This window comes from Pinus tabuliformis, chromosome X (assembly GCF_031772625.1).
Source record: "Pinus tabuliformis cultivar Carrire ecotype Pingquan chromosome X, CPIR1, whole genome shotgun sequence".
In the NCBI taxonomy this organism is placed as follows: domain Eukaryota; kingdom Viridiplantae; phylum Streptophyta; class Pinopsida; order Pinales; family Pinaceae; genus Pinus; species Pinus tabuliformis.
Window position 1 is genome coordinate 1,247,792,549 of NC_142308.1, and position 144,179 is coordinate 1,247,936,727.

General features: G+C 38.5%; 1 protein-coding gene across 1 annotated transcript; it reads left to right on the plus strand.

The window, feature by feature from the left end:
- The first annotated feature begins 27,823 nt into the window (after positions 1-27,823).
- Positions 27,824-86,144, plus strand: LOC149144496 (pre-mRNA cleavage factor Im 25 kDa subunit 2-like). Its single transcript, XM_089446560.1, has 8 exons — positions 27,824-28,072; positions 29,150-29,294; positions 36,902-36,947; positions 37,921-38,014; positions 38,147-38,220; positions 85,322-85,408; positions 85,488-85,598; positions 85,740-86,144. Exons 2-8 carry the CDS (start codon positions 29,173-29,175, stop codon positions 85,803-85,805), a joined length of 600 nt encoding a protein of 199 aa, XP_089302686.1. The 5' UTR covers positions 27,824-28,072; positions 29,150-29,172; the 3' UTR covers positions 85,806-86,144.
- Positions 86,145-144,179: the final 58,035 nt, after the last annotated feature.

A 144,179-nucleotide genomic window follows, 5' to 3' on the forward strand; every position in this document is an offset into this window, starting at 1 on the left:
TCGTATTGGAGCCTAGATTTGCACAATAAATCCTCTATTTCATAGAAAAGCACAGACCTTCAGATCTCTATGTCGATGATGTTTGAGCAGTTATGAAGGACATTGGTTGTTGGAGTTGGTTTGGGCATTTGAGGTCTGTTGGAGGGCAGCGTGATAGTACCCAAATTGGAGCCTGTTGTGCAACACTTTGATGGACAAAATTAGTTTCTAAAGAGGCAGTTGTTGAGCTCAAGGTTTGATAAACCAGTGGAGTTGTTGTGCAACCCTAGACTTGCCTTGTGGAGAAGTACATCTACAGCATAAGTTGGGAAGTCCTCCTATCTTGTGTTCATTGTTGGAGAAGGACTTCTAGTAGTGATATGTGGCAACCCTTAGTGCCCTATGTTAGTATTCATTGGAGAAACACAAAAATACTATAGTGATTTGAAGTCCATGTGTAGGTGAGGAGCATCAGTAGGTAGTTGAGAGTTGTTCACAAAAATAGTTGTGAACAACTCCACAAGAGTCTCGATGTGTTGATGCGTTGATGGACAAATGATCAACGAGAGAGCAGATTGGATAGCCAAGATTCAATGGCCAAATGGAACTGGATCATTGATAGAGATAGTGTTGTAGGTCAAGAGCCAAACGATCGATCATGTACAGGGTACGACCGAGAGGAGATGAGAGAGTGTGCTACAACCAAATGGTCAAAGTATCTTGTTAAGGGTAGATTCGTTGTCAATGGACTGACACCAAGCCCCAATTTTGTAGCTTGTACTAATGGATGTATGAGGGAAATTATCCCTGGTACATGAGCCTTAAATTGTTGTATTATTAAGTTTGATTAATATAACGATGTTGGGTCAAAAATTTGTAAAAAGTTGTCTATATTTGTACACGTGTGATTTATTGTTGTTCATATTCCATTGTGCAAAGTAGCTTTGTTGTGATTCTTGGTTTGGTAGCATCAGTGATTTAAGATTCTACCATAGACACCAGGATCATGGAAAACACAACATTCACAAGTAGGAGAAAAAGTGTAAATTTGCATACTTATTAGCTATTATGCCCCACTAAAATTTATGCAAGTTCTTGCCCCTTAATAGGCAAATGATTTTTCCACTTCATATATCAATTTCCATTTTTTCTCAAAACATAATATATAACTTAAGTAACAGGGACTAAATTGCTTTTCAACACTTGTTTATATATATATATATATATATATATATATATATATACATATATATATTCTCAAAAATATTTTAAAAATCATACAACATTTTACTTATCTATTAAAATATGAATAATTGTGGATAGAGTATCATGAAAGATAATTATATTCTAGTTCATAGATAATATTAAAAAAAAAAACTACTCACACCATATAACTCAGGGAACATCTATATAAATAAATAAATAAAATCTAACCTACCACTTTTGTGGCTGCAAAATGAGCAATAAAAATCTAACCTATCACTTTTGTGATCACAAAATAAGTAATTAAGTATCTAAAACAATTGTTCGTCCAAACTACTAGAAATGTTTTAATTGAATCATTCATTATGTTGATGGGTGTTGTTTAATGAGGTTTTTTCTGACGACACTGTTGAGGATTCATCATCATTAACAATTTTCTTTTTATAATATTAATCCATGGTCACTTAATTCCTTTACGACAGATAGATTTGGACATGTGAATGGACCCACGACCATCCCATGTGGCCCTCTAATAGGATTCTAGCTCATGGTTATCCCATGGGCATTGCATGAATTGGCGGATGAATAGTTGGGATTCATCCATAAGATTTGATGGCTAGGAGGTTTAGGGTTTTGAAAGGAAAATGGTAACTATCCTCATGTCCTTTCATTTTTCTCATTGAACCTTGGTCGCCTTTCTCTACTCTACAAATCATTTACAATTGTATTTTTCAACTATTGTTGAACTATGTTCTACCATTAATGGTCTTTGCCTCCCTAACCTCAACCCTTAAAGATTCTATTTTTCTCTTGTTGATTAATGCATCGATTTAGCTTAGTAAATGTTGATGTGTGACTCGAACACTGCCTAACATAGGCAAGGTAATAATCAGACATTGATGTATTAAAATTGTTATTTACTTCCTTGTTTTTTTTATAGAATTTCATTATTATTTTAATCATTCGTGTTTCCCTTGCAAGTTGTTCCTTTATAAAGCCTACTGTGAGGTCTCTTGGTCTAAGGAGGCTTCTAGGAACAAAACCCCTTTTACAACTTCATTTTCTTATTTGTTCGATTTAGGGGTCTATTGTGGCAAGATTGGCCAATTCCATTTTTTTCAACGGTAACCAACATAACCCCCTTCTACTAGGTTTTTTCCACCCGATCCAGATGCTTGGGTTTTACATTTTTCTTTATTATTAGTTTCCTGGTGTTAACCTCTACTTGGCTTTGCAAGACAAATTCACTATAAGGAAATTGATTACATTCATACAAGGGTTAACCTCAATACTAGTAATTACAAACTCTTCCTCCAGTGTTAGTGCTCCCGTAACTTCATTCTTTTTCTTCTACTTTAACACTAACCTATACGGGTTTATTGGTTTGAGATTTCCCCATGGATTCCTTTATCGAGCTCTCATCCCATCTTCCATGCCATTGTATAATTATGGCTTCTTGCGTAAGGTAATTTATCAAGGTTTTTTTTTGTCATTTCCCTCCTTATTTATTTCTAAAATTTCCTTATTATTTTAACCATTTGTGTTTTACCTTGCAGGTTGCTCCTTTATAAAGCCTAATGTGATGTCTCTCAGTCCAGGGTGACTTCCAAGAACAAAATCCCTTTTACACCCTCATTTTCTTGTTTGTTTAATTCATGGGTCTATTGTGGAAAGATTGGTCGATTCCATTTTTGTTACTAGCAACCAACATAACCAATTTCTACTAGTTTTTTTTTTTTTACTCGAGCCAGTTGCTAGGGTTTTACATATTTTTTTATTAATAGTTTCTTGGTGTTAACCTCTATTTGGTTTTGTAGGAAAAAATTGTTCTTCCATTGGTACAATGGTTAACCTCAATACTAGTAGTTACAAACTCTTCCTCCATTGTTAGTGTTCTTGTACCATCATTAGCTTGCCTATACTTTAGCACTAACCTTGAAGGGTTTCTTGATATGAGATTTCCCTAGGGATTCCTCTGCCGAGCTCTCATCATGGCTTCCTTATCAGTGTATAATTATGGCTTCTTGCATCAGTTAATTTATTAGGGTTTCTTTTTTTCATTTCCCTCCTTGTTTTTTTTCTAGAATTTCTTGGTTATTTTAATCATTTGTATTTTCCCTTGTAGGTTGTTCCTTTATAAAGCTTGATGTGAGGTCTCTCAGTCTAGGGTGAATTGCAAGAACAAAATCCCTTTTACACCTTCATTTGCTTGTTTGTTCGATTCATGGGTATACTGTGGCAAGATTGACTGATTCCATTTTTGTCACTAGTAACCAACAAAACCCCTTTTACTAGTTTTGTTTTTTACTTGAGTGAGTTTCTAGGGTTTTATATTTTTCTTTGTTATCAGTTTCCTAGTGTTAACCTCTGATTGGTTTTGTAGGACAAATTCACTATGAGGAAAATGATTCCAATGATACGAGGGTTAACCTCAATATTGGTAATTACAAACTCTTCCTCCATTGTTAGTGCTCTTGTAGCTTCATTTATTTGCCTCTACTTTAGCACTAACCCATAAGGGTTTCCTGGTCCAAGATTTCCTTAGGGATTCCTTTTCCAATATCTCATCCTGACTTCCTTGTCGACGTAATTATGGTTTTTTGCGTCAAGTCATTTATCAGGTTTTATTTTTCTCCTGATCATTTTCTTTAAAATCTTAGATATAACTCTTACCTGAAATATTGGATTTAATTGTTTATGGTTTATTTTATAGATGGAAGGTGGTTTCTAACCCTCCTTTGAATCTTACAGGTGATCTTTCTTCTCCCTTCTGAATTTTTCCATGCCATATTAATGGGGCGATGCGTTATGATTAAATATTTAACACAATTTTGTATCTTTTGCCTCGGGTATTGTTCCTTATTCATTATACAAATTTCACTGAGCCCATATAGCTATTTCCATCTTAATCTATCGGTGCAAGGGTCTAATTGCATCTAGAATTCTTTCTCTTCTTCCAAGTTAGATATGTCGATACTCTGTAGGGGTGGATAGGTGACGAAGATGGTTATGCCCTATGTCTCTTGATTTGAGAATCAACTATTCATTTTTCATGAACAAACATAGAATACACAGTTGCAGTACAACTGGGAAATATTTAGTTAATTGTAATTATTATGGTTATGTCAACAAAGCAGGGGTTTATCAGTGCCTTTGTTGTATGAACAATGATACATTTACATATTAATATATAGGATTGTTTGTATAAATCATTCTCTATGTTTTAATGCAATTATAATTTCTCAAAGGACTTCTTTGAGTTTACTGTTTCACAGTTCTATCACATTCCTTCAATGATTATTCTCGCAGGACTAGATTCCCAGTAATGTGCTTATAACTATATTTAACCTGTACTTTTAACATGTTGTAAATATCGATAAGTATGCCCTTGTTTATCTCACCCTATGAGGGATTAGGGACTTCCATTGAAAATCTATGTGGGGGTGGTTTGTCAATATGAAGCTCAATTAAGTGAAGTAATGTAGAATTTCTCACATATCGAATTTATACCAAAACCCTCATGTTTTATAGAGGACCTAAGAGCAAGGTGTAGATATCTAAGATCAATTTGTGATTTGTCCATCTATTTGACTCAATGCATCATCTTCACCATGATATGGAAGATCACTATATACATGAATGGGTTTGCACCATATTTCATAGGAATGATAACATGAGGGACTTGTCTCTTGGTTGTGACAAGTACTTTCCCTATTCTCTTTAGATCTACAACTCTAAGGTGTGGCTCCCAAACTTCACATTCGTTCAAAAGGGTAGTTGTGACCAATGAGTGAAAAAATTCTTTGGTCAAATGTCTTAAAATTGAAGCTTAAACATTGTTTTAAAAGAAGGTAAGAGTTGCATATTGTTGCTTAATGCAACTTTTATTGTTGGAATCAAATTAAAAGGTTGGTATGGAAAATCATCCCTAAATATACATATGAAGAGATTGCCTTAACCCTCTCCCAATTTATAAGCCACAACCACATTGATTGCTCCCTTTTAGGGATATTAGAGGCCGTGAATTTTGTTTTTCTATTGTTAGCTAAGTATGATGAGTGTCAAAATGTTGTTGAGATAAAAAGTTATTTATAGAAGTTTCTCATTGGACGTGTGAATATGTTGGGTCCCTATAATACTAGTGATTACCCCATTACTATTGTAGTTATACCCCTTATTTATATTGTTGTGCCCCTATTACCCCCATATTGTTATTTCTGTGCCCCATAGAATCCCTCTATTGTTATTTTTGTGGCTTTATATTATTATTGTTAGGTCGGCTGGATTATATTGTGACTCCTTAGACTCCTATATATAGAAAGGAGGTTTTGTCATTTGTATCATCCAAGAATTGTTCATTTATGTAATGTAAAGGAGGTTGCCCCCTCGAAGAGGCTGAATTCTAAGGCGTGGATCTCTCTTTTCTATCTTTTTGTGAGCTGGTTTCATAACATTTGGTATCGGAGCTTTGGATTCTAGGGTTTTGCTGCTCCAAACAGGTCATCGTGGCATTTTCGCTATAACTTTTTTTCTGTGACGTTTCAGAAGTCGCAAAAAAAAAAACCCATTTGAGAAGAATTGGCGCTGAACCTTGGGTCCGAATTTCAAAGCTTTTTGAGCGATATTTTCGGAGATATGATCTGAGGAAGTTGGCCTTTTTGCAGACTCCTGAATTACATTTAAAACAGGTGACCTGGGGAAAATCGTCATAACTCTCTCTCTGAGGATCGGATTGAAATTTCGTAAAAAGGTATAGAAAGAGGACAAACTGTAGTTTATGGTGTGTGTGTTTCAGATTCAAAGGTTGAAACAGTGACTCGTGGCAAGTCGTACAAGTTCGCTCTACTGAACCAGTCTAAAAGCAAGTCACTTTGGGAGATTTCACATAACTCTTCCTTGGAAAATCCAATTTGGCTCAGACTTGTGGCATTGGAAAGAGGACGCAGAAGGCTACTACAGGTAGCAATTTCAGAACTCGATGATCCGAAATTACAGAGATACATCAGATTCAATATCAGGCTTCTATAAAGTGAAAAAAGGTGTGTAGTTTTTTTTTTTAATTTTTGTGTAAGCTTGGTTTAACGGAATTCAAAGGGCATAGTAAAGCATTATTATCAGTAACTGATACCTCGAGGAAATAAAATGAAAACACCTAGTAAGGAACCTGAAAGCTCTAGCATGACTCATGAAGAAGAAGAAGAAATGCTACATGATATATCAAAATTACAAGAACAAGTGCAACAAATGTCACGCTCACAAAAGCTAACAGAAGCTAAGATAAGTGGCGTGGAATCTAAGATAAAGGGCATGGAAGCTAAGATGGATGATTTGAAGATAGATTTGAAGAGAGACATGGCAGATTTGAAGACAGACATGGCAGATTTGAAGACAAATTTGACAAATTTTCTACAAGAAATACTTACTAATGGTGAAAAGGTTGTAAAGGAAACTCATGATGTGAACAAAAGTAATGTTAATCATGATTCCATAGACGCTAATGTTGGATCGAAGACCCATCATATTCCAAAAATCGATATGAGGAAGTTTGATGGCAAGGATCCCGCCACATGGATATTACAGATGGAGCAGTTCTTCGATCTCAATAATGTGCAAAACACACAAAAGGTACGTATGACAACTGTATATTTGGAACCAAATCAGTTTGTATGGTATCAATGGCTTTGCTCTCGTAAAAAATTTATCACTTGGGCAATTTTAACGGAAGAATTGATAGCACATTATGAAGATACAAAAAGCAACACTTTTTTTAGCCAATTGATAAGTCTCAAACAAAAGGGTTCAGTAATGGAGCACATTGAGGAGTTCCAAAAATTGAACATAAGGGTAAAAGATATTCCAGAGGAGCATAGGATTGATGTGTTCATAGGGTCTTTAAAGGATAATATCCAACATGATGTTCGCCTTTGGGAACCTGATTCATTAGAGAAGGCATTCAGGTTAGCAAGAAAAATGGAAAGCAAAATTATGGCAACTAGGAAGCATACCATTCACAACTATAAAGACGGAAGTGTTGTTTCCCATAGTCTTCCACAACCTACAAGGTTGACACCACAACAATTGGAAGAAAAAAGAGCAAAAGGGCTTTGTTACAATTGTGATAGCAAATACACAAAAGGTCATAAGTGTGCTAAGAAGAAATTATTCTACATAGATTGTGAAGAGGAAGAAGAAAAGGAGCAAGAAAGGTCAAAAGAAGAGGATATACTCCAGGAACAAAGCCTAGATGAAGAACAAATAAATCCGACCATATCTTGTAATGCATTGGCGGGAATTACCACTCCTCAAACCATCAAGATAGAAGGACAAATCAAGAAGAAAAAGGTAATAGTGTTGATTGATTCAGGAAGCACCCACAATTTTATTCATTGTAGGGTAGCAAAAGAATTGAATTGCTTCCTATATCTAGCACCAGAGTGTCAAGTGATGATTGCAAATGGAGGAACAATAAATTGCTCTGGAAAATGCCATAATATCAAGCTATCCATGGGAGAATATGTATTGACTAGCCCAATGCTTTCCATTCCAATGGGAGGTGTTGATGTTGTACTAGGAGTTCAATGGCTACAATCCTTGGGTACAATAGCTTTTAATTTTAAAGAACTTTTCATGAAATTTTCTGTGGAAGGAAAGGAAGTTGAATTAAGGGGTATTGTAGGGAAACCAGGAAAGATAATCAGCTCTAATGGCATGACAAAGCTTCTAAAAAAGGAGCAAAGAGGTGTAATTTCTCAATTATGTTCATTAGATGTTTCCACATTGGAATCATCTATTTCTCCAGATCTCCAAAAAGTCCTGGACAATCATTCCAAGGTATTTGAGACTCCCAAAGGTCTCCCACCTATGCGTGATCATGATCATGCTATTCATCTGATTCCAGGAAGTGTTCCTCCAAACATCAGGCCATACAGATATCCCTATATCCAAAAAAGTGAAATTGAACGTATGGTTGCAGAAATGCTAGAGGTTGGTATAATTCAACCGAGTCAAAGTTCTTTCTCAGCTCCAGTAGTATTGGTGCACAAGAAGGATGGATCATGGCGCATGTGTCCAGATTATAGGGAGCTCAACAAGCTCACTATTAAAGATAAGTTCCCCATTCCTGTCATTGATGAATTACTGGATGAATTGCATGGATCAATTTACTTCACCAAGTTGGATCTTCGTTCGGGATATCATCAAATCAGAATGAAGGTTGAAGACATTTCGAAATCGGCATTTAGAACTCATGAGGGTCATTATGAATTTTTGGTCATGCCTTTTGGCCTTACCAATGCACCTTCAACATTTCAAGGTTTGATGAATTCAATTTTCAAACCATTCCTTAGAAAATTTGTGTTAGTATTTTTTGATGATATACTAATCTACAGCAAGTCTTGGAAGGATCAGGAGAGATGAAGATGGCCATCGTAGCGAGCTTTCCCTGCGCCGGTAATGGAGTCATCGACTGGGCGTTTGTTGGAGGCGGTGCGGAAGAGTCGGCCATAGCCTCTGGCCTCTGCAGTCTCGGCCTCAAGGGCGTATTGACAGAGATCCCGGAACCCTTACGATCAACCTGCAAGGATATGGTTATTCAGCCCATCGCCAGGGAAGATCCCGACGCTCTTGGCAAAGCAGATATGCTTGAAGGGCTGGAAAAATCAAAGGTAGATCAGAAGGAAAAGACCGGGAAGCTGAACGAGGACAGAGAATGGTAGACAATCCTCGTTTTTTGGCTCAGAATCCATTTCGGAGGCGGAGGATCGTCAGGGTTTGGGCCGATTTATGCAGGTCTGGCCAGTTGGCTGTTCAACAGGCCAATCGATCCACTGTCGTCCTTTGCATGCAAATATGGGGGATTGCATGTAGTAGATCCAACCCATCATTCAAATGCATGGCTCAAATTCCACAGATCCAGGCCGGATCTAACAGATCGAACCAAGTTTCAAGACTATACAGAACCCAGGCAACAGATCGGCGGGAACAAGCATCGAATGAGCAGAGGGCACGCGTTTCTCGTCATACAAAAGGCAGATCGACCCAATAAGAGGCAGGATCTGGAAGAATGCACACAGCTGGACCATCTGGCAACCAGCATAGACAAGGGTTCAGGCAGAGCTCAGCCAAACCGCAGACAGCAGGTAACTAAAAATCGTTTCCAGATTTTTATTAAAACCCCTGAGAAGAAATCTTTCTTAGTATGGGTAAGTGTAGATAGCTCTGTTTCGCTGCTAAAGCAGCAAATTTGTGCTTTGACTGGCTACCCTGGCCAGATCCAACATTTAGTCAGTGACAGGTGGTCTCTCCAGGACAACAGAACCCTGGGAAGTTACGAGATTAGCCCAGGAGAAACCATTGTCTTGAATCTCAGACTGAGAGGAGGGGCACCATCTCAGGGACAGCCAAGCGTTTCAGGAGGGGAAAAGGGGAAAACAACACCCTAGCATAAACCTAAGGGAGCTCCATCCTATAAAAATATTCTCCAAGGCAACAAAGAATCAGGGTCCTCCCCAGATCAAGGTGAATATACACCTCGGCCATACATAGTAGACCAGCTAGGACAAACTCCAGCCCTTAATTTTGATTCCACAGGGCTGGATGATTATGTTAAGTCATATGAATCGCAGGCTCTAATATGCCGATTCAACAGTTTTTGGCCAACACCAACGAAGCTATTTCACTGGATCTTCACCAATTGGACCATGGAATGTGATATACACTTATGCTCCAAAGGGTTCTTCATAGTCAGATTTGCATCCAAGGAAGCCAGAGATATAATCATCAATGCTGGGCCTTGGTTCTGGGGAACGACGGGGTTGTTCATGACCCCATGGTTTACAGACTTCGATCCAAACAAAATGACAGTCTCCAAAGTGCCGGTCTGGGTTCGTCTACATAACCTTCCCCTACACTTCTGGAGTGAACGAGTCTTGGAAGGAATCGGGAACAACATAGGGAAATACATCAAAACAGATATGGAAAGGATCGATGAAAGGATTTTCACTTTCGCACGAATTTGTGTGGAAGTGGATCTAAGTAAAGGGCTGCCTGACAACATAAGGCTGACCTATAAACAACAAAATTGGCTGCAAGTACTAGACTATGAAAATACTGCCTTTAGGTGCAGGCTTTGCAGACAAACAGGACACTTGCAAAGCACATGTCCAGAAGCCAAAAAAGTAAACAGCAAAAGAAAGCAGAAAGGAAAGCAGAAGAAAGGATGGTTCTTTTCCCCTCCGGTATCAGAAGATGAAGAATCAGAAGCTGAAGAGGAAGATATTACCACACAGAAAGCTGAGGTTTACCAAGAAACGGGGAATCAGAAGGAAACCACATCAGACACTAAGGCTTCACAGCTTCACCCAAATCAGGCAGAGAAGACAAATGATGACCAGAACATGGGAGGGATAAAGTGGCACCACCAATCAGACACATCAGATTCAGACAAGGAATTAGGCCCGCAGAAAGCAAAAACACATTTTGTCATAGCCTCGATCGAGGCCACTCAAGGAGAGTGGCGCAAGGTCGAAAAGAAAAAATGAAGAAAAACCTGAAGCGTGAGTCTTACTCACATATGTATTTCAATTTTTTTTCTTGTTTTCACTCCTCTTCCCTCTCTCTCTCTCTCTTCTTTTCTCATTTTTTCGCACGTTAGTCCTGTAACGTTACGAAGGGTGCCAAGGCACTCGGGCCCATTGGGCAGCTTATGGAAATGCATCATGCATCTGCAATTGTAACTTTTCATTTTTTAAATAAAAGGTTACAGATTTTTCCTTCGGAAAAAAAGTCTTGGAAGGATCATGTTGAACATGTTGACAGGGTGCTACAACTATTGGAGGAGAAACAATTATATGCAAAAAGATCCAAATGTTTCTTTGGAGTCCAGGAGGTGGAATATTTGGGTCATATTGTATCTCATGAAGGAGTTAAGGTAGACCCTAGCAAAATTAAAGCCATTAAGGAATGGAAAATCCCCACATCCATAAAGCAGCTGCGAGGATTTCTTGGGTTGACAGGGTATTATCGCAAGTTCGGTAAGAATTATGGGAGAATAGCAGCACCTCTAACAACATTATTGAAGAAATATTCATTTTCATGGACTCCGCAAGCAACAAAGGCCTTTGAACATCTTAAAGAGGCAATGTGCCAAGCACCGGTCTTAGCTACACCGGACTTCACAAAAACCTTTATTGTGGAATGTGATGCTTCAGGAAATGGAATTGGTGCTGTTCTAATGCAGGATGAAAGACCCATTGCTTTTGAAAGTCGTCCAATCAAGGGAAAGTTTTTAAGCAAAACTATTTATGAGAAGGAAATGTTGGCAATACTCCATGCACTTAAGAAATGGCGACCCTACCTAATGGGATGAAACTTCAAGGTAAAAACGGATCATGATAGCCTTAAATACTTTTTAGAACAAAGATTATCCTCTGAAGAGCAACAAAAGTGGGTCACAAAGATGTTGGGTTATGACTTTGAAATCATCTACAAAAAAGGTAAGCAAAATGTGGTGGCAGATGCACTCTCTAGAAAGGATGAGGATGTCGAAGCATTGTTGTGTGCCATTTCTATTATCCAACCAGATTGGATAAACGAAGCAAGGGAGGAATGGAAGAATGACAAAGAAGTGTGGGCACTTATTCGAAAGCTACAACAAGATTCCAGTACTTCTGATACATTTAGCTGGCAAAATGATTTGTTATGGTACAAAGATCGCTTATACCTCTGTAAGAATTCCCAGTTAAAACAAAAGATTCTTATGGAATTGCACACTTCTCCCTTAGGAGGGCACTCAGGATTTTTAAAAACTTACCACAGGGTTAAGAAGGAATTTTTTTGGGATGGCCTTAAATCAGATATTCAAAAGTTTGTGGCGGAATGTTTGGTTTGCCAACAAAATAAAGTTGAAACAATTAAGACACCAGGTCTATTACAACCTTTATCCATTCCAAGCCAACGTTGGGAGGAGGTTTCAATGGATTTTATCACAGGTTTACCCAAGTCTGAGGGAAAGAGTGTCATCATGGTGGTAGTTGACAGACTTACCAAGTATGCACACTTTTGTGCATTATCACATCCATTTAAAGCCAGTACAGTTTCTACTGCATTTATGGAAACAGTTCAAAAGCTACATGGAAACCCAAAGATTATTGTAAGTGATAGAGATCCCATTTTCACGGGAAATTTTTGGACAGAATTATTTTCTTGTCTTGGTACTCAGTTAGCTCACAACTCATCTTATCATCCTCAATCTGATGGGCAAACTGAGATAGTAAACAAATGTTTGGAAGGATATCTTCATTGCTTTGTATCTGATAAACAGACACAATGGGTCAAATGGTTGCCTCTGGCTGAATGGTGGTATAACACTTCCTTCCATACAACAACAAAAATGACCCCATTTATGGCACTGTATGGGTATCAACCACCATCCATCACATCATATTTAAGAGAAAATTCTAAGGTTCAGGCAGTGGAACATCACATCGAACATCAACAACAAGTCCTCCAACTCTTAAAGGATAGCCTCATGTTGGCACAAAATAGAATGAAACAACAGGCAGATCAACATCGCAGTGAAAGAAGTTTTGATGTAGGTGATTGGGTATTCCTACGGCTGCAACCATATAAGCAAATGTCCCTAAAGCAAGCTAAGAAGGATAATAAATTATCACCAAAGTATTATGGTCCGTACAAGGTGTTGCAAAAGATTGGTACTATGGCATACAAATTGGAGCTTCCTGCAGCTTCTCGATTGCACCCAGTTTTCCATGTTTCATGTTTAAAGAAGGTTATAGGCGACAAGCTCCCAGTTCAAACAATATTGCCAGAACTTGACGAGGAAGGAAAAATTATATTGGAACCAGAAGCAGTCACAGAAACAAGAACTCGACATCTACGAAATCGATCAATTTCAGAGTATCTTATCAAGTGGAAGAACTTATCCGCTGAAGATTCCACATGGGAGGATGAGAATTTTATGCAGAAGTATCCAGAACTACTCAAGCGTTGAGGACAACACTTTTTTGAAGGAGAGGGGCATGTTGGGTCCCTATAATACTAGTGATTACCCCATTACTATTGTAGTTATACCCCTTATTTATATTGTTGTGCCCCTATTACCCCCATATTGTTATTTATGTGCCCCATAGAATCCCTCTATTGTTATTTTTGTGGCTTTATATTATTATTGTTAGGTCCACTGGATTATATTGTGACTCCTTAGACTCCTATATATAGAAAGGAGGTTTTGTCATTTGTATCATCCAAGAATTGTTCATTTATGTAATGTAAAGGAGGTTGCCCCCTCGAAGAGGCTGAATTCTAAGGCGTGGATCTCTCTTTTCTATCTTTTTGTGAGCTAGTTTCATAACAGAATAATGTAATGTGCAAGTTAAATAATAACAAAGCATATAGCAATTTTATTTGCATTAAATTTTAGTTTACAATTATTAGTAACTATAGAATTTAAGAATTTATGATTGTTCTTGAATTGTGGTAATCATTTTATCTCAATTATGAAATTGTACTCTTTTTTACTTTCTTCATTGTTGTCCATTTAGTTGGATGATTAATATCTTTTTAGTTTCTAGTCTTTTTATTTTGGAGATAGATTTTCACCTTCTTTTTATTTTCTTTCTTTTTTCCTAGGATGTGTTTTTGCTTTCCCTTTATAAAGGGTAGTTTAAAACTTTTAAGTTTTGGTCTTTTTTTTCTCAGACATAGATGATTTTTGTTTAAAATTCATTCAAAATTTATTGGGATAACATATTTGAGTTTTTAAATTTATATATAGCTAAATATTCTTTTGTCTTCAGAAATGTATTTCAAATAAAACTATATTACCTATTACCATTAGAATTCACAATGCTACTTAAATAAAAAAAGCTACACCTTTTCAACTTGGTTCAATGTTAACATTATATTTACTATTTTATTAATTTGAAATGATTTTTACCTAATTTTAAACTGAAACTGTTTTCATGATTTTGAATGAAAAATATTTTTAATTATTTTATTCAACTTTAATTATTTAGTTCATTTTTAATATACATTAATATTAAATTAGTTTACAAATAAAATTTTATTTTTAAATTTTTATAATTCTAAAATTTTAAAATATTAATATTAGTAATAAATAAGTAGCAAAATTATTATTATTATCTTCCTTGAAAAATCTATTGTTATGTATATATCCTTTTTCCTTCCCAACATAAGAAACCTTTCCCATCAATTTTTTTAACAGAAACGATTTCATTTTAAAAAAGACACAATTACTAGTGAGGAGTTCGGATGTGTGTTGCACCAGTGAATAAAGCTCCATTTTAAATTCAAATTAATAAAACTTAAGGCATAACCCATGATTGTGATGTTTTAGGAATCCTGAGAATCTAATTACGATTTTTTTTTTTTTGTAAGTAAAGGTGGTGCCATTCTTTTCTATTTATACTAATCAAGGAAGCCAGATACATCGTTCTGGTGGCCTCAACCTGCCCCGAAGGGAAACCAGGTCTGTTGGCCACCTTAATTTGCTATACGCATTCCAAAAACAAAACTTTACAAGTCTTTCCATATTGGCTATGTGCACTATACAACAGAAATTACTTATTAAGCTACTAGTTCGCATGCAACTGAAAAAAAGGAAGGATTCAAAACAACTTCAACAAACCACAGGTGGCTCATTCCTTTCTGGTTCCCATGTGCTGGTCCGTTTCCATGGGCATATTCATATGTTCCTCCTGGCTAGGGCCGCTTCCTGCCATCCTTGACAGTATTTGAGACATCTCTTCCAACTTATTATTCTGGTTGATCATGATGACTTCGAAGTTCTTCATCTCCTTCTGCAAGTTTGGCACCCCATTGGCGATTTCCGCCATTTCCTTTGCAACCTGTTCAAGAGCTTTTGCCAGAAGGCGTTTTAAGACCCAGTAGATGTGCAGAGACTGTCTGTACAGGGTCAGCCTTCCTCTTGTGTTCCCTGGATCGGTCACCGTTTCTGCCCATTCTTCTGTCTCTGAAGCAGATTGTTCCTCTAAAACGCTGGATTCCATATTCTGGATGATCCGTCTAATATCTTCATCTGTGCCTTCGTGGTAGGCACGAGCCGCTTCCTGGACCGCAGACAGGGTCGATCTTCTACCTCTGCATTGGTTATCTACTGCTTCTGCTGGCCTGCCATCCGGGTTCCCCTGCCTTGGGCGGCCCCGGCCTCCACGACCTCTTCCCCGGCCCGGTCGCGCCATCCCTTTTCCTGCCCTCACCTGTAGACATTCATCAATTACAGGTGTTAGTTTTTGGATATTCTCATCGTCTTCTTCGCTTGCCAACTTGCCTTTGGTAATTCTGCTACTTCTACTGCAATCCCATTTATTTCTTCGAGTCTGGCATTGCTCTCCTGTCTCCGGATACAAGAGATCTATGAGGCCCTCTGTCATGCGAACCAAATGATGGGCTACTGGCATAATTTTCGGATCCCCATTACCAGACTTCACCTCTTCTCCTGTCTGGGGATACTTGTCTTGGATCTCTTCATTATTCCTTCGACTGTATTTACTACTCCAGTTGCCCTTTTTATCAGGATCCCCCCGGGCATTCTCAAAAAACCTTCTCCTTGAGTTGCAGAAGGGCGATCACATTTAATATTAAATATTTAAATGCTATTGGTTAAATAAACCAATAGCATTTAAATATTTAATATTAAAAAATTACTTTGATATTACAATTTCCATGGAAATGCATTTACTTAAGAAAAGGGATTGTCCACCAATTAATATAATAAAACCAGTCTTAAGAAAAGGGGATTGTCCACCCATTAATATAATAAAACCATTTATATAATAAAACCAGTCTTGAATGAGTGAGGCATCCATAATTTGAAAAATTAATTCACCATATTTCTTTGGTATTGAAACAATGTCAACTTTAACAAATTAACACATATTTAAAATTAAACAAATAGTAATTAAATGGCAAGATGGTTCAAACATCATAATGAAACTTCACAAAAACAAAAAGGATCTTGGATAGGGTTGTTGTACTCTATCTATATATATATATATATATATATATATATATATATATCAATATCAGAAACTTAATTTCAGCATTGTCAATAAAATTATTATTGTTATATATATAGCATGACTTTAATTTGAGCATTTTCAATAAAATCATTATTGTCTTACCATTTATAAATCGTAATTAGATCTCCCGATCAAGATGAGGAAGAGGGTAGGTAAGAATGGCAGGAGTAATCATTGCAAAGGGAGGGTGGCCGGATGTGACTACAGGAAAGAGGCAGCCCTTCCAACAAAATCAATGAGTATTCGGACAGCTCAAGTTCCAAGAAACCGGAGTGGAGGTGGTGGAACACAGATGAGTAGCAGGAGTGGCGGCGGTAGTGGCAGAGCAAGGGAGGTAATGAAAAACCATTATATGAAGATGGAGGTGGGTAAAGGTAAGTTCATGGTGAACGGGGAGAAGGAGGAGCTGAACGGGCCACAGCCAGGAGAAACCATCAGGGTGGTCGACATCTTCGGGTATGTGAATTCTGTGAACTCTGTCTCCTTATTATATAGCTCAGTAGACATAATGGATATGTTTAGCATGTGTGAAAACTGGGATCTTTTTGTTTTTGTGAAGTTTCATTATGATGTTTGAACCATCTTGCCATTTAATTACTATTTGTTTAATTTTAAATATGTGTTAATTTGTTAAAATTGACATTGCTTCAATACCAAAGAAATATGGTGAATTAATTTTTCAAATTATGGATGCCTCACTCATTCAAGACTGGTTTTATTATATTAATGGGTGGACAATCCCCTTTTCTTAAGACTGGTTTTATTATATTAATTGGTGGACAATCCCTTTTCTTAAGTAAATGCATTTCCATGGAAATTGTAACATCAAAGTAATTTTTTAATATTAAATATTTAAATGCTATTGGTTTATTTAAACAAAATAATTTGTTGATACTGATTTTTTTTAAAATAATTGTCAATTCCTTAATTTTTTACAACTATTTAAGTTTCTTCATAGTTATTCCCATGCACTTCTTAATGTCTACAAAAGAGCTTTTTACTCTTTCTAGATGTCCAAAAATGTAAGGTATCAAGAGTAGTGGGATCACCTCTACAATAATACATTCATATAAAATTTCACTTTCAATTCTTTGTATTTAGATTTCTTGAGCATTTCTTCAACGTTTTTAACAAACATGAGCTGACATCATGAATAATGTGTTTTATTTTATTTATTAATACATTAATTAGTATTTAATAATGTTTGATTTGTTTAGCTAAATTTACCCTCTTATTCATTTACTAGTAGATTGATTTCGATTAAAACTTGTAGAAATATACTGTCTAAATAAATAATAGTCAACCTTGTTAGCACACCACCTTGAGCAAGGCTTCCTATCACAAGCACATCATTCTTTTAATAGCCTACTAAAGCAATACACAAATGTCTTAGGCTTGTGTTTTTTTTCATTTTTACATTTTTCTTTAAGAAGGATATAATATGTTTTCCTTACATATCTAACTAAAAAAACATTAGCCAGTTTTGAAAAATAAGAATATTCCATAAACACCTGTTACATAAGAAACTTCTAGAACTTTCTCTAAACTTTTTTGATTCACCTAATGCATTATTACAACTATTTCTTTTTTGGAATTAATAATGTTTTTTAATCATCCCCTTCATTTCAACCATATCCTTTTGGTTTTACATGATTTGTACAATCATGATATTAAGGCATATCAGCGCTGAGGGTTAGCTAAATTAGTCAAGTTCCCATTGCTAAAAGCACCTCGCTAATGGGAGGTCAATGGGTCAATTCTCCTCGACTCCCTTGGGATTAGGCTCTACTAATAAGTCGGTGGGAAGAGACCCCTTTGAGTGGATTTGCCTAGATATATCCTCGAAAAAGAAAAAGAAAGACATATTGATTCCAAAATGCATGCTTGTGGAAACCATGAAGAATCGACTACCTTGTTACCCCTTGTGGAGTTATCATTCAGGCTCTTCTTCAACCTGATGCATTGATCCCTACCCCTCACACTTCCATTTCGCTAGTTCTTGCCTTCCAAGAGAACTTCATTGCTTCTCATAATGGAGCATGCTCCAATAGAGAATTTCGTCACTTTGTTGTTAGCTGGCTCTACAGAGCACCAGTCGTCCCTCTAGATAGTTGAGATTGGGCATGTTTCGTCAACAAAGACATCATTTGCGCATTATCGCAGTTACCTCTTCGACGATGCTTACCAACACAAAACTTTGTTGTTTTCTGCTTACAATGCACATGACACTTATGTTGACCTACAACCGGGATCCATTTTCATCCTCAAGAAAGTCACTTGCACACTTTTGCAAAACTATGCGTATAATCAAACTCTTCCCCCCATCCTTTATGTGTGTCTCTTTTTATTGTCTTTCTTACTTACATTGCAACTAATGGTTCATTGTTACAACTAATGGTCCATTGTGTTCCTCTTTGTTAACTTTAATATTTTACACATAATATATATAATATCATACTATCCTTTTTTCATAAAGTGAAGTCCGCTCAACTTTATAATATCACATAGCTTAAAATTTAGGCAGAGAGAATAATAATAATAAGTTTCGGGGCTTGACCCCTCCCCCCCCCCACACACACACATAATAACATTTGAAACAAGGGTAGACGAATATATGGGCCCCGACAACGAAAACCATGGTGCTTGGAATGGAAGGTCACGTGGGCCTTGGCAGCAAAAACCGTTGGTGGTTTTTAGATACCCCCCTCTAGTTTTAAAAACGAGAGGGGTGTCCCTCATTTAATTAGAGTCATCTATTTGATGAGGGTATTTTTGGCACAAATCCAAATGACGAAACCCCACATTAAACTTCAGTGGGGCAAGGGGTCCCTCATGTTGTCAAATCTCGTTGGTCCTGGGCACGTATCGTTATAAGATATCGATTGTTCGTCTAATTTAATCATCCTCAAAATCATGTTGATGTTCTAAATGCTGCCAAAAACATTGACTCTACGTTGCATTATTCTCCCTACACTTTCATGATTATTGTATTGCAAACTTTAATATCTGTATGTTTCTCCAATATTTCACATTTAAGGGAATGACTCCAAGAAAAATATTTGGTCGAGAGTGCAAGAGCCATCCCCACTTGAAACGAAATGACATTTTCATGTATCAAATCAGATTACCCTACAGATTCTGCTTCAATTCTCTTCAATGTAGGTAGGAGATGAGAGACATATTGTTGCATGAATATATGAACTGGGTTGAATAATCTTGCCTTGGGAAATTCATTAACGAAAGGAAGTTTATTTAATATTCCCTTTAAAGCCATCGATTAATCGGTTGATTTAGAAAACTTTGTTTCCATTGGCTCCACTTCAAAAAGGAAAAAAATCAACTAAAATTCTAGATGCAGGTTTGATTCCTCATGCCTTCCACATCCACATCCTTGTTTCCTGCCACACTACCTCTCTGTCACTCTACATTCATCTACATTTCTATCGACATGCCCTTGCACCTTTTGGTGAAAATGCTAGTTTATTTCATGGTGAACACAACAAGTTGAGCTTAACACATATTGATGACACCAACTCAAATTGTATTTGGGAATATAAGGACTAAACAACTTAGAAATTTAAAGTATATCTAGGGTTATTTCATTTTTTATTTCACGTGCAAATGGCCTATGCTATTTAGACTAAAGTTCATAGGTATGACATAATTTAAAATATGTTTTAGCATATTCAAATATTAATAACGATCTTTTTCTCAATTACCACAATAATTTAAGTTGGTGAATACAAATTATAATTCATATGAAATTTTACATCAAATTCTTCTTAACATAGATTAGAAGAACATTTCATACTAATTTGTATCATATAGAGAAGGGTTGTTTGTTTATAACAAAACATATCGATTAAATTCCATTTTTTATCAAATCGTGACCCAAGGACATCTAAGCCATCAAAATCACCTAAGGATTACACTTGACCTAGGCCACACCAACCCTTAACATGACTAGAATTTTTGTACCCACAGGGTTTTAAAACAATAACCTTCACACAAGGAGTTCCTTAACATAACACCCTATCATCAACTATTCTATATCTCATGGGTTTTTCTTTAAAAGGAGGACATGGGGTGGGCTTTTATCCACTTATGTGTAAGCAAGATTTGTATATTACACATATGTACAAATAGAATTAATGAAACAATGGGGATGTACAATAAGAAACACAATGTCTTATCATAATTTAAAAAGACCACAATATGCTTATTTTTGTTGCATTCAAAATAAAAATATCAATTTTACCATCCATGAACCATAAATTTACATCATGTTTGTCCACACCAAGTTCAACATAGTTGAATTAACTAGCCAATTTGATCTCTTACCTAGAATCTATAGGTGTCATGGCATTGATGTAATTATGCTTGAAAGAATAAAGTTGAGGGTGACCTAGCTTTTATTATTGAAAGATATACACAATAAAGATTTATCAAAATTACCTAAAAATAGAAATCAAAAGTATTAGAAAATGTAACAATAATGCCATCATCAAAGAATATAAAGATTATTACTAAGCAAAAACTACAACTACAAATTTTATATAAATACATACAACAATTCACACAATTAATTATAATGAAAGGAATATTAGACAGCTTAAATTAAAAAAAGAAAATACTCATAGAATTATAAATCTTATCGAGGAGACACTTTCTCTTATAAAAGGGAGGGAGAGATGAAAAATCAAACTATCTAGAATCACCTAAAAATATAAAAAAGTAAGAGATTTAAATGGAAGATAATATATTGAAGATAAGCCCAGACAAAATAAATATCTAAATTTAATCCATAACAACATAAATATGATCAACAAAAAATAGTTATAGAAATCATTGAGATTTATTTAAACTTTAAATCAATATTACTAAAATATACCAAAACAACAAAAATGGCATTGAAATACTATATTTAATAACAATTTTAAAATATAAATAAAACATTTGAACCACTAGTTCTTTCCATTTTAATTAAATTAAATATTTATGTCCCTAAAAAAATATTATAAAACTTAATAAAAAATATATAATCATTAAAATTTTGAAGATTATTAATATGTTTTTAAAACAATGTTGTATATGTAAATTCTAAACTAATTCTTGTTGTTAGATTTAAACCTTTATTAATAAAACCAAATTTTCACATTTCTTTGTTGAGTTTATTAATATAGACTTTGCGAATTTGAATCTCTCTACTTAATAAAAAAGCATGGAAATAATTAAAATTGAACCTATCTAAACGTGTTAATACAACTCTTTTAAAACTAGAGGGGACATATGAACATATCGTGTCCTAATACTAATGGCTATGTAAATGGAAATTCATACTATGTAAATGGAAATTCATAAACATGGTAGCTTTTAATGAAACACACCACCTATATATTTATTATTATCTCATGAAATATAGTTAATATCATAATTATTTCAAGGCTTCTTGGCTAACAAAATGTTTTAGATTGGATACAAAATTTATTTGACAAGGAACCAGTGAATTTGTCAACAATATTAATATATATTAAGTTGAGATAGAAAGCAAAGTGATATACATTGTTAATTAAAAAACGTACCTTTATGTCATTTAACAAAGTATTACTATTGTTTTCTAGGTTAATTTATCATTTATCATTTACTCTTTGAAATTTATATAAAGAAAAATTTACTCTTTGAAATTTATATAAAGAGAAATTAACATTATAGAGTTAATCATTAGTATTATTTAATTATAAAGATGTGTTAAATCACCTTGTAAGTTAAAGCCAACGCTTGAATGTGCTATTTAAATACTAGCATTACATTAACTATAAACATATTAAATCACCTTATAAAAAAAATGGAAAATGAAAAGCATGAACGATAAAGATTCAATAGCAATTAACATTTAATACATCCAAATTTCAAAGAAATGAAAACCAAATGACCAAAAATACAAATTGATACTTACCTTGAAGATATATGGGAAGTGCCATTCTATTCCATGTAAATATTTAACTACCAACTCTTGTGTTGGATACTATTCGATCATGTCTCACATATTAAAAAAACATTAAAAAAATTAAACATTATTTTTTTAGAAACCCTTATTGAAAAACTAACTAGAGTTATTAGTTCAAATAAACCTAATGCACCAAAAATGAGTCCAAGGAAAAAGACTTACCAAGGAGTAGGAAGACTCTAAATATTAAGATCCACGTGAACCACTATGGGTGTTGTCTAAACTGCTAAAACAAAAGCTAACTTGTGGTTGCATTAATTTGAGGATTTGAAAATGTAACTTCTAGGAAAGAACACAAATCATCATACCCAAAACTACAAACTACCAAATTGAAAATTGTTTGTTTAAAAACCTTTAGTCTAAAATAAATAAATAAAGACATAGTGTAATTTATTGGCCAAATTTCTTCCAAATTCATGGTTTCAAATCATATTAGAATGATATCTTCAAACCATAAAATAATGATATCTTCAAACCATAAAATTTTCAAGAGGAAATACACATTCCAATTGCAATTATGGAAAAAACATGACACTCTCATTGAAACCAAGAGAATAACTTAAAAAGAATGAGGGTACTAAAATTAAAAATACAACATGGAGTTTAGAAATATTAAAGGTAAACAAAATAAATTCATGATTCACACCTCTCATTATAACCAATACACATAGTTATGTCTCAAGGTACTTTGTGCATGAAACACCATCCCATGTGAGTGAGAGAAAACCAATCATTTTGTAACAACTTTTGTGAAAATTCATGGAAAATTCCATGTAATAAAAGTTAAGAAAAGTTAAAAACAATAACCATAGTTGATGGGACATTTATTCCAAGCTTAATGTTGCGCATGACATCCTAGGGGGTGTTCATTTGGTTGTTTATGGCTAAGGAAAATGACAAAGGCCATGGCTAAGGCTTTGGAAAGCCAAAATGGCATTTTTGGAAAATTTATTTATGAAAATAATGGAAATTAGGAGAAAAAGGAGGTGAAAGGTCACAAGTTGCATGTGAGGAGGAAAATAATGGAAAATGAAGAAAATAGAGGCCTCATTCGTAAAAAGGCTTCTAAGGATCAATGGGTAACCTTTTGTTAGTTTAGCTTTGGAGCTCTCTCATTATTCTCTCTCTCTCTCTCTCATACTCTTGGACACTTAGAGTTTTCTTGGAGCATTTTAGCATTGGAGCAAGAAAGGCAAAGAAGGAAAGAGGAAGCAAAGATCAAGCAGGGAAAGGCAGGATCAAGCAACTACAACATGCTTCATTGCAGGTATTGACTTGCATGTTTATTTTCCTTGCTAGAAGTGGCATGCATGGTATTGCACGTGGTTCTTTTCTATCATGGCATGGGTCTTTCCAGGTGTAACAGTGTTCTCAGCCTAGCCTTGTCATTTCTGAATAACCATGGTGTGATGGGGTTCTCATGTTTTGGTTGATCTGGATTGTAGGATGGATTCGAGGTTGAGTGGGGTGGATCTCCAAATGATAAAGCACATGGCCTAATGGCCGTTGAACCAAATTGTGGATCATGGTAAAGCCACTGGCCTAGTGACCCCTGAGCCAGACTGTGGGTTGTGGCAAAGCTAGGATTGTGTTGCCTCGGTGGGCCTAGGAATCCTTACTGGTGAATCACAGGATATACGGTAAAGCCAAGAGGTGGTTTTCTCTCCGCCGGGCCTAGTAATCCCGATTTTGGGATATGCGGTAAAGCCTAGAGAGTGGGCCTTGGTTTAGGGCCTAGTGATCCGAGTTTGGATTGCGGTAAAGCCTGAGAGACTAGGAGACAGGAAAATTCCTCACGGTGTAGGTGGAGAATTCGGTGGCATCCATTATTGTTTGGCCTAGTGATCAGGTGAAGATCACAATAAAGCCTATTATGATGTGTTCGTTGTGTTGGCCTAGTGATATGGGATGGATTACGATGAAGCCTGGTTTCTATTGGTGAGGGTGAGGTGGTTTAGCCTTGGTATGCCCTGGTTGGTTCTTTTGGTTTGAGTCCCACATTCATGCTTGGAATATGGCACGGGGGTGAATCGCCAAAGAGAGATTTGGCTCGGCCATTCTACGGTCGAGTGGAACGTGGTAGTCCCATCTTCGGTTGGTTTATTACATTCATTAATGAGAAATGCATTCCCTTGATTTTCATGTGTAAATGTACTGATGTATAGGTGGATTTCATGGCTGATATGCTTATTATATTTCTATTCCTATTATGTTGGTTATGTGTATGTTTTATGACAACAACTATGTACGACTCTCAACATGTTTTACTTGTGAATGAATGGATAATATATCTATGGCCTAATAGATGATAATGCAACAAATGACGGGAGGGAATAATGGTTCATAGTGATTCTCAGATAAGTATGAGATCCCTACACTTAACTCTGTTGTTTACACCTATAGGTTACATGTTGATGATATGTTTGACAAAATGCCTTGTATGGCTAGTAGGGGTCTGGATAAGGTCTTGTTTAACTTATTGATTCTGCATCATTATTTCCTTTTACTTTTACTGATTTTAAGCTATCACTCCATTCTAGGCAGTGACCTGGGCTCTGGGCCTAAAAAAATGGCTTAAATTCTGAGATTACTGGCACAAAACTGGCAATTTTGGTCTCTGGTCATTGGCAGGCAAGCCTGTGAGAGCGACTTTGGGTTTCTGATCGCTCCCTTGCCCATAGCATGAGAGTGATTGTAGCTTAAGAGATCCAAAACATCAGTGGGACCCAGGGATAAGCTGTCTAAATGGCTGACATGTCTCTTGAGGATCTTGAAGCTAATGTTGGATGACTGTGTGTGATGTTTCTATCGATTCCACTTCCTTAAGGTCACATAGGAGGTCGAATCTAATCATAGTAGCCTCTCGTCTCATGTTTACTCCGGTTGGCATGGTTGCCTGGGTGGATGTGGGAGGAGGGGGTTAAACTTTAAATCAATCTTTCATCACCATAAATAAGGTCCAAGCACATGATTTCCATTATGGACATAAACTACTAAAAGTTGAAAAGAGTTTTGCATTAAGGTTGCTACTATGATCCACAATACAAGGATAATACATATATAATCATTAACATTTAGAGTATCCATTAAAAGACCCTAAGTCAAGTTATTTGTATCATATTTTTTCACTTTACTATCAATTATGGTACACCATATTCAAGAATAAATTTCTTTTAAATATATATAGGGATTGCAGCGGCTACAACTAGGGATTATCCCTATAGTAACAACACAATAGGACAAAGAGTAATGGATTTAAGAGTGTCTATTTTTTTTCTGGTGGTTTTGATAATGGGATCAACCTTGAGAGAGGCAAGATAGTCAATGGTTTTGTAGTCAAAAGGGCACTCATGCATATTGGAGTATGTGTGCGAAGAGTAGAAAAGGTTGCCATAGTGGCACTTGAAGCTCGTTAGCCTACTATTTGCATGTGCAACACCTCTTCTTTCTCTTCCTTGATGTCTCCTCATCCTTCTCTTCTTGTTTCTCTACCTATTGCTTTATTGAGTTGGATTGGTTGTTGCACATATTTGTCTCTATGTTTACTCCTACTTCCATTGACAGGGCATCATCACTTGAGGGCAATGGTGTGGTAGGGAATGGGATTGACGGTGTTTCGCAAAAGCTACTCAAACACTGGTTGTTGGGGTATTAGGTGAGAAAGGGAAGAAGGATGCTTGGCATTGAGCTCTTTGTAGCACTTGGAGTACAATTTCTTAATGATCACACTCTTGAATAAGTTGTAGTTGTTCAAGTAGTAGATGGTCCCCTCCATCACTTAACCACTACTCCTTCCTCTTGCATTTTTGAGCTTTTGTGTGATGTTGTTTCTTTGACCTACTCACCCCATCCACCCAAAAAAAAGTCAAAAATACCTGAATCCCTTCATTTTCCTATTTTGGAAAATAAGAAATTAAAATTCTCAAAAGATTGTCCTTACATCACTGTGATAAGCTTGACTCTAAAAGCATAGGAAGAGAAATAATTTGAAAAGAAACAAGAAGAAAGGGTCATTTGTTACTGCAAAGATTTATCATATTTAAGGTTACCATATTGGTTGTGTTGTCAAATCCCTGAGACAAGTCTTACCAAATTTAGTTGAGCCTTACCCTCAATCATCTTTTTACGTATATGTTTTCACCAAAAACCTTGGGAAGAAGAAGAAAAAGGCCCCATTTTATTAAAAAAAGATCAAAGTTGGTTGTTGTATATATGATGAATGCTTGAAGAAGGAAGCCTCTCAAATCATTGCTTGCACTTACCTCAACACTACTCAACAAAACATTAAAACTATCACCTGCCACACCTTTAGTAGTGTACTAAGATATTTTTTTTTGTTTTTCCTTTCTTTTATGTTGTGAATGGCGAAAATTATGTTTTCATCTAATACAAATTTAGAAAAATACCATTCAAACAAAAAATTAAATACATATTTTAATTTATTTGATTATGCTATGATAATGGTGCAAGTATAAATAAAACAATGATATCATGTCATGGACATCTTTGGCTTTTTGTGATCAGGCTTAAAGAAAAGGCTCCCCCACCATTGTGGAGTCGCTACTCTTGCTAAGTCATAAGTTCATGGTATATCTGGCTTATCGGATGTTGGATATACTCTTGGTGTTATAGTGACAGCCCCTAGGTTTGATCTCCCAAATTACTCCATAGAATTACTGATTCACTATGGTTAAAAAAAAAACAGTCTAATGTTCTGGCCTTTCATATCATAATCCAGCAATACAAGTGTTATTTAAATTGCATTTTTAAACACATAAAGCAATTCAACACATGAACAACCCTCTAAAAAATTTAAATTATGCACACTATACAATTTAAATTTATAATTTCAATAAATCCCTTAAAATTTCCAACAATATTAAAAAAAACAACTATACCAAAAAATAACCAAAACATCAAATATATAATCTACGCATTAAAAAAATACACTAAATAATCTCACATCAAATAAAAAGTACACATCTTATATAGGGAGAAAAAATATATTTATCTAAATTATCTTATAAAATCAACCTATATTTAATAATAAAAAATTATAAAATCAACTTATATTTAATAATAAAAAATAATATTATATATCTAATTTAATATAATATTATAAATTTATAAATTATATATAATAATAATTTAATTTCACAATTTCATTATCTAAAACTATTTTACCTGTAAAACAAGAAACTCTTTAACCATTATTAAAAACATATTACAACTACTTTTTTTATCCAATCAAACTCCACAACTTCATAAACTTTTTGAAAAATATCACCCTTTCTTCTCTAACCAAACAAACTTCCATAACTAAATTAAAAAGAAAAGAAAAGTAAACACTCAAACTTGCAGTAACCATATCCACGCTAACCAGGTTGAACCTTTTTATATTATAACTGGAAGACCACTGGTTTGACAAAATTCAGTTATCATATCCAATTTCCACGACAAGAACCTCGACGTCCACACCGCCTTATCTTCCCGAGTAAATATATTTATTCAGAATAAAGCCACCCAATATCGATTGACTGACCAAATATCGAGAATATGTGCACACTGTAATTGGTCAAGTTACAGCTGTGGTCCATTGAATAGCCAAATGTCAATTCCATCACTTTTTCTTCATATTTCTTTAGAAACAGCACTAGAAGTCGGTGGTAAGAAATCCAAGCGGGGGCAGACAAATTTCTTTCTTTCTTTCTTCTTATTATTCCCGTGGCTGTTTGAGACCATCAAAGTCGACAGTGTGTCAGTGGCTGTTGTGAAATTCATTCAGAATTATCTCTCCTACAGGGTAGGCACATTAAAGATTCCGTCAATTTCATACATTCACGGCTTCATTCTTGTGCTTTTTTGTTTTTTACATCACAGGATTAAGATTCGAAGATATGTAGATAATTTGTTTCTTTTTTAATCGAAGAGAAAAATCTTTGAAATTTGGAGGAGATAAAATTACATATTGATGAGCCTCTCGACTCAGTTCCAAGTTTCCATAATGTCTTCAAACCTGGCCCTAGACATATACAGTTTTCTGTCGACATAAATCGAAATTGGGATCACACCAGTTGGTATATAATCTGAAAAACATACTTCAAAAACAGACTTGACTTTACTCAAAATAGATGTCATCGATTGAATTTTGGATCTTATTCAAAGGGATATTATACCTGAACTTTTCTTCAATCAGGTGGCCTTCCTGCAAAACGAGAGCTTCTTTTGAGAGTTTATCCTATCTAATTGAATTCCCTGTAAACATGCCAAAAAGATATTTCTTCAAAGATGGCCCTTTTCTCCAAGCAAAGTTCCACTGTTGGGCTTAAGGCCATATTTATAATTTGTTTTTTCCTATTTGCCCAATCCATCAATAACTTTGAGGTCTTGTAGAACCTGCAACCTGCTTACATTCTTTTCTCTAGCTACTTTCAACAGAAACCAAAGAGCATAGAACCCTGCTCTGTTGTTTGTTCCTTGTCGTGCTCCAAAATACAAAGTAGAATTGTGTGAATTGTTGAGAAAGAGGATAGCACCTGTACCCCACAAACCTGGAATTCCTTGACAAGCACCATCGAAAAACCCCCAAAGGTCTTATTTAGTCGATGCAGGGTTCCTGTAATCTCCTTGGACTTTTCTCTCTTGGAGGCTTCCATCCTTTGCCATATGCAAGCCTTATTTGATGATATATCCAGCCAATATGTTCCTCCTTTCCTTGAAAGATCATCCTATTTCTGGCTAATGACATTCCTCATAAAACATAACATGTTAATTCTCTATGAGAGATAAGTTGCCTGGATGGATGTTAGGTAATTTGATTGATAGTTTTGTGAGTTCTTATCAGTGGCTTTCAAATTGAGTTCAGAGGTTCTGTTTGCAGAAGATCAAAGAAGACATCGTAAAATGATGAGTTCTCATTTAGTTGTGAAAGTTCACCCTCTATCCTGCTACTCGTATGGGAAAAAGGAAGCCAAGGTGGATAAAGACGTTTTTCCGTCAGACAGGCTGAACAGAATGAGAGCCAAGTAAGTTTTAAATTAGCCATGGATTTAAGTAAACAACAATACATGGTGAAACATATCAATTTGTTTGAATTCGATATATGGTGCACCCTTAAATGAAATAAATTTTAATCTCTATGGGACTGACTTTATTGGGTTTCAAATTATTCCTTTTCTTGGCAGTAGAGCTCATGCCTCATTATAAAGATATGAAGTTGTTATTGGATGATTTTCAGCGTTTTCTCTAATCTTTGATCAGGTCAACATTGTCTTAGCGCCAAACTCTGGAGATTCTATATCTTTCTTGTATAGCTTCAATCTAACTGACAAGTGTGCAGCATAATCAGCTTAAAAACAGATATTTCTCAAAAAGGAAAAGTTACAACTTCTTTTATTGAAAGTGGCCCTGCATCTTCTTGTTGAGAGAAAAAAAATCCCTGCCAGCTTGATCGTATTCCATATGTCTCTGCCTTGTTGCATGATCATCTGCACATCCCTTAAAATTATTGCCCTATAACTGAGAGGCCTGCTTAACAGGGTTGTGTATTCTGATGAAATCTATACCCGTAGTGCCCAGTCCGCTCTACATGCTCAATTGTCTCATCTTTGTGACATATAACATATAATTTATCTGTTAGTCCTGAACTGTGAAGCCTAGCCTGGACTACTAAATTTTGCTAAACCACCTTCCAACCTAAAACTTGAACTTAAAACACTTTTTGTTTCTAAATACTCTCACATATTTAACTCCATATGTTGTTGAATTTTCTAAGTCTATCCGTTAAAAAATTAATTTGTATTCTGCTGGTTTATTTCTTCTACTTGTAAATTCTGAACAAGTTATTTAAAGCATTTAAATACCGAAATAAACACAATATAGTCACAACATCTACAGATTATCAACTGAAAGAAAACAAGCACACAAGTGACACTGTTATTTTTGGACAAATGTCCCTGCAAAAACCCAATGCGGGAAAAGCAGTGCAGCGATTCTAAGGGTTTATTATTATGCAGTATTTCCTTGAGTTCAACTGGGTGCTTAACCGGCTCATCCGAGAGAGAAAAATACACGGCAACAATACCTCTATCTTCGGAAACAGGTATTCAGGAAACCTGTTCCACGAAACCCTCTCTGGCACAACTAAAGCTCCGCGCTGGCCCTTCTGGCCTCTACGTCAGCCTCCTGCTGACCTGCATCAACCCCAGGACCCTCTGCGTCAACCCTCTGAGGCACTGCGCAGCCTCTGGGACCCTCTGCGTCACTCCAGCAGCCTCTGCATGGATGATGCAGTCCCTCTGGCCTCTGTGTTGTCTCTGTTGGGCTCTGCGTAGCCTGAACTGGCTGTTGCTCTTGCTCTCCCTACTTTTGCGTTGGTTTCTCAATACTGTCTCTGCCTCTCTGTCCAATACTCACTGCCCCTCGCTACTGATCACTGATTCACTTTTTCTTAGCAACCCCGCTCTAGCAAAATGAATGACTGATCACTCTGGTGTATTCTCCAACTGACCCTCAAGCCTCCTCTTATACTTTTCTTGTTGGTCCTTCAACGGCCAAGATTAAATCTCTAATCAACGGCTAAGATTAGATTCGGCTTGATCCATGACTTTTGGAACTTTCTAACCCAGTTTTATATTAATACCCATTAATATTTTATTTTTCCTAAGTTTAGACTTAGGAACTCCATCAAAAATATTAATTATTTTAATATCTCCCAAACCGGTTAGAATCTGCCCAAACCATTTCTGGGTCTTGGAGATCTCATATGTTTTAGCCTCTCCACCAATTTTCATGGCTATAGCACATCTGATGCTACCTCAAATCAACACTCCCTCTTAGCGAGCATTGTGCTCTAGTAATGCTCCTCACTGAGTATCACTATGATTATCTGGCACCGGTACCTGTGCTGATGCTAGGCCTCCCTACCCAACATCCTCTGCACTGTTGCATCATGTGCTGCTACTCATGGCCCTGTCACTGACACTGCTGTATCCGTACGGTAGCTCCCTCTGCATCCGTGTTGCTCCTGGTCCATACTCTGAGCACTGCATCTGCACTGCAACCCCCTCTCATCATGCTGCATCGTGCTACTGCACTGCAACCCAGTTACTGAGAAGTAACTAACTAATGCACCCAACTTCTGACATCCCTGTCAGGCTAGAAACATTCCCGATGCTGAAGCTCCCTCTGCCGCTAACAAGTGCTCCATCTACTAACCTCTGCGCTGGTGCAACAACTCCCTGCATCTCGCACCGTTGCAAACCTCTCTGTGCCATCCTACACCGTTGCAACACTCTCGTGTCTCTCCCACTGTTGCAGCCTGCTAGCCTCGCGCTGCTTGGGGAATCTTGCATTGTAGCACTCTTTGCCGCTTCATCCGCATTTGTCTCTACCAACATCCGCCAGTCCTGCTACTCCTCTTCAGGGCTTCCGTAGCAAGGTATAATCCAAGAGGTTGGGTACCTCAAGGATCCTACCCCTCATCGCCTGTTGTCCTCCTGATTATAGCGCGATGTCTCCCCACTTCTTCTCTAGTGGTACATGAGCACTCATGGCACAATCGTCATCCTCCTCGACTTCTTTCTCTGCCTTTGATGGCGCTGCCTTAGAGTCAGAAGCCTCTCCCTACTCTTCTTCCTCGGACACTAGTTCGCATAGTGACCCAGTTCCCCACAATGGAAGCACTTGACCTCGGAGATGCCAGAGTCGCATCCTCTTCCTCTTCCGTCTTGATCCTGGCCCCTTTGTTGCTACTTCCCGTCTTGGTCAGCCATCTGATCTCTTCTTGATGAAGAGCCACCCACAATTCTTCCCAATCTGGAAGACTCGCCTTGCCCAATATGCTCTGGACAAATGTCTCCCACTCCTCGAAGACTGTGTTAAGTGCGGTCCTCACCATCAACTCTTGATCTGGCGTGGCCCCTATGGAAGTTAGTTGGTCACAGATCTCCTTCAACTGACCGAGGAAGAGATCTATCTGCTCTCCCTTCTGCATCTGGTATGACCTTAGCTGATTCTCCGGGAGCATCTTCCTCTGCACGGAAGTATGCTGGTACAATGTCTTCAAAGTGTCCCACATCTCCTTTGTCGTTTCCTTCTCGGCAATATGTTGGACCACATGATCCTTGACCCCATCAAGGATGATGCACTTTGCCTTAGCCATTGCCTCCTCGTACCTTTCATTAGCTACCGGGTCAACTGGGATAGCCATTACTCTCAAGGCAAAGCCCTTGATACGATGTTTGTCTAGAATGGACAAGATCTTGGCCTTCCAGACCACAAAGTTGGACGCTCCGTCCAGCCTGTCCTGATCTCTCAGCCCATTCACGACCATCTCTCTGCTCTTTTTTGTCGACTCCTCCGAGTCTCTCTACTTCCCGCCTGGAAGTTCTCGGTTCGACTCCTGCTGAGTCTCTCTACTTCCCGTCTGGAAGTTCTCGGTTCGACTCCTCTGAGTCTCTCTACTTCCCATCTGGAAGTTCTCTTTTGGACTCCCTCTGAGTCCCGATTTCCCTCCTGGAAATCCTTCTGCCAACCATCAAGTTGCTCCTCTCCAATCGTCTATGCAATTGCAACACTGATCCAAATTCCTTGGCTAGAAATCCGCCTCGACAACAACTTCCTCTACCTTGGTCTTGCCCTGTTAGGTATTGTTCTGACCACAATACCCCACCAGCTTCGCTCCCGCAAACTGCCCACAGCTTCCTTCACCCCAGCAACTGAAGGATTGAGCCTCTAGGCTCTGCGCAATCCCGGCTACAACAAAAATAGCTCCCTCAGCCACTGCGTCAACCCTCCTGGTCTCTGCGTGACTCTGCGTGAGCCTCTCTCTGCCCTCCTCAGCCTCTATGTTGGCCTCTCTCTGGCCCGGACTGATGACGCAGTCCCTCTGCGTCAACCCTTCCTCTGTTGCTTCTGCAAGGATCAACTATTGTCACTCGAGACAACTGATTCTGCTGCAAATGCTCTGCTTAGCTGATGCCTTCAGCTCTCCTGTGATCTGCAACCACGCTCTGATACCATGTTGAATTTATTAAGTCTATTCGTTAGAAAATTAATTTGTATTCTGCTGATTTATTTCTTCTACTTGTAAATTCTGAACAAGTTATTTAAAACATTTAAATACTGAAGTAAACACAATATAGTCACAATATCTACAGATCATCAACTGAAAGAAAACAAGCACACAAGTGACACCATTATTTTTGGACAAATGTCCCTGGAAAAAATCCAATGCGGGAAAACTGGTGCAGCTATTTTGAGGGTTTATTATTATTCAGTATTTCCTTGAGTACAACTGGGTGCTTAACCGGCTCATCCGAGAGAGAAAAATACACAGCGACAATACCTCTATCTTCGAAAACAGTATTCAAAAAACTTGTCCCACGAAACCCTCTCCGCGCTGGACCTTCTAGCCTCTGCGTCAACCCCAGGACCCTCTGCGTCAGCCCTTGAGGCACCGCACAGCCTCTCGTACCCTCTGCGTCACTCCAGCAGTCTCTGCGTGGATGACGCAATCCCTCTGGCCTCTGCACTGTCTCTGCTGGGTTCTGCGTGGCCTGAACTGGCTGCTGCTCTCGCTCTGCCTACTTCTGTGCTGGTCTCTCAGTATTGTCTCTTCCTCTCTATCCAGCACTTACTTCCCTTCACTGTTGATCACTGATTCACTTTTGCTTAGCAACCCCGCTCTAGCAAAATGAATGATTGATCACTCTGGTGTATTCTCCAACTGACCCTCAAGCCTCCTCTTATACTTTTCTCGTTGGTTCTTCAATAGCCAAGATTAAATCTCTAATCAACGACTAAGATTAGATTTGGCTTGATCCATGACTTTTGGAACCTTCTAACCCAGTTTTATATTAATACCCATTAATATTTTATTTTTCCTAAGTTTAGACTTAGGAACTCCATTAAAAATATTAAATATTTTAATATTTCCCAAACCAGTTAGAATCTGCCCAAACCATTTCTGGGTCTTGGAGATCTCATGTGCTTTAGCCTCTCCACCAATTTTCATGGCTAGAGCACATCCGATGTTACCCCAAATCAACATATGCCCATTGCAATGTGGCCCCCTACCTTTTATTAAGTTTATAGTTTGCAACAGGTGATGATGACTTTTTCTGCATAGACCTAGAGATTTGGCAGATGAAGGCGAAGATGTTCTGATCAATAAGAATGACTTTTCCTAGCCACTTTAAAATGCTTTCCTTCACTTTCCTAAAATTTCACTATGTAAAACAAAGGTTGGAGGAATCATTTCTTTGTAAATATTTGAGTCATATAAACCTAAGTAAATACAAACCCAACCATGCCTCCCATTCCTTTGTGCACCATCGATGGAGGAATCTCTTTGTCCTCTTGTGACTATCATATTAAAGTCTCCACAAACTAATCAATTTGCCTTCGGAAGCTTGTTGACTGTCCTGCAGTTCATAGCATTATTTAATGCCTAAATGTTGGCCTGCCCCAAAGTTTGGGTGAAATGACCATCGCTACACGACCTTTTCCTAATTCATGTGTTGATGCGAAAGAACTAGTACGAGGCCAAATATAGTTGAGAGGGGTCTATAACAGAGATGTGTAATCATGACTTCCTACAGGTAGAATATATCTAGTTTCTACAAAGATATGGTAGAAAGATCTGACCATACCCTTATTGGTACAGTTTGAGGTCCTACCTGAATATTCCATGAGAACACTTTCATATTGAGGGAGAATGGAAAGTTCCTACTCTGATATCGCCACCATTCCCTGTGTCCATTTAATCCAACTCCTACAGAATTGCAAAGTAATCGGATGTGAATGTTAGAGTTTGCATGCCTGGGAAAATTCACTTCGAGGTGGTTCTTTACCTTCTTGTGCCTACACATTCACACTTGGATTCAAAAGAGGTTGGGGTTAGCTTGCTTGGGCCTGAGGGCCTTTGCTGTATAATATTTAATGACTATTGTTTACATTAATAATTATTATGTAGAGTTATGCCCATTAAGATAGCCATATGTCTTAGATCTTATATATGTGACCATATTATTGATTGCATATCAGCATACATTTTTGTAACTCCTATATCGCCTGCAAGGGGATAGTCCTTGAATTGATGATCGAGACTTTGGCAACAAGAGCAGTTATTCGGGATATTGATGTAGTACATTGGTTGATGGATAATCTTATTGTTGACCTAAATATCAATGTGTTCCTTCAAATCATGTGACCTAAATTTTGTGATTAGGCCTTGTTCCAGTTGGAGCTGGTAGACCAAGGCGTTGGAGCGTCCTTTCTGTTGAAGCTGATAAATCAGGGGGTTGAAGCCTCCTTTCAGTGGAAGCTAGAGAATCTTGGAAGTTGGAGCGTCCTATTGATGTAATTTTTAAAATACTTATATTAAGAAGCATTTGGTGGTTTTTCTCCCAGAAGGGTTTCCACCTAAAAAGCTTGTGCCTACCGTCTTTGATATTGTGCATTGTTGAATGGTGTTGTTGACTGATAGGATGCTAATTAACTAATTGATGTGAAATACTGATTCACCCCCCTCTCAGTATTTCCAACAACAACATTTTTACCCATTTCTCTCTCGATCATCCACTGTACCCTAATATTTTTCTATTTAGACTTAATTTCTCCAGAGTTTGCCAAATTCCATATTCTCTTTCCAGGGAAATAATGGAATAATTTTTAATAGGATGTGATTATAGTACAAAGTCCGTGTCATTAGTCCAAAGGTTGTGTTAGCTTTGTTCTCACCTTTGTTTTGGAATAGCTTGGTACCTATCATTACTTCCCTCTTGACTATTCTTGAAATGATAGTTTATCAAGTGTGTGTGTGTTTTTTAGTGATGCTTACACTTTACAACCATTGCAAGCATACCCTTCCCCATTATGGGAATATCAAAATGAACTATAAGCAGCTACAGAACAGGGATATCCAACATTCTCCATTATAAAAAGAAATGTGGTTGAAACTTGATAGTAGATACACCACGATTGCAGGCATTTATTCTGCAAATTTTGGCAGGACTTAAACTTGGCTGAACGCGTCTTGACATAAGAGATATGGCCCGTGTGTATGGGCAAGAGGGTCCATGGGGGGAGAAAATGTCTCTGGGGATTTGAAGCTTGGTAGCAGGGATCATATATTGTTTTACGATCTAACCAAGACCCCATTGACTGTAAAATCCTTTTTAAGAATGAGTAGGTCATTACTTCGTGGTTATTGTTTTTTCTCTCAAGGTTTTTCCTACTCCAAATTGCAATATTCCAGAATTAGTGACTTCCTGTTTTGCTGAATTTGTTTTCGTACCACTAGTTCATCTACAATCAGTTGGCTCTACATGTTTAATGGTTAGAGTGTAGATCTCAGTGGCTTGAATAATAGATATTTATGATATCTATAACTAAAATATGAACTATGATCACACCTTTTTTCGGATATCTGATTTTCAATTTTGGGATCACATGTATAAATATTAAAAATTGCAAAACTGATTACTTGCAGAAAAGTCAGCAACATGTGCATAAAAACAGATTAAAAAAAAGAAAAAGTAGGACACATTTTCAAGTTCAATTTCTGATTTATTCCTCTTCATCATAGCATTGATTACTTACAAATTTTGTGTCTACTTTGTTCTTTCAGTTTCATGAGAGATGGTCTGCGGACATATGTGGAAGGGCTACTTCTGGTTAGTAATTGTTTTTATGCGTCATTATGTTCTCGAATCCATGGAGTCTTTCAGGATAGTATATACATACATATAGAACGCAATGAAATAAACAGAAAACGATGGGATTTGATGGTTGGGCACCCTTCTCCTAGAAGCATATAATAATCTTCATGCTTAGTTGTCCAGTGCAGGTTTCTGAACCGCTTGATGACATAAGAAGGTTTGCAATTTTTTTTCCTGGCGATCTTTGGTTTGAAATGCTTCTCTAGCTTGTGCCTGACAAACCGTAAACTAATTTACCTAAATATCTCATAGTTGAAATGGTATTGACACTAAACATATATTGTGCTTAGTAAGTCAATTGGGTGTAACTTGAGTGGTTATAAGGAAAATTTGTTACCCTTCCACCCCTGTGTCCAAATCGTACTCTGTAACATGTTTGCTCTTTGTGAGCCAATGGTTGTGAGCTATATATGATCTATTCATGAATTGTTGACCTGGCCTTGTGTCTTGAGGAATATAGGGTTTACCTTTCGTGCCATCCTCAGATTAAGGGGAAATGTCTAAGCAATTTCACCTGGGATATGTTACCTAGAAAAAATAGTGTAAACCAATACATTAATTTCACCAAATTTTACTTATTTAGGAAATAACATGGCACAAGATCTTTATAATCCTATCATTCTCTTGTGTAGCCCGAAATTGTTCATGCAAGGATTTTGTCTTCTGAAAGACTAACACGACCTAGACAGAGGAGAGTGAGTTTTTATCATTTGTATGTCTTCATAGTGCTAAATATTCTTTTGATGATGAAAAACATTCAGATCCCTAATCCAGCACCTGTTCTCAAATTGCAGACCACAAGCAAACTAGAGCCTTATTTTGATGTTAGATCCTCCTGCATTAAGAGATGGCAGGATCTCTGTATTACGGCTTCAAGCAACTTGATCTATTTGTGGATTTTATATATGACATTTTCTCTATATTTCAGGTGCATGAGTATGGCCACCCACATTTGCTGCTGCTCCAAAAAGGAAATAAGATTATTAGGCTGCCTGGTGGGCGCCTAAGGCCTGGTGAAAATGGTTTGTATCCTTAGAAAGGTTACCAAAAGTTCAATTTTCAAGATGTCAAGCAAGCAATTCACATAATCTTGAAGGTACTTTTGGAATTTTATTCTTAATATTTTAACTGAAAAATGCTATTTGATTACTCAGAGATTGAAGGATTGAAGCGCAAACTCACTAGTAAACTCAGTTCCAGTTCAAGCTCTGGTCAATCAGACTGGCAGGTATAATCATACATGCTCTATTTCTTTTGCTGAATGTCCAAATGTCTTTTCTTAAAACACCTTAGATTTCATCAGGTTTGTTCTGATATGGATCCCTTTGGACTTAACAGTAAGTGTAGGGAGAGATTACATTTGATCATGAATCATAGACGTTAAGCTCCACTCTATTTGCTGGAGCTTGAGATTCTTTGATATTTATAATACATCGATGCTTTTTGTAAGCTTATTTTGTTAGATATAGTGGTAATAAATTCCACATTGGGACGAAATGAATCTAGACAAATGAGCCACTGTAATGTATGATTTGTAAAGAGTAACTAAAGGATATTAAGGAGAAAAATTAAAATCAATTTCTTACATATTTAGCCACATGAAAGGGCCCATTTGGAGTCCAAAAGGATCAAATCGGTGGAAATAAAATGCAGACCAATAGAAGCAAATTACAAAGCCTTTCCTGATTCCTCATTGATTATGGGATTTGTGTTTAAAATGTAGGAACCATATCAACTTATAGTCTAGCAGCAAGTTGTGACGTGATTGAACTTGTATTAATGCCAAGGCCTGGATTCAAACCCCCCAAGTGGGTGCCAATGAGGCCAAATGCAAGTTCTTGGTGATTTTGACACCACAGAAATGCCCCTCATATCATGACCATTTCACTGAAGGACAACTGTAAGCCGCATTTCCAAATAAAAAGGTAATTTAGTAGTTTTACTCTACAAAGAAAAAAATTCTCTAGTATATGTAAATACTAAATTCCCATTAGATAGGTGCATTATTTTGATAAAAACAGGCACTAGTTTTAAATTAGGACATAAAAGTGTTTGAGAAAGTAAAGTTTACAAATGTTATTTTAGGACAAGTCAACAGTTTTTGGTTAGATGTATTTTGGGCTGAAGAATTATCTATATCTTCAGTGAATACGTTTGAAAATTCATGTCACTTGGCAAGAAATCATTTAGTTAGATTTACATTGTGTGCCTTGTCTCATGCTAATGGTGCTTTGAAAACTAACATGGTACCAGATAAGATAAGTTAATTTCAGCAATTTCCAATGGGACTAGAAAATGTAATTAGTGGCTAATAGTCTGAGGTTTTTGTAACATTCCTAATGCTAAAATGTTATCATAATGAAAGAGATGCAAATAACTATAATGGAAAGACAGCATGAGCAAGGCCAAACAAAAGTGAAAATCTGTAAGACTCAAGGCCATAGCTTAACATCAACATCATTAAAATAAAAATAAAATAAAAGTAAAAGTGGAGGTGGAGGAGGTAGAGGTAGCATCATTGTCTAGACTCTAAATCTGTCATTGTGTCAGACCTTATGCAAAGCTCAAGAATGCCATCCATAAAGTGCCTAGGGCCAAGGGGGTCTGGCTATGTAATTTTGGGAGGAGCTATGGAGCAAAAAGCCGTCTCTCCCAACATTTGAGGCTGAGGAGAAGAAATATGCAATGGAGGCTTCATTGTCCAGCCAGATCCAAGGGGTTGTATACTGTAGTGAGTGAATTCAGATCTAAAGTTCCATAGAGATGACATCTTTGCTCGCTGTAATGTCCTGGTTTTGACACTTTGAAAATACTGAACCAGATATTGTCTATGTTTAAAGGCTTTGCATGTCTTTTTTTTACTATGCCTTATTCAAACCATGAGGTAGACATACCATGGAATTTTTAAATACTTGTAAACGTTGTTATTTTGCAGTTAATAAAAGAACCAAAACTGAGTAAGCATAAGTATATAAAGGGGATATGATACCACAAGAGGGGAAAGGGGAGGGGTGCAAGGGAATTTTTATATGCCTAGTTATCTATGTCTCTTTTCCTACCCACTTTGCCATTACTTTAACCTTCAGTGTTTTATGATGTTGATGTTGTTCCTAGCCTATAGTTTAATAGGAGATATGAGAAGTGGTTGTAACCATCTCCTAGATCTAAGAAACCACCTCCTACATTCTAGCAACTTGCCCCCCCACACTCTTAGAACCAGTAAGAGTTGGTTTAGGACTCTTACATCCCATCTTTTGTTCATGCCAATAGAGGAAATTCGAATGGAAAAAGAGAAACTATTTTTAGGGAAGCATAGAGAAGAGAAAAGGAAAGATTTTACTAGAAAAGGGAAGATGCCATACAATGGTATTGAAGAGATCGTGAAAGAAAGTGATTAGAACCTTGGGAAGAAGGGGAGAAAGGAGGAAACCATAGTGAAGATGATGGAATGAATGTTGTGCAACATTAGAGGCCAATTTGATTTGAAAGACAACAAAGTTGATCCTAAAAATTATCCAAGAGCAAAGAAAATGTTGCTGGATTTCATTCTAAAGATGGACAGTAATTGGATTTTCTATTCACACATTGAAGAGCGCTGAAGAGAAGAAAAATTATGAGGGATTGTTGAGCAAAGAAAGGAGTTCCTTCCTTGTGTTGTGTGGGGTAGGTATTATGAGTGCCAAAGGTGGTTTGGTTGAGAGATTGGTAAAATTACTCAGTAGTGGGGTCACTTGGTTGATGTTTTATACTTTTGGAATGGGTAGAGTGATTTGAGAGAATCCTAAAATTGTCTTCTTTGCCTTGATTGTTTCATAGCCCAGCTAGGGGGTGGCATCCACAGAGCATTGTCTAGGGTTGGGTGGAAAATGCTCACATTCAGGCAGTTGTTTGGAATCTAGCTTTTGGAAAAGTTAAGAACCTCTCATTTTCTTTGAATATTTCTATCACGTGATGATTGTAATTTTGATATGTATATGGTTAAATGCAATGTACTTTCTCGTGGAATTGATTTGAATCTCTGTAGCACGGGTTCGCAAACCCATTCTGGGTTCTCGTCCCCACGAAACGGGTGCTAGAGCGGGTACTTGCCAGACTCACCCATACGAACTAGGTTCTTCCCATAAGAACTCAATACACAATACTTGTGGCCTAGGTTTGTTTGCTTAAATGGGTTCGCCAAACCCCAAAAATGGGTGCGTTGTGGGTTCTTATGTGGTACCGGACAAGAAAAAAGATTCCTATCTTAGTAAAACATTTCAAATTTAAACTTTTGAGGTCTTAAAGTCCCATCATTTCGAAAGAAATACAATTTTTTTTTTTAATTTCTTGGCCATGATTTTTATCAAAATTCCTATCCTAGTAAAACATTTCAAATCTAAAGTTCTGAGGTCTTAAAGTCCCATCATTTCAAAAGTACAACTTTTTAAAATTTCTTTGCCATGAATTAGTTCTTGGATTTTATTTCTTAATGATATAATCACTAATTAGTAATGTGTGTCTCTAATTGAAATACAACATCCTTTTACAGAATTACCCATTAACTACAAGTCATCTTAAGAAGGATATATGCATTTAAAAAAGCGTAGTAATACCATTAAGTACAAGTCATATATAGCTTGAAGGATATATGCATTTAAAAAAATATGTTTTGCTATCTTAAGCATTCGCTAATTTCCTTGCATTTCTTCCGCTTTGATAAATTTCTCCAGAATGTCAATACCCATATAATATAAATGTTTCATCACACTCAACACAACACTTTGATACTAAGTTCTTTATTTATTCAATAGTATCCATATGTGAGGAATGTGTTTTTATGGTTTAAAGTTCTTTAAACATATATATTAATTTTATAATCTACTTTGGTTTTCTTCTTGAAGGGAGTTATTGTCTTCATTTCAATATGTAAATTGTCATTTCCACTTGATATCAAATTTGAAATTTCAAAGTGAATGTTCATGTTTAAGTCTTTAAATGATTTATTTTTCTTGTTGTAAGTTGGAAGATTTCAAAATTCATATATATTATAATTTATAATATATAATATATATAAATTATAATATACCCCCGACAAGCCTATGTACCCTGTTTCAAAAACCGATGCACACATCCCTGATGTTAATTTTTCATCACTTGTTCTATGCTGCAACTATTATTTCAGCAATATTTAATAGCATTCAATTTCTCAGTTTCACTTCTTCAATTTTCTAATGATAGTAGAGCAATAGTAGATAGAACAAATAAACGAATGCACATAGAAAGACAACCAAGAGACAAGAGACACAAATTTGGTCAATGACCAGGGCAAAACTCACTGTGGGGAAAACCCTTGCAAATCTTCTTCTTATTGGATTGTCTTCAAATGTTCAGCAAAGAGAGAGTACATCATTAATTCAATATCCAAATAATATCAAAATACCAAGCAACTATAAAAGAGAAATGGAATCAACTGTAGTCAAATCTGTTTTGCCTCTAGTTTGCTCAAGTCAACAACAGTCAACTGTTGTCAATTTGTGCCCTAACCAGAGATGTGACAGCTGTCAAAAGGTCTCCAAAGGAGCTCGGTCCAGATGAGGTGAATGCGGCCTTCTTAGCTGATCAAATAGAGCCCAAAACAATCTGAATTGAAGCAGTCAAACCTGGTCAATGTGGAGGAGCAGTTTGCGGTCAAAGTCTGTAATTAGGGCTTCAGTCAAACATCACGGATTGCCTTGAATTTTCCACCAACAATTGCGGCCTATTAGAACAGAGAGGAATCACCCAAAACCGCAGTCAAAATGTGTCAAAACTGCCCAAGTCAACGTTGGTCAACGTCCTGCAATTGTCCTGAAATTTGGCTCTGTAATTCAGCCCTACAGTCAGCCCTGTAATTCGGCCACCTGTACCTCGAATTAGAGAGAGAGAAGACTTCTTTGAGCCATATGAACCAAATAGGAGAAGGAGAGAAGATGTATGAGTGTGTTAATTCATGCCAAAAGAGGTAAAAGGTCTCTTGTATTTATACCAATCTGAGTGGGTGAAAGGACACATCCTTTGGGCTTCTGAGCCTACATGTCATTGAAGCCGACCTTAACAATTTGTACATGTGTGAGAATAAATTAAAAATCCAACTTCTGCTTGTCCAAATTGGGTGATCTTAAGGTCAATTTTGGTCATCTCGAAGAGAGGAATTTAATGCAACAATTATCTTCATCAAATGAGCTATCCAAAGTCGAATTTAACCCTAGTTCCATAATTTAACACCCAAACCCATGTTTCCTGGCAACATAGATTTGAATAAATTAGTATGCCTTTTGTATGAGGAAATATATAGAAAAGGTCATGTACTTTCACTGTTTGGTAAAAGCAGTGTTACACTTATCGCAATAATAACATCAAAATCCAACTCGATGATCATATCATTGGTATTTATCATGATATATTTTATTTTTTAAATTATTGCAATGATTTCCTTATTTATCATTAGAATTGAAATTATTGCCCCGCTGAGATCCAATCTATTTTAAAATGCATTTTTGGGTTTTTTAACCTCATTTTGTAAAAGTTATTGAGGTGATTGTGTTGAAAATTGGCAACTTAGGGATGAATTTATAAAAATAGAAAGTCTCAAGTATGACTTTCCAAAAATAGTAAATCACCTGGCGTCAATTGGTAATCAAGCATTGTTGATGGAAAATCCTTTTTGATCATCAATCAATCCTAATAGTTCAATTTCGACTTAATCATCAATATTATCATTAATATTATTATTATTATTATTATGATATTATTATATTATTAAAAAGAATTTCAAGTCTCTCAATCATGTCATATGTAACTCCCCTCAATTAATGCATATGTTACTCTCTCTTAACGGATTCATTCCTCCCTCTCTTTAATGCTCTTACGCACCTCCTACACTCTCTTAAACACTTTAATGACTTGTCATAAAAAGATTCCTCTTACACCTCTTTAATGCATAAGTTACACTTCTCTGTTAAATGCATAAGTTACACTCCTCTCCTGTTGAAGAATCTAGGGCAAATTAGGTGTAGTGTGATTCTTTGTTGCTTGATAACAATGTGTGAAGTCTTTTTACTTTTCTTGTTAGCTTAATCTTCTTCTTCTTATTATTAATGCATGTGTGTGTACTTCATCAAACTGCTACCAAAAACATAAGAACAAAAACACAAGATGTTGGCTCTCTGCCAGGGCCAAAACCTCTCTTCTCTTGAGAGGAAAACCCTTTAGTGAATTTCTCTTATTGAAGCTTCTATTGATCAATGCCAAACCCTAGACCCTTGACTAGAATATCCTCCAAGCACAAGTCAAGCCCTTTCTCCTTTATGCACTTTGTTCCCCAGTACATAGGCTTCCTTCTTCCAGCACTTTGTTCCCCGACACTTTGTCCTTCTTTCAACTTATTAGTAAACCTTGTTTCACTTGCTCTAGAGGAGATACCTTTGATGAGACCCTTTTCCTATGATGATTCCTTTCTTGTCTTCACCAATCAATGAACTTGTAACACTGTAATGGAAGGGCTGTTATGACAGCAGGGACAGCCTCTTTACCTTCGCATGTGTGACTGTTTTCTTTGTGATTTAGACCTCTTCCTTCTTCGCTTGAGAGAGCTCCTTCTACGCTTGAGTGAGGGGCCTTATAGGCCTACTTAGATTGCCCAACCAATGATGTTATGTGACTGTGATGATAGTGCTGCAATGACTGCAGGAAGAGGCTATGTTTCTCACATGTGTGACTGTTTTTAAACCTAGGAAACAATCCTCTCAACTTCGACCTAGACTTCTCCTTGTACACTGCACTAGAGGCTTCCTTTCTTGTCACTTGATCACCCTTTCTGTTCCTTCTTTTCTGCACTAATTCCAGAGATGAATGCGTTGTATTGGAGTGGTGTAATGACCCTAATCTATAGGTGTCTGCTCCTTCTTTTAGGCCGACTTGAGGCCGACTAGATAACTGGAAGCGGACTTGACTTTTATGCTTCAGATTTCTTCTTTTTAGGATGTCGTTGCTTGGAGGATGCTTGTGACTTTGCTTGGAGGTATTCTCTTGACCATAATACATACACATACAAGGTGTAACATGCCCGTAAGGTCTTCAACCTTTTCTTTTGACTATTTGACTCACCTATAGCACTTTAACTAGTGCTAGACCTATTTCAATGAGTAAGAAACTCATTGACATATATTATAAAAATAATATTTCTTGTCTTAAATAGCTACAAATACCAAAAGTACATTTATGAAGACCGAACTTAGTTACATTTCCAGTTACATTTCCTACAACACTCCCTTTTAACGAGGGAGGTATTCATACAATATTACAAGGTGTTTGGCTGTTATCAATCTTGAAGAATTCACATAAGAGAAACCGGATTTTGCAATCCATCTGTTATAGCATCATATTCATCAGCATTGTCATAGTGCAAGGCCTTGACTAACAACTCCATCTCTTTACGAGACCATGAGCTACAATGCTGGCAAGACCATTGATTTATAGACACCTTCATCATTGTCTCTCAAGGTACATACCCACCCGAGTGTTCACTGAGTATGACCTTCTAGGACTATTCTTATCTTAGGTTCCCAACCCTCAAAGAATATCGGTCCTCTTGCCTACTCTTGTCTTGGATGCACTACACATCCTCAAAGAAGCATCAGATGCCAAATGATTACCTAATCCTCCCATTCTTGCTTCCCAAGTGAAGGCAATAATGTTTTGTCTATCTTGTGTTTACTTTTCCATTCATGGCCTTCATCTAGACTTACGGTTGTTAGTCTTGGTCTAGTGCATGATCCATGAGATGGAAAAACACAAATGTCACTCCTTTGTAATCAAAGGTGATCCAAAACTCCCTCTTGATTAGGGCATTGTCTTCACTTCAGATCTGATACCATGTTAAGTTTAGGTATGTTCTATGCTTAGAGAAATTTATTTCAATTTTCACAGTAAGCTCAATATCTTTTCCAGATTAGCAATCACATCAGCATTAAAGTAAACTGCAGATAGAACATAAACATAAATCGCAAAAGACAAGCCAAGACAAGAGGACACAAGATGTGGCGCTAGCCAGGGACAAACCCCAATGTGGGGAAACCCTTGATCAATTCTTCTTATATGTTCTTCAATAATTCAATAGAGAGAAAGAGATAATACATTTACAACAGAAGTCAATACTTTGACTTATCTAGATAAGATCATAGATCATCTCTACATGAGATCAGTTGAAGACATGCTGCTTCAACTGATTCTCTAAGGTGACTCCTTCACCTATCATTGTGCTGCATCTCGTTATTATGCTGCACCTCACCGTGTTGCACCATGCTGCACCCATCATCACCATGTTGGACCTCATGCTGTTGATGTCCCAGTGTTTTAGCACTGTTGTACATAGTGCCACTTCTGCACCATGCTTATTGCTATCCCAATATACTTGCTGTTGTCCATGCTTTAACATGGTGCTGCTGTCCATGATTCTTCATGCTTGCAGCGGTCCCATGTTGCAGTTGTCCTATGTGTCACCAAGCTTGTTGTTATCCCACTTGCAGTTGTCCTAGTGTCATTGCAGTTGTCCCATGTACTATGTTGTTGTCCCATAATATGTCCAGCAACACTGAGTTATAGAGTCTACACCGACATGCCCAAATAGTCTACAATTAGGCCATGCTGTCACCTACAGCAATGTGGTATTATGATAGTAGTTAAAGTGACTGCAACTAGGTCTCTTTGGGCAGTGAATAAGAGTCTTTACAAGACTGATAATGGACCTCTCTTAACAACGGATTGGGGTTGCCTTCAAACTGTATATAGAGTTTATATTCCACTGTTGATCAGCCCTCCCTTTGCTGCGGATTATGGCTACACTTTACAGACATCAAACTGACTCAACACATACAAGATACATTCCAAGATGTGTGCACTAGCTCATTGTTCTAGGGTAATTAGGATGTTGCAATTCTAGACTAGTTAGGGCAACCAACCACAGTCCTTAACAATCGGCAAGCTAACCCAGAATTGCTTCCTCTTGCTGCGGTTGTCCTTAAATAGGATGATGCCCTCCACGCTACTCCTTGAGGGCAGTTCCAAGCCCAACGTATGGACTTGTCACCATAAAATAGTTGTTGCACCCTCAACCAAACCCTCCTTGCCTCGGCCTCCAAGAACAGTCACTCTGTCCACTAAACGGACCCCTGAAATAGCCCTCAAATGACCTCACTGGCTAGACTTCTCCTTGCTGCGGCTAGGGATTGCTTTCACTGCAGTTAAGGGCTTCTTCTACCTTTCCTCTTGTGGCAGATGTGGCCTTTCCTTGCTACTGAATTATGGCCTCCTTTTTGACAGCAGATAGATGACCTTAGAGTAGGTCTCTCTAGACTGCGTTTTAGGCCTCCTTTAGACAACGGATTAGGGCTCCTTTTGGCTATGAATTGGAGCTCCCTTTGATTGCGGCTAGGGCTAGATCTCCACTCTAGAACTGCGAACAGATCCTCCTCTTCATCTACAATTAGGGCATCATAAACTTAGGGCAACGTATACTCTTAGGATCTCTCCTCCCACCAAAACCCAAAGACAAGTGGAGAGGAAGAGAGCACAAGAAGAGTGTGTGCAAATGACTTGCAAGCCACCTCTTTTTATAGTAAAATGTTGAGCATAAGTGGGGTTTATTTGGTTGTTGGCCGACCTTGACGAATTGTCCCATATCACAAATAATTTCTTTTCTCCATGAATACTTATCAGAATCGGATGATCTTTAGATCAATCCTACACCTCTCGATGAGAGGGATCCAAGAAAAATATCAGCTGCCATTAATAAGATGACCCACATGGAGTTTGGCCCTAGTTGCCAATTTTAACACTCCCTCTCAACTAGGGAGAAATCCATCCTCTGAACCACTTGTCTGACTGTACTATCTCTGCCATCAGTGCCCTGCATTGCTCTGCTTTGCTCGGCTATGTTGAGCTCTACTCTGCTCTGCTCTGTCCTGCTCTGCTGAACCATGAAGAAGAAGAATTGATCGAGAATGTCTCATACCATTCTCTACTGACTCGAAGTCAGTTTCATTGATCCCAGATCAATATCACAAGGGAGTGTCTCAAACCACTCATACTGATCCCAGATCAGTTTCATTGTTCCCAGATCAATGGAGGTCATCCTAACATAGGCAGTGCGGTAGATATAATGATGCGTCCATCAATAGTACTACTAATGGTCCCTAACCCCATTTCCCTACTCATTGATCAAATGAGAGGTACTTCCCATGAGTCTCAAACTGCATGGGTAGGATGCCTCGACAAGAGAACGAATCATCCTGTCCATAGGAGAACGAATCATCCTGTCCCACAGTCGCCACGAGAGAACTAATCATCCCAGCCCATAGGAGAACTAATCATCCTGTTTCACAGTCGCCACGGGAGAACTAATCATCCCGGCCCACAGGAGAACTAATCATCCTATACATAGCGCACCACCAGGGGAGTGTGAGTCGCCCTGTGGTTGTATGTCGCTCTAAGAAGTACCCTGGGGCCCCCTGGATCTCCCAGAGCTCAATGTGTGCATCATACATGATCCTCATAAGAGGGTCTCTGAACGACACCAAGTCGTTCTCGGAAAGTCAAGAATTTGACCTTTCCCAGGGGCTTTGTCAAAAATTTCGGCGACCTGCACATCAGTCTCAATGCGATGGAGCCACCTTGCTCATCGACTTACCATATCCCAAATAAGGTAGTATCTGATGTCTATCTGCTGGAGCAATTATCGAATACTGGATTCCTCAACAATCGAATCCCCTCTGGTTGTCACAAAGAATCACAATGGTATTCATCATATGTACAAACAACTCACTAAAGAGCTTCCACAACTAGGCAGCTTCACACGAGATCATACTCGTAGCTATGTATTCGGTCTCGGCAGTGCTTATAGCAATCGACTTCCGCTTCCTGCTCATCCATGATATCGAAGCAGAACCTAAAGAGAACCAACACTGGGAAGTGCTCTAATGATCCTCCACATTCCCTACTCAGTCAGCATTCGAATAATCATGCGGCTTCATATTTCCGGCAGTGTATCTCAATCCATGAGAGATTGTGCCCCGAAGATATCTCAGAAGATTCTTGGCACCAATCCAGTGAAGCTCAACCAAATATGAGCTCACCATGCTAATTGCGAAACATATGTCTGGACGGAAGTTCACCAAGAACATCAATGCAAATGATTTTATGAAGCTCAGAGGCATTTCCCAAGTTTGGTCCGGCATCATCACCATATAACTTCTGAAAGTGAAGATCCTCGAGGTAGTCACGGGATTGCAATTTACCATTACACATCCGGAATTCAACTCCCTCTTACTTCTGCAAATGAGAGGGTCTGCACCTGTCAGAAATAGGTCGTCCTTAGAAGGTGTTGGTATGAGAGGTATATCACCCACAACCTTCGAGCAATGGTTTGGATCGGTTTCACTCCTAGTGAATCTTAGCTTCATTAGACAACTATCAATCCTCTCATACTATGCCCGGGGTGTTTTGTTTCAAGCCATAGAGGGCTTTCTTCCACCTGCATACATGAGATTCTCGATCATGAATCTCAAACCCCTCGAGTTGTTCCAAACTTGTGGACCTGCTATATGACGGGAATGGTCCCCTTGTAAGATTCTCCTTTGGTACATCTCAGACATGTACCTTCATGCTCCTTTTGAATTCAGGCATCCCTGTCACCATCTGACTCACATCAGGTAGCGCCCCATAATAAGTAGACCTTCGGTGCTATAGGTGAGATGTAACAATTGACATGGTCTCCGATGGACCATCCTGCAACTTGATACAAACGCCAACCCTAAACTCAAAAAGCATCTTTGAAAATTATATTTTCAAATACGTACCTTTCCATCGATGAATGCCACCCTGAAACCTTTGACTTCCATTGCCGAAATGGACACCTGGTTTTTCTTGCAATTAGGTACATAAAAGAGATTTTGTAAATGAATCGAGTTACCCTCATTTAGTTGAGGGGTAACATTTCCTACACCCTTTCCGGGATAGGTGGCATCGGCTCCAAGTATAATCCCACGACTCTTTCCATCTCTTACCAAATTCGAGCGAGCACCCTTCTATCCAATGAAGTGCCGTGAAGCACTATAATCAATAAGCTAGATTCCCACAGAATCTGGAGGAGAGGGCTAATACAAGATAGCTTTATCTTATCATTTGTTTCTCCATACCTGGGGTTCCTTGCTTTCTCTTAAGAGTCAGCCATTTCCTTGATGACCTGCATTACCTATCGTTCCTCTGATCATTGAAGATGTCCCTGGAATGATTGTTATCATCATCAAGTGATGTGTCCTACCATTCGGACACTCCTTCGCATAATGGCCGAACAAGTCATCTGCCTTTCTTTCCACCCTTATATCCAGACTTCCTAATGAAGTGATATTTAGGTAGGCCATCATAAGCTTCCGCTGTGCTATTCTGATAATGTTCTCTGCTTCGATTTCACCCTAGGTGAATTTGAAGAGGGATGAGGAATCCATTGATCCTTTTGTCATTTCCCAACTGTCTTTGGTGATTGCTCTTTCACTCTTGCTTGGGCATTGTCTTCACCTCAGCTCTGATACCATGTTAAGTTTAGGTATGTTCTATGCTTAGAGCAATTTATTTTAATTTTCACAGTTAGCTCAATATCTTTTCCAGATTAGCAATCACATCAGCATTAAAGCAAACTATAGATAGAACATAAACATAAATCGCAGAAGACAAGCCAAGACAAGAGGACACAAGATGTGGCGCTAGCCACGGACAAACCCCAATGTGGGGAAACCCTTGATCAATTCTTCTTATATGTTCTTCAATAGTTCAACAAAGAGAGAGATAGTACATTTACAATAGAAGTCAATACTTTGACCTATCTAGATAAGATCATAGATCATATCTACATGAGATCAGTTGAAGACATGCTGCTTCAACTGATTCTCTAAGGTGACTCCTTCACCGATCATTGTGTTGCATCTCGTTATCATGTTGCACCTCACCATGCTACACCCATCATCACCATGCTGGACCTCATGCTGCTACTGTCCCAGTGTTTTAGCACTGCTGTACATAGTGCCACTTCTGCACCATGCTTACTGTTGTCCCAATATACTTGTTGCACTGTACTTGCTGTTGTCCATGCTTTTAACATGTTGTTGCTGTCCATGATTCTTCATGCTTGCAATTGTCCCATGTTGCAGCTATCCTATGTGTCACCAAGCTTTTAGTTGTCCCACTTGCAACTGTCCTAGTGTCATTGCCGTTGTCCCATGTACTATGCTTCTATCCCATAATATGTCCAACAACACTGAGTTATAGAGTCTACACCAACATGCCCAAATAGTCTACAATTAGGCCATGTTGTCACCTACAGAAATGTGGTATTATGACAATAGTTAAAGTGACTGCAACTAGATCTCTTTGGGCAGTGAATAAGAGTCTTTACAAGACTGATAATGGACCTCTCTTAACAACGGATTGGGTTTGCCTTCAAACTGTATATAGAGCTTATATTCCACTGCTAATCAGACCTCCCTTTGCTGCAGATTATGGCTGCACTTTACAGCCATCAAACTGACTCAACACATACAAGATACATTCCAAGATGTGTGCACTAGCTCATTGTTCTAGGGTAATTATGTTGTTGCAATTCTAGATTGGTTAGGGCAACCAACCACAGTCCTTAACAACCCGCAAGCTAACCCATAATTGCTTCCTCTTGCTGCGGTTGTCCTTAAATAGGATGTTGCCCTCCACGTTGCTCCTTAAGGGCAGTTCCAAGCCCAACGTATGGACTTGTCACCCTAAAATAGTTGTTGCACCCTCCAACAAACCCTCCTTGCCTTGGCCTCCAAGAACAGTGACTTTGTCCTCTAAACGGACCCCTGAAATAGCCCTCAAATGACCTTGCTGTCCAGAATTATCCTTGCTACGGCTAGGGCTTGCTTTAGTTGTAGTTAAGCGCTTCTTCTACCTTTCCTCTTGTGGCAGATGTGGCCTTTCCTTGATACGGAATTATGGCCTCCTTTTTGACAGTGAATAGTGTCTCTTGACAGCGGATAGATGACCTTAGATTAGGTCTCTCTAGACTACGTTTTAGGCCTCCTTTAGACAGCGGATTAGGTCTCCTTTTGGCTGCGAATTGGAGCTCTCTTTAACTACGGCTAGGGCTAGATCTCCACTCTAGGACTGCGGCCAGATCCTCCTCTTCATCTGCGACTAGGGCATCATAAGACTTATGCCAGCGTATACTCTTAGGATCTTTCCTCCCACCAAAACCCAAAGACTAGTGAAGAGGAAGAGATCACAAGACGAATGTGTGCAAATGACTTGCAAGCCACCTCTTTTTATACTAAAACGTTGAGCACAAGTGGGGTTTATTTGGTTGCTGGCTGACCTTGACGAATTGTCCCATATCACAAATAAATTCGTATCTCCATGAATACTTATCGGAATCATATGATCTTTAGATCAATCCTACACCTCTCAATGAGAGGGATCCAAGAAAAATATCAGCTGCCATTAATAAGATGACCCACGTGGAGTTTGGCCCTGGTTGCCAATTTTAACAGATGCCCTACACATCCTCAAAGAGCATCGGATGCCAGATGATTACCTAATCCTCCCATTCTTTCTTCCCAAGTGAAGACAAGAATGTTGTGTCTATCTTGTGTCTACATTTCCATTCATGGCCTTCATCTAGACTTACGGTTGTTAGTCTTGGTCTAGTGCATGACCCATGAGATGGAAAAACACAAATGTCACTCCTTTGTAATCAGGGGTGATCCAAAACTCCCTCTTGATTAGGGAATTTTCAGATCTCCCTCTTAACTAGGGACTCTTTCCTTCGTCAACAACTTCTTCTTCGTGAGTTCTTCAGCTGCTTGATTTCCTTCCTTTCTTTGATGTCATGAAGTCTTTGTTCGAACTTCTTCTAGGTAGGGCACCATCCATCGATCACTTTCCTTCCTGGTTTGTCATGTCATTGCTTCCTTCTTGGAAAGTGTCTTTCTTGCCATACATCAGGTTTTGTCATCTAGCTACTTTTTTGTCATCTGTCCATGCTTCGAAATACTCTTCTCATGGATGCTTTGTTGTACTTGCTTATTTACATGCTTCGACCTAGTAGCCCATCATGACTTCATCCTGATATTGCTTCGACATTGCTTTTTCTTTTTGTTGGATGTCTTCTTCATCACGACATCTTTGTAGAGTAGAATCAGTTATCTGCATCTTTCATTTCTTTGAGGCCTTCATAGGTGTCAAGGGTCCTTCCTTCCTTTGTCAAAGTTGTTCTGCCTTCTTTCGGGAGATATCTTCAGAGTATTTTTTCATATAGTGATTCTCGATGTTCATGGTGTTCTTCACATGCTTGATCTCTTTCTTCATTCGCTTCTTCTTAGATATATAGGTCAACCATCTTATGCTTCTTGTGAGAGCATTTCTTCATTGCTTGCTTCCTAGACTAGTCAACATTTCTTCTTGCTTCATAGTCAGCAATCTTATACTCCTTATGTGAGCATATTCTTTTGTTGACCTTCATTGCATTGCCTTTGAGCATGTTCTTGGTGAAAGGGATTCTTTCATACTTGATCATGTTATAGAACTATTCCCATGACTCAATAATATACAAATAATAACATGGCTAAACTTTAATGCATACATACCTCATCATGATTCTCCTTTAATCATCTTAGCTTCTTGGTGTGGCCCTTCTTGCTTCATCTTAGCTTGCCTGCATATCATCCTTTTCTTGAATCACATGAATGGGTTTCCCAATGAGACATCTGCTTTGGTTCATGAACCTTCTTTTGAAGATTCCATCATAGGATCTTAAAGACCCTTATCTTGCAAATGTTTCCTTTTCTTTTGATGATGGAGTTCTTCTAAGATTCTTAATCATGATCAATTTTTCTTTCATTGTGGATGAGGTCCTTTACTAGGTATGCTCCTTCTATATGAATATCTTGAGCTATATCTACCATGCTCCTATATTCTAGAAGATATTTCTACCCATGCATTTTTATTCTTATTATAAATGCTACATCTTCATGAGTATCTAGAACTCTATGTACATCATGTTTCTAGATTCTAGAGGATGGTTCTAGCCATGCAATATTCCTACATGCTCCTATACTACTCAGAACTTTGAAAGAAGGCTTGAAGTAAAGAGTTTGACTTAGTCATAGTAGAGATCCGAAGGATCTTCCTTATTTTGCTTCTTTTCTTCTTTCACCTCTTGAGTCATGTGAGCTTCTTCCCTCTTTCTTTTGTTGTTGTTTTCCTTCTTAAGCTTAGGACAATTCCTTTTGTAGTGTCCATATTCTTGAATTCCAAAACATTGGATTTTGGACATGTCTTTGTTGTTTGTTCTTCGTGGACCAAACTTTCCAAATTTACCCTTTCTCTTTGCCATGGTAGCAAATGCTTGCTCCTTTGATCCCACCTCTTCTTTTGCTTTAAGTCTGGTTTCCTATGTCCTGCATAGAGACCACATTTCACTGAGAGTGGTTGCTTCTTTCTTGGCATATATGCTTGATGTGAAGTTGCCCCAATCCTCAGGTAGAGCATTGAGTACTACAACGGTCATTTCTCTGTCAAACATGACTTCCCCAAGCTCTTGAAGTTGATCTATCATTTCAAAGATTTCCTTCCTTTGTTATCTTCATCTTGTATAATTCATTCCTCAGAGATATCATTTCTCTGGTTGTGGATACCGAGAATAGCTCTACTAACTTGTCATAAATTTCTTTCGATGTCTCAAATTTGGAGACATAGGGAATGAGAGAGTCTTTGATTGATTCTATCAGAATCCTTTGAGCTCTTGTCCCATCCTTATTGTAATTGGCTAAGGCTTGAGTTTGTTCCTTAGCAGGAACAGTGATATTCCCTTTGACATGTTCTAGTAGTTCATTCTCCTTGAGAATTAGATTAGTCCTCTTCTTCCATGCAAGAAAGTTATTGGTACCTACCAATTTATTGCATTCCTTGCAAAAATATGTTGATATATATTCAGAAGGGGACATGTACTTACTTGATAGATTTTGAGATGTAATGGATTTGCTTCCTCCTTGAAGACTTGATGGCTTGCCTTCCTAGGATCTTGATGTTCTTCAAGTTGCCTTCTTCAAGTGGACTTGCTTGATGATGAGATTTTCTTGATGACTTGTAGTTTGATGTAGGTCTTGCTTCAATCTGCTCTTCTTTGTAGGAGCCTTTATGTAAGGCTCTTCTTCTAGCTTTGTAGACCTCCTTGATGAATGATGGATTGTAGACCCTTTTTGTCCTTGAAGTGATTGAGACTTCTAGGCTTGATGCTTTGACTTTGTAGATGCTTCTCCTTGATGAGTGTTCTTGAGTTGCCCTTTCCTTGATGTGTCACCTTACCTCTGATACCATGTTGAAGAATCTAGGGCAAATTAGGTGTAGTGTGCTTCTTCGTTGCTTGATAACAATTTGTGAAGTCTTTTTACTTTTCTTGTTAGCTTAATCTTCTTCTTATTATTATTAAGGCATGTGTGTGTACTTCATCAAACTGCTACCAAAAACATAAGAACAAGAACACAAGATATTGGTTGTCTGCCAGGGCCAAAACCTCTCTTCTCTTGAGAGGAAAACCCTTTAGTGAATTTATCTTATTGAAGCTTCTATTGATCAATGCCAAACCCTTGATTAGAATATCCTCCAAGCACAAGTCAAGCCCTTTCTCCTTTTTGCACTTTGTTCCTCGACACGTAGGCTTCCTTCTTTCGACACCTTGTTCCTCGACACTTCGTACTTCTTTCAACTTATTAATAAACCTTGTTGCACTTTCTCTAGAGGAGATACCTTTGATGAGACCCTTTTCCTATGATAATTCCTTTCTTGTCTTCACCAATCAATGAACTTGTAAGATTGTAATGGAAGGGTTGCTATGACAGCAGGGACAACCTCTTTACCTTCGCACTTGTGATTTAGACCTCTTCCTTCTTCGCTTGAGAGAGCTCCTTCTATGCTTGAGTGAGGGGCCTTATAGGCTTGCTTAGATTGCCCAACCAATGATGTTATGTCACTGTGATGATAGTGTTGCAATGACCAAAGGAAGAGGCTCTGTTTCTCGCACGTGTGACTGTTTTCTACCCTAGAAAACAGTCCTCTCAACTTTGGCCTAGACTTCTCCTTGTACGTTGCACTAGAGGCTCCCTTTCTTGTCACTTGATCACCCTTTCTCTTCCTTCTTTTCTGCGCTAATTTCAGAGATGAATGCGTTGTATTGGAGTGGTGTAATGACCCTAATATATAGGTGTCTGCTCCTTCTTTTAGGCCAACTTGACTTTTATGCTTCGGATATCTTCTTTTTAGGATGTTGTTGCTTGGAGGATGCTTGTGACTTTGCTTGGAGGTATTCTCTTGACCATAATACATACACATACAAGGTGTAACATGCCCTTAAGGTCTTCAACCTTTTCTTTTGACTGTTTGACTCACTCATAGCACTTTAACTAGTGCTAGACCTATTTCAATGAGAAAGAAACCCATTGACACATATTATAAAAATAATATTTCTTTTCTTGAATAAATACAAATATCAAAAGTACATTTATGAAGACCAAACCTAGTTACATTTCCTTCAACATCTCCTTTATGGCATAAGTTACACTCCTATTTTGTCATATGTAACTCTTCTTCAAGGCATGTGTATTGCTCCTCCTTTATGTCAATAATTCATTGCCCCTCCCATATATATGTGTCTCATATCATCTCACCTCAATTAGTTGTGCATTGTGAATTCGAACTTGAGAGAGAGTTGGAGAGACTTGAAGGAGATTGTGAGAGAGAGAGACTTGGAGAGCAAGAGATCTCAAAGAGCTAAAGTGATTCAGTGTTTGCATCAGCTACTATTGTCAAATATATTCTTCAAATTTGGGTGAACTTCTTCATTCTCTCTTTGTACTTTGTACACTGCTGAGCAATTGATTTCTAATAGAAGAAGAATCTGGTTGGGTTTCCCCGTATGGGTTTTGCCCTGGTCATTGACCTAACTTCTCTGTGTCTCATTGAGTTCTTGGTTGTCTTTCATTGTGCATATGGTTTATGTTCTATCTACAATTACTTAACTTATTTTGCAGCATAAAAAAGTTCTGGATTTAAGTGATTGCAACAACATAGAACATCAAAATTTCAACATGGTATCAAAGCTTTCGTGAAGACAAACTTCATTTGCAACTCTCTTTCTGCTGAAATATCTCTTGTTGTCCTCTCCATTGGCAGTTGTTTTTCTGCTGAAATATCTCTTGTTGTCGGCTCCATTTGCAACCCTGGTTTTTGCCAAAATATCTCTTGTTGTCTGCTCCATTTGCAGCTACTTTTTGTTGAAATATCTCTTATTGTTGTTTCTACTTGTTGCTCATTTTCTGTTGAAATAATCTTTTATTGCTGAAATTTACATCTGAAATTTTACCACTGAATTTTATAGCTGAAATTTTACTGCTGAAATTTACTATTGAAATTTTACTGTTGAAATTTATAGTTGAAATTTTACAATTGAATTTTATAGCTGAAATTCTACTGCTGAAATTTCATTGTTGAAATTTATTGCTGAAATTTTGTTGTTGAAATTTCACTGCTATTGTTCTTTCAAGATTTCAAGGAACCCAAGATATGATAGTAATTTTACAGATAGTAATTAAGGTGTTGCATGTGTTTAGTAGTTGTGGTTTTGGTACTTGTTAATGCATGCAAAAGTAAAGAGTAGTTTTATTTATGTTTATGTATGTGCAAGAAAGTGTTGTCTTGAAAAGAAGTATAATGAATAGAAGATTATGAACGAATCACTGATACAAATTAAACGCTGAAGATAGGGGGATTTTGACTCTCACATTATATGAGAATGATCATAATTTTATGGGTTTTGGTAATTTTGATATTAAAGTTTACTAACAATAGTGGTTGTAGGTAAGAATCATGACTTTTGCAAAATTAACCTCCTTTGGAGAGATCAAAGATGGATTATAACTAATATCATTGCAGACAATGAAGTCAATATGTATAATTATTATTACATGCCTTCACTTTGGGATCAAGATTTGAAAATCTGTATAAAATCAATGGAAGACCTATCCATGCATTGATTCATGATAAGTAATTATCAATATAAACTGTGGCACCAAAAGTTCACTCATATTCATTATAAAGCATTACCTCATGTGAGAAAGATGGTTTCCGAAATACCTGAGATTAGAGTGGATCATGATGGAGTTTGCCAAGTGGTGATCAAGAAGATGCATTTCTTTTGCCAATGACATATGACTTATGGACAGTGGTAACCTATAGAGGCCAGATCAAGAGGGAGCTAAGAACTTCCTTCAATCCCAAAGTATTTTCAAGTCTTATGTTGTTTCTTTGTGTCATTGTTCTTGTTTAGATTTATCTTTATAGATCATTGGTTATTTTTCTTGCATGAGTATTTGAATGATTCTTTCACTAACTTCTTGATGAGAATGCAATCAAGAAAAATAGATCTTGAAGATCATTAGGGTGCAAAATAGTGCAGGAAGAGTAAACTCCAAGAGGAAGCTGGTGCAAGGATAATGAAAGAGCCACTCTCACATCTAGAAAAGAAAGAAATACCTGCCTCATCACCAGGTATACTTTCATTATGTTTATTTACTTTGCTACTATTGCTCTTGCTCTTGTTCTGGGATCAACAGGTACATTTGATGAATGTGAGAACCAAATCCTTTGTATCAAGATTGAGGAAGGTGTCGAGCCCCATGACTTGAGTGGACATGAAGTGGACAAGGGCCCAAGACTTCTGCAAAGAAGTTGGAATCAAGAAAAAGACCACCATACTATATAACCCAGAACAAAATGGGCACTTAAGGATCTTTGATTGCCCTGTCTACTTCCATGTGCCATAGGAAAAGAGTACCAGGATGGAAGCTTCAAGTAAGAAAGGTATGATTGTTAGTTATTGTGAAAATTCTAAAGCTTATAGAATATATGTACCTGGACAAAGAAATATAGAGTTTAGCAAAGATATCACATTTGATGAAGATGTGGCCCTTTGAAAAGCCATAAACACTCCTCCTCCTGCTAATGTTGAAAGACATAATGATTCCTTGGATGCACAAGAAGATCCCAAGCCTGAGCTTGATCTTGCTAATGAACCCATGGATCCCATGGACTCCTTGGATCCTTGTCCATGTGCTAAGAAAAGATGATTATGGTTTCATGACACTTTACAGGATGCTGATAAACATGCTTCTCCCAAAGGAACCTTTAGAGAAAGCATGAAACCATGTCGATTCCAGGGATATGTTATAGCCATGAGCAACATTATTCAAGTTGAACCATGCACTTTTGAAGAAGCTGTAAGGCTCAAGTGTGGAAAGATGCAATGGCTGAAGAATATCAATCCATCATTCATAATGATGTATGGGAAGTGGTTCCAAGATATCAAGGTAAATCTGTTGTGTCTTCTAAATGGTTGTATTAAATTAAACATGGTGTTGATGGCAGTATTGAAAAATATAAAGCTAGATTTGTGGCTAGAGGGTTCTCTCAGAAAGAGGGAATAAACTGTGATGAAATATTTGCACCCGTTGTCCATTACACAACCATCCGATTTTTTGTGGCTCTAGCTGCTAGCTGAGGATGATACCTTCACCAAATGAATGAGAAGATTGCTTTTTTGCATGATTTCCTCAAGGAAGAAGTATTTGTGGAGCAACCACAAGGCTTTGAAGTACATGGCCAGAAAACTCATGTGTTCAAACTGAAGAAAGCCCTCTATGGTTTGAAGCAAGCTCCAAGAGCTTGGTATGCTTGCATTGGTAGTTTCTTGATGAAGCTTGTTTTTACTAGAAGTAATGTTGATCCAAATATTTACTTCAAGACAGTCCAAGGTATGCCTTTTGATTTTGGTATTATATGTTTATGATTTATTTTTGACTATTTGTGAACCTCTTATCCTCCAGTGTAAGAGGGAGTTAGCTTCTTAATTTGAAATAAAAGATCTTCATTTGATGCACTACTTTATGGGTCTTGAAGTATGGCAGAAACCTGGGGAGATTTTCCTTTCTCAAGGAAAACATGTTGTCAAGCTACTAGAATGATTTGGTATGACATAATGCAAGTCTATGAATTCTCCAATGGAAATGAATTTCAAGAAGCTATGTGGTGAAGTTGTATGTCCTAATTTGGCAAATCTTTCTGAATATCGTCAACTAATTGGGGCATTGATGTTCTTAGTGAACACTAGACCGGACATATGTTTTGCGGTCAATACTTTGAGCGAATATACGATTAAGTCATCACATGCTCATTAGATTTTTACAAAGCATGTGTTGATATACCTGCATGGGACCATCAATCTTGGATTGAGATATACTGCTGAAAATGTAAGACTTCATGGATCTACTGATGCTGATTGGGCTGATAACTCTGCTGATACAAAGAGCACTTCTAGGTGTTGCTTTAGCTTGGGATTTTCCATGATCTCTTGGATGAGCATAAAGCAGAAAGTATGTTTCACTGAGTATAGTTGAAGCTTAGCACATTGTTGCTAGCATGGCTAGTTGTGTGGTAGTATGGATGAGGAATCTTTTTGAGCAAGTTGCAGACACAACAGTTATATATTGTGACAATAAGAGTGGGATTTGTCTTGCAGAAAATCCTATGTTCCATGACAAGTCCAAGCACATTGAAATCGAATATCACTATATACAGAATATGGTGCAGAGAGTAGCAGTGAGGATCATCATATTATGACTGATGATCAGATAGCTAACATTCTTACCAAGCCTTTACCGAAAGGAAAGGTCTTGGTTTGTAGTGAGCAGCTTGGACGTATTGACGTGACCCTTCTGGGAAGTGGTCACAGTTGTTCGAGAACACTAAGCTTCCTTTCCCCCCTATTAAAGCTCACAAGGTTAGGGAATGATGTTGGAATGCTCCTGAAGATGAGGGGCCTCTTGTGTAGTGTGTGCCACAAAAGTTGGCCTCAGTATGCATCCAACCCACAGTCTAGGACGTGGGAGGAGCCACCTATCTGGCCAATAGGTGTAGTGAGACTTGTGTGTGACTTGTGCAGGATGCAAGTGTTCCACCACTTGACATTTAATGAGACTTGGATGTGCAAGATCCTTGTCATGTGTTGACAAGTGGATCCCCCAAGCATTGATGAGCCTTGGATGTGTGAGATCCTTGTCATGTGTTCACAAGTGGATCCCCCCAAGCATAGATGAGCTTTGGATGTGCGAGATCCTTGTCATGTGTTGACACGTGGTGTTGAAGAAAGTGTAACTAGGTTCGGTCTTCATAAATGTAATTTTGACATTTGTATTTATAAAAGAAAAGAAATATTATTTTTGTTATTTATATCAATGAGTTTCTTGCTCATTGAATAGGTCTAGCACATGTTAAGGTGCTATAGGGAATTCAAAGAGTCAAAATAAATGATGAAGACCCTTAAGGGCATGTTACACCATGTATATACTTGTGTTAGAGTCAAAAGAATACCTCCAAGCAAAATCACAAGACTGCTCCATGCAACGACATCACCAAAGAAGCAAATCCGAAGTATAAAAGTCCAGTCAGCCTAAAGTCTTCTAGTCGGCCTCAAGTCGGCCTAAAGGAGGGACAAACCTATATATATAGAGGCTATCCACTCCTCCAACGACAAGCATCAAGCATCTCTGAAATCAGCGAGAAAGGAAGTCAAGAAAAGGGTGAAGAAAGATGAGGAAAGGGAGCCTATAGTGCAGTGAAGGAGGAGGAAACAAAACCGAGCCTTGGAAGTTTGTTCTAAGGTCAAATTATAGGCACACGTGCGAGAAAGAGAGGGTCAATCTATTGTCATAGCATCCCTCTACCACAATCACATATCTCTCATTGTTTGGGCTAGAAACATAAGCCTATGAGGCCTCCTACTCAAGCGAAGAAGGAAGAGGTCACTTTCATAAGGTATCCCCTCACATGTGCTAAGAAATAGGGCTGCACTACTATCACAACAAGTCTGCAACTATACCTCAAGAAGGTGCTCGGTTGGAAAGAAAATAAGGTACCCTTCATATGTGAAGGATCCTACTAAGAATCAAAGAAGAATATCTCTTTTGGAGCAAGTATAACCAAGACTACTATCAACTGTCGGAAGAAGAATGAAGTGCCGGAGAAAGAAGAAAGAAGTGCCAGAAGGAGGAGGACAAAGACTTGACTTGTGCTTGGAGGATATTCTTGTCAAGGGTATAGGGTTTGGCGTGTTGATCAATAGAAGTTTCAATAAGAGAAATTTATGAAAGGGTTTTCCTCTCTAAGAAAGAGAGGTTTTGCCCTGGCAGAGAGCAAATATCTTGTGTTCTTGCTTCTTGTGTTTTGTTAGTAGTTTGATGAAGTAAACACACATACGCTAATAATAAGAAGAAGATCAAGCTAACAAGAAGAATTTAAAAAAGTGCTTCACAAATTATTATCAAGTCTAGAAGAATCCTATTATCACTAATTGCCCTAGATTCTTCAACATGGTATTAGAGCTAAGGTGACACATCAAGGAAAGGGCATCTCAAGAACACTCATAAGGTGACACATCAAGGAAGGACATCTCAAGAACATCTACAAGGTTGAAGCATCAAGCCAAGAAGTCTCAAATACATCAAGGACAAGAAGGTCTACCATCTACTATCCATCAAGGAAGACTACAAAGCAAGAAGAGAAGCCTTTCATATAAAGGCACCTACAAGAAGATCCAATCAAAGAAGGACCTACATCAAGCTACACCATCTTCAAGGGAAAAAGCACTACAAGTCAAGTCCTTCTCTCCAAGCAAATCTCATCATCAAGCAAGTCTATTTGAAGGAAGCAATTTGAAGATCATCAAGATCCAAGAAGGCAAGCCATCTAGTCTTCAAGAAGAAAGCAAGACTACTACATCACAAATTGTATCAAGTATATATATGTCCCCTCCTGAACATACCTCAATGTCTTTTTGCAAGGAAAGCAACAAATTGGTTGGGACCACTAACTTCCTTGCATGGAAGAAGAGGACTAATTTACTTCTCAAGGAGAATGAACTTCTAGACCTCATCAAAGGGAATATCGCTATCCCTACTAAGGAACAAACTCAAACCTTAGCGAGGTACAAAAAAGATGAGACAAGAGCTCAAAGGATTCTAATAGAATCTATCAAGGACTCTCTCATTCCTTATGTCTCCAAATTTGAAACATCAAAAGAAATCTATGATAAACTAATAGAGTTATTCTTGGTAAGCACAGTTGGAGAAGTGATATCTCTATGTAATGATTTGTACAAGATGAAGATATCAAAGGAAGGAATAGCTCCCTACTTCATGAAGATCTCTGAGATGAGAGATCAACTTCAAGAACTAGGAGAAGTCATGTCTGACAAAGAAATGACAACTGTAGTACTCAATGCTCTACCTGAGGATTGGGGCAACTTCACATCAAGCATATATGCCAAAAAGGAAGCTACCCCACTAAGTGAACTTTGGTCTCTATGCAAAATTGAGGAGACTAGACTCAAAGCCAAGGATGATGTGGGATCAAAAGAGTAAGCATTTGCTACCATGGCCAAGAGAAAGGGAAAATTTGGCAAATTTGGTCCACGAAGAACAAGCAACAAAGATATGTCCAAAGTCCAATGCTTTGGCTGTCAAGAATATGGACACTACAAAAGGGACTGTCCCAAGCTTAAGAAGGACAACAACAAGAGAAAAAGAGAAGAAGCTCACATAACTCAAGAAGTGAAAGAAGAAGACAAGAAGCAGAAGAAGGAAGATCCTCCAGATCTCTACTATGACTAAGTCAACTTCTTTACATAAGTCTTCTTTCAATGTTTTGAGTATCATAGGAGCATATAGAAATAGGATAGAATGCATGGTTTAAATATATCCTCTAGAATATAGGAGCATGATGTAGATATAGCTCAAGATATTCATGTAGAAAGAATATACCTATTAAAGGACCTCATCCATGATGAAAGAAAATTGATCATGATTAAATCTTAGAAAGCCTCCATCATCAAAAAGGAAGAAGCATTTGCAGGATGAAGGTCTTCAAGATCCTCTAACAGAATCTTCAAAAGAAGGTTCATAAATAAGAGCAAATGTCTCAATAGGAGTTCCATTCATGGGATTCAAAGAAAGGATGATATGCAGGCGAGAAAAGATGAAGCAAGAAAATTGAGGCAATCTCAATCAAGAAGGACCAACAAAAGAAGCTGAGATGATCAAAAGAAGAATCAAGATGAGGTATGTATGCATCAATATTTAGACATGTCATCATATGTATTATTGAATCATGGGAATAGTTCTAAACATGATCAAGTATAAAAGGATCTCTTTCACCAATGACATGCTCGAAAGCATGGATTACAAACCAATGAAGGTCAACATGAAGAAGTACCCTCATAAGGAGTATGAGATGGTTGACTAAACAATCTATGAAGAAGCAAATGAAGAAAGAGATCAAAGATGTAAGAACACCATGGTCACAAAGAATCATTATCTGACAAGATCCATCAAAGACATCTCCCGAAAGAAGGCATGACAACTCTGACAAAGAAAAAGATCAAAGGACCCTTGACACCCATGAAGGCCTTGGAGATATTAAGATGCAGATAACTGATTCAAGTCTACAAAGATGTCATGATGGAAGATGTTAAATTGGAAACTAGGGCCAAACTCCATGTGGGTCAGCTTATTTATGGCAGTTGATATTTTTATTGGATCCCTCTCGTCGAGAGGTGTAGGATTGATCTAAAGATCATCCAATTCTGATAAGTATTTATGGAGATATGAATTTACTTTGATTATGGAATTATTATCAAGCCGACCAGCATCTTATGTAGGCTCAGAAGCCCAACTGACGTGTCTATTCAACCTCTACGTTTTTAGTATAAATAAGAGAGGATTTGGAGTCATTAGTGACACAGATTCTTCATGTGATCTCCTCTCCACGTCTTGGGTTTTTGGAGAAGGAGAGACACTAATAAAGGATGCCCTAAGTCAATGCTGAGACACTTAGCTGCAGATCAAGGAAGACATTATGACGTTGTTCATGGAGATCTATACATTGTTAATAATGAGGCACTACACGTTGTTCATGCTGGAGACTATTACGCTGTTAATAGCACATATGCAAACAATGAGGATATGTATATATCCACAGTATACGCACAACTTTCATGATGCCCTAACTCTCACGCAGATATGGAGCAACTACGTACAGCAATGAACGTTGGCAATGGAGCAACTATGCACATCAATGAACTCATACACTCATTTGATGTTCATGGTGTCATTTACACTGTACACTTAATACGCGCATGAGACACAAAAATAATTGGCTGCGTGCAAAGCAAAGAAAATTCCGGCGAGATTAGCTGCAGAGTATCTAGCATTTCCTTGTAGGATTTGAAAGCCCTTGGCTCTATGAATAACTTGAGCGGGACTTATTCCGGTTGCTTATCATATCGATCATCAGTGTCGAGCGAGATCGCCTGTTCAAAGTTCTGGGAAAGACTTACAGTCAGGAACAATTTGAGGAACTCTGCTTTGACTTCGGAATTGAGCTGGACGATGTTACAACTGAGAAAGCCATAATCAAGAAAGAGAAAGATTTGGACGAGGAAGCCACTGATGATGAAGAAGTCATATACAAGATAGAGATTCCTGCCAATCGTCACAACCATAGTCACGAGGAGGTGAAGCCGCAGTTAAGGCGTGAAGCTGCAGTCTTGTTCATGCAAAGGATACTCGCAGTCCTGTTCATGCAAAAGATACATGCAGTCCTGTTCACACAAAGGATACCTGTTATACGCTGGTCATAGAAACTCTAATATGCTGGTATGAGGGACACTTATACGCAGAACGTAGTCCATGTTTAAGATTGCCCTTATACATGAGGGTAAATACGCAACAAGTCAAAGAGATTTGGGCGCAGTTAGAAGGGAAGCCTGTAGCTGCCAAAAGGAATATCTTACGCAGTATGAAGGTGTCACTGTTACACAAGGTGGCATACCTGTAGCAGCACAATGAACAGCATGATAGATCTATTCTCTCGGCTCAATGAAGACTATGTTAGAAGTTTCAAGTCCTGGCATAACTCTGATAATGAAATAGATTTCAATGACAGTCAAGAGATCCTTGGCATACGACAGTCTCATCATGTTTCAAAGAACAGTGACAAGGATCACGTTAATCATATATATGTATAGCAGCTTGATGATGAATGAGATCATGGACATAAAGGGCAGCATGAGATCATGGACATATAGGACAGCATGCATAGGCAGCATTATAAGATCATGAACATGAAGGGCAGTAGCATGATAAGATCATGGACATGGGCTGCATGATGATAATCACAACTATTGCAGCATGGCGTCATATGCAGTGATGCAGCAAGTGGACCTGGATGTAGTACTATGATAGGTGAAGCCGTCACCTTGGAGAATCAGTTGAAGCAGAATGTCTTCAATTGATCTCATCGTTATACACATAAAAGAAGAATTGATCAAGGGTTTCCCCACACATTGTGGGGTTTGTCCCTAGCTAGCGCCACATCTTGTGTCCTCTTGTCTTGGCTTGTCTTCTACGATTTATATTTGTGTTCTATCTGCAGTTTATCTTAATGCTGATGTGATTGCTAACTGTGAAAATTTAAATAAATTGCTCTAGCATAGAACATACCAAAAATTAACATGGTATCAGAGCTGAGGTGAAGACAATGCCCAAGCAAGAATGAAAGAGCAATCACCAAAGTCAGTTGGGACAAGACAAAAGGATCAATGGGTTCTTCATAATTCACCTAGAGTGAAGTTGAAGCAGAGAATGTTATTAAAATGACGCAACAGAAATTTCTGATGGCATACCTTAAGATCACTTCATTGGGAAGTACAGATCTAAGGGTGGATGGAAAGGTAGATGTCTTGGTTATGAGTTCGACCCTTATGCGAAGGAGTGTCCGAATGACAGAGATGCAGGTCATCAAAGACATGACCGACTCTTCAAGGAAGCATGGAACCCAGGTAAGAAGAATCAAATATTGTTTCTGATAAAGATGTGTTATCTTGTATTGGCCCTCTCCTTCAGATTCTTTGGGAATCTGGCATATTGATTGCAGTGCTTCAAGGCACTTCATCGGATAGAAGGGTGCACTCTCTAATTTAATAGAGATGGAAACAATCGTGGGATTACACTTGGAGCCGATGCCATCTATCCTGAAAAGGGAATGGAAGTCAAAGGTTTTATGGTGGCATTTGTCAATGGAAAGGTACGTGTTTGAAAATTGAATTTTCGAAGATGTTTTTTGAGTTCAAGGTTGTATAAAGTTGCAAGAAGTCCACTGTGGACCATGTCCATTGACACATAGCACCGAAGGTCTGTGATTCAGATGGTGACTAGGAAGCTTGAATTCAAAAAGAGCATGAAAGTACATGTTTGAAATGTACCGAAGGAAAATCTTACAAGGGGACCATTCCCCTCATGTAGCAGGTCCACAGGTTTGAAACAACCCGTGGAGTTTGAGATTCTTGAACGGGAATCTCATGTATACAGGTAGAAGAAAGCCCTCTATGGCTTGAAGCAAGACACCCGGGCATAGTATGAGAGGATCAGCAGCTGTCTGATGAAGCTGAGATTCACTAGGAGTGAAATCGAACCAAAGCATACGAAGGTTGTGGATGACAGACCTCTCATACCGGCACCTATGTCTGACAGGTGTAGACCCTCTCATTTGTAGAAGACAGAGGGAGTTGGATTCCGAATGTGGAAAGATAAACTGCTAGCCTGTGACTACCTCGAGGATCTTAACTTTGAGAGGTTATATGATAGTGATGTTGGACTTGATTTGGGAAATGCCTCTGAGTTTCTAAAACTCATTCGCATTGATGTTCTTGGCAAACCTCCGTCTGAACATATGTTTTGAGTGTGAGCTCATATTTGGTTGAGCCTCACTAGATTGGTGCCAAGAATCTTCTGAGATGTCTTCAGGACACAATCTCTCATGGATTGAGATACATTGCCGGAAATATGAAATTGCATGATTATTCGAATGCTGATTAGGCAGGTAGTGTGGAGGATCACTGGAGCACTTCTTAGTGTTGTTTCTCTTTGGATTTTGCTTCGATATAAGGGATGAGTAGGAAGCAGAAGTTAGTTGCCATAAGCACCGCCGAGACTAGATACATATCTACGAGTATGATCTCGTATGAAGCTGCCTGGTTGGGGAAGCTCTTCAGTGAGCTATTTTGATCACATACCACTTTGATTCTCTGTAACGACCAGAGGTGGGATTCAATTATTGAGGAATCCTATATTTGACAATTGCTCCCGCTGATAGACGTCAGATACTACCTTATCTAGGATATGGTAAGTCGATGAGCAAGGAGGCTCCATCTCACTGAGATGATGTACAGGTCAGAGGAGCCCCGGGGAAAGATCAAATTTGTGATTTTCCTGAACGACTTGGAGTTGTCGAGAGATCTTTGTAAAAGGGTCTTGCATGTTGCATACATTGAGCTCTGGGAGCTCTGGGGGGCTTGCGGTTCTTACTGGAGCAACATACCACCACAGGGTGACTCACCCTCCCCTGGTGGTGCGCACTAGAACTAGATGATTCGCTCTCTTGTAAAACAGGATGATTCGCTCTCCTGTGTAGCAGGATGATTAGTTCTTCTGTGAGGCCTGGATTGATGTGTTCTCCATGGCGATTGTAGCAAGATTGATGTGTTCTCCTATGAGGACAGGATTGATTAGTTCTCCTGTCAAGGCATCCTACCCATGCAGTCTGGGACTCATGGGAAGTACCTCTCATCTGATCAATGAGCAGGGAAATGAAGTTAGGGACCATAATAGTACCAATGGACGCATCATTGTATCTACCGTACTCCCTACGCTAGGATGACCTCCATTGATCTGGGATCAATGATACTGGTCTGGGCCCAGTGGTAGGAGTTGTACCACACTATGACGCTGACTTTGGGTCAGTTGAGACTGGTCTGGGACCAGTGGTACATACTCTGAGACTGACTTCGTGTCAGTGCAGGACTAGTCTGGGACCAGTGAGAGTGGTACATACTATGACGCTGACTTTGGGTCGGTTGAGACTGGTTTGGGACCAGTGATACCCTCTCTAAGCCTGCGATACTGGTCTGGGACCAGTGGTAGGAGTGGTACCCACTATGACGCTAACTTTGGGTCGGTTGAGACTGGTCTGGGACCAGTGTTACGCACTCTGAGACTGACTTCGGGTCAATGGAGAATGTTATGAGACATTCTCGATCAATTCTTCTTCTTCATGGTTCGGCAGAGCAGAGCGGAGCTAGCAGAGTTGAGCTGAGCAGAGCAGAGCAAGCAGAGCTGAGCAGAGTAGAGCCAGCAGAGTTGAGCTGAGCAGAGCAGAGCAGAGCCAACAGAGCTGAGCAGAGCAAAGTAGAGCTAGCAGAGCCAGCAGAGCATAGCAGAGCTGAGCAAAGTTGGGCAAAGCAGTGCAGGGCACTGATGGCAGAGATAGTACAGTTGGACTTATGGATCACCGGATGGAGTTCTCCCTAGTTGAGAGGGAGTGTTAAATTGGCAACTAGGACCAAACTCCATGTGGGTCAGCTTATTTATGGCAGCTGATATTTTTATTGGATCCCTCTCGTCGAGAGGTGTAGGATTGATCTAAAGATCATCCAATTCCAATAAGTATTTATGGAGATATAAATTTACTTTGATTATGGAATTATTATCAAGCCGACCAGCATCTTATGTAGGCTCAAAAGCCAACCGACGTGTCTATTCAACCTCTACGTTTTTAGTATAAATAAGAGAGGATTTGGAGTCATTAGTGACACAGATTCTTCATGTGATCTCCTCTCCACGTCTTGGATTTTTGGAGAAGGAGAGACACTAATGAAGGATGCCCCAAGTCAATGCTGAGACACTTAGCCACAAATCAAGGAAGACATTATTACGCTGTTCATGGAGATCTATACACCGTTAATAATGAGGCATTGCACACTGTTCATGCTGGAGACTATTACGCTGTTAATAGCACATATGCAAACAATGAGGATATGTATATATCCACAGTATACACACAACATTCATGATGCCCTAGCTCTCACACAGATATGGAGCAACTACGCATAGAATGAACGTTGGCAATGGAGCAACTACGCACATCAATGAACTCGTACGCTCATTTGATGTTCATGGTGTCATTTACGTTGTACACTTAATACGCGCATGAGACACAAAAATAACTGGCTGCATGCAAAGCAAAGAAAATTCCGGCAAGATTAGTTGCAGAGTATCCGACGTTTCCTTGTAGGGTTTCAAAGTCTTCGGCTCTATGAATAACTTGAGCAGGACTTATTCCGGTTGCTTATCATGCTGATCATCAGTGTCGGGCGGGATCGCCTGTTCAAAGTTCTAGGAAAGACTTACAGTCAGGAACAATTTGAGGAACTCTGCTTTGACTTCGGAATTGAGCTGGACGATGTTACAACTGAGAAAGCCATAATCAAGAAAGAGAAAGATTTGGATGAGGAAGCCACTAACGATGAAGAAGTCATATACAAGATAGAGATTCATGCCAATTGTCATAACCATAGTCATGAGGAGGTGAAGCCGCAGTTAAGGCGTGAAGCTGCAGTCCTGTTCATGCAAAGGATACTCGCAGTCCTGTTCATGCAAAAGATACACGCAGTCCAGTTCACGCAAAGGATACCTGTTATACGTTGGTCATAGAAACTCTAATACGCTGGTATGAGGGACACTTATACGCAGAACGTAGTCCATGTTTAAGATTGCCCTTATACATGAGGGTAAATACGCAGCAAGTCAAAGAGATCTGGCCGCAGTTAGAAGGGAGGCCTGTAGCTACCAAAAGGAATATCTTACGCAGTATGAAGGTGTCACTGTTACACAAGGTGGCATACCTGTAGCAGCACAATGAACAGCATGATAGATCTATTCTCTCGGCTCAATGAAGACTATGTTAGAAGTTTCAAGTCCTGGCATAACTCTGATAATGAAATAGATTTCAATGATGGTCAAGAGATCCTTGGCATACGACAGTCTCATCATGTTTCAAAGAACAGTGACAAGGATCACGTTAATCATATACATGTATAGTAGCTTGATGATGAATGAGATCATGGACATAAAGGGCAGCATGAGATCATGGACATATAGGACAACATGCATAGGCAGCGTTATAAGATCATGAACATGAAGGGCAGCAGCATGATAAGATCATGGACATGGGCTGCATGATGATAATCACAACTATTGCAGCATGGCGTCATATGCAGTGATGCAGCAAGTGGACCTGGATGTAGGACTATGATAGGTGAAGCCATCACCTTGGAGAATCAGTTGAAGCAGAATGTCTTCAACTAATCTCATCGTTATACGAAATGATCTATGCTAGATCTAGATAAGTCAAAGTGTTGACGTCTATTGTAATTGTACTATCTCTCTCTGTGTGCTGAACTTTGAAGAACATAAAAGAAGAATTGATCAAGGGTTTCCCCACACATTGTGGGGTTTGTCCCTAGCTAGCGCCACATCTTGTGTCCTCTTGTCTTGGCTTGTCTTCTACGATTTATATTTGTGTTCTATCTGCAGTTTATCTTAATGCTGATGTGATTGCTAACTGTGAAAATTTAAATAAATTGCTCTAGCATAGAACATACCAAAAATTAACAGAAGGCCATCCAGCAAAGCACTATTTGATGAATTAATATCAGGATGAATTCAAGAAGGGCTACCAAATCGAAGTATTGGAAAAGATGGGCATAACTAAGCATCCATATGATACACATTCTGAAATATAGTCAAATGACAAAGGAGTAGCCAGATGACGAAAGATCCTGACATATATCAAGAAGGCCAATTTCCACAAAGGAAGAAATGACATAACAAACTAGGAAGGAAAGTGATCGATGGTGGATGCCCTACAAAGAAGAAGCTCAACAAAACTTCATGACATCAAAGGAAGAAGAAGATCCAATAGCTGAAGGACCCATGGAGAAGAAGTTGTTGATGAATGGACAAGTCCCTAGCTAAGAGGGAGCTTGAGAAAGTTCCTAATTACAAAGGAGCTTGAGTGAGTTCTTTGTCAAAGGAAACTTGGGCATACCTTCGCCAATTGAGAGGAAGAGATAGACACAACATTCTTGTCTTCACTTTGGAAGAAAGAATGGAGGATTGGGTAATCATTTGGCATTCGATGCTCTTTGAGGATGTGTAGGGCATCCAAGATAAGAGTAGGCAAGAGGACCAATATTCTTTGAGGGTTGGGAACCCAAGACAAGAATAGTCCTAGAAGGTCATACTCAGTGAACACCTAGGTGGGTATGTACCTTGAGAGACAATGATAAAGGTGTCTATAAATCATTGGTCTCGCCAACATTGTGCTATGATCTTATGAGAGGTAGAGTTGTTAATCAAGGCCTTGCTATAAAACAATGTTGGTTACTATGATGCTATAATAGATGGATTTCCAATCCGGTTTCTCTTATGTGAATTCTTCAAGATTGAAAAAATAGTCAAACACCTTGTAATGATTTATGAATACCTCCCTAGTTAAGAGGGAGTGTTGAAAAAAATGTAACTAGGTTTGGTCTTCATAAATGTAATTTGATATTTGTATTTATAAAGGAAAAGAAATATTATTTTTGTTATTTATATCAATGAGTTTCTTGCTCATTGAATAGGTCTAGCACATGTTAAGGTGTTATAGGGAAGTCAAAGAGTCAAAAGAAATGATGAAGACCCTTAAGGGCATGTTACACCATATGTATATACTTGTATTAGAGTCAAAAGAATACCTCCAAGCAAAGTCACAAGTCTCCTCCATGCAACGTGTTGAGCCTCAAACCTGCATCTTCCTATACACCCTCTCAGCCTTCTTTTTCCCACTTACTTCATCCATCAAGCTGTTAAATCATTGCATTATAGTCTAAAAAGAGCTTCTGACATGGTTTTCTAACTATGCTTATGACTGTTGTTTGGTTTAGATTTTTGTTCAGGCAGCTGCGGAAACTTGTCAGTTTCCGCAGCCAGCACAGGATTCCGCAGCTATTTTGTTAAAAGCTATGCTACAGGTGTCCTATGAAGAAACGAGCCACATGGGCAAGCTACAGGTGATGGGTACATGGAACGTGTCCCTTCAAATCTGGCAAATCATCCATAGAAGGTCACGGTCAACGAGGGTCAAAGGCAAAGCCAACCAAGGTATTTAGCGGTGGCACGTCTCTATTTGGAGCACGTGAGAGTTTACGTGGCCCAGTCCTCAGCCCACGGAGACATCGGCACACCTGGAGATCATCCCCGTAACCTGAATCCAACAGCTACCACTCCGAAGATTTAATAGGCATGATGACAGTTACGCTAGATCTCGGCTGAGGAGATCTACGTGTCTTTGGCAACGCAGTTAATAGCATAGGATTCAGTTAGTCAGTTCAGCACTTTTTCATTATAAATAATGCGTTGATGAACGCTGTAAAGAAGCTTTTTGGAATGTAATTTTTGAACTGTTTTCTATTGTCACCCCACTGTACTCTGTTTTATATGTTGTTGCTGCTTTAATACATGAGAAGACTACTTTCTTGAGCTCGTTCTTGTGACTATTCGTTGACTGGCTGAGGTGGCAGAGGGCCCCTGCGCACTAAAGCCCTGTATAGTTGTCATTTGATTTTATTATGTTTCTGTTTTTATAATTACTAGCTTGTATATAACATGTTGTTTTGATGTTTTTAATTCACTGCTGTTTATATTTTCACTTTTGTTTTCTTATAGCTGTCAGCTGATCAACGTTTTTCTGCAGGTTTTTTTAGGCAGCCCGGGCAAATTTTCATCTTTTTGATAACTATTGACATATGAGATCATCTTGTCCTTCCTGCTAATTTCCATTTTCTGAAGTTTAATTCCAGCACTGTCCTTTTTCAAGTTGTGATTTGCTTATTTCTTTTTCTGCTACTTAGACATCATACTACTCATTTGTTTATGGTTTCTTTCTATAGTCAAGTGACTCTATTAGTAAGGAATCAGAATATTACTTATTGTAGTGTGATTTAGTTATCATATTGCTTAAACTTGTTCATGATTGCTTCCCACAAGGTAGATTGAGCTGAAGGGTAAAGGATCTGAAGAGTTGAAGTAGTGTGATTAGTTTCCTTTATGCAGTTTAATTTCTTGCCACTTAGTTATCATATTGCTTAGACTTATTCATGATTGCTTCCCATAAGGTAGATTGAGCTGAAGGGTAAAGGATCTGAAGAGTTGAAGTAGTGTGATTAGTTTCTTTTATGCAATTTAATTTCTTGCCATTTAGATATCATATTACTTGACTTGTTCATGATTGCTTCCCACAAGGTAGATTGAGTTGAAGGGTAAAGGATCTGAAGAGTTGAAGTAGTGTGAATTAGCTGCTTTGCTTTTAATTTGAGTTGCTTTAAGTTCAGTTTTTACTTTCTTTTCATTCAGCAGCAAGGATACTGGGCCATTGTCATTAGTTCACTGTTTGATACATTTACTTCCTCTTAAGAATTGATTTCATTACAGTTGTTTTAAAGCTTTCTCTTTGATCACTTTTAAGTTTGGGGAAATCACTGTAGAAATCACCATCACCATCCACACTTAACTTTCATTTTTGCCATCACACATTAGGAAAAGATAAATCCAAAAACAAACTAGAAAACTCAAAAACGACAAAAGACTAAGGAAATGGTTATCTAGTACATATAGTACACTTCACTTCGTCAGTTTACGAATCCCGGATTGACATTTTAAATAGCAATTTAGAATACACTAAATTGACCAAACACAACGACATCACCAAACAATCAAATCCGAAGTATAAAAGTCAAGTCGGCCTAAAGGAGGGACAAACCTCTATATATAGAGGTTTTCCATACCTCCAACGACAAGCATCAAGCATCTCTAAAATCAACAAGAAAGGAAGTCGAGAAAAGGGTGAAGAAAGACGAGGAAAGGGAACCTCTGTTGAAAATGGCAACAAGAAATGTTAAAAATAGAAGTGCTAAAAATAGCACTATAATAAATAGCAGTTTGGATACCAGTGTTGGACATAGCAACAAGGAATGAAAAATGGAAGTGCTAAAAATAGCATTGCTATAAATAGCATTTCGGGATGGATTCTTATTTTAGTTAGTCTCTGAACTAAAATAGAGAAGTAAAAGTTCGAATTTGATCTTAGCAGTTGTTTGTAAAATAATTAATTAACTCATCTTGAGTTAATTGGTTAGAGAAAATCAAACATGAAGTCTATGTGAGGACATGCAACAGTTATCCCATTGATTGAGGAATTTATCCATCAGTTAAAGAGATAAGGATGAGTTGTAATATTGAGTTGTAACTAGTTGGCTCAGTTAACTGAGTCAAGTCCAGTTAGATTAGTTCCAACAATTTGTTGAATTAATTGTGAGTTCAGTTAGTTAATGCTTGCATGCATATAACTGCTGCTCTCCAGATAACTGAATATTCTCTCATAAATAACTCATGCATGTCAGTTCAGTCAGAGACCCAGTTGAGATCAGAGGAAGGGACATTGTACTATCAGTTGGAGGATTTTTCCTATAAAGGAAACTCATCCATGCAGAAGGAATTATCTCCTTCAGGTTTGTGCAGTTATTTCAAAGGTCAGTGTTGTGTGTGAGGTGAAAATCACACAGGTTGCAGCTGGAGGACCCAGGAGAAACTGCGCAAGGAAATAGGAGGCTTGGAGGACTGAGGAAGGCATATGTTGTGTCTATTCAGTCTATGAGCAGCATTGTAGGATTGTACTGAGAGCTAGATAGCTTGTGAGCTAAAGCTGTGTAATCCGGACATATTTCTACTTGTATGATATTACAGAGATTGGGGTTTCTTAGCTGAGGCTTTCCCCAAAGTATTCTTCTGTGTTCATGTGTGATTGCTTTCTCTTTCTCAGTTATATGTGTTCTATTTGATCTTGCTCATAATCGATTAAGCTTTGGCAAGTTTGTTGTAGAAGTAGATCTAGTATTTTGCTTTAGTATATTGCATAATCTGTTGATCTACAATGAGAAATTCTACAGCCTCTAGTGCAGCGAAGAAGGAGGAAACAAAACTGAGCCTTGGAAGTTTGTTCTAAGGTCAAATTATAGTCACACGTGCGAGAAAGAGAGGGTTTATTTTCTGTCATAGCATCCCTCTACCACGTCACATATCTCTCATAGTTTGGGCTAGAAACATAGGCCTATAAGGCCTCCTACTCAAGCGAAGAAGGAAGAGGTCACTTTCATAAGGTATCCCCTCACACGTGCAAGGAAATAGGGTTGCACTGCTGTCACAGCAAGTCTGCAACTATACCTTAAGAAGGTGCTCTGTTGGAAAGAAAATAAGGTACCCTTCATATGTGAAGGAGCCTACTAAGAATCAAAGAAGAATATATCTTCTGGAGCAAGTATAATGAAGACTACTATCAATTGCTGAAAGAAGAATGAAGTGCCAATGAAAGAAGAAAGACGTGCCAGAAGAAGGAGGACAAAGTGCAGGAAAAAGAAGGACGAAGACTTGACTTATGCTTGGAGGATATTCTTGTCAAGGGTCTAGGGTTTGGCATTGATCAATAGAAGCTTCAATAAGAGAAATTTACAAAAGGGTTTTCCTCTCTAAGAGAGAGAGGTTTTGCCCTGGCAGAGAGCCAATATCTTGTGTTCTTGTTTCGTGTGTTTTGGTAGCAGTTTGATGAAACACACATACACTAATAATAAGAAGAAGATCAAGCTAACAAGAAGAATTGAAAAAAGTGCTTCACAAATTGTTGTCAAGTCTAGAAGAATCCTTTTATCATTAATTGCCCTAGATTCTTCAACATGTGGATCCCCCCAAGCAGAGATGAGACTTGGTTGTGTAATATTCTTGTCATATGTTGGCAAGTGGCATTGCCCCCAAGTGAATATAGGGTGATGGGTGAATCTCCCCTATGATGATTCTTCTTTGTTAGAGTGAGACATCATTGTTCCAGATGATACAGAGTAGAGATGAGCAAAGAACGCAAATATCTTCATTTTTGTCCAAAAAAATGGAAAATCCTTTTTGATCATGAATCAATCCTAATAGTTCAATTTCAGCTTAATCATCAATATTATTATTATTATTATTAAAAAAAAATCGAGTCTTTCAATCATGTCATATGTAACTCCCCTTAATTAATGCATATGTTACTCTCTCTTAATGGATTCATTCCTCTCTCTCTTTAATGCTCTTACGCACGTCTTACACTCTTTTACACTCTTACACACTTTAATGACTCGTCATAAAAAGATTCCTCTTACACCTCTTTAATGCATAAGTTACACTTCTCTTCTAAATGCATAAGTTACACTCCTCTCCTTTATGGCATAAGTTACACTCCTATTTTGGCATATGTAACTCCTCTTCAAGGCATGTGTATTGCTTCTCCTTTATGTCAATAATTCATTGCCCCTCCCATATATATGTGTCTCATATCATCTCACCTCACTTACTTGTGCATTGTGAATTCGAACTTGAGAGAGAGAGAGGTGGAGAGACTTGAAGGAGATTGTGAGAGAGAGATACTTGGAGAGTAAGAGAAGATCTCGAAGAGCCAAAGTGATTCAGTGTTTGCATCAGCTACTGCTATCGGATATATTCTTCAGATTTGGGTGAACTTCTTCATTCTCTCTTTGTACTTTGTATCTCTACTGAACAATTGATTTCTATTAGAAGAAGAATCTGGTTGGGTTTTCCCGTTATGGGTTTTTCCTTGGTCATTGACCTAACTTCTCTGTGTTTCATTGAGTTCTTGGTTGTCTTTCATTGTGCATATGGTTTATATGGTTTATGTTCTATCTACAATTACTTAATTTATTTTGCAGCATAAAGAAGTTCTGGATTTAAGTGATTGTAAGAGCAGCATAGAACATCAAAATTTCAACAGATTGAGCTCTGAGAATATTATGACTATTTTCAATCAAACAAACAAGGGGAAATCTATAGTTTTCAATGCCATCAAGTAAGCATTTGTGGAGTGGGGATTTACTCTGATCTACCATATCCATATTCTCATGTATGTAGAAAATTTTGTGCCTTTATTTTCTTTCTTTTCAAGATTTAGTATAGGGTTTAGAATGTCTATTAGATATACCTCTTTTGCCCTTTTTAATGGGAGATTTAACAATTATGTAGCTATGATATTTTAATTGTAGCATTCTTTAAGTTTTTTGTCGATCTAGATTCTAAATTTCCCCATTTGTTTTGTGCCATACGTTTAAAAATTTAATTAGTGCATTGAAAATTTCAAAATGCCAAAGCTATTGGATCAAATGTGAAAGTACGGTCTACCATATGACAATCATAATAGAATGAGGTCGAATTACAAGCTATGTAGAGTGGAAATGTTTGATAGAATCAACTACTCAAAATACCATGTTGCCAAAATCGTAGGGAATGAAGTGGGGATTTTGTTGATTTTTGGTAGCTACGGTCGATATTCAAGCAACCTACTTAAGGGAAATCAAAAGAAGAAATTTTAAATTTAAATTTTGAATTAATTTGCTTCCAAAATTCAATTCGGCCTAGCATAAGGACAGGTCGACTCAGTGTACAGACACACTATTTCAGGCTCATGAATTCACTATTTAAAGGCCACTCGTTATCCACTTCAAAGCACCAATTCAGATCATCATCAATATATGTTTATGTTCACAATGTGAAGAAAAAGGAAGAGAAGAAGACCAAAATCTGTTCAAACCATTCTTCATATCTGTTTGACCTCAGATTGTCCTCACACGTGTGGAGAAAGTCAAAGTATTTATGTGGTTTTATCTATGGAACAAATTGAAATGTTGTGTAAGAAAAGGAGGCCGAAGTTTCTCAGTTTGACCAAGTTTGACATGGGCTTGTTTGCTAGGCAGTTTGACTTTATTTTGACTGGAAAATCAGATTGTATCTCTTGTTGAATTGAATAATTTCTCTACGAAGAGGTTGTTGGGTTTTTCCTGAGGTTGGGTTTTCCCAGGGTAAAACTTTGTGTCTTTTGTGTTTGGCTATCTCTTTATGATCCTACCGTCATTATTGTTGAGAAATGTAACTAGTGTGGGTTTTCTTAATTGTATTTGATTCATAATGTAATTGTCAAAAGAAAAGAAAATTATAAAAGAAAGAAAAAATTTAACATGGGTTTCATGCTTTATGTTTCTAGGTCAAGCCTCCATTGAAGGCTTATAGGTTTGTGTCATTGTTATTATATTATAAACCCTTAATAGACTCTTTGTTTCAAAGAAAGAAAATTATTTGATATAATTTAGCCATCTACACCTCCACCATCAAGTCAGTGTGCCTACTATTCATGTCGGCCTCAAGAACAAATTGAAACCACTATAAATACCCTAGCATTCGACCTAAAAGAAGACAAGCAAGTGCAAGTTTGATCTGCAAGCTTCCAAGTGAGGAATAAGGATGCAAAGAAACCAAAAGAAAGAAGGAAAGGCATAACAAAAAAAAGAAGATACTTATCTAATGAATGAGAGCCGAAAAAATTGTCTTTCTGCCACAGAATCGAAGTATTGCAAAGCTACTACAGGGTCGAGATGGAGTAGCGAAGTTGCAAGGTCAAGTTTGTGATGGAACAATGAAGTTGCAATCTGTAATGGAGCAATAAAGTTGCAGGGCTTAGTCTGTAATAGAACAGCGAAATCGTAGAACTGAGGGAGACCTTGTTGACTTGTTTCTAAGGAGCAGACTTGTGTTGACTTGGGAAGTTTGACTTATCTTCATAAGAGGTTGACTTGATGGATGGAGGGGGGTCTTGGTCAAGGTCTTGGTTTGCTCATTTGACTTGGTTCTACTAGTAGAAGAGTTTGAATGGGTTTTCCCCTGGCTTGGAGCCTATCTCTGGTGTCCTATTGTTGCATTTGTGATCTTCTTGTTTGGCATTTGTCTTGATGATGAAAAGAACATAACAATACTGATGAAGAACTAATATAATCACAATAACTTGTCAAAGTATAAGAGGAATCAAGTTAAGAGAAATCAAACTATATGCTTCCCTAGATTTCTCAACAATTATTGTTTCTGGATTTTTGACTTCTGTGGTTAATTTCTGTTGAGTTGTATTTCAGAGTATCCACAGTAATAATCATACTTTGTCGACGTTGAGATCTTTTTTGTAATTGCTTAATGATGAATGTAAACTCAAGAAGGATTAAATTAAGGAATCATTAGAAGTAATTATCAGTATAGAATTGAAAAATCAACATGGTATCAAAGCATGGGTAAAAGAGCAGCCTTGAATCTTGACTAAGTTAAACTGTTTGAAGTCGTCCTCTAGGGCTTGTTCTCTCACACAATTTGAAGATTATCCTAATGAAAAGAAGCCCTAGTCCAGACTCTGCTTGCAATTGAAAGGACGAAATATGCTCCAAAGGAGGCCAAGATTTGTCTGTGTTTTTAGCCAAGGTTATTTGTGTATATGAAGAGGGCCAAAGCCCAAGGTTCAGGACCGAAATCCATCTCTTAGTAGGCCGAAAGCCCTTAGGACTAGGCCACAACATGTTTGAGGAAGGACGTAGACAAAAGGAGGTCGAGAGACCTCAGAGGGCGATAAAAAAAAGTCGAAAGGCCTAGGAAATTCCTTGAATTGAAATCCTTAGAATATAAAGAGTGTCAACTAAGTTGCAGACCAAGTTGAAAGGAAAGTGTCAAAGTTTGAGAACTACATTGTATGAGTAAAGAAGGGGTCCTTATAAAAGAATTGGAGGACAGTTATGAAATTGAATACTATAGAATGTTAGTAGTTGCAGTTTGAGCCTGGGATGACAAAGAAATTAAGCTTGCTATTGGATGACTCTAAGAGAAGACTTGAAATGTTAAGTGACTAGCTTGATAAGTTGGATTGGTGTATAAAGTTGAACAAGTTTGGAAAGGGAGAGTTTTTTTTTCAAAAGGGTGTATCTGTCTACGAAATTTGTATGCAAGGAGTGGCTTGCAACAAAAGAACATTAGACACACTAAATAGTCCACTACACAAGTTTCTGATTGTAAACAACAGTATGGCAGCTCAAACTATTCTTATGATGTATATAATGGAATGTTTTGGTCAAATTCTTTGCAAGCTTTGGATAAAATTGAAGACTAATGTGACCTGGAATCAATCTAGTTCATATACAAGAACAAACTGAACTCGTTGATGATATGAGATACATGTTCTGATTCGCAGAAACAGTTGGGGTCTATGTATAGTAGTCCAAATTACAGAGGACCTCAAAAATAGAAAGAGTTGGACCTGGAATATCTGAAGCAGAAAAAGATTGTCAGATGGACAACATGGAAAGTAAGGTAGTAAAGTGAGGCAAAGAAGACCTAGAAGAGAAATTGAAAGTTACAACTTGTATTGAAGTCCTAAGGATTTGTAAAATCCTTGAACAAGACCTATTGACTTAGTTGTAGGACTAAAGAATGCAGGGCCATCAAATTACTTTCTTGCAGGTCGAAAGTTGTGTCTTTTATGATTTTATTATTTTAAGATTCACTTGACCAGAGATCAGAATATGTAGCTTGGTACAAGAACTAGAAGTAGGGTTTGTAAACCCTATAATGTTAAGAAGTCTTGAATGAGAAAGCCCTAGGGTTTGTTGATAAAACCTAGACGTAGATTGAAGATTCAACTAAATGAAGAAACCCTAGCTCATGCAAGGAAATTGAATGAAGAAACCCTAGTTCATGCAAGGAAGTTGAATGAAGAAACTCTAGTTCGTGTAAGGAAGAAAAGGCAAGGTGCATTAGTAGTTGGTGATGAGGACAAGGAATGATGAGTCTACAGATGGATGATCAAGAGGGAGTTGACAAATTCCCTACAATCCTCAAATCAAAAGATAAGTACTTTATATCTTTCTTCCCTAATTATTATTGTTTTACTATTATTTCGCCTCTTGTCTTTGTTTCTTTTGTTGGGTCATAATCATTTCTTCCATGACCTCCTAATGAGGGTTCCAGGTACATCGTAAAGGCTGCTAAGTCTTTGGTAGTATGAAAGCATTGGGAAGAACAAACCAAACTTTGTGGCAAGAGGATTCTCCCAGGATCAATGATTTGTGCTCAAGAGGGAAAAATTGTATTGACATCTAGAATCATGTCTAATGACCAGAAGAGATTCTAGTTCAGAGAGAGCAAGCATGCTAGCAAATTTGAAGAACGCCAGCATGAAGAATGATGTGGAGACCTAAGAAGAAGTCAGTAATGACCTCCAAGTAGATCTACAAGATCAAGCATGCAATTGATGGCAACATAAAGAAGTACAAAGTGAGATTCAATGATTCTTCTAGAAAGAGGGAGAGGACTATGAAGAGACATTTGATCCAGTTGTTAGGTACACTTATATTAAAATTATTATCTCTATTGCTTTGGAAATTGCATCAGGTGGATGTGGAGACCGCTTTTCCTCAATGGAGTAATTGAGGAAGAAGAAGTGTACATAAAGCTACCTCAAGGCTTTGAGGAGCATAAGGACTCATGTGATAGAGAAAGCAACAGTGGCAGAAGAAGCAACCAGGATTTCCACAGCAAGATCTATTTTAGTGTCAGAGGGAGCACCCAGTCAGTGTGACCGAAAAGCAGTCATGGTAATGAAATGTATCTATTCCATATTTTTCCACTATAATGAAATTCTATTTAAGTCTTTTTTTATTTGTTGTAGATATTTGGTGGTGAAATTACAATGTAATAGCACCATTTTATGAAAATTTGCCATTCGAGTTCTCAGCCAGGGACATATATGTGAGGGAAATTGGAGTTTGTTTGGAAAAATACACTCAAAGAAGCACAATAGATTAGAACTTCAACTAAGAAATTACAATTATTATAATTTATGACCCTACCCTCACAACTCATTCAATTTATTATGGCCCTCTTACAGATTGGATTTCCCACATCTTAATCATTTGGTATATATTTACTAGTCTCCAATTGTGGATGAGGCAGCTAGAGAAAATACCTAATGTGGATGTCATTTCCTTGGACAATATTAATATATTGTCTAATTGGAGGGTGAAGTACGAGGTACCTATTCTTGGGAAGGAACTTGCGTGGTTAGAGGAGCAATACCGACAGGTGTAGGGGGCAAGGAAGGATTAGCAAGCTTAGAGGAGCCCTTTGACATCATGGAGGGTGATGTGGCAACATCAGCCTCAGCTTCTACACAAATTGATATAGCTACACCCACTAGTTGATGTCAGACAAATGATGTGGGACTTTCTAGTGGCAAGTGAGCCACGACCTTTACTTGTATTAGGGGAAGAGGGGTTTGATGCTAGATAGCTAGCTGCTAGATTTGTCATTGTAGATGACCTATGATGATGAGATACATTTATTTATTTGATGTTTTTGTACTAATTATTCACTTTTGAGTTCTTGATTGGTCAGATATCAGGGTTTTGGATTCAGTGTCGACTTTCTTTGATGTTTTATTATTTATATTTTATTTGGCATCCACTACATTAAATATATTGGTGTTTTTTTCCATATTTACATGCCAATGTGTTTATTTGATGTTGTCATTGGTTTATATGTTTATAAATTTGAAAAACATGAATTTATTTTGTATTTTTTAATGCTTGTTGCAGCTTGCTTATTTCTTGCCTTGATGTTGCCAAGAAGTTGTATTCCAAATCCTTGCCGATTTTTTTCCAATTCCAATTTTTTCAGCAATGATTAGGATGACTAGGTTGTTATGATAGATGCAAAGACCACAAGCAGCAATGGCAACACAATGGGTTTCCTCCTTAAATGTGAACTAAAAAAAACCTTCTGTCAAGTTAGGTGATTGTACAGAGCTAGCTATGTGGCTCCTAGAGTTCCTTAACCCAAGCCTTAATGATGGACTTGGATGGTATTCAGCCAAAAAAATATACAGGCAATGTGTGCAGGTCGAGATTAACACATATACCAACAGTCAACATATTCATCCAGAGAATAGGGATTCATTGAGAGGAATTTCAATACCTTGTGGAAAATTTTAGGGATGAATTTCCTCGGTGCCTTTGGTGGAACCATGATTATCGTTCACCTCCTCTTTGAATAACTAGAGTTCTGGAATATTAGTACTAGTGAACTCAACATTGGGTCGAGGGATTGTCATATTAAACCCTCCTCACACCTTATGGAAGGGAGGAAAGGCCACCTTGAGCCACCTCACTACAAGGCTGTGAGAGAAGTGAACTAAGGCAATAGCGATGGGAAATTAAGGAAACCAGTACAAGGTCATCAATGCTCTGAGCTTCATGTATGAAGAATTCTGGCAGAGCTCCCTTCGTCTATTTCTCGGCTACAGTACATTTCAACAACAATATTCTTCAAAAAAAAATGCTTAAGTTGTGAACAAAATGAACATTGACTCTCAACAATAAATATGTACTATTGAGTAAATCAGAGGCGCGCAATTCTCCCATCTTCATTTTTTCCTCTTATGTGCTTATATTATGTTTGCTTTGCAGATACACAGTATTTTGAATTTCATCACGCAATCTATTATCTATATAATGGTGAAAATGAAGCAAAAAAGCAGCCATACAGTAGTCAAAAGAAACATAAAACACAATCACCAAGCTTTCTGTTTGATTGCCACCTTTCAATCACTTGGCTTACAACTTTGTTTCTTATTCTCTTTCACAGAGGTTTGTCAGTACTTTGTCAGTTCAATTAAGAAAAATAGTACTCTTAGTTTGAACATCACTGTCTGTATCGCGAGGATGAACCAAGTGCCTAAGTCCACAACAGGGCTTCACTAATTCATCTTGTTATTTCGATTTTACATGGCTGAACCATCTTACATATGTTTTCCCTAATTTAATAGGGGTTAGGTGCATAATGTGATGAATTTAACATAGATAATAGCTTAGATTCACAAGTTATAACATGTTTTCTGTATCTTTAGTGTCTTGATGCTAAAATTAATATTTTCCACAACACTTCTTTGGTCTTTCAGTGCTCTTATAGCCTGCGGGGAAGAGATGTCCATGTCACATGTAACGCAAACTAACTAAAATAAAAATAAAAGGAAAAGATGATGTCTAAGTTTGCACCTGGGTTTTTTAAGACATAAAACCTAAGTTTACACCAAGTTTGCAGTTGGTACTTAATAAATCCAAGGTTTAGATAGATCTATGTTAACTCTAAAATTTGGAACTTCTCAAGTGTACTATGTTATGTTATGCTTAGTAATCAGCATGTTTATTTTTAACAGATATTTTCTATTATTTTTATGACCTTTGGATAGCTGGACCTATTCAACTGCTAGGCATTGGCTGCTTTTTGCAGATTGGAGAGTGTGTTGGAGTGTGGTGGAGGCCCAATTTTGAGACTTTGATGTATCCATATTGTCCACCGCATATCAATAAACCAAAGGTACAAAGAGGATTGTTAATCAGCTCGATTGTAACCTAAATATGGAACTTTCTGCTGAATATTATATCTTTTCTTGCAGGAATGCAAGAAGATATATGTTGTTCATTTATCTGAAAACCAATGCTTTGAAGTACCCAAGAACTTGAAAATTCTTGCTGTTCCATTGTTCGAACTCTTTGATAATGTTGAGGTAAATTTGCAAACATGCAAAACCTTTTAAAATTGCATTTTATTTGGATTTTGCACTGTTCTTTGTTTTGTATCTTCAATCGATATGCTTGCTGACATAATGCACATCAATGATCTTCTAATGGTGCAAACTTGAATGCAGAAATATGGTCCAGAAATCTCAAGTATTCCACAGCAGCTCTCCAGGTTTTCTTTCGATCTAGTGTAAAAATGAGTTGTTTCATTTGAACGATCAAAAAGTGTCTCGACAGAAGAGACTGTAGAAAGTATAACAGAAAGCTTCAAAAAGAATTGTGCTGTATAAAGCATGATGATATCATGGAAGAGTGTGAGTGGAGAGTTAATGGTTCTCTGTGGACAACTTTATATGGAAACAAGTATCATATTGATAAAAGGGAAAAACTGGCCCACGGAGGCCTTATTACATTGGCACTAGTATATTTTTGCAGTGATGTTGCCATGCTTTGTATGTAATAAGATGTGTAATTTGCATTCAACTGTAATTTTGTTTTTGAAAATAATGAGTTATGCTCAATTTGGAGAACCATAGTAAGCAAACTAAATTATGCATGTATCTTATTATCTTCTCAAGTAGAACATTTTAACTTTACCTATTTGCAGTAACAGCATGAATTGTAGGAAAGTGCCTGTCCAATAAAAACTGTCTGTGGGCTCCGAGTCTTGCTAGAGCTTGAGGTTAGATATTGAATCTTGGTCATCGCAGTAATGCTTTGGAGAGGATAAGAAAATGTGAAACTAAGAAACTTGAAGAACTATAATTATATCACTCTCAATATTTATCTAGTGCAACCTAAGTCAGCCATCACATCCATGGGATTGGAATATTTGTTCTTTGAATGAGACAGAAGGTGACAAGGTTTTCTTTAAAACATTGCATAATATTGCAAGATTACGATGCACAATATGTTGTAGCACCATGTAAAATGTAAACATGGAAAATAGTTGAGGTTAGAAACATGAAAATGACTCTCTTAATAAAATTGGAAGACTGCAAAGCATATAAAATTTGTTTTTACAAGAGGTGTTCGTTGATATTTAGAAACATCTGGTGGAAACAGCCTCACGTGACCATTTTCAAGATACGTAAATTTTTTGGTTCCAAAATACTCTTACAAAATACATTGAGATGCTTTTAGATCTCTAATTTTGTTGGAGATGTTTCTACCTTTCTCGAAAATATACATGAGAAAAATAGTTTAATATCAGTGGCTGATAAAACACTATATCTTGATTATATGGTTGTCTTGAGGAAGTCTAGTGATTGTGTGTATTATTGACATATAGCACATCAGTTGGGTGTAGCTCAAGTGGTAGAGAGGGGAAGTTGTTATTCTCCCCATGCAGTTTAAATCCCACTTATAACATGTTCACTTCTTGTGAGTCAATTGTTAGTTGGGGCTCCCTCATTCTCACCTGCAGGCTGAAGGGTGAAAGCATGGCAACGTGGAAAAAAATTAGTGACACAAAACACACATTTCCACAAAGTCAAATTGACCACGTATTCAAATTTTCCCCCAACATCGCAAAGAAGAATATCATCTAAATCACACCAGAACCCATAGGCCAACTCTTAGTTCTTAAAACAAGGTAAAGGACAACTTTGATAAATTGTGTTGCTAATCCTTTTTGCAAGAAACTGTTTAGAAGATTATGAAACATCCAATGTTTCGAGTGGACTGTTACACCTCTTTCAGCTGAGGTAATCTAGAAATTTTCAGCACACCATTTATAAGCCTAAATGTGTGCGAGTAATAACCCTATAAGGCCATGTGGGTGTGTTTAGTAAAGTGCCTCCTAGATCTCGATGGTGGACAATTATGGTTGGTTTTTTTAGCTTCATCTTCATGGTGCTTGTTTTTATGGCAATGTGACATGCCCTTGGTGGGTGGTATCGCCGTGCTTTGTTGGACATCTTTTATGTCTTTGGGTGATATGTGGGCATCATGGAGGTGGACCTACTAGGACCCATGATTTATGGGAGTACTTGTTCTTTACCCTAGTGAAGGTGATTGCTTATTGTACTTTTTCACCCATTTTCCCTTTATTCTAGTGCACCTCTAGACTCATGATTTATGGGAGCACTTGCTGTTCTTTAGCCTTGTAAAGATGACCACCTATTTTGTACTTTTCCCTATTCCAACACACCTCTTTGTTCCCCACATGGATCATCTCCTTGTGTATGCACACCTCTTTGGCCATGGCCATCATTCTTCTTGGTAGCCTCAGTTCACAGTGTGTTTTCTCTCCCGAAGGCAACATCCCACATCCTCCAAAGCAAAGAAGGGTCTGTTGCAACCTCCAAGTCAAGAGAAAGCAGTTGCAAGTCAAAGCGCTCTTAACAACCTCCCGGAAGTGCCTTTTCCAAGTTTAGGGTACCTTTTGGAGGGGATAGCTTCATCTTTGGGGTAGTTGTGAGTTCATGTAAGGTGACCTGGCATGTGTGAAGAGCAACATAGAGGTCAAGGCAAGGAACACTTCAGGGATCAAAAAAGACTCGTTTTAGGTCAAAGACCACACAAAAAGCAAGCAATGGACCAAAAACAAGAGTAGCGTCCATCTTTTTCTAGTCGTTGGAGGTTGTCAAGTTTGAGGAATGTTGAGGCAACTTAGGAGGTCGTTGAGATCTCCAAGCCATTCCAAGGTCAAATGAAGTCAAGGTCAAGCAAGAGGAGCCTAACAACATTATTTCAAACATCACTTCTCCATCAAAGAAGAAAGTTATCCATGCTAGTTGTTGGGAGAGCTCAAGCCACTTTTCAAGCAATGTTTAACTTCCAAATCAAATCATTGGACCTCTTATGTACTAAAAAATTGAAACAAATTCAAGTCAAATTTTCGTGGAACATTGGATTTCTAGGCTAATTCATTCCTCATTTTCTCCAAATTCAACCTCCCTTGATGGGATGTCTTGCCTTTGATGAGGGTTTTAAGCAATGTAATGTGAATTTTTTCAAATTGACCTAGTATCCAAGCATATTATGGATGAAAAATCACCTAACTTTGAGGAGCTAGACAAGGAGAGAAATTAAGAGCGACATCTATAAATATAGGCCTCTCCCTCAGTGAATCATTGTGAATTGTTGAGATCATTCATTAAAATGTGATTTATTTTCATGAAAGTTTTGGTTTTTATCTTGGAGTCTCATTGGTTGATTTCAAATAGTTTTTTAAGGCAATATATGGATAACTAATGTAATGTCCCTTTTATTGTCAAATGGGGTTATCTTAGGTGGTTGGGAGGCAGGAATGGGATCCTCCCCACCTAGATTGAATTCTCATAAGTGGCGTGACAGATGTTTACAGAATATGTATATTCCTCGTATGGAATATATAGTGTTGTACCATTGGAAAAAAAAAGCTAATGTAATGTCCCTTTTAGGAAAATTTCAATGGATTTTGGAACGTTGTATTGTCCCTTTTAGATATGTGCCAAAAATTCACTAAATTCTCGCTTAGACTTTCAAACACTTAAACGCAATCAAGAGAAACATTTTTCCATGGGGAAATTTCGTCAAACATGTTTAGTAGTAAACCCTCATACAACAAAATGCACAATGAAAATCCAAATGAGCAGCAAAAAATAACTCAACCAACTCTTTATTTCTATTAGTCACATAATTACATGTCCATGATGTTGAGAAATCTGGGGCAATATGATTAGGTTTTCTTTTAGCTTGATTTTCTTACTTTGACAAGTTCTTGTGATATTATATTACTTCATGTTGTTATTATAATGTTCCTTCATCATCAAGATAAATGCCAAACAAATGAAGATCACGAACATAAGAAAAGAGCATAAGATGTAGGCACTCAACCAGGAAAAAAACCCCTAAGGAGGGTAAAACCCAGTCAAACACTTCCTTAGTAGATTCAAATCAAAGTGAGACAACCAAGTCCTTTGACACTGACTTTACCCCTCCATCCATCAAGCTAACCAAATAGGGCTACGGTCCTCCTACAATTCAACCTTTGTTCTGCAGTAGTAACTTCATCCTGTGAAGTTTGAATCGTCAACACGTGTGACAAAGGACAAATACTTGGTTCTTCTTTCTTCGTTGGATTTTCCTTCACATTCTTTGTTGTGAATAGGCTCCTCTATGACCTTCACACTTCATGCTTCCTTCTCAAGTTGCATATCCGAGTTCACCCAAATAGGTCGAGTTCACTTGCTATTTGTAGTTGTTTGTCCCTGTACTTTTTGGGCTAACATGAACAATAGGCAGATTGACTTTTAGAAGATGAAGCTAGAGCCGAATTAAAAGAGCTTGAGGCCGACTTGATGGATGGAGGGTTTAACATGACAAAAATAAATAAATTTCTTTGATACAATGAGCCCAAGAAGGGTCTTTTTCATAATAATTTTGACATTGACTTAGTACAAAAACTCTTAGAGCACTCAATGGGTGCTTTGACCTATTGACCATTGACCCAAGCATGAAACCCATGCTTTAATAAGTCAATAGAGAAACATTTTTCTTTCTTTTGACAAATATATTACATCATGACTCAAGTACAATTATGAAAACTGACACTAGTTACATTCTTCAACACTCCCTCTTAACTAGCGAGGTATTCATAATTACATATATACATAGGTACATGGAAGATCTCAAATGATATGTTCTACGAAGAGTCACAACACACGTAGTGCTACAGATTAGATACTTGACCAAGGTATCTAATATGGTGGGACTAAGGTATGTTCCAAGCTTTAGCTCTAACACCAACCCAAGGATCTAGGTGTGTATCCAAGATCGGAGCTCCAAGACCAACGTCACCCTCCCTCCTTCGGGATCTAGACATCATCATAGGGTAGCCAGATGTCCTCCCAGGCATCTTGTTGATCCAAGATGCTCCATCTCTCCTTATCAATAAAACCAAATATATCCACCAATCCAAGCATGCTTCAAACATTCAACCTGCTTATGGAAACCAAATATATCCACCAATCCAAGCATGCTTCAAACATTCAACCTGCTTATGGAGAGAGCTTGCACAATCACAACCCCACTCAATAATAAAATTTCAATATATATATGCATATATGTTTAGCACAAACCTTTGGGGTCTTTATTTATTTTGATGTTGCTTAAATCATCATCATATTATCCAAATACATCTTGTTGTAAGCTTCCTTCTTCAATTTTCTAGTAGCACCAAACTCAACCTCAACACTTTTCATTGTAACCAAGTTTTGTTTGCAACTTCATCAATCATGAACAATTTGTTTGCAGTGCTTTAGCTATTCTTTGATCTCAATCATCCTTATGATATTTATATCTTGTTAACTCGAAGACATTAACTTATCAACCAAGCTCCCTCTCAAATAGGGAAAAATACACTTTTCCTTTATCCAAGTTTCTTCTTAACTAGGGAATAAGTTCATCAACAATTTTTATTCTTTCAGCCACACAGACTCTTTCTTTTGCATCATCATTACATCAGAGAACTTCAATCTTTCAAAGCTTTGTTCCTTTAGGAACATCATCCTTTCTATGGCAACAAGATCGTCTATTCATTTTTAATGTCATCAGCTCCCTCTTTCCATCATGCTCATTATTATTATGAACATCTTCAACATCTTGAAGATTATGTACCTACAAATCTTTAACAACAAGTACAACCAAGTACAAATATGTAGAAGAATGAAGTCAACTATATCAAAATCATGTCATTACAATGGAAGCATCAAAATAATCAAGCTTTAGACTTCAAATACCTAAACCTAGTTAGGTTCATAGTCAACAAAGGCTACATCTTTTATATTTTGGACTTTAATAACTTGCGAGGGTTTTTGTCATAAACCCTAGATTTCATCAATGAAAGGATATCAACAATCAAGTTAGCATATTAGCATTTCATATCTAGGGGTTCATTCTTATATCAATCTCTTACTAGGGTTTTTAATTATAAACCCTGGATACACACATCTAACTTCAAAAATTAGATATACAACAATTTGATTATACTATCATTTCAATTATGTGGAAGCTCATACACCCAGGGTTTCATTCCTAGGAATGACTATTGCAAGGGTTTTGACATAAACCCAAATTCACCAAACCCTAAAATCTAGGGTTTTATTATTTAACTTAGATATTATTGACAAACCCTAAAAGGCTAGGGTTTCATAAACCATAAACATCAAGAGTAGAATTTTATTTCTATACTTTATCAACAAACCCTAAGTAGACTAAGGGTTTCATTGTCAACATACCCTAAGCATCAAGAGGCTAGGGATTTATAGTGAACCCTAAAGGTTAGGATTTCACAAAAAATGATCAAACAAGAGAGTATGATAAGGGTAGATTCAATCTAATGATTAATCACCCTAGCGAGAATCCTTATGATTCAAAACCCTAAACATAAGAAAGTTAGTAATACAAGACAAATTTCAAAATGATCATATCTTTTAATGAAGAGGTTTAGCTACAAAATCTTATGATCTTAGACATACCTTAAGTTGCTATTTTTACAAACCTTGTAGGCTTTCCTTGAAGTGCCCCCTCTAAATTTAGCCACAATCTTTATACCTACAATACTTATTGACAAATACAACCAAGCAAAATACGTGATATCAAAAGCATGATGTCAATTCAACAATCTAGGGTTTCCATGGAACAATGGAGGATGGAATCCTAGGGTTTCCAAGTACAAACCCTAGATCTAGTAAGAATCAAATTATCATCTTCATCAATCATCACTAGGGTTTACTATACACCCTAGACTACCTACAAACCCTAGAAATCAAGGGTTAGGGTTTCTATGAGGGAACAAGCAAGTTAGGGTTAGGGTTTCCATATGGCTAGGGTTTCTCATGTACCATCTAGGTTTTACAATCCTAGATATTAAAACAATGGAAACTACAAACCCTAGAACCAATTCAACCCTAAAAATATGTTAGATTCTTAACAAAATAATATACATACTTTACAATTACGTACCTTTGTCCTTCATAACCATGGAGGTTGCTTCAAGGCCTACTACTAGAAGCCATGATCTTCTTATCGTCTTCAAGACTGCCAAATACTTTCTTCTTATAGCAGACATACATTCCTTTGACTTTTATGAGTGACAGCTACAAGACTTCAAGGTGATCTTCTATTACTGCTTTCAGGGAGACTATTCCTTCTCAAAGATCTTCTTCAATTTAAGTCAGGAGCTTGATGTCCTTTCTATCACTGCTACAAGAATGTAGCTTCTTCCATTATTAGATACATGTAGCTTTTCCTTTTGTAGACTAGACCCTAGGTCTAGAACTTCTCACTATTGTATAAGAGAAATGAACTTCTTAAATGTTGCTAATTGTACTTGAGATGACCCTCTGGATAGGGCCTTGTTAGAGACACTAATATATGCTTTTTGAGGTTGACCTTCAACTACTGATCATATATTTGGTGTATACTTTCAAACACTATGGTTATAATTGTGCCTTTAGTGATACTTCTTACGATTTAAAAGAATTGATATATACCCCTTCAAGAAGTTGGCTTCCTTTTACTGTCTAGGCTAGGACTTTTCACAAGACTATTGTAAAGTTTTGTAGATGTTCTATGCTAAGAGCAATTTCACTTTTCTCACAGCAATCATACAAGTAGATAAGCAAAATGCAGATAGAACATATAAGCAGATCTTATAGAAGACAAATCAGAAACAAGAAAAATGTATGTGTTCGTTTCGGCGGTCAGCAGGATGCTTCAACCAGCAAAGTCTCCTTTGGTCAGCCAGCCCAGCATGTGTCACAACAACCCTCTAACCAGCATGTGTCACAACAACCCTCAACGCTGGTCAAACTTCTGCGAAACCCTAGCAGCAGAAACCCTAGCATGTGAGTTGTGTTATCATCAAATTCTCTCCAACTTTACCTGTATATATATCCATCAATGAGGGTGTGTGACACATCTGTTGGGCATGTGAGCCTACATTACAAAACTGGCTGACCTAGCACATATAATTTATTAAGAATAATAAATTCAAAATATAAGTTCCGCTCATCGGATTAAGACTATTTTTATATGGATTTTACACCTCTCGGAAAGAGGAATCCAACAAAAATATTAGCCTCTTAATCTGAGCATCAGAACATGGAGTTTGGACCTAGTTGTCCAAATTTAACAACTATTGTACAAGTTTGATATTTTCTCTTTAGGTGACTATAGATAGCTTGAATACTTCTTAATGTCTTGCTCTTTGTTCTTCAAGATGTACTGTACCATAATATGGATCTTGGCCCTTTCCCAATAAGATTGTGGTTGAACTTATGCTCAAAACTCCTCTTAGGTTGTTGAATCTTTACATGATCCAGATTGGATCCATAAAGATTAATCGGAAGAACCATGGTTGTACCAGGTCGGAACAGACTTCAAAGAATTTAGAACAACGATAAAAAACACCTCTAAAATAGTGGCAGTTAGCAGCCAGCGTGGAACGACGCGGACCTCAGTCAAAGCGCGCTGACCGAGGCCCATGGAGACTGCACGGGAGGTGAAATTAGCCCCTAGGAGGCCCGGATCGAGAAAACCCTCAAAATGGGGGAAGCCCCGAGCACTCAGTCACATGAGAGCCGGGAAAACCGTGGGATAAAAGGCTAAGAGCTAATGGCAGGACCCGCGCTCCAAAAACCGGCAGTATTGATCGGAGGCATCCCTGGGCGGTAAGCAGTTTCGGCGAAAACGGAGCGATTCCACTCAGCCCGACATGTGCCAGGTGGAGGAGAGAGAAAACCACTGCTCATCGCGCGCTAACGGTCGAGCAAGTCAACCGCGCGAAACGAGCGGATGGCATTGGATCTGGGGGCTCCAGATCTAACAGCTGAGATCACGCCCAATGGAAAAGACAGAATTGACGGGGATTAAGCCGCGATATGAAAGAATTTGAAGTCCGAATTGACCGCCACGGTGGCAAATGACTCATTCTGTAACGTAACTGAAGAAACGAACCGACGAGGCAAGCTGGCGTAGTTCGCAGGAGGACAAGTGGTCGCTCCCTGTGAGTCTGATGATGACACCAAGACAACGAACTCCAAGCACAGTTGTAGCAAGCGATCCAACGGAGTGGAAGAGGAATTGAACAACCATGAGCTTGCATGGCTTTAAAGCCATGAACAAAGAACAAAAAACACACCCGGAGAGGAACACCAAAATACAGAAGACGGAGAAGAGAAGAACCAATGAAGCAAAAAGCAGAAAGAAGACAGAAGGGCCAAGCTAACCAAAGGCAGCGTCGAGCACCAGAGAGCTTGAGAGATTCAAGCCATCCCTGAGAGGATCTGTCAGACCAGAGAGGTCAAAGAGCTAGCAAAGAAAAGAGTTTGTATACTCTAGTGGCTTGGGAATCTAAAAACCACCTTGCCAAGCCAATCTGTTTCAGGAGACTCATATTGAGCTCCTTCATTGTAATTCTCTGCTTCAAGACACAATACAAGAAGGTCACCACTGAGAGTTGGACCAGAGATGTAGCCCTGGAGGATAGGGTGAACTCCTTATTAATTTCTTGTGTTCTTGTATTTGCTTATTGTATTTCTCTATTGCTTTCCCTTTCAAGTGTCTATGTATTTGCAATATGATCGATCCATTGCCTAAATAACATAGACACACACCAACATATGAGTCTGTAATACCTTCATTTAATAAATCTTTAACTTAGGTCACTCATAGGGTGATTATCAGATCAAGTGGTATCAGAGCTTTAGGTTGTAAGGTTAGACAAGTTTGTGTTCGTTTAGCTTTTGAATGCTCACTAGATCAAAGCTCAAATTAGGAGAAGGAGAGTTGGTCGAAACTAATCCTAAGATTGGGAGAGTATGTCAGAGGAAGGTTCTGTGGGGCTAGACCCTTAGTTCATAAAAATTTTCCTAGCTATAAAGTCTATGGTAGAAGAAATGTATAGGGACTTTAGAAAGCATAAGGATGAAGATTCATCAGGTTCTAAACAAGACAAAGAAGAAGATGAGTCTCATTCCCATGACCACTCAAAAGGAAAAAGGAAAGAGGAAAGCTTTCTCACACCTCCTAATAGCCCTATGCATAATAAGAAAGCATATTTGATCAAGCTAGATGTTAAATTTGACTTGCCTATATATGATGGAGAGTTAAATGCTGAAAAGTTGGACAATTGGATTAGACAAATTGATGTGTATTGCAAAGTGCAGAACATCGATTCAGACAAGATCAAAATTCAGCTGGCAAGCCTACGCCTAGGAGGCACTGCCTTGGTTTGGTGGGAAGGCAGAACCCAAGCTGACATGAAAATACATTTTAAGACTATCTCTGTCTGGAGTGACTTTGTTTCTACAATTAAGAAGCAGTTCTATCCATTGGCCTACATGCAACAAGCCATGATGAGTTGGCAAACTCTTCGGCAGTTGAAAGGGCAAAGTGTGCAATGGTACACTCAAGAATTTAGAAAGAGAGCATTGATTCTAGGGATCTCATTAGACTCAACAAAGACTCTTTTGAAGTACATTGGTGGTCTACACAAGTACATGAGGCATACCATCCTCATGTTTAATCCCACTAGTATAGATGAGGTATCTATACAAGCTACTCATCTAGAAGCTAGAGGAAAGAATGGAAATCCAGAAGTTGGAGGACCATCGCAACCCACTGCAAACAAAAGCAAGGAGAAAAGAAAGCAGAAGTGCAAAGCAAGGAAGGCAAACACTGCACAGAAAATCAAAGCTTCATGCACTCATTGTAAAAAGGAGGGGCATGATGATGAGCATTGCTGGATTCTGCATCCAAAGCTGAAACCTAAGAAGCCCGAGGGCAATAAGAAGAAGACTGCTGCAGCTATTCAGAAAGATTTGGGGTCAGACTCGGGAGATGAAACAATCATTGCAGCCACATGTATAAAAGGTAAGGATTCTAAAGCATCTACTAGTAATTCTGCTCAATCTATTATTGATGAAGAACATGAGAGAAAAAGACATGAGCTTTTCCATATTCGAGTTGTTTCCAAACATCAAAAGATTGATACTTTGTTTGATAGTGGTTCACAAGTAAATTTGATTTTTGAAGCAATTGTAAAGAAATTGGGATTAGCAACTACACCCTACAAGAAACCATACCCATTAGGATGGTTGAATGATAAAGCACAACTACAAGTGACTAGACAGTGCAAACTCAAGTTTTCTTTTGGGTCAACATTTGTAGATGAGGTTGAGTTAGACATAATTCCTTTGGATATATGTGGAATTGTTTTAGGGAGTCCTTACTTGTATGATAGAAAGGTTATTTTCTATAGAGCTGAGAACAAGTATCTACTTGTTAAAGATGGAATCGAATACTTTGTAAGAGCTCATAAGCTCAAGAATAATTATACTCTCATAAACTCAGGGCAGATGAAAATAATGATAAATTCATGCAAACAATTCTTACTAATGGTTGTAAAGGAAAAGAAACCTGATAAAACCAATGTACTTGAGGGTTATAATGCTAAGCAGCAAGCTGATATAGAAAATATTGTTTCAGAGTATGATGTCTTGTTTCAGGAACCTAAAGGTCTGCCACCCAAAAGGGAAATAGTACATGATATTGTTTTGCAGCCAGATGTTCCATTGCCTAATATTGGAATGTACAGGTTGTCGGCTTTAGAGAATGTTGAAATCAAGAAGCAGGTGCAGGAGTTGCTCGAGAAGCGGTTCATCAGGCCTAGCACATCACCATGTGGGTCACCAATCGTTTTGGTGAGAAAGAAAGATGGCTCGTGGAGAATGTGCATTGACTACCAAGCACTGAATAAGATAACAATCAAAAATTGTTATCCCCTTCCTTGCATAGATGATCTTTTAGATCAATTGAAGGAAGCCGTTTATTTCACCAAGTTGGACTTGCACAGTGGATACCATCAAGTCAGAGTTGCAGAACAAGATGCATGGAAGACTGCTTTCTAGACAAAGCAGGGATTGTATGAGTGGTTGGTTATGCCTTTTGGCTTGACCAATGCCCCTGCTACTTTCATGAGATTAATGAATGATGTACTCAGACCTTTTCTTGATGATTTTGTTATTGTGTATCTGGATGACATTCTGATTTTTAGTAAAACGTGGGAGGAACACTTAAAGCATGTTAAGCAGATATTAGATGTTTTGAAAAGAGAAAAACTTTATTTTAAACTCTCAAAATGTGAATTTGGAAAGACATCTCTAAGTTATTTGGGTCATATAGTAGGGGGTGGTGAATTGAAAATAGATCCCTCTAAAGTGGCAGTCATTGTAAACTGGCCTAAACCCAAGTCTGCTACAGAAGTGAGAAGCTTCTTAGGAGCAGCACAATATTGGAGGAAGTTCATCTCTAACTTTTCCTCAATTGCAGCTCCTGTACATGCTTTGACAGGATTGAACAAGGTGTTTCAGGGGGGAGGCAAACATCAGAAAGCCTTCGACACCTTGAAAGAAAAGATTAGTACAACACCTATACTAGCATTGCCTGATCTACAAAGACCATTTGAGATCCAAACAAATGCCAGTGACTATGCCATGGGAGCAGTGTTGATATAGCACGGTAAACCCATATGTTATCATTCTGAGACTTTTAATCCTGCAATAGTTAACTATCCTACATATGATAAAGAATTGTGTGCATTAGTTCAGAGTGTGAAAAAGTGGAAACATTACTTAATAGGAAAAGAGACAATAATACATATTGATCATCGGCCACTTCAATATCTATACTCCCAAACTAAGTTGTAGCAATCAAGACATTACAGGTGGATGGGTTTTCTACAACAATTTCATTTAGTCATCAGATATAAAAAGGGCATACATAACAAAGTTGCAGACATGTTATCTAGACCCATTATAAATGCATCTACTATACTTAAGCATAATTATGTACTACATGAAAGCTACATTGAAAAATATGCTCAAGATATAGACTTTAAAGATGTATATGCAACTTTGAGTCAAGGCAAAAGAGTAGAAGAATTGGATTATCATGTGAAGGACCGACTCTTATATCATTGTGGGAAACTCTACATTTCACAAACAAAGAGAGTAAAGATAGTTAGAGAAGCACACACTTCTCTGATATCAGGTCACTTTGGGGTAAGTAAAACAGTTGCACAACTGCAAAGGTTTTGTTATTGGCCAAAAATGAGTGAGACCGTTTCTAGATATGTAAGAGGGTGTACTATGTGTGCCAAAAGCAAGCCTAGCAATAGAAAACTAGGCATGTACACTCCATTGCCAGTTCCTTCTCACCCTTGGGAAAGCGTTTCCATGGATTTTGTTGGGGGACTGCCTAAGTCTAGAAAAGGTCATGATTATCTGTATGTGGTTGTGGACAGGATCAAGGGAATGTGTATTTTGATACCTTGTAATAAATAGATTACAGCTGAACAAACTGCAAAATTGTTCTTTGAACATGTATGGATTCATTTTGGATTGCCCACTTCCATTGTATCTGATCGAGACACCCGATTTGTGGGGAAATTTTGGTCAAGTATGTGGGAACTAATGGACACCAAACTGAAGAAAAGCACAACCTTTCATCCACAAACCGATGGCCAAACAGAAGTAGTTAACAGGACAGTGATCCAATTACTCAGAGGATATTGCAGCAAACATCCTAAGCTTTGGGATGAACATTTGTGTTATGCGCAGCATGCTTACAATAGAGCAAAACACTCTTCTACACAGAGATCTCCTTTTGAGACTTGTTTTGGTTTCACACCAAGGTCTCCTTTGGATTTTGTCTTTGGTAAAGATACCACAATTGATGGACACAGTGATGTGGACAAGACAACTAGGTTCATTAAACAGATCCAGGAGATCCACCAGGCAGTGCAGGAACAGCTGGAAAAGAGTCAAGCCAGATACAAGGCTAAGCATGACAAGCATCAGATGGAGCATAGTTTTCAAGTTGGTGACCAGGTCTAGCTATATATCAGCAAGGATAGGATGCAAGGTGAAGGTAAAAAGCTAAAGTTTATCAGGTATGGACCCTTCAAAATACTTGAGAAGATTGGTGAAAATGCTTTTCGCCTTGATCTACCAGCTTACATGCACATCTACTCAGTCATAAATGCTGCGGGGGATTCACTTACGTAACGTAAAGACCGCTTACCTTGAAACATTAAGTCCAACCGAGGCAGCTTCCACCAACCCAGCTCCAGCCAGAAGTGAAGCGATTGCTTGAGATTGTTTGAACCTTCTCTAATTGAGGATCCTGAAGAGCAGAGTCAATTGCCTTCTATTGATGACCTGCTACCTAAATATCTTAATGAATTGCAGGAAGACACAGTGCTGGACAGGAAGGTGAGGACAACGCGCAGAGGAGATGTTGAGTACCTCAGAATTGGACAAGCCGAGCAGTGCAAAATGGATTGAGATTGGACAAGTGAGACAGCGGTACCCTCACTTAGTTGATGCTTGAAAACCAACTTTTGGTGGTCCAAAAGCTTTTCAATGGGAAGGTCGTGATCCGAATTGGATCCATAAAGACTAATCAGAAGAACCATGGTTGTACCAGGTTGGGACAGACTTAAAATAATTTAGAACAGCGATCAAAAACACCTCTAAAACAGTGGTAGTTAGCAGTCAGCGTGGAACAACGAGGACCTCGATCAAAGCGCGCTAATTGAGACCCATGGAGATTGCACGGGAGACAAAATTAGCCCCTGGGAGGCCCGGATTGGGAAACAAAGCATCACTAGGCGAAAACCCTCAAAATGGGGGAAGCTTAGAGCACTCAGTCGCATGAGAGCCGGGAAAACCGTGGGATAAAAGGCTAAGATCTAATGGTGAGACCCATGCTCCAAAAACTGACGGTATTGATCGGAGGCATCCCTAAGCGGTAAGCAGTTTCGGCAAAAACGGAGTGATTCCACTCAGCGCCCAACGCGTGGCAGGCGGAGGAGAGAGAAAACCGCCGCTCATTGGGCGCTAACGGTCGAGCAATTCAACCGTGCGAAACGAGCGGATGGCGTTGGATCTAGGGGCTCCAGATCTAACGGTTGAGATCGCGCCCAATGGAAAAGACGGAATTAACGGGGGATTAAGCCGCGATATGAAAGAATTTGAAGTCTGAATTGACCGCCACGGTGGCAAATGACTCATTCCGTAACGTAACTGAAGAAATGAACGACGAGGCAAGCTGGCACAGTTCGCAGGAGGACAAGTGGCCACTCCCTGTGAGTCTGATGATGACGCCGAGACAGGGAACTCCAAGCGCAGCTATAGCAGGCGATCCGACAGAGTGGAAGAGGAATCGAACAACCATGAGCTCGAATGGCTTTAAAGCCATGAACAGAAAACAGAAAACACACCCGGAGAGGAACACCAAAAAGACAAAAGATAGAGAAGAGAAGAACCAGTGAAGCAAAAAGTAGAAAGAAGACATAAGGGCTGAGCTAACCAAAGGCAGCGTCGAGCACCAGAGAGCTTGAGAGATTCAAGCCATCCCTGAGAGGATCTGTCAGACCAGAGAGGTCAGAGAGCTGGCGAGGAAAAGAGTCTGTGTACTCTAATGGCTTGGGGAATTCAAGAACCACCCTGCCAAGCCAATCTGTTTCAGGAGACTCATATTGAGCTCCTTCATTGTAATTCTTTGCTTCAAGACACAATAAAAGAAGGTCACCACTGAAAGCTGGACCGGAGATGTAGCCCTGGAGGATAGGGTGAACTCCTTATTAATTTCTTGTGTTCTTATATTTGCTTACTCTATTTCTCTGTTGTTTTTCCTTTCAAGTGTTTGTGTATTTGCAATCTGATCGATCCGTTGCCTAAATAACATAGACACACACCAACATATGAGTTTGTAATACCTTCATTTAATAAATATTTAACAGAGGTCACTCATAGGGTGATTATCAGATCATTACGTAAGGCCTTCCAATGTATATACATATGCCTAGAACTTAGTAATAAGAGACTCAGTTCCTCTTCTAGGGTGACTGTAACCTTATGACAAGCCCTATAATAAATCCTATAATATCTTCAACAAATTCGGTCTTGGAGTCTTTCAAGATGAGATACTTTGCTAGTCTATAAGGAGTATACTTGATAAATTCGATCTTTGAATTATGTATTCATAGAGGTGACACAAGAGATTTTTGGATTTCTGAGGATACACAAAATTTCAGACCCTTCTAGAGTGATTTCAGATTACAAGAATGATGCTCAGGACTTCAATCTCTAGCTCAAGGAGCTCTGCCTTGAGAGAGATGTCTTCTCACCTATTCGGACCTTTGAAACAATGCTTCTAACCTTTTGAAAATGATTTGCATTCCTTGCGGCCCAATGACTGTGTATAGGAATTATTGATGTGCCTAGATTATTCTATTGTTTCCTCTAGGAGCTCAGTCGTAGGAGACTTGGTTCTTCTTCTTGTCTTGAAGCCTTAGTGACCTTCTTATTTCCCTAATGCAAATGAACCTTGTTTTGATACCATGTTGATAAATCTAGGGAGTATGATTAGGTGTTCTTTTAGCTTGATTTCTCTTACTTTGACAAGTTCTTGTGATGTTATATTACTTCTTGTTGTTATTATTATGTTCCTTCATCATCAAGATAAATTCCAAACAAATTAAGATCACAAACACAAGAAAAGAACACAAGATGTAGGCACTCAGCCAAGGAAAACCCCTAAGGAGGGGAAAACCCAGTCAAACTCTTAGTAGATTCAAATCAAAGTGAGACAGTCAAGACCTTTAACACTGAATTTACCCCTCCATACATCAAGCTAACCAAATAGGGCTATGGTCCTCCTGAAATTCAATATTTTCCCTATAGTAGTAACTTCATCCTGCAAACCTTGAATTCTCAGCACATGTGACAAAAGACAAATATGTGGTTCTTCCTTCTTCCGTGGATTTTCATTCACATTCTTTGTTGTGAAATAGGTTCCTTTATGACCTTCACACTTAATCCTTCCTTCTCAAGTTGCAGATCTAAGTTCACCCGAAAAGGTTGAGTTCACTTGCTATTTATAGTGGTACTTTTTGGGCTGACATGAATGGTAGGCAGGTCAACTTATAGAAGATGAAGTTGGATCCAACTTAGAAGAGCTTGAGGCAAACTTGATGGATGGAGGGTTTAACATGAAAAATATAAATTTCTTTCTTTGATACAATGAGCCCAAGAAGGGTCTTTTTCATAATAATTTTGACTTTGACTTATTACAAATAATCCTAGAGCACTCAATGGGTGCATTGTCCTATTGACCATTGACCCAAGCATGAAACCCATGATTTAATAAGTCAATACAAAAAACTTTTTCTTTATTTTGACAAATATATTACATCATGAATCAAGTACAAATATGAAGACCGACACTAGATACATTCTTCAACACATGCTTTAGATTTAGAACCTATAAATACTCCTGCAAAATGGGACATTTGGTTGAATAATAATCTCCAACATTGTGCACTAATGAGAAACTTGGGTGGCTCCTTATTTTAATGATATCAAGAACAAGCGAGAGATCTAAAGTGATCCATCCTCGTTGGCTGGCTAGGGTATATCCCTGCAACACTGAAACCAACCAGGTTGAATCCCCTAAGGTGAATTTCACACCATCGAAACTATGCTCCCCTCATGAGATATCAAAATTCCATGGGAAATTACCACAATCATTTGAATACCAAGGGCACCTTTTTCCCGTTTTTATCAAAATGACTTTATAAAGCTTTATTTATTTAATCAATGTCACTTATTAATCTCTTTTAATTTAATTACTTAATATCACCTTAGAAATGACATCAAATAATTAAATTACTAGACTCTCTTTGCCTGCCCCTTAAGCAATCTGACCCTAACACCATTCATCAATCCTCCTCCTCGGGGAGGGACATTACAATCCTTCCTTCCTAAGGTTGCTTGTTCTCAAGTAGTCCAAACCTATATTCTCATCTCCAAAATGAGTCTAGAGAATCCCTACTGTATATAATCTAGAATTTGTATGTCGAGTTCAATTCCTGGATCCCAAATAAATTTAAGGAAAGCACTATTCAACTCCTACTGCATCAATACGATACTATAGATATCGATAACTCTTGCCAACTCTGACCCTTGGAGAAGCAATCCATCTAACCAAAAGTTCCTTGATCCCAAACCCCAGTATCCTCATGTAACTTAAAAATGGTAGCATATATGAGCCAAACCAAGGAAAATATCATTGACACCACATTCCCCAATGACAAAGCATCATCACCATACCATGCCCAAAGTTGTGTAATTTCATCTATCCTGAATAGCTTACATTCCCCAATGACAAAGCGTCATCATCATACCATCCCCATAGTTGTGTAATGTCGTCTATCTTGAATAACTCTTGCCACTATTGATTTTTGGGTAGCATCGGATGTGCTCTAGCTCCGAAACTTTGTGGAGGGGTTAGAACACATGAGATCTCCAAAACCCATAAATCATCTCGTGAAATTCCACCCGTATTGTATTTTATTAAAATAATTAATATTTTTAATGGGGTTCCTAAGTCTAAACTTAGGAAAATTAAAATATTAATGGGTATTAATAAAAATATGGGTGAGAAGCTTCTAAGAGACGAGGATCGAATCTAATTTAATCTTAGTCATTGATTAGAAAATTAATCTCGGTCGTTGATTTCTCAAAAGGAAAAGTATAAATGGAGGCTTGGTTAGTTGGAGAAGACACACACAAAGAGTAGCACTTTAGCTAATTCGTAATTTTGGGGCTTGGTTTGCTGAGGATTTCAGAGTAAGCTTCTAGTGCAAAAAGGAAGTTCGGCAGAGGGACTTCAGTCCAAGGCCAAGAATACATAGCAGAGAGGCAGTGCAACTCCAAGGAGAGACAATGCAGCTCCAGAAAGGGTGACACAAAGGCTGGAGGGCTGACGCAGTCACTTAGAGGCAACGCTGGGGTTTTTGTGAGGCACATCGAGCAGCAGTTTAGTAGATCAATTTCTGAGTCGGGAAGGCTCACTGGGAGGGTGACGCAGCTCCTAGAGGATGTGATGCAATTCTAGCGCAGAGCTAGGAGCAGTTGCACAACACTGGGGATAACGTAGTCACCTATGGGGTTTGTTCATCTAGTTCCTGGATTCGCCAAAATATTTGTCTTCGGATAGAGGTACTTCTGTCGGGTTTATTCTCTGTTAGGTGAGCCAGATTTGGCACCCCAGTTGTATTCAAAAATATGCTTAATAATAAAACCCTCATATCTGTTGCATCGATTCTCCCAAACTGGGTTTTTCCGGGAACATTTAGTCCAAAAATAAGTGTGTCCTTTGTATGGTTGTCTCATTTATTTTTCAGTACTTGATCTTTATAATGGTGTAGGCTGTAGTGTATCTGCATTAATATTTTTTGAATAATTTTGAAAATAACTTGTTAAACTAAAGAACACAAGTAGGGAATGCAAATCAATTTATTGAAGTAGGATTTTTGGTTTGTTAGATTCAGGAATTTTCACATGGTATCAGAGGGATTGCAAATCAAGGAGGACTAAAGCCATTAGCAAAAGGACAAAGGAAAATCTAGGCGTGAAGGCAGTTGTCTCGAGAGACAATGCAGGTTCTGGATGAGAGAGCAGAGGAGGGGTGACACAGTCACCAAAGGAGGCTCACGCAAAGCCTGCGTTAACCTAATTGAGTGATGTTGTTGTTGCAAAGAGGCAGTGCAATGATTATTGGGCCAGCGCAGAGACTATTGAGTCTCATTTTTCAGTTGTTGTGACTAGAGGTGCAGCACAAATTTCATCTGGATTTGTTGGTGGGGTGTTGATTCTGTTGGTGCAAAACAGTACCTAGTGGGGCAGAAGAAAAGCAGAGGGAATCAATTCCTCATAAGATTTCTTGCCAAGGATTCTAGATCCAGTGTTGAGCAACAAAAAGAGAGATTAGAGAGGGGTGGTTCGATAGTGATTGGCAGAAGGATTTATGTGAAGGAAATCGTAATTCAGAGGGAGCTTGTTTCTTAGAGGATTTCTAGCACCTAAGAAATCTAGATCCAAGTTTTGTTGGGACAACAACGAAAGAGGGAGAAGAGAACCAGTTCGACATTCATTTGAGTAGAGATGGTCATTAATGGACTGAGGGATCAGGACAGGTTGGATGGAGCATCCAACTTCGTCATCTAGAAGGCTAGGATCCTGGAATTTTTGGATAAAAATCGCATCAAATATTATGCCTTGAAGACGGTTGTTATTCTGGTTGATGTTGATCCTCTCAAGAAGTACGAAGAGGCTCAGGCAAAATCAAAGTGCACGATCTTGGACGGGGTCAAGGATCATGTGGTCCCACATATTGCTGAGAAGGACACAACAATGGAAATGTGGGAGGCCTTGACCACATTATAGGAGGGAACTTCTGTTCAGCGAAAGATGTTGCTTGAGAGTCAACTGAGACAATTTTAGATGCAGAAGGGAGAAGAAACAAATCCCTTCCTTCTTAGGTTGCAAACAACCCGTGACCAACTAACTTCTGTAGGGGCTATACCAAATCCTAAATTTATGGTCAGGATTGCCCTGAATGCAGTCACTAAATACTGGGAAACCTTTTTCCAAAGCATCTTAGGCAGGGCTTCTCTTCCCAGTTAGGAGGAGATGTGGGCAACTCTTCGATAAGAAGATATCAGACAATTGACCAAGGAGGGAAGCAACAGCAAAGGGATCAGATTCAAGAAGGAGGAAGAGGAGGATGAAACTCTTGCATCAATGGGACAAAAAGGGCAACAGAAGAGGAAGAAAAAAGGCATATCCAAAGACAGATGCTTCAAATGTCAAGAAATGGGTCATTTCGCCAAGCAGTGTCCTTGGAAGAAGGGCAAAGAAGAGAAGTCTGACTCAAAGGTTGCTCCAGCACAAGCTATCAGAGAAGACGATGAAGATTGTGCCATGAGTGCTCATGCACCTCTAGAGAAGAGGTGGGGCGATATTGCGTTGTAGTAGGGAGGACTACACAAGGGTAGGATCCTTGAGATGCCCAAACTCTTGGATCACATACAGCTACAGGAGCCCTTAATGGCAGTACAAGAATAACAAGAATGAGTTGGTGCAAGGGATGATGGAGCAATAGTGACAGAGCTAGAGCGTCGAAGTCTAAAGCAGCGCAGTGGAGTGTTGCAACAGTGTGGAAGGCACAAAGTAGATATAACAGCGATGCAGTAGCATCAAAGGGTCAGCATAGATTACCAGCAGAGGTAGCTTCAACTTCAAGGGGAATCCAGACTGACCAACATGTCAGCTTTTGGGTGGATTTTCAATTGCTTACTTCTCGGCAATTGAGTTTCAGTGCAGTAGTTAGCAGTGGCAGTGCTGTGGGCAGCATGATGCAGCATATTGATAGGGAGCAGCAGTACAGATGTAGCAGTGACAATGGTAGTGTCATGGGCAGCAGTACAGATTACAGCAGCGCAGTGGATGAGGGGCAGCAAGCTGAGAATCAACAACACAGAAGACCTATGCCATGGATCAATGTGATACTTCTGCTGGGAAGTATTGTTAGAGCACATTCCTCGCTAAGAGGGAGTGTTGATTTTTGGGTACCATCAGATGTGCTCTAGCTCCGAAATTTTGTGGAGGGGCTAGAACACATGAGATCTCCAAGACCCATAAATTGTTTGGTGAAATTCCACCCAGATTGTATTTTATTAAAATAATTAATATTTTTAATGGGGTTCCTAAGTCTAAACTTAGGAAAATTAAAATATTAATGGGTGTTAATAAAAATGGGTGAGAAGCTTCTAAGAGATGAGGATCAAGTCTAATTTAATCTTAGTCGTTGATTAGAGACTTAATCTCGGTCATTGATTTCTTAACAGGAAAAGTATAAATGGAGGCTTGGGGTCAGTTGGAGAAGACACACAGAGAGAGAAACACTTGAGCTAATTCGAAATTTTGGGGCATGGTTTGTAGAGGATTTCAGAGTAAGCTTCTAGTGTAAAGGGGTAGTTCTGCAGAGGGACTTCATTCCAAGGCTGAGAATACATAGCAGAGAGTCATTGCAGCACTAGGGAGAGACAACGCAACTCAAAAAAGGGTGACGCAGAGGCTGGAGGGCAGACGCAGTGACTTAGAGGCAGCATTGGGGTTTCTGTGAGGCAAATCAAGCAGTAGTTCAGCAAATTGATTTCTGATCTAGGAAGGCTCACTGGGAGGGTGATGCAGCTCCTAGAGGAGGTGACGTAGCTCCAACGCAGAGCTGGGAGCAGCCATCGCTGCACAGCACTGGGGACAGCGCAGCCACCTGTGGGGCTTGTTCATCCAGTTGTTGGATTCGCTAAAATATTTGTCTCCATATAGATGTACTTCTGTCGGGTTTATTCTATGTTGGGTGAGCCAGATTTGGCACCCTAGTTATATTCAAAAATCTGCTTAATAATAAAACCCTCATATCTGTTGCACCGATTTTCCCACACTGGGTTTTTTCGGGGACGTTTAGTCCAAAAATAAGTGTGTCCTTTGTATGGTTGTCTCATTTATTTTTTAGTACTTGATCTGTATAGTTGTTACCGGGAATAATGTCTATGTAGAACTGCTAATCCCACTAAGGCTGGTAGCTACCATAGAAACAAACAAAGTAAAACTACTTTCGTTTTCCTTTATGAGAGATAGATGAGAGAAGAATAAAAGAGACCAACCTCTGTCTTTCGCTTGGTTCCTTGCTCGATTCCTCTCTCTTCTGATAGTCCTTTGCTACTTGATTTCTTGTATACCCAGCTTCACAGAGTACCTGTAGAATCAAAGCAGCATAACACTATACGAGAACATAGATCTATTATCATAAACAATTTAGGATCAGATGTAAATTGACCATACAAATGCATAAAACATAAATCACACAAGAGTATGGAGCAAAACTTGAATAGCTTTATTGATAATCAAGAAAGAGCCAAAAGAGTTACAACCAATTGTTCTGACCCAGCATCATCCTCTCAGCAAGTAAGCCCTTCTTCACCTCATGAAAAGCTTAGATCACCCAACACTATGATGTTGCCTCAAGAAACCAACAGCAATTCCTTACAAGATGCAAAATTCCACCCTCTGGATCTCTGGGATGAGGGATCCATATATAGATGTCTGCAAGGGAGATGAGTCAGCTTTTGAGATTTGATTAGTGTCTCCCCTTTGATAGTTCTTGATTCCACTTGGAGATTGATGATCTCTTACTCATCCCTGGTCGAATTCAGAGAGGCAAGTGTCACAAGAGAAGTTTCTGGAAGATTCCATGCTTCTCCACCTTGCGGATTGACCCTGCCATTTGTCCCTTCTCGCCCAACGCACCCCATAGAATGGCTTTTTGAAATGCAACGCACCTACTGTGTGTATTTAGGTGGGATGCAACGCACTTTGCCTATGGAGCAGGTGAAATGGTCCAGTTTTGACCAGTTCTGAGTGGTTTTTCATGGAGAACTTCTGGGAGAAGCTGTAATCAGTTGACCTTGTTCTTTTAGGGGTTGGAACAAAACCTTTAGGGACTTAGGAGCCCTTAGTTTATGGACATTTATGCTTGGAGTTGCAGTGCCCAAAAATGTCTATAACAGTTGCCCCCTAAAGCATGAGGTCGTTAATCTTTTTGATGTCGGGTGAAATGCTTTATCATGAGGATCCAAAGTTCTTTCAAGCTGGAAGGAGACCTGTAATAAGATACAATAAAATACATTATCTTCATAATATTTTCATGATCAAGCTGAGGCGGGCATTCTCATGCTCAACTTTATAAATTCATTTTCATGTACATAGGACAGACAATCGTCTGAGTGTAGACTGATGATTCTGGTAGAGCCATCATCCCTTGGATTGGATGATTATCTGTGCAGCAATGATGTATATTTTATGTTTTTATTTTCCTTAATATATATCGCAGCCTGGGTGGATGAAACTAGATCCGGGGTCTTCAATCTCGTTCGATCTTCACTCAAAGTACAAGTTGATCCATGTGAGAGATGTTCTGGAGTCGAACATGGAAAGACATCGCCTGATTACCAGCCAATGATGTAAGTTGTTAACAGGCGCGAGAGGAATCACCGATAATGATAATGATCCTCAAGGTACTGCACTACAATTCACATGGAGTGAATAAGGGACTTGGCGTCGAACACCACGCAAAATCTTTTGGTCGAAGGCTATTGATGTAAACCTGTCGCCGGAAGTGAGAAACTTGCCATTGAGGCATGCAAGCTTCAAAGTACTGAAAGGGGTGTTCCTAGATCGACTTCTTGGATAATGAGCTGATGTCGACAAGAAGCGATCCGTCATAGGAGGGCCTTAATGAATCCCACATCAATGACACGGAACGGATCAAATGATTTTAATGGAGGTGAAAACGATCTGGTGATATAAGGTTCAGGGTGGCGGTCATGAAAGAATGGAGCGTAAATGTATTGCAGTGGGTGAGACACAGGTGAATTCTCTGAGTGACTTCTCTTGAACATATCGGCGACACTGACATGATGGATCGGTAGCATTAACCCATAATGTGGATGGTGTGATGGAACCATGGTGATGTGACCGGTGAACGGAACAACCCAACCTGACTAGGATGCGGAGTGAAAGTGTCATGTTCAAGAGCGATTTGCTACCAACTAAGTTTCTTCAAGTTTTCTTCCCAATTTTTCCCCAGTCATTGCTGACCAGTACCTCTTTATTTTTGTCAAGCTTGAGGAGGATAACATATGCTTGTTCTATAATTTGCCCTTTGGGCAAACCCATCGCTATGTTTAACGAACCTAGCGATAGTGAAACTCGTTCTTGTCTATTGTGGACAAGTTTGTCGCTATTAGGTTTTAACGAGTTTAACGACAAAGATAACTCGGTCCTTTTCAATTTTAGAGAGTCTAAAAAGGGACGTAAAGGGAACTCAAAAAATCCTTTTTCATTATCTAATCCCTTAAGTCCGAAAAAGTATAAAACAATACATAAGGAATGAATTTTCGGTACTTTTAACGAGCCGAACAAAACAAGCGCTCGATCTTTTTGTGTAATAATCCCTCAGGTACAAAAAGATTAAAATCTAAAGGAGGGATAGCACTTCCGGTCACTTTAACGAGCTGGAGAGGCCAATGGCTCGGCAATATTTTCATATTTTACGAGTCAGTTGAAAAGAGCTTAAAGGAGACTCGTTTTGAGGAACGAGTGATCAATTCGGGTAGTCGCTGATTCCAGGTAAGGTTTGGAATTTCCCAATCATGGCAGTGTTACAAGGATGGCTAATAGGATCACTCTTCGTAGATGTTCCTCAAAAGGGGTAAACAATCAAGTGGAGGTGAATGATCGGCTTATACAGAGTGGAGGTGATGATGAGAACACGACCAAGGCTTCAAAGGCTGAAGTACTACATTCACGATGGTTATTTACCGGAAATTGGTTCATTTTTTAATGAGCTTAAACGCTGGGGGAAACATTTGCTCATTTCTTATGTTTATTTTTTAACGAGCATGAAGTTCGCGTTAAAACTGCTCGATTAATCCAGTCGTATAATAAGAATGTCTCATATATAAAAATGGCATTATTTCAAAGCTTTGCCCCACATCCTTTCTTTATGCAAGTTAGGAAATGACCAATCCTACGAGTTTAAAGGGTTAGAGGAACTACAAGTTTAAAAAATAAATGGTCGCTCTTCGCTTGCATGCCAAAAGGTTTGCATGCCCCCAGGTATAGAGACATAGAGTTTCAAGGTTACCCCGCAATTTCGCAGACAAAACATTTGTTTTGCCAAAAAAGGCCTACCTTTTTCAGGTTACCAAAGATTGTTCTTTTTGTACCACAAACAAAACATTTCTTCGGCGATGTCTACCGAAATAGACAAAGGTGAGTGGCGCAGACACCTCCACTCACATAACTTTGACGAGGGAATCTTATTCCAGTCTAACCCCCTTTTCCTAGACGGACGGGAGTGTCAGACTAGTCAGATATCCTTCGCGGAAACCTATGTTATACCTGAAGTTTTCCTGCCGAAGCAAACCAGGGTGCATGCCCCCTGGGTTTCAGTCATGTCCCCCGAATCACTCGCGCTCATCAGGTGGACGGACTGGGGATTGATGAGACATTCCTTGCGTGAAAATACCATTTAGGGATGGTATATGACTATTTGCTATGCGTGAACCAGGGAATGAAAGCTGGTCTACGAGCTTGACCACTCTTCCTTCGTGCGGAAAACACATTACTCTAAAGAGTGAGGAGACAATGGCTCCCATGCAATAAATATAGTCTCGCCCAAGGAGTAGATTATAATCCAAGGGTCCTTGGACTACCATTACATTAATGTGAATGGTTTTCCCTCTCAATGTTATGGGCACATTGGGAAGGATCCCTAACGGTCGACTGGTTCCTTTGTCAAAGCCTGTTAGATTTCTCATCTCGGGAAAAAGCGATGGCGAACCAAGCGCTTTCCAAGCAGTCGAGGAAAGGATACTCACAGAAGCCCCTTCATCTATGATGGTACCGACCATAACCATTCTATATATTTGAGCAACGATTAGGAATGGTATACTAGCCTGTAAACGGGGTCTGCCAAGTAGATTCCAGTCAAAGGAAACAACTAGGTTGCTTGGAGGTGGGACCGAATAGACGGCCGGGTACGACTCTGACGAACTTCCTTCCTACGGTAAAGGAATGGGTGAACTGCCCCCATGTTCATCGGAGTCTGTGCTTACGAAAAGAATTTGGACGGTGTCATCTTTGTTCTCTTCGGTGACTGTATCATCTGAAGATGGAACCTCTGAAGGCAAGACCAGGTCAACTGCCGCCTCGACCTTTTGACTTTCATTTGGAATGGATTTAGATGGTTTTTCTTCAGTGATAGATACTTTGGCCGACCACAAGGGTGTGTCAGCCGGATTTTCAACTAGCGATGGACTTGGCAAGAGTTTCTTATATCCAGAAGGGAGCCGTAACAGTGAAATCGGACGGTCGTCCAAAACTCTTTTAGCCTCGTCTAAGAAGGGACAACGGTGGACGGCGTGATCGTTTTCACACAGTTTACAAGGAAATTTGCATTTTCCTTTTTGTCCAGGGGCTTCACTTTCACTAGTTGACGATGTATTTTCAACATGATCATCAGAGGTTGACGACACCGGGTTGTGCAAACAAGGAGACCAGTCCCTTAAGATCCGAGGGATGCAAGGACAATCTCTATGATAGTGATCTCCTTTGCAAATGACACATGGCGATTAAGGCCTGGTCAGTGCAGTGTGTGGATTTTCGCTAGACGATGCTTGGTTACCCCTTTTCGCCTTTGGCTCCTTCTTCTTCTTCTCTTTCTTCTTCTTTTCCTTCTTCTTCTCAGGTACTTGATTTTTGGCTTTACCAGCTTCATCAAGCGAAGAGGAAGGAGGAGAGGAAGAATTGGACGAAGTAGAGGGTTGGGGGGTAACTCTGGAATCATTTAGTTGCTGACTCGATTGTTCAGGAATCGCGGTGTTCTGAACGACGAAGATTGAGAAAAGCCATACTGGCAAGCCTATTGTCAATCCTGGAAGCGACAATGTGGCCATATGGGGCGCACCAACATCTCCCCAAGAGGAGAAGGGACTAGGATTTCCTCCAAGGGGAACTCCTTAGTTGGTGGACTCCATTTTCTCAACCTAACACCAACGTAGGAAAGGTGATAATTATTCCGTTTAAAATAAATTTTAGACGCTTTGACACAACTTGTTTTTTCAATTTTTAAGAGTCGAGAAAAAACAAAAGATGACTCTAGTCGCCTTCGATTTTTAATGAGCCTGAAGTGACAAGTGCTCAAATGGACCTTTTTCGTTAAGGAGTCTGAAAAGGAACGAAAGGGACTGCTCTGGAAATCTAGACAGAGGGATTACCAAACCAATCGCAAAACTGCAGAATACTTTTTACGGTACCACAGTGAATCTTCCCGAATGCTGTGTTCAGTGCATTGCGATCGATAGGGCGGCAGACACGGCTTCCTATGGATAAAGGATTAAGCCTATTGTGGTCTCCCAAAATATACTCGACGGTACATGGGAGCACAAGTACGTACTGACACTTATCATCTCAAAGTGGAGGAATCACCCAACCAACAGTGAAAACAACAGTTACCAGGCTTTACGACGCCGGAATACGTCTCTAGCCTAGACTTCTAGATGTTGTGTGTCAGGTTCCAAAGCGTTGTTAGATTCATTAAATTTATTTTATGGTTGATCTTGCTTAAGAAATTTTCCTTTCAGGTTCACCGTGTGATGTAGATGTACAATTCCTAAAATGCAATCTAAGATGACAAACAATCGTTTTATCTTCTTTGTGCAATGAAAATCCTAGCTACTAAGGAAAGAGAGATGGCGTTCTTTCAACAAAGAGCATAGAGCACACACTATATGCACTGTCCTAAATCAAACCAACAAACAGTCTAAATGCAAATGCACATGCATGTATTTGTTTTCAGCCTTCTTAATGTGTAAATGATAAAAAGAAAGCTAATGCGTAAATCTGAATTATTTTTCAAAGCAACAATTACTAACAAGTTCCTTTTCAAAACAAAATGAGGACAATGACAACACTTTGTGATTCGGAATTGAAAACTTGCTTTCGACACTAGAAAAACTACTAATTCAGATCAAATACAAGAGTAACAGGGTAATCGACTATCAAGAACAATCAGATTCTCTTCTATGACTGAAAACGACACTTGCGACACTTTCAAATCAAGAAACGACAGTACAATTACGCTACTTCTTTGTAAAGGAGAACTGAAAATGACTCAAAAAATACATAAAAACATTTACAGTTCTTTGCACAATGGAGGCGGAATATCAGCAAGGAAAGGGGTTTAAAACAGAGGTGTACTAACTACAGGCAGCAAAACTCCTGAATAGATCTGAAAAGAGTGAACACAGAAACCAAAATTTAGGAACAAGGCCTTGTCTGATCAGCGCACCTGTAACACAGTGAAACTGAAATGCAACGCACCTACTACACTCGGGAAGTGCGCTGAATTTGAGGTTCACAGAACAAACAGTGCGATGGACCAGCGGCGAGACTTTGATTGGGTTCCGAGTCACAGTTTGCAGTTCAGTTCAGGGATTTTGGCCGAGCAAGTGGTAATCAGGAAATCAATCATAGGGGTAGATCTAAGGAGGTTACTAGAGCCGCCACAAGGGAAATTAGAGAGCTTGTAAATCAATTGTTTAATTCATAAACAAAACCCGGAGATTGACTGAAGCAGCGTTGATCTACTTTTCACTTGCATAGCAAATGAAGTTCGAAGGCTAGCTGGCTTGACTTCAGGCTCCGTATATAAGTTTATAAAGTAAACAAATGTATATGAACAAACAATCTACTCGGTCCCCAGTGGAGTCGCCATTTTGTTACCGGGAATAGTGTCTATGTAGAACTGCTAATCCCACTAAGGCTGGTAGCTACCATAGAAACAAACAAAGTAAAACTACTTTCGTTTTCCTTTATGAGAGATAGATGAGAGAAGAATAAAGGAGACCAACCTCTGTCTTTCGCTTGGTTCCTTGCTCAATTCCTCTCTCTTCTGATAGTCCTTTGCTACTTGCTTTCTTGTATACCCAGCTTCACAGAGTACCTGTAGAATCAAAGCAGCATAACACTATACGAGAACATAGATCTATTATCATAAACAATTTAGGATTAGATGTAAATTGACCATACAAATGCATAAAACATAAATCACACAAGAGTATGGAGGAAAACTTGAATAGCTTTATTGATAATCAAGAAAGAGCCAAGAGAGTTACAACCAATTGTTCTGACCCAGCATCATCCTCTCAGCAAGTAAGCCCTTCTTCACCTCATGAAAATCTTAGATCACCCAACACTATGATGTTGCCTCAAGAAACCAACAGCAATTCCTTACAAGATGCAAAATTCCAGCCTCTGGATCTCTGGGATGAGGGATCCATATATAGATGTCTGCAAGGGAGATGAGTCAGCTTTTGAGATTTGATTAGTGTCTCCCCTCTGATAGTTCTTGATTCCACTTGGAGATTGATGATCTCTTACTCATCCCTGGTCGAATTCAGAGAGGCAAGTGTCACAGGAGAAGTTTCTGGAAGATTCCATGCTTCTCCACCTTGCGGATTGACCCTGCCATTTGTCCCTTCTCGCCCATCGCACCCCATAGAAGGGCTTTTTGAAATGCAACGCACCTACTATGTGTATTTAGGTGGGATGAAACGCACTTTGCCTATGGAGCAGGTGAAATGGTCCAGTTTTGACCAGTTCTGAGTGGTTTTTCATGGAGAACTTCTGGGAGAAGCTGTAATCAGTTGACCTTGTTCTTTTAGGGGTTGGAACAACACCTTTAGGGACTTAGGAGCCCTTAGTTTATGGACATTTATGCTTGGGGTTGCAGTGCCCAAAAATGTCTATAACAGTTGCCCCCTAAAGCATGAGGTCGTTAATCTTTTTGATGTCGGGTGAAATGCTTTATCATGAGGATCCGAAGTTCTTTCAAGCTGGAAGGAGACCTGTAATAAGATACGATACAATACATTATCTTCATAATATTTTCATGATCAAGTTGAGGCGGGCATTCTCATGCTCAACTTTATAAATTCATTTTCATGTACATAGGACAGACAATCGTCTGAGTGTAGACTGATGATTCTGGTAGAGCCATCATCCCTTGGATTGGATGATTATCTGTGCAGCAATGATGTACATTTTATGTTTTTATTTTCCTGAATATATATCGCAGCTCGGATGGATGAAACTAGATCCGGGGTCTTCAATCTCGTTCGATCTTCACTCAAAGTACAAGTCGATCCATGTGAGAGATGTTCTGGAGTCGAACATGGAAATACATCGCCTGATTACCAGCCAATGATGTAAGTTGTTAACAGGCGTGAGAGGAATCACCGATAATGATAATGATCCTCAAGGTACTGTAGTACAATTCACATGGAGTGAATAAGGGACTTGGCGTCGAACACCACGCAAAATCTTTTGGTCGAAGGCTATTGATGTAAACCTGTCGCCGGAAGTGAAAAACTTGCCATTGAGGCATGCAAGCTTCAAAGTACTGAAAGGGGTGTTCCTAGATCGACTTCTTGGATAATGAGCTGATGTCGACAAGAAGCGATCCGTCATAGGAGGGCCTTAATGAATCCCACATCAATGACACAGAACGGATCAAATGATTTTAATGGAGGTGAAAACGATCTGGTGATATAAGGTTCAGGGTGGCGGTCATGAAAGAATGGAGTGTAAATGTATTGCAGTGGGTGAGACACAGGTGAGTTCTCTGAGTGACTTCTCTTGAACATATCGGCGACACTGACATGATGGATCGGTAGCATTAACCCCTAATGTAGATGGTGTGATGGAACCATGGTGATTTGACCGGTGAACGGAACAACCCAACCCGACTAGGATGCGGAGTGAAAGTGTCATGTTCAAGAGCGATTTGCTACCAACTAAGTTTCTTCAAGTTTTCTTCCCAATTTTTCCCCAGTCATTGCTAACCAGTACCTCTTTATTTTTGTCAAGCTTGAGGAGGATAACATATGCTTGTTCTATAATTTGCCCTTCGGGCAAACCCATCGCTATGTTTAACGAACCTAGCGATAGTGAAACTCGTTCTTGTCTGTTGTGGACAAGTTTGTCGCTATTAGGTTTTAACGAGTTTAACGACAAAGATAACTCAGTCCTTTTCAATTTTAGAGAGTCTAAAAAGGGACGTAAAGGGAACTCCAAAAATCCTTTTTTGTTATCTAATCCCTTAAGTCCGAAAAAGTATAAAACAATACATAAGGGATGAATTTTCGGTACTTTTAACGAGCCGAACAAAACAAGCGCTTGATCTTTTTGTGTAATAATCCCTCAGGTATAGAAAGGTTAAAATCTAAAGGAGGGATATCACTTCTGGTCACTTTAACGAGCTGGAGAGGCCAATGGCTCGGCAATATTTTCATATTTTACGAGTCAGTTGAAAAGAGCTTAAAGGAGACTCGTTTTTGAGGAACGAGTGATCAATTCCGGTAGCAGCTGATTCCAGGTAAGGTTTGGAATTTCCCAATCATGGCAGTGTTACAAGGATGGCTAATAGGATCACTCTTCGCAGCTGTTCCTCAAAAGGGGTAAACAATCAAGTGGAGGTGAATGATCGGCTTATACAGAGTGGAGGTGATAATGAGAACACGACCAAGGCTTCAAAGGCTGAAGTACTACATTCACGATGGTTATTTACCGGAAATTGGTTCATTTTTTAATGAGCTTAAACGCTGGGGGAAACATTTGCTCATTTCTTATGTTTATTTTTTAACGAGCATGAAGTCCGCGTTAAAACTGCTCGATTAATCCAGTCGTATAATAAGAATGTCTCATATATAAAAACGGCATTATTTCAAAGCTTTGCCCCACATCCTTTCTTTATGCAAGTTAGGAAACGACCAATCCTACGAGTTTAAAGGGTTAGAGGACCTACAAATTTAAAAAATAAATGGTCGCTCTTCGCTTGCATGCCAAAAGGTTTGCATGCCCCCAGGTATAGAGACATAGAGTTTCAAGGTTACCCCGCAATTTCGCAGACAAAACATTTGTTTTGCCAAAAAAGGCCTACCTTTTTCAGGTTACCAAAGATTGTTCTTTTTGTACCACAAACAAAACATTTCTTCGGCGATGTCTACCGAAATAGACAAAGGTGAGTGGCGCAGACGCCTCCACTCACATAACTTTGACGAGGGAATCTTATTCCAGTCTAACCCCTTTTCCTAGACGGACGAGAGTGTCAGACTAGTCAGATATCCTTCACGGAAACCTATGCTATACCTGAAGTTTTCCTGCCGAAGCAGACCAGGGTGCATGCCCCCTGGGTTTCAGTCATGTCCCCCGAATCACTCGCGCTCATCAGGTGGACGGACTGGGGATTGATGAGACATTCCTTGCGTGAAAAGACCATTCAGGGATGGTATATGACTATTTTCTATGCGTGAACCGGGGAATGAAAGCTGGTCTACGAGCTTGACCACTCTTCCTTCGTGCGGAAAACACATTACTCTAAAGAGTGAGGAGACAATGGCTCCCATGCAATAAATATAGTCTCGCCCAAGGAGTAGATTATAATCCAAGGGTCCTTGGACTACCATTACATTAATGTGAACGGTTTTCCCTCTCAATGTTATGGGCACATTGGGAAGGATCCCTAACGGTCGATTGGTTCCTTTGTCAAAGCCTGTTAAATTTTTCATCTCAGGAAAAAGCGATGGCGAACCAAGCGCTTTCCAAGCAGTCGAGGAAAGGATACTCACAGAATCCCCTTCATCTATGATGGTACCGGCCATAACCATTCTATATATTTGAGCAACGATTCGGAATGGTATACTAGCCTGTAAACGGGGTCTACCTAGTAGATTCCAGTCAAAGGAAACAACTAGGTTGCTTGGAGGTGGGACCGAATAGACGGCCAGGTACGACTCTGACGAACTTCCTTCCTGCGGTAAAGGAATGGGTGAAATGCCCCCATGTTCATCGGAGTCTGTGCTTACGAAAAGAATTTGGACGGTGTCATCTTTGTTCTCTTCGGTGACTGTATCATCTGAAGATGGAACCTCTGAAGGCAAGACCAGGTCAACTGCCGCCTCGACCTTTTGACTTTCGTCTGGAATGGATTCAGATGGTTTTTCTTCAATGATAGATACTTTGGCCGACCACAAGGGCGTGTCAGCCGGATTTTCAACTAGCGATGGACTTGGCAAGAGTTTCTTATATCCAGGAGGGAGCCGTAACAGTGAAATCTGACGGTCGTCCAAAACTCTTTTAGCCTCGTCTAAGAAGGGACAACGGTGGACGGTGTGATCGCTTTCACACAGTTTACAAGGAAATTTGCATTTTCCTTTTTGTCCAGGGGCTTCACTTTCACTAGTTGACGATGTATTTTCAACATGATCATTAGAGGTTGATGACACTGGGTTGTGCAAACGAGGAGACCAGTGCCTTAAGATCCGAGGGATGCAAGGACAATCTCTATGATAGTGGTCTCCTTTGCAAATGACACATGGCAATTTAGGCCTGGTCAGTGCAGTGTGTGGATTTTCGCTAGACGACGCTTGGTTACCCCTTTTCGCCTTTGGCTCCTTCTTCTTCTTCTCTTTCTTCTTCTTTTCCTTCTTCTTCTCAGGTACTTTATTTTTGTCTTTACCAGCTTCATCAGGCGAAGAGGAAGGAGGAGAGGAAGAATTGGACGAAGTAGAGGGTTGGGGGGTAACTCTGGAATCATTTAGTTGCTGAGTCGATTGTTCAGGAATCGCGGTGTTCTGAACGACGGAGGTTGAGAAAAGCCATACTGGCAGGCCTATTGTCAATCCTGGAAGCGACAATGTGGCCATATGGGGCGCACCAACATCTCCCCAAGAGGATAAGGGACTAGGATTTCCTCCAAGGGGAACTCCTTAGTTGGTGGACTCCATTTTCTCAACCTAACACCAACGTAGGAAAGGTGATAATTATTCCGTTTAAAATAAATTTTAGACGCTTTGACACAACTTGTTTTTTCGATTTTTAAGAGTCGAGAAAAAACAAAAGATGACTCTAGTCGCCTTCGATTTTTAATGAGCCTGAAGTGACAAGTGCTCAAATGGACCTTTTCCGTTAAGGAGTCTGAAAAGGAACGAAAGGGACTGCTCTGGAAATCTAGACAGAGGGATTACCAAACCAATCGCAAAACTGCAGAATACTTTTTACGGTACAGCAGTCAATCTTCCCGAATGCTGTGTTCAGTGCATTGCGATCGATAGGGCGGTAGACACGGCTTCCTATGGATAAAGGATTAAGCCTATTGTGGTCTCCCAAAATATACTCGATGGTACGTGGGAGCACAAGTACGTACTGGCACTTATCGTCTCAAAGTGGAGGAATAACCCAACCAACAGTGAAAACAACAGTTACCAGGCTTTACGACGTCGGAATAGGTCTCTAGCCTAGACTTCTAGATGTTGTGTGTTAGGTTCCAAAGCGTTGTTAGATTCATTAAATTTATTTTATGGTTGATCTTGATTAAGAAATTTGCCTTTCAGGTTCACCGCGTGATGTAGATGTACAATTCCTAAAATGCAATCTAAGATGACAAACAATCGTTTTATCTTCTTTGTGCAATGAAAATCCTAGCTATTAAGGAAAGAGAGATGGCGTTCTTTCAACAAAGAGCATAGAGCACACACTATATGCACTGTCCTAAATCAAACCAACAAACAGTCTAAATGAAAATGCACATGCATGTATTTGTTTTCAGCCTTCTTAATGTGTAAATGATAAAAAGAAAGCTAATGCGCAAATCTGAATTATTTTTCAAAGCAACAATTACTAACAAGTTCCTTTTCAAAACAAAATGAGGACAATGACAACACTTTATGATTCGGAATTGATAACTTGCTTTCGACACTAGAAAAACTACTAATTCAGATCAAATACAAGAGTAACAGGGTAATCTACTATCAAGAACAATCAGATTCTCTTCTATGACTGAAAACGACACTTGCGACACTTTCAAATCAAGAAACGACAGTACAATTACGCTACTTCTTTGCAAAGGAGAACTGGAAATGACTCAAAAAATACATAAAAATATTTACAGTTCTTTGCACAATGGAGGCAGAATATCAGCAAGGAAAGGGGTTTAACACAGAGGTGTATTGACTACAGGCAGCAAAACTCCTGAATAGATCTGAAAAGAGTGAACACAGAAACCAAAATTTAGGAACAAGGCCTTGTCTGATCACCGCACCTGTAACATAGTGAAACTGAAATGCAACGCACCTACTACACTCGGGAAGTGCGCTGAATTTGAGGTTCACAAGACAGACAGTGCGATGGACCAGGGGCGAGACTTTGATTGGGTTCCGGGTCAGAGTTTGCAGTTCAGTTCAGGGATTTTGGCCGAGCAAGTGGTAATCAGTAAATCAATCACAGGGGTAGATCTAAGGAGGTTACTAGAGCCACCACAAGGGAAATTAGAGAGCTTGTAAATCAATTCTTTAATTCATAAACAAAACCTGGAGATTGACTGAAGCAGCGTTGATCTACTTTGCACTTGCATAGCAAATGAAGTTCGAAGGCTAGCTGGCTTGACTTCAGGCTCCGTCTGTAAGTTTATAAAGTAAACAAATGTAGATGAACAAACAATCTACTCGGTCCCCAGTGGAGTCGCCATTTTGTTACCGAGAATAGTGTCTATGTAGAACTGCTAATCCCACTAAGGCTGGTAGCTACCATAGAAACAAACAAAGTAAAACTACTTTCGTTTTCCTTTATGAGAGATAGACGAGAGAAGAATAAAGGAGACCAACCTCTGTCTTTCGCTTGGTTCCTTGCTCGATTCCTCTCTCTTCTGATAGTCCTTTGCTACTTGCTTTCATGTATACCCAGCTTCACAGAGTACCTGTAGAATCAAAGCAGCATAACACTATACGAGAACATAGATCTATTATCATAAACAATTTAGGATCAGATGTAAATTGACCATACAAATGCATAAAACATAAATCACACAAGAGTACGGAGGAAAACTTGAATAGATTTATTGATAATCAAGAAAGTGCCAAGAGAGTTACAACCAATTATTCTAACCTAGCATCATCGTCTCAGCAAGTAAGCCCTTCTTCACCTCATGAAAAGCTTAGATCAACCAACACTATGATGTTGCCTCAAGAAACCAACAGCAATTCCTTACAAGATGCAAAATTCCACCCTCTGGATCTCTGGGATGAGGGATCCATATATAGATGTCTGCAAGGGAGATGAGTCAGCTTTTGAGATTTGATTAGTGTCTCCCCTCTGATAGTTCTTGATTCCACTTGGAGACTGATGATATCTTACTCATCCCTGGTCGAATTCAGAGAGGCAAGTGTCACAGGAGAAGTTTCTGGAAGATTCCATGCTTCTCCACCTTGCGGATTGACCCTGCCATTTGTCCCTTCTCGCCCATCGCACCCCATAGAAGGGCTTTTTGAAATGCAACGAACCTACTGTGTGTATTTAGGTGAGATGCAACGCACTTTGCCTATGGAGCAAGTGAAATGGTCCAGTTTTGACCAGTTCTGAGTGGTTTTTCATGGAGAACTTCTGGGAGAAGCTGTAATCAGTTGACCTTGTTCTTTTAGGGGTTGGAACAACACCTTTAGGGACTTAGGAGCCCTTAGTTTATGGACATTTATGCTTGGCGTTGCAGTGCCCAAAAATGTCTATAACAATAGTGGTGTAGGCTTAGTGTATCTGCATTAATATTTTCTGAATAATTCTGAAAATAACTTGTTAAACTGAAGAACACAAGTAGGTAATGCAAATTAGTTTATTGCAGTAGGATTTTTGGTTTGTTAAATTCAGAAATTTTCACACAGATCACCGAGAGTCTTGATGTCCTAATAATTGATGATGTACCAAGGCAACTTATGGAGTTTGAGTTCTTCCCTGCAAAACAACACTGCCACTCGTGCAGCCATGTACTCTAATGGAACTGTAAAGGATTGTGCTAACTCAGTCAATTGGTAAATTAGATTATAATTATAATTGTTGCCCTGCACCACTGGTAGACCTTTTATCAAATCCCTAGTTGTACTCCATCGAGGCTTTTGTTGTTCCAATCTGATATAATTGCAGACTAGAAATATGCTATCAGAAACTTGAGCTATGTTTCTCCTTCCTCTATTACATTCACCTTCCACACTAGCAATTTCATGTAGAAGTTTTGACTCCCAAGCAAACTTGTTCTTGGAATATTCGATCAACAAGTGGGATATCCATTCAACAAGAATTTCCATAAGAGTGTATGTTGATAGTCCCCAGGAAGAACCTCTACCACAATGACTTATTCTTCCTCACAGTTGTGCTCCCCAACTCTATCAAGCTCTTCCATATGATGGAACTATCCACCTAGATCCCATTGCCAAATAGGGAATCTATAATCCCCAATACTTGAAGGATCTTGTTGCATTGTAATCTTGGCTAGTAGTGTCTTCCCATAGATTCCCCACTGTGTAGGGTACCAAATCATAATCTCCCTCAAGTCTCACTTCCATGGGCTTCTATCATAAGAGATGTCAACTGCAACCATAACATTTATGGATTCTATGACCTCCCTTAGAATCTCTCTCCCACTAGTCATCAAAAAAGACCACCATGCTTATGCTGTGCTACTTTGATTATAATTGGAATATCGATATGCCAAATCTCTATCTCCTGATCTTGTATCCCAATATGCTCGTCCTGTAGTGTCAACCTACACAATTAGGTTCTTTCTTCCTTATAGTAGCCATCCATTCCACTTTATGTGTCATCCCTTCATCTATGTGAGGGCTAAAAATTGTCTCATATGGACATATGGTGCTACAAGCCCTATCTATGTAAATTTATTGAAGGCGGTTGCTCCACAACTAAAAAGTGGAGTTATGTTTTTGTCTGCTTAACAACTCTAATTTCCCCTAACCTTAGAAAGGTTAGTAGTTTTCCTCACATTTCTAGCTCCCAAAGCTTTCATCTCCCAGTCCTATTGTGATATTGTGTCTTGAAGCACCTTTGTCTTCTCCTTCATTACAATAAAGCCTTTTGTAATGTATTCAACTTTTTTCTTCGTCTCCTCAGATGTAAAGTTGGGAACCTTCTTCTCAAGACTAGGGCACTTCTCTTCTCCGGTTGTCTCTTCTAATTCTAAGTGTGCCCTTTCGGGAGCTATTGCAAATTCCTCTTGGCTTGTTTCAATTTCTGGCATATAGGGAATGTGAGCCTTAGGTGACATATCAATTTCTTGCAATGGGTGGTCTTCAACTACCGCTCTATCATCTTCAGATCTGCAATTTATTTTGACCTTTGTTGCTTTTTATAATTCCCATGCTCCGGCTTGATATCTTACCTTTGTGAAGTTTTTGTTATAGCCTTAAGATTCCTTTTTCAAGTTCTTATTATAGTCTTCAAAGATCTGTAACAATTCTGGCAAGCGCTCTTGCAAAGACTCCATCTTCTCAAGGAACCGACCAACACGCTAATGAAAATGATGTCAAGAGAAATTTGAATTTTCTCTTCCATTGATTATTGGCAAGAAAAAATCCCTAAGGCAAGGGTTGAAAACCTCGACAGAGCAAGATAAAACAATCAACAAAGAACACTTAATCAAGCATGCCAAATGTTCAAAATATCAAAGTTAGACTTAGAGACGTACCCAAGGGTCCTACATTTGAATATGTTCCCGTAGGGTCCAAACCCTTTGCTTCCTTCAAGATTTGTGGACTTGCAAATCAATCACAGAAGCATATACATAATAGATGATTCAACGTGCATGCATAAGAATATGTTAGATCATCATATATAACAATTCAGAATATCATTCATAAGATGACAACATATATTAGGAACATGACATGAGCTTCTTTATTGATGAACAACAGTAAGTACATGATAGGTACAGCCTTATACAGGCCAAAGGCACTAATGAAGCCTTCCTCTAGATTCGTCCAACCCAAGCCATGAAGACAACCTCTCTAATATGTGCAAGAAGATGCTAGATAAAGGAACTGGGCATCTCTGTAAAGGAAATCAAGATTTCCTATACACTGGGAGTGCAGGAGGCACAGGAAAAGCAAACTTGACCTGGGGGAAATCGAGTATAATGTTGATATCTCTCTTCTCTTATGCATTAGGCCTACCCAAGGGGTGTATATATACCACCTAAAATTGTTTATTTCAATTAGGCCACAGGATCCTATAGGTGGGATCTCGGTAAAACCCGTAAACCCCACCCAAAAAATAGCATTTTATTATATTTTTTCATATTTAAAAATGAATACGTAGGTATTTTTAGTATAAAGTCAAGTTTGCATGGGTAAAGGGACTACCTAGGGCCATAAAAGAGCATCAGGTCTACAAGAGTGTTGAATGATGCTATAACATTGATAAACCCCATCAGGTTGGCAATGAGATGTCCCTTTAGACCGTAGTGCCTGATTTTATTGGAATATGCTAATGATAATGACTTTAAAGTTTTCCCAGGAGGAGATTCGGTTGTCATGAATTTGTCCATTTGTTGTGCTTCTACACTCTAAGGAAATGACTTGGTCATTTGACACTTGTTTGAATTTCTTCCCATAAGTCTACTACTACAAACACTTGATTGCTCAATCCTTCATTGAGATGACTTAGATCCTTAATCAACAATCTCATTACTTTAGGAAACTGCAATTAAATTTTGGACTCCCCTTAATTCAACAATTGCTAGAGTATTTTGATTGTTGGTTCGACCCCCTAAAATTCAATGGTTGATATAAGATACTTGATTAATTTCCATTCCAAGGGAATGGATTGACCTTTGTCCAACAATTGCAACAAGAACCCACGAGTGGTCAATGGACTCAGCCTCCCAAGATATTACTTTGAACCCTTGAAATCATTGTGTCCCCCATAGACTCTAGACCTATATTAACTCTCCATGTCACAAGACAGATTCAACCTACTTCTAGGATTGGATCTACCACTAATATTTTTTCCTGCACAAAGTCAAACAAATCAATTCTTAGCTTCCACAACTGGCACGGATGCCCAAGGTTTCTTGACCTTCACAATAAATACCACCCAATATAAACCAGTCTGTCAGTGGACGACATTGTCTCGTGGAAAGTCTCAGCCTTCACAAAGCTATCACTTTGACTCAATCGAATTTTTGCCAAGTTATGGATGTGGCCTAAATCAAGTCTTCCTCGGATTACCTACATAATTCAACCTCCTCATTGTTGAAAAGTGTAACTAGGATTTTTCTTCATAATTACATGTAATTATGATTTTATGTAAGAGATGTAAAGAAAAATAAAATTATTGTAATGCTTGCATCATGGGTTTCATGAGCAAGTGATTTTATTTTTAGTTAAGGCTCCCATTGAGAGCCCTTGGGGATATTTTCATCTAGTCATAAAATTCTAAAAGAGTCATTTCTATGCAATGAAGGCACATTACACATTGTAAAGAGTCATACTTGTCTTCATAAGTAACCCTCCAAGACCTTGTCACTAGCCCTCACACAAGTCTGCCTACAACGAAGGAATAATTCTAGAAGATGAAATCGTCCTACTCTAAAGATCATGTTGGAATAAAGGTCATGAACCAATGAATATATATACTCATGCTCGGTCTCATTTGGAGACAAGAAATTCAGTGAAGCAAGCCTAATAAGAAGTGTGAGAAACATACCAAGAAAGATTCTCTAGATCGGCGAAGAAGGAAGAGAAGGTAGCGAAGGAAAGGGTAATCATTGGAGGACTATTTTTGGTCCAGATTACCCTCACACATGCAAGAAATTGCAGGTCTGAAGTTTGCAAGGATAGACCGAAGTTTGTAGTTATGCAAGAGTAATCAAGTCTGGGAAATGACTTCACTCAAGGAAGTGAAAGGAGTCTCCCTCTTGAGGAGACTAGTCAATGAACACAAATCATCTAGGGTTTATGTGGTAGGGTTGCAGACCTACAAGAAGAGGCCGAGAATCTGAAGGAAGCCGAGAAGAGGAAGAGGAAGAGTAGCATTGGATAGGAGGCTAGTGACTTGGTCGTGGGAGGACTCTAGGGTCAAGGGTCTTTGTCATGGTCTTGGTATTCATCAATTGAAGGTTCTATAAGAAGAATTTTGTTTAGGGTTTCCTCTCAAAGAGTGAGAGGTTTTGGCCCTGGCTGACAAACCTATATATTGTGTCTCTTGTCTCTTTATTGTTCATGATTTGGTAATTGTCTTGATGAAAAGAACACAAAAATAACTCAACCGGAGAAGATCATAATCAAGAAGTAAAAAGTCTATCACGAGCAATTATCATAAGTAGATAAATCACTTAATCTCGATGCCCTAGATTTCTCAACATGGTTTCATATCTAAGGTGCTAAAGTCAAGAAGGGGCATCTAATCAAGGAGACACACAAGGGTCGAGTTTCAAGAAAGGGATCAAAGCGAGACAAAGAATACCAAGCGAGAGATCAAGATCTTCATCCTGAAACCCTAGATCGAAGAAATATACTTTAGCAAGAATCTTAGAATCATCATCAAGGAGGAAGCAGAAAGAAATACCAAAACCATAGAAGCATTTCCAATATCATCATTCATCCATCATCTAAGGAGTGGAAGTTTTTAAAATACTAAGGAAGGCTAGATCGAAGAACATTGTCATCATCTTCAAAAAGGGTTTGTAAAGCAAGCTCTCTCTCATCAAAGAATCTTTCAAGGAGTAGTCTTATACTATCTATATCTCTATCAAGATTAAGCAGGAAACAAGTAGATAAAGCATCATCTACTCAAGTAAGTATATGACTTCATCTGAATCTATCAAAATTTCGTTTTGCAAGGAAAGAAAAAAATTAGTTGGAGCTTCAAATTTTCTTGCATGGAAGAAAAGAACAAACCTAAACCTCATTGAGAATTAAACCATGGATCACATCAAGGGGTCAATAACCCAACATCCCAAAGAAGATACTCAAGCACTTTCTAAACTCATGAAAGGGAAAGTGAGGGCCCAGGGGATTCTCATAGGATCCATCAAAAACTCTCTCATCCCATATGTATCAAAATTAGACACTTCAAATGAAATGTATGACAAACTGGTAGAGTTGTTTTCGTAAGTACTACAAGAGAAGTTATCTCTCTAAGGCAATAACTCTACAAATTGAAGATCTCAAAGGAAGAGGAAATAACCTCATATTTTATGAGGATTTCATAAATAAGAGTTCAACTTCAAGATCTAGGTGAAATAATGTCTGCCAAAGAAATGACCGTTGTAGTATTGAATGCACTACTGGAGGAATGGGGCAACTTCACTTCAAGTATTTATGCAAAGAAATAAGTTGCTCCTTTCCAGGATCTATGGTCATTATGCAAGTTCGAAGAAACCAAAAGAAGATAACAAATGATGTAGGATCAAATGAGCATAATCAAGCATATGTTTCTATGACAAAAAGAAAAGGGAAGTTCAGTAAATTTGGTCCTCAAAAGAAAAAGAAGAACATGGCTAAATTTCAGTGCTATGGATGTCAAGAATATGGGAACTATAGAAGAGATTGTCCTAAACTTAAAAGGGACAATAAAAAGAGAAATAAGGAAGAATGCCATATTACCAAAGAAGTGGAAGAACCTAAGACGAAGAAGCCTAAGAAGGAGGAAGTGAGAGATCTCTACTATGATTGAGATGATCTCCTTCAATAAAAGGTACTCTTCTGTTATGTAAACTATAGATAGGGAGCATTGTAAATAAGATAGGATGCATCATATTAGAAATTGGCATCATGATAGAAGCATTAGAAGAGCTCGTGACATAAGAAACATGAAGGATGTCTGGAACAAAATCTATGGCAGTCAACTATGTAGGATATAGCTCTTGGAAACCTCATTAAAAGCTCAAGTGATACTTATGGAAAAAGGAAGAAGTCATCTAGGACAAGGCTCGTCACACATATGTCAAAGGTAACATATGGCGCATAGGATATGCAAGATTCCAAGATTCTCTGGTGGAATATTCATTGTAAGGTTCACTGATCATGAGGGGAAGCAAGTGTTTCATCAATAATTCCAAACTTGTGGGATTCATAGGATGATGGTATGATGACATAATAGTGAAGGATATCAAGGGAATGAAGCTCCTTCATTCAAAGGAAGTTGTTGCAAGAATTATAGATGACCCAAAAGGAGAGTTGAGGTATGTATGCTTACATTTGATATTGTGGGATATGGATCAATGCTCTATCTTGAGAACCATGATCAAAGAAAGGATCTCCTCCCTCAAAGGATGCAAGAATGCATGGGTCACATATTTACTAAATGAAATCAACATAATATGTCCTCATATGGAGTATGAATGACTACATTTGAGGATCTCTTATTGAAATATCCTGGGAATGAAATGTGTGACGAAAGAAAGGAAGAGATCATGGAATATGTAACAATGGTAAAGGAAATCAACATCTGAAAGACCAAGAAAATTTGACTATGTTATCTCCTAGAAATATATGAAGACTCTGATGGAAGTTTGGAAAAGATAGAGACCCTTGAAAATACATATCTTTAGGAGATGTGTCAACATGTATGCTAGATGTTGATGCCTACACGAAGATGCCATGATTAAAGACCATTACAAAGGTAATTATGATTTAAGTGTTCGTTTCTTATTTGTGAACTAGTATCTGGATGGGCTTATGCGAGACTTCCAAAGGAAGAACTCTGGATTTCTTCTTGAGGACCATATAAAAGGATGTAATATCCTTCCAAAAAATATTGCATGAAGAAGGAAACATGACATGAAGCAAGGTCAGATGTAGACTAGTGAATCTCTTTATGATCAAGGGAATGATGACATGACTAAAGCGTGGATGAAAGTGATGGATTGTATGTGCCCTATGAAGAAGTCCCAAAAGATGAAAACTATGTGACAAAGAATAAATTCATGACATTGAAGGAAGGAGTTCTTCAATCAGCTGGTTTTCCCATCATCTCCACCTGAGAAGTTTTTGTAGTTCCCTAATTAAGAGGGAGCCTGGAAATAAGTTTCTTACTTGGGAGAAACTTGGAAATTCCTAAGCCAAGAGGGAGCTTAGATACATTCCTTCTATAGGAATGAGTACATTCCTTTATTGGAATATATATGTCCTCCCTAATTGAGAGGGAGAGATAGACACATCATTTTTGTCTTCACCTGGGAAGACAAAATGGAGGATTGGGTAATCATTTGGCATCCGATGCTCTTTGAGGATGAGATATGGAATCCAAGATAAGAGTAGTTGTAGAGGACCAATATTATTTGAGGACTAAGGAATCCAAGATAAGAATAGTCCTGATGGAACACACCCTGAGAAACTGGGTGGGGTATGTTCTGGGAGAGACAATTATGAGAGTGTCTATAAATCATTGGTCTTGACAACATTGAGCTCAGATCTTGTGGAGAGATAGAGTTCTTAGTCAAGGCCTTGCTATATAACAATGCTGGTTGATATGATTCTAAACAAATGGGTTACCAATCTGATTCTTCTTATGAGAAATTCTTCAAATTGAGAATGACCAATTACCATTATGAATACCTCCCTATTTAAGAGGGAGTGTTGAAAAGTGTAACTAGGTTTTGTCCTCATAATGACATATAATTATGATTTTATGTAAGAGATGTAAAGAAAAATAAAACTATTGTAATGTTTGCATCATGGGTTTCATGATCAAGAGATTTTATTTTTAGTTAAGGCTCCCATTGAGAGCCCTTAGGGATATTGTCATCTAGCCATAAAAGTCTAAAAGATTCATTGTCATGTAATGAAGGCATGTTACACATTGTAAAGAGTCATACTTGTCTTTGTAAGTAACCCTCCAAGACCTTGTCACTAGCCCTCACGCAAGTCGGCCTACAACGAAGGAATAATTCTATAAGATGAAGTTAGCCTACTCTAAAGATCATGTCGTCCTACAACGAAGGAATAATTCTAGAAGATGAAGTCGGTCTACTCTAAATATCATGTCGGTCTAAATGTCATGAACCAATGACTATATATACCCATTCTCGGCCTCATTTGGAGACAAGAAATTCAGTGAAGCAAGTCTAAGAAGAAGTGCGAGAAACATACCAAGAAAGAGTCTCTAGATCAATGAAGAAGGAAGAGAAGATAGCAAAGGACAGGGCCATCATTGGAGGACTATTTTTGCGCTAGATTACCCTCACACGCGTTAGAAATTGCAAGTCCGGAGTTGGCAAGGATAGACTGAAGTTTGCAGTTATACAAGAGTAATCAAGTTTGGCAAAGGGCTTCGCTCAAGGAAGTGAAAGGAGTCTCCCTCTTGAGGAGACTATTCAAGGAACACAAATCATCTAGGGTTTATGTGGTAGGGTTGTAGACCTACAAGAAAAGGTCAAGAATCTTAAGGAAGCCAAGAAGAGGAAGAGGAAGAGCAGTGTTGGAGAGTATGTTAGTGACTTGGTCTTGGGAGGACTCTAGTGTCATGGGTCTTTGTCATGGTCTTGGTATTCATCAATTAAAGGTTATATAAGAAGAATTTAGTTCGGGTTTTTCTCTAAAAGAGTGAGAGATTTTGGCCCTGGCTAACAAGCCTATATACTGTGTCTCTTGTCTCTTTATTGTTCGTGATTTGGTAATTATCTTGATGAAAATAACACAATAATAACTCAAGTAGAGAAGATAATAATCAAGAAGTAAAAAATCTATAACAAACAATTATCATAAGTAGAGAAATCACTTAATCTCGATGCCCTCGATTTCTCAATACTCACCGTGTGAATCATAAATGTAACAAAATCAACCTTGGGTATTAAATCGGCTCTTAGCCTTTGAGCAACTTGGCCTTCATAAAAGAAATCACTACACATTAAGTTTGACTGCCACAAGACAATAAACTCAAGCATCAATTTAGTTGCTACAAGAGATGTGTTAGCAAATGGATTGATCCTCCTAGGTAACCCTCATATGAGACAACAAAAATTGGTCCTCATTCCCCTCGGATAATCTTGGTTAAACAAGGATTTGGCCTCCCAAAGAGATATTGCGCTAGAAAATTTCTGATTTGTGGGTACAATAACCCAACCACACAAAATCGCTTGCCTACATTACTTCTATAGAATCTTGACCCGGGGTATAAATTCATCCTCAATTATTTCTTCTCACTTGACAATTTGGTTTTTAGTGTATAGAAATCGACCCTCCCTATATTTTGAGCCCTAGATAGGCATTTGGGCTCCCATGAAACAAAATGAAATCGACCCTTCTCAAAATAACAAGAGTTCCTTCACCAAAAAATGTGGCCCCCACATGTTTCCTTCTAGGAAACTCGGTCTCAAAAGACCCTAAATTCGGCCTCACACATCAACTCGAGCCTTGGCAGAATGCATTCATCTTGGCTACCTTTCTTCCATGAAATCTCGGCCCATGGTATAAATTCATCCTTAATTGGTTCTTCACACTTGACAATTTGGTTTTTAGTATACAGAACTTGACCCTCCCTATATTTGGAGCTCTAGATAGGCTTTTGGGATCCCACGAAACAAAATGAAATCAACCCTTCTCCAAACAACAAGAGTTCCTTCAGCAAACAATGCAGCCTCCACTCATTTCCTTTAAGGAAACTCAGTCTCTAAAACCCTATATTTGGCTTCACACATCAACTCTACCCTTTGCAAAATGCATTCGTCTTTCAGAGTGATATGCCACCACCTCTACTCAAATTCTAGAGATAATATCATCCCTTTTGCTCAATTAAACTATGAGATTTCGACCTCAGCAAGAAGTATTCAAACCATAACTTGACCGTTCAAATAAACCTGACCTGCATAAGAAATTCAATTTCCTACCAAATATACACTGCCACAAACACATACAAATTCATAAAATAAACATCGATGATAGACTAAAATTACCCTTTAAACCCCCAGTATGGCAAGATACATAGCTATGGTACCATTTTTATGGCCCTTTTAGGTAAATTTGAATGGGTTTTGGAACACTATAATGTCCCTTTTAGATATGTGCCAAAAATTCACTAAATTCTTGCTTACACATTCAAACACTTTAAATTCAATAAAGAGTAACATTTTTCTATAGGTACATTTTGTCAAAAATGTTGTGTGCAAATTAAGTAGCAATCCCTCATACAATAAAATGCATACTGAAAATCCAAATGAGAAACAAATAATAACTCAGCCAACTCCTTATTTTTGTTAGTTACATAATTACATGGCCGTGCTTCAAATTTAGAGCCTGTAAATACTTATGTAAAATGGCACGCTTAGCTGAATAGTAATCTCCAGTGATGAGCACTTATGAAAAGCTTGGGTGGTTCCTCCTTATTTTAATGATATGAAGCACAAGGGATCTGGCTAGGGAGTATCGTCGTAACACTGAACCTATCAATACGAATTAGCTAAGGTGGATCTCACACCACCAAAACTACCCTCCACACACTGGTTTTCACCCTCCCCTCAAGCTCCAAGAGCTCTAAAATCAATATCAATTCCACATCCCAACAACAAGCTCCCATTCTCTTTTTAATATCATGATATATTGGAATTCCATGGGCAATTACCATGGGACATCTAAATACCATGGGTGTCTTTCCCCCTTTTTATCAAAGTGATTTTATAAAAAAAAAATTAATTAAGCAAACTCACTCGTTAATCTCTTTTATTTAATTACTTAATACCCAACCAATCTAACCCTTGCACCATTCATTGATCCACCTCCTCAGAAAGGGGCATTACTTGGGGATTATTATTCCTCCAAGCTTGCCATTTTGCAGGAGTATTTAAAGGTTCTAAATCTAAAGCATGTGAATGTAACTTCGTAACTAATATAAGAGTTGGTTGAGTTATTATTTGTGGTTCATTTCGATTTTCATTATTCATTTCACTGTATCAGGATTTAATTCTTAATTTGCACACATGTTTGAAAAATATTTCTTATGGAAACATGTTTCTCTTGATTACAGTGAAAGTGTTTGAATGTCTAAGCGTTAATTTAGTGAATTTTTGGCACATATCTAAAAGGTACATTACATTGTTCCAAAATCCATTTTAATTTACCCAAAAGGGACATTATAGTCCTCCCTTCTAAAAATTACTTGTCTCCCAAGCAGTACGACCCTGACACCATTCATCAATCCTCCTCCTCGAAAAGGGTCATTACAACTAAATACTATACTATAAAGTCTAATTAGATCAATTTATTTAAAGGGAGGCTTTGTCACTTGGAAAGGGAAGTCTAGGGTTTTTTCTCACACATCTCTCTTGTCAATGTAAAGTATATGTCTCTCCTTGTTGGACCATGACCTAGGCTCCTCATCAAGGGTTTCAATTTATTTTGCATCATAATTGATCTACTGGTTGAAGGTTTTTCCCTCAATGGAATCCCTTCTGGTAGGGATAGTTGATTTTTCAAGGTCTTCTAATATGATAATTATTTCTGATCATTCAATCCATCTTATATTCACATTCATCATAAAATCAATTACACATAATATCTCAACATTAGAAACATTAATGTTAGTAGGATCATAAAGAGATAGCCAAACAAGAGACACAACTATTTACCTTGGGAAAACCCTCTTCTAGGGAAAAACCCAACAACCTTTTTCTTAGAGAAATTAATTCAGCTCAACAAGAGATATAATATGATATCCAATTAGAATAAATATCAAACTGGCCATAAGAAAACCCAGGTCAAACCTAGTCAAACATAGATAAGTAGCCTTAGATTTTTTGTCAGAGATTCAGTTTGTTGTTCCTCAGAAATTTTTGTCTACCTCAGGGATTTGGTCTTCCTCAGAGATTAATTTTGCCTTACTCTACCCATAAACTCCGTCTACTGTTTATGTCTCAAATTCGTTCTTCCACCTTAGAAATTCCTTAGATACTTTGGTTAACAATAGATTAAAATTACTATACTTTGGTTTCCACAGAAGACTTCTTTAGAGTAACTCTAACTCTCTTTGAATCCCTTCGCATGTATAAACAGAAGATCTATTGATCCAAATTGCTTTTCCAAGAGGAGGAGGATAAGGCTCTATATAGTGTCTTAATGTGCTCGAACATATGTGCAAAGGGACAAACCGACTTGAAGCATTGGGGTTGGAAAACTTGATCTTCTTGGTGATAAAACATTTTAAATTTCAAAATTCATTTTCCCTCCTTTTGAAGTTGACTTGAAATTCAATTTTTATTTACCATTTCTCATATATTTGGAGGGATAAAATAAGATGATTAAAACTGACCATAGCTAAAAAAATCAAATCTCCCTCTTAGCTAGGGAAGTATTCATAATAACTTCTTCAGATGTTCTCTTGTTGAAAATTTCTCTAATCAAAGAAAAATGTTGAAACAATTCAACATCCTGCAATTGCATCATCAACAACATCATCTAGTCACCCACTGGTCAAAAACCATTTTGACCATTTCTGGGGTATATAGAGTAATCTCGGTTCATCATTATATTGGTCAACACCTATGACCCATGATGAAACCATGGGCACACACTCAACCCATCTGGGGAGTAATATGGGCTAGATGCTAAAGTCTCCCACTCAACCCTTATGGGGAGTAATTCTAGGCTTGATGCCAAAGGCACCCACTCAACCCTACTAGCAAGTATTTATGGGCCTAATGCTAAAGGAACCCACTCAACCCTATTGGGGAGTAATTCTAGTCCTGATGCTATCTAGATAATTTTGGCACTCACTCCAAAAACTATCCAAGCACCTCTTGGAAATTTTGGAGCACTATGGGCCTCAATGATCTTGGGACAATTCTCCCTTACCACATTACATGGCAACATGGTCAAAAACTTTGACCTAGAGAGAATGTTTGTCCCTAATGATGCAACATCAACACTCCCTCTCACTGAGAGAGGAATTCTCAATCACTCCAAGCTTATCCTTGAAGTATAAAACCTTCATCAACACTCCCTCTCACTGAGAGAGGAATTCTCAATAACTCCAAGCTTGTCCTTGAAGTATAAAACCTTCATCCTAGGATAAAGGCTTTGTCAGCAACCTGCTCACCTGTAGAATAGTACTAGAGACACACTTCTCCCTTTTATATCATGTCTCGGTACTATATCTCATTTTGATTTGACCTGTGACCATGGTGATCTCTTGCACCTAATCGACCAATCTTGCAAATCGTATATGAATCCATACTGCTTCAAAACTTACCAACCAAGCGACAATATACTCGGCCTCTGCAGTACTGAGTGTGTTATGAAACCAGCTCACAAAAAGATAGAAAAGAGAGATCCACGCCTTAGAATTCAGCCTCTTCGAGGGGGAAACCTCCTTTACATTACATAAATGAACAATTCTTGGATGATACAAATGACAAAACCTCCTTTCTATATATAGGAGTCTAAGGAGTCACAATATAATCCAGCCGACCTAACAATAATAATATAAAGCCACAAAAATAACAATAGAGGGATTCTATGGGGCACAGAAATAACAATATGGGGGTAATAGGGGCACAACAATATAAATAAGGGGTATAACTACAATAGTAATGGGGTAATCACTAGTATTATAGGGACCCAACATGCCCCTCTCCTTCAAAAAAGTGTTGTCCTCAACGCTTGAGTAGTTCTGGATACTTCTGCATAAAATTCTCATCCTCCCATGTGGAATCTTCAGCGGATAAGTTCTTCCACTTGATAAGATACTCTGAAATTGATCGATTTCGTAGCTGTCGAGTTCTTGTTTCTGTGACTGCTTCCGGTTCCAATATAATTTTTCCTTCCTCGTCAAGTTCTGGCAATATTGTTTGAATTGGGAGCTTGTCACCTATAACCTTCTTTAAACATGAAACATGGAAAACTGGGTGCAATCGAGAAGCTGCAGGAAGCTCCAATTTGTATGCCATAGTACCAATCTTTTCCAACACCTTGTACGGACCATAATACTTTGGTGATAATTTATTATCCTTCTTAGCTTGCTTTAGGGACATTTGCTTATATGGTTGTAGCCGTAGGAATACCCAATCACCTACATCAAAACTTCTTTCACTGCGATGTTGATCTGCCTGTTGTTTCATTCTATTTTGTGCCAACACGAGGTTATCCTTTAAGAGTTGGAGGACTTGTTGTTGATGTTCGATGTGATGTTCCACTGCCTGAACCTTAGAATTTTCTCTTAAATATGATGTGATGGATGGTGGTTGATACCCATAAAGTGCCATAAATGGGGTCATTTTTGTTGCTGTATGGAAGGAAGTGTTATACCACCATTCAGCCAGAGGCAACCATTTGACCCATTGTGTCTGTTTATCAGATACAAAGCAACGAAGATATCCTTCCAAACATTTGTTTACTATCTCAGTTTGCCCATCAGATTGAGGATGATAAGATGAGCTATGAGCTAACTGAGTACCAAGACAAGAAAATAATTCTGTCCAAAAATTTCCAGTGAAAATGGGATCTCTGTCACTTACAATAATCTTTGGGTTTCCATGTAGCTTTTGAACTGTTTCCATAAATGCAGTAGAAACTGTACTGGCTTTAAATGGATGTGATAATGCACAAAAGTGTGCATACTTGGTAAGTCTGTCAACTACCACCATGATGACACTCTTTCCCTCAGACTTGGGTAAACCTGTGATAAAATCCATTGAAACCTCCTCCCAACGTTGGCTTGGAATGGATAAAGGTTGTAATAGACCTGGTGTCTTAATTGTTTCAACTTTATTTTGTTGGCAAACCAAACATTCCGCCACAAACTTTTGAATATCTGATTTAAGGCCATCCCAAAAAAATTCCTTCTTAACCCTGTGGTAAGTTTTTAAAAATCCTGAGTGCCCTCCTAAGGGAGAAGTGTGCAATTCCATAAGAATCTTTTGTTTTAGCTGGGAATTCTTACAGAGGTATAAGCGATCTTTGTACCATAACGAATCATTTTGCCAGCTAAATGTATCAGAAGTACTGGAATCTTGTTGTAGCTTTCGAATAAGTGCCCACACTTCTTCGTCATTCTTCCATTCCTCCCTTGCTTCGTTTATCCAATCTGGTTGGATAATAGAAATGGCACACAACAATGCTTCCACATCCTCATCCTTTCTTGAGAGTGCATCTGCCACCACATTTTGCTTCCCTTTTTTGTAGATGATTTCAAAGTCATAACCCAACATCTTTGTGACCCACTTTTGTTGCTCTTCAGAGGATAATCTTTGTTCTAAAAAGTATTTAAGGCTATCATGATCCGTTTTTACCTTGAAGTGTCTTCCCATTAGGTAGGGTCGCCATTTCTTAAGTGCATGGAGTATTGCCAACATTTCCTTCTCATAAATAGCTTTGCTTAAAAACTTTCCCTTGATTGGACGACTTTCAAAAGCAATGGGTCTTTCATCTTGCATTAGAACAGCACCAATTCCATTTCCTGAAGCATCACATTCCACAATAAAGGTTTTTGTGAAGTCCGGTGTAGCTAAGACCGGTGCTTGGCACATTGCCTCTTTAAGATGTTCAAAGGCCTTTGTTGCTTCCGAAGTCCATGAAAATGAATCTTTCTTCAATAATGTTGTTAGAGGTGCTGCTATTCTCCCATAATTCTTAACAAACTTGCGATAATACCCTGTCAACCCAAGAAATCCTCGCAGATGCTTTATGGATGTGGGGATTTTCCATTCCTTAATGGCTTTAATTTTGCTAGGGTCTACCTTAACTCCTTCATGAGATACAATATGACCCAAATATTCCACCTCCTGGACTCCAAAGAAACATTTGGATCTTTTTGCATATAATTGTTTCTCCTCCAATAGTTGTAGCACCCTGTCAACATGTTCAACATGATCCTTCCAAGACTTGCTGTAGATTAGTATATCATCAAAAAATACTAACACAAATTTTCTAAGGAATGGTTTGAAAATTGAATTCATCAAACCTTGAAATGTTGAAGGTGCATTGGTAAGGCCAAAAGGCATGACCAAAAATTCATAATGACCCTCATGAGTTCTAAATGCTGTTTTCGGAATGTCTTCAATCTTCATTCTGATTTGATGATATCCCGAACGAAGATCCAACTTGGTGAAGTAAATTGATCCATGCAATTCATCCAGTAATTCATCAATAACAGGAATGGGGAACTTATCTTTAATAGTGAGCTTGTTGAGCTCCCTATAATCTGGACACATGCGCCATGATCCATCCTTCTTGTGCACCAATACTACTGGAGCTGAGAAAGAACTTTGACTCGGTTGAATTATACCAGCCTCTAGCATTTCTGCAACCATACGTTCAATTTCACTTTTTTGGACATAGGGATATCTGTACGGCCTGATGTTTGGAGGAACACTTCCTGGAATCAGATGAATAGCATGATCATGATCACGCATAGGTGGGAGACCTTTGGGAGTCTCAAATACCTTGGAATGATTGTCCAGGACTTTTTGGAGATCTGGAGAAATAGATGATTCCAATGTGGAAACATCTAGCGAACATAATTGTGCAATTACACCTCTTTGCTCCTTTTTTAGAAGCTTTGTCATGCCATTAGAGCTGATTATCTTTCCTGGTTTCCCTGCAATACCCCTTAATTCAACTTCCTTTCCTTCCACAAAAATTTCATGAAAAGTTCTTGAAAATTAAAAGCTATTGTACCCAAGGATTGTAGCCATTGGACTCCTAGTACAACATCAGCACCTCCCATTGGAATGGAAAGCATTGGGCTAGTCAATACATATTCTCCCATGGATAGCTTGATATTATGGCACTTTCCAGAACAATTTATTGTTCCTCCATTTGCAATCATCACTTGACACTCTGGTGCTGGATATAGGAAGCAATTCAATTCTTTTGCTACCCTACAATGAATAAAATTGTGGGTGCTTCCTGAATCAATCAACACTATTACCTTTTTCTTCTTGATTTGTCCTTCTATCTTGATGGTTTGAGGAGTGGTAATTCCCGCCAATGCATTACAAGATATGGTCGGATTTATTTGTTCTTCATCTAGGCTTTGTTCCTGGAATATATCCTCTTCTTTTGACCTTTCTTGCTCCTTTTCTTCTTCCTCTTCACAATCTATGTAGAATAATTTCTTCTCAGCACACTTATGACCTTTTGTGTATTTGCTATCACAATTGTAACAAAGCCCTTTTGCTCTTTTTTCTTCCAATTGTTGTGGTGTCAACCTTGTAGGTTGTGGAAGACTATGGGCAACAACACTTCCGTCTTTATAGTTGTGAATGGTATGCTTCCTAGTTGCCATAATTTTGCTTTCCATTTTTCTTGCTAACCTGAATGCCTTCTCTAATGAATCAGGTTCCCAAAGGCGCACATCATGTTGGATATTATCCTTTAAAGACCCTATGAACACATCAATCCTATGCTCCTCTGGAATATCTTTTACCCTTATGTTCAATTTTTGGAACTCCTCAATGTGCTCCATTATTGAACCCTTTTGTTTGAGACTTATCAATTGGCTAAAAAAAGTGTTGCTTTTTGTATCCTCATAATGTGCTATCAATTCTTCCGTAAAAATTGCCCAAGTGATAAATTGTTTACGAGAACAAAGCCATTGATACCATACAAACTGATTTGGTTCCAAATATAAAGTTGCCATACGTACCTTTTGTGTGTTTTGCACATTATTGAGATCGAAGAATTGCTCCATCTGTAATATCCATGTGGCGGGATCCTTGCCATCAAACTTCCTCATATCGATTTTTGGAACATGGTGAGTCTTCGATCCAACATTAGAGTCTATGGAATCATGATTAACATTTCTTTTGTTCTCATCATGAGTTTCCTTTACTACCTTTTCACCATTAGTGACCCTTTCTTGTAGCAACTTCTTCAATTCTTCCATGTCTGTCTTCAAATCTATCTTCAAATTTTCCATCGAATCCTCCATCTTAGCTTCCATGCCCTTTATCTTAGATTCCACGCCATTTACCTTAGCTTCTGTTAGCTTTTGTGAGCGTGACATTTGTTGCACTTGTTCTTGTAATTTTGATATATCATGTAGCATTTCTTCCTCTTCTTCATGAGTCATGCTAGAGCTTTCAGGTTCCTTACTAGGTGTTTGCATTTTCTTTCCTCGGGGCATCAGTTACCGATAATAATGCTTTACTATGCCCTTTGAATTCCGTTAAACCAAGCTTACACAAAAATTAAAAAAAAAAACTACACACCTTTTTTCACTTTATAGAAGCCTGATATTGAATCTGATGTATCTCTGTAATTTCGGATCATCCAATTCTGAAATTGCTACCTGTAGTAGCCTTCTGCGTCCTCTTTCCAATGCCACAAGTCTGAGCCAAATTGGATTCTCCAAGGAAGAGTTATGTGAAATCTCCCACAGTGACTTGCTTTTAGACTGGTTCAGTAGAGCGAACTTGTACGACGTGCCACGAGTCACTGTTTCAACCTTTGAATCTGAAACACACATACAAGAAACTACAGTCCGTCCTCTTTCTGTACCTTCTTACGAAATTTCAATCCGATCCCCAGAGAGAAAGTTATGACGATTTTCCCCAGGTCACCTGTTTTGAATGTAATTCAGGAGTCTGCAAAAAGACCAACTTCCTCAGATCATATCTCCGCAAATATCGTGCGAAAAGCTCTGAAATTCGGACCCAAGGTTCAGCACGATTTCTTCTCAAATGGGTTTTTTTTGTGACTTCTGAAACGTCACAGAAAAAAAGTTATAGCGAAAATTCCACGATGACCTGTTTGGAGCAGCGAAACCCTAGAATCCAAAGCTCTGATACCAAATGTTATGAAACCAGCTCACAAAAAGATAGAAAAGAGAGATCCACGCCTTAGAATTCAGCCTCTTCGAGGGGGCAACCTCCTTTACATTACATAAATGAACAATTCTTGGATGATACAAATGACAAAACCTCCTTTCTATATATAGGAGTCTAAGGAGTCACAATATAATCCAGCCGACCTAACAATAATAATATAAAGCCACAAAAATAACAATAGAGGGATTCTATGGGGCACAGAAATAACAATATGGGGGTAATAGGGGCACAACAATATAAATAGGGGGTATAACTACAATAGTAATGGGGTAATCACTAGTATTATAGGGACCCAACAGAGTGCAACAAATTTTTGCTCCTCACTCATCCAATAAATCATAACAGAGCCTAAATTGAAGCAACATACTCTTTGTGTCTTTTGCACTCTCTACCTAATCCAAATTTGTATATTCCAACAACTACACTTCATCATTTAAATCCATATCCAACTGTACCATGTTGGTAATTCAACACATGTTGATCCAAATGCATTGCCCCAATCATTCCTTTGTCATAGAGCCATCATCACAAATGTTTTCTACTCATCCTAATTGGGTGCTTTCTTTGACCAAGGAGGTAATGCATGAAGTCTAGGTCCTTCATCTTTAACTTAGATGTCATTTCCCTTTGAAGTTGAAGCAAGGCTTAATTCCTCCCTCTATCATGTGAGTCATTATGCTTTCACTAGAAACAAGTCACATGATAACAAAATCAACCTTGATCCATTAACCCAAGAATACCAAATCTGAGGTGTTTTCATAAGTCCTTCTTGTGTTTGCAAGCAATAGACTTCTTAATGTACCTCAAAAAACTCAGGTAGCTCAATGTATACTTCTTTTGCAATTACTTCATCGAGGAAAAAGTGTCTTTACATCCATTTGGTGTAATCTTAAACATGAATCATAGGGATAATAATTCTAATAGAAGTGTACCTCACAATTGGAGCAAATGTCTTGACATAGTATTCTCCCTCTTACTAGGAGAATTTTCATGAATCTTGCTTTGTACTTCTATATGTTAGGTCACCACTGACTTCTCTTCAGGTCTCGACACAATTTCTTTCTTCCAGACTTGTCGGCCTAACAATATGCTCCCTCTGAATTGAAAGCTCTTCCAGTCATCTGGCATGGTTCTAGATGTTTGTAACATTTCTCCCTCTCGAATGCAAATCACTTATGCTATATCCTAGAAGAATCCTTTTGCTTCAATTGTTTGTAATGTGATGTAAGGTTAACTAATGACATATTAAGTAGCATGATTAGTCGAACAGTTAGACCTGCATAATTGTCCCGTCAGTATATATATATATATATAGAGAGAGAGATATTTGTCTGCATAACAATGGAAAGGGTTGGTTCAATACATAATAAAGAATATCTTTGTGCATCTTGGCTATCTCTCCATTACTATATTTCTCATACCTTTATATGCTTATTATGTAATTGCTTGAAGTCTGTCTACTAGTAACAATGTATGTTTTTCATTACATTAAACAAATGGGAACAAGAAATCAAAATGTAAAATATTGAACAATTTACCCCTACAGACGCATCCACATCTTGGTACATTAACATGCAACAATATCTAAAGCACGACACCTTGCCCTCACACTTATCATCCAGATGGAAGAGGGTTATTCGACTTAAAGCCTTATCATATCAACTTGTACATGGTGTGGTTTTTGGAAGCACCACAATGGTGTCCTACTCAAATGCCTAGAAGCACGGGATTTAGAAAGGGTGTTGAAATACCTTCACGACAGGCCCGCTGGTGGCACTATGCAAGCGATACTACTGCTCATAAAGTTATGTGGGTTGGTTATTATTGGCCCACATTATTTAAGGATGCTCATGCTTATGCTCGTAAGTGTCTCATTTTTAAAAGGTGTGTTGGTCGCGATAGGAAGTTAGCCACCCCATTGCAACCCATTGTGATTGAAGAACATTTTCAACAATGGGGATTTGATGTTATTGGTGAAATTTTCCACATTCATCAAAGCAGCACCGATATATATTAACATCCACATACTATTTTACTTGGTGGTTTGAAGAAGTTTTGTTAAAATATGTGAATGAGCAGTAATCCATCAATTTCCTTAAGAAAAATATCATCACCATGTTTGGCGTTCCTATGTCCCTTATTTTTTATAATGCAACTTACTTCTCATCATTAAAACTTTATGATTTTGCATTAGAAAATAGTATTGTTTTGAAGCACTCATATAACTACTACCCTCAAGGAAACGGTTTAGTTGAGTCTGCCAAAAATAATTCAATTCATATCATCAAGAAAAATGTTTACTCTTAGCAAAGACAGTGGCATAATGCATTGGTGAATGCTTTGTGTGATGATCATGTCACACCAAAACCCTCTCTGAAGACTTCCCCTTACTTCCTCGTGTATGGAAAGAAGTTATACTTCCTCCGAACATATACCTCTCGATC

Coding starts and splice junctions, on each gene's coding strand:
- LOC149144496 (XM_089446560.1), top strand. CDS start 29,173: ATGATGAGTTCTCATTTAGTTGTGAAAGTTCACCCTCTATCCTGCTAC. Junction 29,295..36,901: donor CTGAACAGAATGAGAGCCAA/GTAAGTTTTAAA, acceptor TTGTTCTTTCAG/TTTCATGAGAGATGGTCTGC. Junction 38,221..85,321: donor CTGGTCAATCAGACTGGCAG/GTATAATCATAC, acceptor TGCTTTTTGCAG/ATTGGAGAGTGTGTTGGAGT.